This window comes from Candoia aspera, chromosome 4 (genome assembly GCF_035149785.1).
Source record: "Candoia aspera isolate rCanAsp1 chromosome 4, rCanAsp1.hap2, whole genome shotgun sequence".
NCBI classification, from domain to species: Eukaryota; Metazoa; Chordata; class Lepidosauria; order Squamata; family Boidae; genus Candoia; species Candoia aspera.
In genome coordinates, this window is record NC_086156.1 from 17,416,898 (window position 1) to 17,540,853 (window position 123,956).

At 39.8% G+C, this 123,956-nt stretch overlaps 1 protein-coding gene across 1 annotated transcript; it reads left to right on the plus strand.

The window, feature by feature from the left end:
* Positions 1 to 30,413: 30,413 nt before the first annotated feature.
* ODAD2 (outer dynein arm docking complex subunit 2) lies at positions 30,414 to 102,733 on the plus strand. Its single transcript, XM_063301918.1, has 19 exons — positions 30,414 to 30,650; positions 32,060 to 32,217; positions 32,534 to 32,729; positions 33,377 to 33,483; positions 36,221 to 36,357; positions 37,055 to 37,171; positions 41,280 to 41,494; positions 44,228 to 44,332; positions 46,301 to 46,445; positions 56,261 to 56,407; positions 57,982 to 58,191; positions 59,215 to 59,439; positions 61,785 to 61,895; positions 63,123 to 63,277; positions 64,293 to 64,535; positions 77,820 to 77,934; positions 85,783 to 85,971; positions 86,341 to 86,562; positions 102,533 to 102,733. Exons 1-19 carry the CDS (start codon positions 30,427 to 30,429, stop codon positions 102,644 to 102,646), a joined length of 3,135 nt encoding a protein of 1,044 aa, XP_063157988.1. The 5' UTR covers positions 30,414 to 30,426; the 3' UTR covers positions 102,647 to 102,733.
* Positions 102,734 to 123,956: the final 21,223 nt, after the last annotated feature.

A 123,956-nucleotide genomic window follows, 5' to 3' on the forward strand; every position in this document is an offset into this window, starting at 1 on the left:
AGTGGGCACCCCTGATGGCCAGGTAAGAGCCATTTGGGATCCAGGGGTGCATTGTATGCAAGTATGTGGATTGGGGATTGTGTGGTTGCTGGAGTCGCTCAGTGCCTAGGGAAGAAGTGTCCCAGTGGCTTGGACTGTCCCTCTTTGGTGGATGAGTAACTGGTAGGATGAGCAGGGATCTTGAGGCTTTGGGAGAAGTGAACAGGTAGTTGGGAGGAAGGGATTCAGAGGGATGGAGGGCAGGCTAGAACATCAATATTGTATCTATATTATATAGGTATATGTTGGATTAAGTCACTCAGATTCACTCCACTGGACTCTGACCTTGATGCGTATCCTGTGCTCAGTCTTGCATTGTTATCTGGACTGAGTTTGATCCTGTGAGTCCTGAAGAACTGGACAGGGTTCTAGGAGATGTGGCCTCGGCTACCTGTGGGCTAGATCCATGTCCCTCCTGGTGGGCTAAGGCCTCCTGGGAGGTGACGTGTAGTTGGGTTTTGGTGTTGATGAATGCATCCTTGAGAGAGGGGGTGGTGCACCCCCTCCTCAAGATGCCATCACTAGTCCCCAACATTTTGGACAATTTTCATCCTGTCTCTAACCTTCTAGGAAAGTTTGTTGAGAAGATAGATGCAATACAGCTTCAGAGAACCATGGAGGATGCACATTATCTTGACCCCAACAGTTGGGTTTCAGGTCTGGACACAGGACCAAAACAACATTGATAGTGCTTGTGGATGATGTTTAGCAAGAACAACTGAGGGTAGTATGTCCTTACTGCTCTTCTTGTCCTCGCAGGAGCTTTCAAAAACATTGAACACAGTATTTTTCTTGACTGGCTTTTGGAGTTGGGAATGAGGGGGGGGCGGACAGAGTTTTGGGTTGGTTTTCCTTCCTCCAGGATAGGTTCCAGTCACTGTTGATAGGGGAGGAGAGGTCCAGCCCACAGCCCCTGTTCTGTGGAGTGCTGCAGGCTCGACATTCTCCGTGCTTCTGTTTAACATCTACATGAAGCCTCTGGATGAGGTCATTCGATGGCACGGGGTGAGGTATCAGTATGCTGATGATACTGAGCTGTATATCTCTGTCCCAGTGTCGGGATGGGGAGGAACAGGCTTCAGCTCATCCTTGGCAAGACTGGCTTTGATGATGTTCCATCTTTAATTCTAGATTGGGTTGCACTATCCCAGACAGAACCACTGCTCAGCTTGGGAGTCCTCACTCCTGTTCAAGGAGCAGATAACAACCATGATAGGAGGGCTTATTAACACAGCTTTGTGTTAATGTGCCAGTTGTGCCCTTTCCTAGACTAGGAGGCGCTGCATACCATCCCTCTTGCATTGGTCATCTCCCATATGGATTACTGCAATACACCCTGCATGGGAATGCCCTTGAAGAACATCCAGAAATTGCAATTGCTCCAAAATGTGGCAATGCAGGCAATTATAGGCATTCGTGAGCTGCGCTGGCTTACAGTAGGCTTCTGCATGCAATTCATGGCGCTGATTGTTACCTCTCTAGCCCTTCGTGGCGTGGGGCAGAACTGCCTCTTCTGATTATCTCTACTCACCCATTAGATCTGGTGCAAGGGGCATGCTTAGGGTCCCATTGATTAATTCCATCTGGCAGGACCAAGGAAGTGTGCCTAAAGTCTCTGAGGTTGTCTTAGTTTGTATTCAAGTACATGTGCATGTACACAAAAATGTTTCTTCCTGCAGTTTCTAGGAATGCTGATCGTTTCTGGTTGTGTTCTGTCGAAAAAGGCTCACCTGCAAAGGTTTCTTGCCTAACTGAAGTATAGCATTTTTGTGTACTGCACTACAATAAAGTACACCTTTACATGAACCAGGTACAGTGCCTTTCTACCTATCTTGTTTGAATGAGTATAGGAATCCCAATCTGAGATTGCCCTTGTTATCTGGCTGGAAAATTCAAGTCAGTCACGCATGTATTATTCCACTGCCCATTTAAGGTAACCTGGCAGATTGATTTAACAGTCCTTAGTAACTAACCACCCCAAGAGGTCAGATGAGAAGAATGCATTCTTCTTGCTAGATGTATGGCCAAATTCTGTTCCATTGGCATGACTGCTCAGAGGTTCTTGGTATACTTTTGCAATCTGCATTTTGTATGAACAAATATTTTTAGAAATCCCCTAATCTTGTGCACAGTTCAATTTTTTATACATTCATTATAACTCCACTATGTTTTTTTTTCACCTGTATACTTTTAGTTCTTGACTACAAGTCAAGCTAAGTAGATTGGCAAAGATATATGGTATTCACAAGTAAAACTTAACAAAGCTTGGGAAACTTAATCACATTTCCAAAGTCACTGCATTTTCTTAGGTTACTAGAATTGATGGAATTTGACAGAACCCAGGCAAAATATTTCTACTCCAAACTCAGATTAAAATGAAATTTGGGCAGCCATTAATGCAAATGTTTTATCTTTTTTTAATAGGGCACTGAATTATATATTATACTGGCCAAATGCAACAAAATGTAAACCTTTGAGGAATTGTATTAGAAATGGGCAAAACATCAGTATGCTTCTTTCTGCTTAAACAAGAGCTCATCTAAAGGAATCATAAAATTCTAAATACTGCTGAAATGGAACAGTAAAAATAGGCTGCCTAGTTAAACCTGCAGCCATGTGAAATGATGTAGGAATGAGAGGACTTAGGTTAAGACTTAGACATAAAACTCATTGAATGATATTTTCCCAGTAATAATCTCATATCCAGAGCGATCTTGCAGGTGTGCTGTGGGATCATACATGTTTCTCTGAAGGTAGGACATCCATGGAAGAAATGGGATTCTGACATTCCCTCTACTAAAACAATGGCATTTCAAAGTTAAAGGTAACTTTTTTTAGAGGATAGGAAAATTGGGGGGTTATGTGATCTCATGGATTTTGTCACTGATGCTTTCAAATAAATAATTGAAGCAAATATTTGTAGCTCAGGTTGAACTGTGGAGTCCTTGGTGCTCTCTGAGCCTTGTTGTTTTCTTGCAGACATTTCATTGCCAGACTAGGCAGCATCTTCAGTGCAAAGAGGGGGTGGGCCTTCATAGCAAACTGTTTGCTATGAAAAGTTCAGAAACTTGTGCAGCTGACAAATGTTTTAATCATTTTGTGGTTCTTTTGCTAGGAGTATATTAACAGTGTTGTCATACATACATATATATCTCTGTGTGTGTGTGTGTTTGTGTGTGTACACACGTACATATGAGAAACACTTTCTAGCAGCACCCTAGCAGTACCCATATGCTTCTTATAGTCCCCCTTACATTGAGAGAGGTAAAATGCAAAATGCAGAAATTGATGAAAATAAGATTGGATGTTCTTGAGAGATTTTTGAATTTTATTTTGTGTTTTTTAAAAATGAAATAAAATTAAAACACATACTTTTGGTGGACAAATATTTCAAAAGGATGAATGTTCTATAGCAAACAAATTATTTGCTTTGTTTTTGTAGATGAAGTTCATTGGATCCATCTTAACTCGGAGACCAAAGTTGGAGCAAGTTATAGGAACGTAACCTTGGCAATCTCTTTGCCCTGTGTCTGACCTGTTGTTGTTTTTTTCTTTTTTTCTCCTCTTGCAGAGCAGAGAGATTGAAGAGGAAGGGATTACAAGAGAATAAGCAGGCACACAATGGGGAATACACATTGAAAGCAATGCACTGGCCCGGGCAGCCATGAGCATACTGCACAGAAGTAAATCCAGCTTCCCCCATTGCCTTTGCTTGTCAGAAGCCAGCTGGAAAATCACAGATGGTGATCATGTGACCCCAGAATGCTGTAACAGTCATAAGTGCGAGCCAGTTGCCAAGCACCTGGATTTTGATTATGTGACCACAGGGACGCTTTGACAATCGTTAAGTGCGAGGACCGGTTGCAAGGTCCTTTTTCAGCACTGTCGTAACTTCGAACAGTCACTAAACTAATGGTCGTAAGTCAAGGACTACCTGTATAAAACTTGTCGGTCAAAAAGTTCTTAATAGTTGAAAAGCAATTAATAAGCAATTTCCAAAATTGATTAAAAAATAAGGCTTAGCAGAACTTTGTGTCCATAAGGCTATGTTGCTGCTGTGAGCTTGGTGGATATACCTCAAGTCCCAGCTGTTCAACTTGTGAGCCAGCTGCAGAAACTTTGGTTCGTGCAGTTTATGCACTAGGAGCAGCTGTCTGGAGTGTAAGTAGGTGATCTCACAATCTCTCCTTTATCCGGACAGGCTTGGCCAGCCAGAAAACGCCATCTGGTTGTCAATCTTGCCATAATGTTTTCTCCACTCCCTTGGAGACGTATAGTTCACCATGAGTCCTCACCGGAAGTCCAAAGCATAGCCATTTTTTCATTGAATGAACTAACATTGCTCCTGCCAGGATATTTATACTCTCTTTGATCTTTCCAATCCAACTTTTCTCCTTGCTTTTCATTTCACAGGCATGGATTCTTTCCAATCATTTCATGTTAAAGTTTCCATCTCAGAAACTATTCTAAGCTGACTGATTCTGATCTCTTTTTGCAAACTGCCATTTTCTGCCTACTTCTACTTCCCCACTCTCATCACAATGATTTCCAATCTTAACTGCAAGGGCTAGTAGACTGCAAGCTCCTTCCTTAGCAAACAAGATGAAACTTGCTTTGTCCCAAACCACCCACAGATCCTGAAGCAGCATTTCAGTTTTAAAAGTGGGTAGGGGGAGCATTGCATGTTGTTACATGTGACTTCATGCAACTTCTTGTTTAAGTTTAAAGAGAAATCAATAAGCCCATCTGCTAATGGCCAAAGGGAATTAAAATAGCAATACATCCTACTCTGTTTGGAATCTCTGGACAGCAACCATATTTAATTTATTATCCCAAGTATTGCTTCTAATGCAGCAGTCATTCTGTATTTTTTTTCACCCATAATATGCATGCATACACTCACACACTGTTTACAAATCTAATAAAATACATTGCCAGCTGACAGTATGTCCAAAATAGCCCAGCAGATGCACTCTATCTGAATATACTGAGCAAAGCTGACACAATTTTGGCCCAAGGAATGCTCGAGCTTTATTCCTTTAACTGTTTAAAAATAAGTATCTTTGTCAGGCATGGCCCTGATGTCACCTGAAAGAACATTTTGAGCTTGCAAAACTGACACTGAAATCCTCTGCCCTTGGAAAAAATTCTCTGTGGCTAGATCAGCATTGCTGTAAATCTCAAAAGCTGTTTAGTGGAATGCAAGCAAGATGTTGTCAGAAGAGGAAAGTACACCTTATCCAGAATAAGATCACGAATGTCCTGGTTTATTTGGAAAAGAAAAAGGGGAAAATATTGACATAGATGCTTCAACTGTATTTGGCAGATTTTCTCTCCTTCCCTCACATAACAGCTTATACTGCATTACTTCTGGAGAGGGAAGCCTGGAGGCCTTATATGACCCTGCCTACTTTACAAAAACCTCCCACTTTTAGCTTGGCCATGCCCACTTTTGGCACTAACGCTTTTCACTGCTGACATGTGGGGCCCACAAAGTTGCTCATCACTGCCCTAACAAAGCATGTCTTTTTTACCCTTCTGATCTTCACTTACCCTTTCCTTGCCTTTCTCATACCAAAAATAGATTAAACCAAGTATGTTTTCATATTCTTGGCAACAATAAAATAACGTAGCTCCTTGATGAACATGTCTTGAAATGTTATCCTGTACCACCAGCCTGCAGATCCATTGACCATTAATTCAGAAATCCAGTTTGGTGTCGTGGCCAAGGGGCTGGACTAGAAACCAGGAGACTGTGAGCTCGGAAGCCAGCTGGTGACTTTCAGCCAATCTCTCCCTCTCAGCCCAACCCACCTCACAAGGTGGTGGTTGTGGGGAAAATAGGAGGGAGCACTACATACATCTGTGAGGTTTCAGCCCACATCTGACTCCGAAAATGAAACTTATCCAGAGTCAGAGTGGGAAACCGAAACTGCTCAGGAGAGGCTTGAAAAAGCAGGACCAGGAAGTGACTCAGCAGAGCAGAAGAAATGGCAAACGGGGATTGGACAAGCTCTGGTGGGGGATTTGAACTCTCCAATCAGCGCACGAGACAGGAGAGCTGAGAAGCGCTCGAATCAGAAGGCAGCCTGATTGGCTGCAGGAGAGAAAAGACGTGGAAGGGATCGGCATAAAAGGCAGATGCGCGAAGAGCAAGCTGCCGGAGACAACCGATTCTTTGAGCTCACAGCCCTTGCGGAAGAGTCCTTACCTGCATCGGAAGCCTTACCTGTAGCCAGAGTGGAATCAGCACCAGCATCTTCTACCTCTGAAGATTTGCCTTCTGCACAAGCCACTTCAGAGGATCCTCCTCCTGCCGTCCCAGCTGTGTGCAGTCTCGCATCTAGCTCTGGACCTCGTTGCCGCGTTTCAGCACGAATCAGGTGTGCACCCAGCTCTGCTCCTAGCCCTCAGCTGTGCCTAGATCTCCAGTCTTGCTTTCAAGTCCCAGCCTTGCCTAGGAATTCCAGTCCAGTCCAGCCTTGCTTCCAGTTCTCAGCCTTGCCTGGAATATCCAGTCAAGCCCAGCCTAGCCTCCAGAGTCAAGCTTTGTCCAGTGGTTCCAGTTTAGTCTCACCCAGCCTCCTCGTGTCAGCCTGATCCTATCTGCGTGCCAGTCCACAGATCCTTGCCTCCAGCTTCTGCTTTGCCACGCACTCTAACTTCACCAAGCCTGACAGCTTTGATCAGAGAGCTAGCTGAATTCTGCCTTGCTGTTCTGCCACAGTCTGACCCTGCAGCCGTGCCTGTTCATCCGTCATTGCCTGGGTGGTCTTGATTAGAACTACCTTGTCTTATTATTCACCAGGACACTATTACCGTAAATAGTTGTTTTAAATAAAGAGTTTTGATAATAATTCTGTCTGGCCATCTCATAGTCTGAACAGGACACCATCATCAAGTTGTTCAGAATAAAGACAGGATGTAAATGCAATAAATTGGCTCTGATGCTTTCAAAGGCTGGAAAGCCACATCTCTGGTCTGGGAGCCAGAGACCACAGCTGCAGATTTTTTATCAGTGGAGGAGGATTCTGGTAGAATCCCGTGCTAGGCCTCGCACACCTGGATTAAATTTGCCACTTCCATCTCCTTGGATGAGGACATGTTTAAGGGCATCATGACAAGAAGTAAGAACCAAAGCATGGAAAATCCCAAGTGGAGAGTGAAAAGTAATGAGCATCAAGTCCTGGGGATATTCTCCTGATACTCAAAACTCATTCAGACAACCTTCTATGTTTGTGAAGTCTAAAAAACCCAAGAAGATTTATTTAATATGTTACATTTGTGACTTAATTTATTACTAAGATGAGAATTGCTGCTGGCATACAAGGCAACCCTGTGGAGTGCCCAATTTGCATACCTGCTTACAGCAACCCTAGGATGGACAGTCCAGGGAATCAAACTGCCTCCCCTGAAAATGATGATTCCAGAAATCCAGTTGATCAACAGAGATATCTAGATCTATGTTTCTCAACCTTGGCAACTTTAAGATGTGTAGACTTCAACTCCCCAGATTGAAGCAGGTTAAGAAACACTGATCTAGATCATCCCCTTCCAAGGGCACTAAGTTGATTGATTGATTGATTAAATGTATATGCTGCCCATCTCACTATATAAGCAGCTTACAAGTAAAAAAGAAGACCATAAAAATCCTTATAAAAATATACAAAGTTAAAAAGACAGAGAAGCATCCCCAAGCCACCAACCACCCCCAGGGCCGCATACCACTTTTGGATCCCCGTGCTAGTTGGCACTGAGTTTAATTCTCACTTTGCATCTATTCTAGCTTATACAGTAAATAACAGACAAAGTGCTAAACTTCACTCCTGAGCCAGAGCATCTGTGGTCTATACTCAGGCCCTGCCAGATACTTCTTAAGCATAGAGTTTGGATGTGCAGCCTTATCAAGTTCTAAGTCATGGCTGAGTGGGTTGCGAGGGGCTACAGCTAAGAAACCTATTATCTGCTCCACGTATGCTTCTTTCACTCACATCCCGGGCAAGAACTGGAAAATCCCCTGCTAAGTTCTGTTTACAAGGTAGAATAGGGTGTAATGATAACCCTGGACAAGAAAATAAATACAATTAAATCTTCACTCAAGAAGAATTACCCAGCAAACTTAATAAAACCGCTTGAGAGGGAGAAATACCTTGCAGCAATCTACAACAGACTTCACCGATCTTCAGACTGCCATATTTATTGTCAGTGCTATAATCAAATGATAAGATGCAGTTAATGCTTCGCTTGAAAAGGAGTAGAGAAAAGCAATAATCAAGATGGTAAACCTTTCGCATTCATCAAAAATGTTTCCTGTGGCAAGCTGCTTCTGCACTTCTTGACTTCTGCAAGGTAATCTTACAGGAGCTTGCTCAGGCTGACATGGCTTTAATATATATTCTTATTTGTGGCATCCTTGCTATTCCAATAACTTCCTTTCCTTCGACAGGAAGCAATGCCACTTTTTCCTTCATTTCTCCCTTGGTTTACTTTCCGTCAACCTCTTTTTGTATGCCATCTTGACTGCAGATTGTTTGACCCATCATTTCTTAATCTGCAGTTTCTTTTTTAGGTGTGTTCTGACTTTCAACATTCTTTCCTAACAATTGTTCCTGCAATAATTGGCCAGAGCAGTTTGATCTGAGAATCCTACTGTGAGGGTCATTTCTGGCTTGTCTGCTTCACTGTTTGTTTGGTTCAGAAACTGAAGAGATTCCCAGTTAGGACTGCCTGGTTGTTCTTCATGCACTGATGCCCACCAATATTGCCTCTTCTCCTACTCCTCTTTCTTGTCTGTGTTTTGCTGCCTTCAAGAATTTTGTTCTTGCTACTGTTGCATGGTGGTAGTGATGGGAGTAAACATTTTAATTATGAATCATATCTAAAATTTTGCAAAAGTTAGGTTTTTAAGGAGATGGGTGCACTGTTGGAAATCCTGAAGGACCAGGTTAGGGACAGATCATCATGGAAAAAATCTATAATTGTGGTTGCTAAGAGTCGATACCAACTTGATGGCACATAATCAACTATCAAGGTTTTTAACCTATTTGCTTATTGACTTTGGCACAAAATGTTGTTACTTTTGCCACCTAATTATTGCATTGTAAAAGAACTCTAAAATTTCTGAATTAAAATGGTAACCTGACATTAGAGGAACAAGTAGTTTAAAACAAAACATACTCCTTTACTTTCTCCAATATGTGAGGAAGGAGAGGCATGTGTTTGTTTTCAGCAGCCTTCAGCTTAATTCCCTAAGACACTTGCAAAAATCCCTTAAAACCAATGTTGATATGAACCTGCATTATATTATAACCTCACACATTTTGGATGCAAGTAAAAACAGAGTGAGCTGCTTGTAGAAATATATGCGAAAGTAAAATAAAATATACAAAATGTTGAGAGAGTTCTGTCAGACAGGATGTTAAGTCAGGTTGTGCATGTTTCAGAAGTGATTTAGAGGAAGCATTTTGGCCCTTGCATGAACACAGCACATCTCTGCTATTCATTAAAACAGCTGTGTCTTTTCTCCAACTTCTGCATGAGCCCGGAAAAAGAGGCACAGTTTTATGAAGAGTTGCATTAACTTTCCCACGTTAATTCCTTAAAGTAGTAGCATTTTTCCTCCAAGGTTTATGCTGAAGCCTGAGAAAGATTGGACTGCTTTAAATAGAAATAGGAAGGTGCTGTGCTTCTGTCAAAGCATTCTGAAGCAGTCCTAATATTGAGTAATCCTCTGAACTCTAATTGGATCACCTTCAAGTTGAGCTTGACTTCTGATAGCTTCATGGGCACACCTGTGTAGCTTTCTTGGCAGCACTAAAAAAGTAGTTTGCCATTGCCTCTTTTTCTTTCTTTCCAATCTGTTGTATAGCTCTGACACTTTTTTATCTCCCTTTGAAAAGTTGAGCCTTTGAGATCTGTCAAAATCAGCTGGGTGTTACCAGTGAGCTGGGTCTCAGCTGAGTTATACTGATCACAGAATGTGAAGCTCCAGGCCATATATAGACACTCACCCCCTCATCACACTTGCTGTAAATTAGTAACATGAGTTTTTACTATTTTGAGATAAGAAGCACATGGAAAATGAAATGTAACCTCTAAATTACAGGTAGTCCTCGAGTTACAATGGCAATTTCCATCACTAAGTGATGCAGTTATTAAGGGTGATGTCATGTGACTACATTGCTTAGCTATGGCAATCTCTGCAGTCCCCATTAACGGTCATTAAGTGAGCATCATGGGTCGTTAAGCGAGCATCTTCTCGCAACTTCTTACTGGCTTCCAACGACCAAACTCTGTGGGGAAGCTGCCAGGAAGCTGCAAGTCCCAGGCAGCTCACTAGAGGGCAGCAGGCAGTTAAGCGGCTGCTGCCAGGTGGGGGAGGGAACGAAGGGGGTGTGGGTGGCTGGGAAGGTGTGGCTCAAGCACCGCAGGGCTTGGGGTGGCTTCTGCAAAGTGGGGGAGGGTGCGCGAGGGGGCACAAATGGGAGGGGAGGTGCGAGCGTGGCAGGGCTTGAGGTGGCTGCTGCCGGGTGGGTGAGGGTGTGCAAGTGGCCGGGGAAGCACAGCACAAGCACAGCAAGGCACAGGGAGGGTGCATGAGTGGCTGGGGAGCACCATGCAAGCATGGCAGGGCTTGGAGTGATCGCTGCCAGGTGGGAGAGGGTGCATGAGTGGCGGGGAGGTGCAGTGCGAGCACAGCGAGGCTCAGGGAGGGTGTGTGAGTGGCAGGGAAGGTACAAGTGCAGCAGGGTTGGGGTGCTGCTGCTGGGTGGAAGAGGGTGTGTGAGTGGCTGGTGAGACATGGCACAAGCACAGCAAGGCTCAGAGAGAATGCAGGAGGGTATGTGGGTAGCTGGCGAGGTGTGGTGCAAGCGCAGAGTGGCTGGGGGAGGATGCACTGGTGGGGAAGACTTACCTGAGCAACTTGCAACCTTCCCTGCCAGCTTCCCGTTGACTTTGCTTGTGGGAACCCGGCAGGGACGGTCGCAAATGACGATCACTTGGCCAGTTGCCAAGCACCCAGATCGCAATCATGTGACTGTGAGGGTGCTGGGACGGCCAGAACTCCAAGGACTGTTCTTAACTACCACTCGTTCAGGACTGTTGTAACTTTGAACTTTCACTGAACGAGTGGTCATTAATTGAGACCTTAACATATCGAGAAAAAAAAAGAATAGAAAATTCTGGCTCTGTTTGTGGATGTAATAGCTCTATTAATTTTGCATCATTGCCAACCAAATGCAGCCCTCACTATCCCCACAGATGTTATAGGTGGCCTCAGAGTAATAACAGTTTGCCCATCTCTGCTTTATAGCTACGAAGGACCAGCTCACATTACTTGACTTCCCTCCCCCTGTTGGGCGAGTTTTATGGACTGCCTTGAAATATCCCTTGGATGATACTGATTGATCTCCACATCCAACACTGGTGTTAGAACTCAGTGAATCCTTCCCAAATTCATAGTTTTATACTTCCATGTATGACAATTGGAGTAAAAATGAGTAAACCATGGTTAGTTTAACCATTTAAGCATGTCATGAAAACACAATCTCAGTCAGTTCTGTGTCCTCACATACTTGATATTTCTATGACAATTAGGAACAAATGTTTATTTACTGCACATTGCATAAGGTGTTTGTATGTTTTCCATTACTTTTCTATAAAGTACTTTTTCCTTTCCATAACAATGAAAGCCTAATCTGATGTTCTTCATATAAAAAGGATACTTTTACTATCTGGCAAAAACATGTTAAATCAGTTTTACTATTAAACCTCCAATGTCATCATTTTAAGCAATTCAGAGTAAATAACTTTCTGGACCTAGTCATATGATTTCTGGGAACACCAGCATCCAGAAATAAACATTTTAAATAAATTCACATCCAAGTCTTCACTGCATTACTGAGCACCCAAGGAAAGAAGTCTAAGAGCAAATTACTAGTGCTCTGTAAACTCTTAATTAAGAAAAAGAAGAAGAAACCATTAGGTCTGGTTCTTCCAACAATAAAATAAGGAATTGCCAAAACTGGAAGGCGTTGGGTCCTTCAGCCTGGTAGCATGGCTTCAGTTAAAAAAACTTGATTTATATGAGTTTTACCAGAAAAGGAAATGGGGGGGGGGGAGAGTAAATATACCCATATGGACAATTGGAATATCTATGGCAGAAACGTTGAGAAAAATACCAGAAAATTGGCTGAATGAGGAGTATCAGAATGTACACTATGCAGGAAGACACATATTGTAACACACAGTTCTGCTTTGGTTAAACAGTAAAAGGAACAAGGTTGATAAAAGGGTATCTTTTGTTCTGTAATTTGGCTAACTACTTGAAATTGATGTAAAATAATGTGTAGCCTCATTTTTAACTTCCTTCTCTAACAGTGTACATCTGTCATCCAAGTTGAGAGTGTTAGTACAGGGGCAGAGAGAATATGTATCCCTTTACTTTAAAATAATATTTCTTTCTGTTTTGCTTGACTGCTGACCTAATATGATCAGGATGGTGACGGAAACCAGATACAACTGCAATAGATTTTTCCCCTCTCAGTAGCTGAACTCACATTTAACCAAGCTGCATTCAGTCCAATTTATTTTAGAACCTGTTTTCTTAGAGGAAATAAAGGTTGATGTTGTCATCACTGACTGTGGTTGCACAACTACGCAGTTTCTGTTCCAGGGCAAGCAGTATTTAAAACATGCTCTTATACTTCATCATATTTCTGTTTATTGCAAGTTACTCAGATATTTAGATTAAAAAGTCACTGGATCTGGGACTTTCCCCTCTTTTCTCCTTTTTCTTTATTAACTAAAACTGCTCACCTATTTCTCTTACCCCAGGTCTTCCCCCACTGTGGTGCCGTTTCCCTATTAATACCTTGAAGCATCTTTAGAACATCATAGCGAAGGGATATAATGGCTGTCCCCATTATTGTTATGTTGGCACAATGATGGTTTGTTTATATGGGTAAATTTATATAGCTGCCCATCTCACATACATGACACTGACTGGTGTGCAAAGTTTAAAAACACAAAAAACAATATAAAAAATAACCAAAATCGTAACAACAAAAGTCATATTTATCCAACCATCCAACTGTGTGAAGATCAAAGGCTGCTGGAGGGGAAAGCTAGGCAGGTCCAAAGCAGCAACCAGATCAGGGTGAATCAGACACCTGGAACACCCAGAGTCAACTAAAGCCCAGACCTCTGTAGTCTTTGTGCAGGAGCCCAATTTCACTTTTACTGCTAAAGTGGGACAGTCAGCACTCAGCATCTTCGCGCCCATCCTCCTCCACCTGCCCGCAGGCGCTTTTCATGGCAGGTGGCTGGCGTTTCCCGCCAGCTCCTTAGAGTCGTCTTCAGCCTCTCCCGAGAAGTAGGGTACTTCTTCAGCGTTGGCTGCCCCCTTGGCTGCCGTCATCCGACGCAATGAGGGTGGCGATTTGGCCAGCAGTTTGCCCGCTTGGTCTCCAGCCTTGGCTTTTGGGCAATCAACTGCTCGGTGCCCTTCCTTTCCGCATCAGCGACACTGACCCTTCGCATAGCGCCGATCTCTCTCCTCTTCTCAGGCTCTATAGCCTGGCCGGGTAGCAGTTGCGGCACTTTGGGGTCCCCTCATGGTGGCTGGTTGCTTTTCAGGTCATTTGGTTTGCATGTAGGTATGCTGGGCATGCTCAGCCTTGCCGGCCAGACAGATCCATTCATACAATGTCTCTGGGTCGTCTCTACACAACGCCCACCGCAGGACATCCCTGTTGAGTCCCTCTTTAAATCGTTCTATTAAGGTTGACTGAGACCAGTCGGGGATTTTCCCAGCTAAAGCCTTAAACTCCAGGGCATAATCAGCTACAGACATTTGGCCCTGGATAAGATCCTTCAGTGCCTTTTTAGCCCTTGCCTTGGCTAGAGGATCCTCAAAATGCAGCTTTAACGCCCACATGAATTCCTCGAAATCCTCAAGCTCAGGGGAGCTAGCCTCACTTAATTGAACATACCAGTCAGCCACTCGTCCCTTCAGCTTGGTGGCAATGGCAGTTATTTTAGCCTCTTCGGAAGGGAAGCAGGGTCCAAACTGTTTCATATAACTTTTAGCATTAGTGAGGAAGAAAGACAACTTAGTTGAATCCCCATCAAACTTGACAGAAAAGTCTTTCACCCCTGCTCCTGTTGGAGCTGAATTAGCAGCTGCTTGAATGGTTGGCCCACAGGTTACAGTAGTTCTCCTGTCTCGGGGTGGGGGCACTGATGGACGAGCTCTGCGGGGTGGAGATTCATTCCACCTCCGTCTCCGCCCCCACTCCAACGGTGGTCCGGGTGAGGGGATGGAGGATGATTGCGTGGAGCTGGAATCTCCTTCGTGCCTCGGGTGCCCCCCCCCCCCATGACAGAGACAGGGCTTTTAGCATGTACTCCATCGATTCTAATTTGGCCTCTACCGCTCTTAGCCTTTCAGGGGTTTGAGATTCCTCCCTCCCTCGCACGTTAGGCTGTCTCCCTTCTGATACCGTGGTAGATTCTACGTTTGGGGCCAGCGGGAACCGATACTTCCAGGACGCCTGGGACGTCCCTGGCTGGGGTTCTCCCATTTCATCCCAGGTGATCAACTCTGCGGGTGATTTGCTGGGTGCCGGTTGCTCTGGTGCTCTCCCATCTTCGGATTCCTCTCCCTCAGGGCTGGAACTCAAATGCTGCCATGAACCTGAAGGTTCTGGGATGAGGCTCAGTTCTTCGCTCCTGACCGTTGACTCAGGCCTCAAGCCAGTTGGCTCCTCAAGTCTCCCGGTCGTGGGTTTGGATTTGGCCATCGTTAACTGTTTTCCCTCACAAGAAACTAATCTTGGTAGGAGCTAACGGTACAACTTTGGTGATTCTCAGCTTTATGTAAGGATTGCCTATTCTAAAACACCATCAGACTCATAAACAGGATCATAAAGATACCTGATTTATTAAAGAATAGTTGTCCTAACAGCCAGGAAACACGCTGAGACAAGGAACTGGTCTCTAATGTTTATTGCTAGTACATAACAGGAATCCTAACAAACTGAAGAAGCGTGGGAAAAACCCAGACATATAAACCCCAAAGGTTAAGGCGGTCCCGATCTGTGTCTCTTTGAATGGCTGACCAATTCCTCAGTGCTACGCATGCGCTTAACAGTCTGGATGGGAGCCCCCTGCTCGCCATCCTTACTCATGACATCACCCCTCCAGATTCACATTCCATTTCAGCCCCCTCCCCTCCAGAGTCTTGATAAGATGTGCCGTCTGCTTCTAAGGTCCCATGGGAACTAGGCAACGATGGAAAGTCTTCAAAGGAAAACTCCTCCATGGACGAATCAGTGCTGCTCTCCAGGTCTGATAACGCTTCTGGGCCAGGTGGCTGCTGCTGGAAAACATCTAGATAATTAGAAAAGTCATCCCCCCTCCCCCCTGGGAAATGCAAGCCCGAGGTGGAGGGCTGCGGCTCCCCCACCTCCTCTGTAACTGGAGTGAAGGCTTCAGGCAGGGGGGGGGAGGTGCACACTCACGAACTCTTCTGCTTGGGCTTCTTCGGCCTGCTCAGCCAAAAGAGGAATCTCTGGTAGAGTGCGAGGCTTGGGTTTGTGAGGGAAAAGCTGATGAAAACGATGAACCAGTGCTGGTGCATGCACATCTCTGGCATTCTCCCACGTGCGCTCTTCCTCAGGGTACCCTTTCCAGTGTATGAAATATTGGATGCCCCTTCCCCTCCTCCTAGAGTCCAGAATTTCCTCAACTTCGTACTCCTCCTCTCCCTCCACAATTACTGGAGGTGGGGGGGGGGGCAGTTGCAATCGCAAGGCACTTGGGGGAGGGTCTTTGGCTAGCAAGGCTCTGTGAAACACTGGATGGACTTTCATGGATGGTGGGAGCTGTAAACGATAAGCCACTGGATTTATCTGCTGCGCCACAGTGAAAGGGCCCACAAACTTAGAGTCCAACTTCTTGGAGGGTCTGGTAGAGATCCAAAACTTGGTAGAGAGCCACACTTTGTCTCCTACTGCAATTGCTGGCCCTTCCTGTCTGTGAGCATCTGCCGCCCTCTTGTAAGCACTCTTTGCCCTGTTCAGCTGCTCCTTTAACAACAACTGTGCGGCTTGTTGCTCTTTAAGAAAATCAGCCGCGGCTGGAACAGTTCCCTGCTGGGAGGAGGTGGGCAACACCCGAGGGTTAACCCGATAGAGTGCCTGGAAAGGGGACATCTTGGTAGAGGACTGTACAGAATTATATGTAAATTCTGCCATGGGCAGCAGGGCTGGCCAATTGTCTTGCCGATAAGTGGTGTAACACCTGAGATACTGCTGTAACCACTGGTTAATTTTCTCGGCTTGCCCATTACTGGCAGGATGATGCGCTGATGACAGGTGGATCTAGACCCCTAATGACTGGAAAAGGGCCCTCCAGAACCTGGAAGTGAACTGTGGGCCTCTGTCACTCACCAAGTGATTCACCATGCCTCTATACCTAAAAACGTGGTCCATGAACAACTGCGCTGTGGCTGGTGCAGATGGGAGGCCCTTGCAAGGAATAAAATGTGCCATCTTTGTGAAAAGGTCCACCACCACCAGTATGGAAGTCAGCCCCTGGACCGGGGGTAAATCAGTGATGAAATCCATGGAGATAGTATTCCAAGGCTGACTAGGGGTGGGTAGGGGTTGCAAGAGTCCTGTGGGCTTCCCTGGGAGAGGCTTGGCTCGTCTGCAGGTGTGACAAGAAGCAACGTAACCCTTTATGTCTGCAACCATCTTAGGCCACCAGTAGTCTCTCAGAGCTCTATGGAGAGTTTTGAAAACGCCTCCGTGGCCTGCCGTTTGGTGGTCATGACACAGTCTCAGTACTTCTTCCCTCAATGAAGGGGGAATATACAATCGCCCACTATACCAGAGGATTCCTGCCTCCACATTGAATGGGGAGGCAGTGTCTTGCGGGGCCCTCTGGAGGTCATCCATCCTGGCCCTGGCATATGGGTCCTGTTGCTGTTGAGCTCTGACTCTTGTAAATAGGTCCTCTGCTTGTCTGCCTGCTGCTAAAATCTGTCTGGCCCCCCCTCATAGACTGATCAAAGTTGTGAGGTTGTAATATAGTAGCCTGTACCTCCTGGTGAGTGGCGGGGGTTGCCTGAAAGGATCGAGACAGGGCGTCTGCCAAGCAGTTTTGCGCCCCGGGCACATAAGAAATAACAAAATTGAAACGGGAGAAAAACTGGCTCCATCTGATCTGGCGTGGGGTGAGGGATCTGGTGTTTTGTAGAAGCTGTAAATTCTTGTGATCGGTGCAAACTTTCACAGGAAAGGTCGCCCCTTCTAGCCATGCCTCCACTCTTGGAATGCTGCTTTAATTGCCAGCAACTCCTTGTTAAAAACATCATAGTTTCTCTCTGCTGGTGAGAGCAGGCGTGAAAAAAAGGCACAAGGAAGCAATGTATTCTCGGCTTTGTTTGTATATTGCAATAACACTGCCCCAATGGCAATATCTGAAGCATCTGAATGCATGATGAATTGCTTCGTGGGATCAGGGTGTCTTAACAGCGGCTGGGATGCAAAGAGCTGCTTAAATTTTTGGAAGGCTGCTTGCTGTCTCTCCCCCCAAATGAATTTTGCTCCTTTCTTCAAAAGCTGTGTGAGGGGTCTAGCGAGATCACTATAGCCCTTTATGAAACGCCTATAGAAATTATAAAATCCTAACAGTCTTTGTACATCTTTAACATTTCGGGGAGGTGGCCAAGAGAGAATTGCCTGGACCTTAGAAGGATCCATGGATATGCCTTCTGTTGAGACTTTATAGCCCAGGAAATGTAATTCAGTTAAATCAAAGGCACACTTCTCTAGCTCGCGAACAGCCTGTTCTCTCTCAGTCTTTGCAAGACATTACATACATGGGTTACATGAGTTGTAGCATCCTCAGAGAAAATTAATATGTCATCTAGATAAATGACCAGATACTTATCTAGTAAATCAGAGAAAACTTGATTCATAAATCTGGAAAATATGGCTCCTGCATTAGACAAGCCAAAGGGCATAACAAGGTACTCAAATTTTCCAAACCTGGTGTTGAAAGCAGGTATTCGTGCCCCTCTTTCACCCGGATCAGATTGTATGCACTCCTGAGATCCAACCTGGTAAAAATGCGTGCCTTCTGTAAGCGATCTAGCAGATCCGAGATTAAGGGCAGAGGATAGGATTCTCTTTTTGTTTGTTTATTTAAAAAACTGAAGTCGTGGACCACTCTCATGGGTGTCTCCTGGGTTGCAGGTGCCAACGGGTCAGGCTTCTTTGGTACGAAGAAGGTAGGAGCAGACGCTGGGGAAGTAGATGGTCGGATGAAACCCTTTTGGAGATTGGAGTCCAAGTAATCCTTTAAGGTGGCTAGTTCCTTGGGGGACATGGGATATTGTTTCCTTGCTGGAATCTTGGCTCCTGGTATCAACTCAATGGTGCAGTCACAATCCCTATGGGGGGGTAGTGCTGTGGCCTCTTGTTCGCTGAAAACGTCTGCAAAATCTGCATACTTGGCTGGCAAGTGGACTCCCCCTGCTACTGTGACTGCGTTGGTTGCTGGAGAGCGTGGAGCGGCTTGAATCTTGTGGTGCTGGCATTCCTTAGCTGGGAAGGAGATTGCTCCTGTAGTCCAGTTCAGCAATGGGTTGTGGATCCTCAGCCAAGGCATGCCTAGGATTACCGGCACATTTAGCGATGCAGTAACATAAAGCTGGATCCACTCAGTGTGGTCTCCCATTGTCAGTTGCACCGGTTCTGTGAGCCTTCTAATCAGCCCTGCCTTGAGGGGCTGGCCGTCAATGGTCTCCACTTCTATGGGGCATGGCAATTCTCTGGTCGGGATGTTGAAGTCCTGTACAGTCTGCACATCAATAAAATTGGTTGAAGCTCCGGAATCCACGATGGCCTCTAGCTTGACCTGGTGCTCTGGGTTGACGTGTATGAGTATGGGTAAGTAGTAAAAGGCTTGCCTGGAATCTTCGGAATGAGCCCTCCTTAATTGATTGATGGTCTCCCTGCTGAGCTCTGTGGAGGGAGACCGCTGGAGTTTCCCTGGTTGGAAGCAGAGGCGGAGCTGGTTCCTGTTTCAGCTGCTTGCCTTGGGGCTCTTACTGGAGTTGCTTGGCCTCTCGGTGGGCAAGCTCTCACCATGTGCCCCTGGGCTCCACAGTAGAAACACAGGGCTCTCTCTCTCCTTCTCTGCCTCTCAGCCTCGGAAAGCAGTCTCCCGCTTGCCCCAATCTGCATTGGCTCCTCTTGTGCTGAGTGAGAGGATGCTACGGAGAGAGCTGGAAATCCTGAAAACGCTCTGAGGGTCCTGTTTCTCCCCGGTTGCATCTGCCTGAGCTCTTCTAGCCTGGCATCTATGACCACCGATAACTGATATAAGGCTTCTAGGGTAGCTGGTGTTCCCTGGCGCACTAATTAATTCTTAATTTCCTCATCCAGTCCTTGTTTGAATTGGTCTTTTAATGCACTCTCATTCCAGTCCAGATCTCCTGCTAACAACTTGAAATCAGCAATGTAGATTCCCACCCTCTTGTTACCTTGCTTGAGCTTCCAAATCTCTCGGCTGGCCGTGGCCTCTCTGATCGGGTCGTCAAAGTGTGCTCGGAACCCTGCCAAAAAATTCTGGTAGGCGTTGAGAATCGGGTCGTTGTTCTCCACCACGGGAATAGCCCATTTGGCTGCTGGTCCCTTTAGCAGACCTAGGATGAAGGTGACTCTGGTTCTGTCTGTGGGGAACTCTGCCGGTCTGCTGTCGAAGAACATAGTGCACTGTGTGAGAAAGGTTCTTAGCTGTCCTGCTTCTCCTCCAAACTTCTCTGGTAGACTGCCCTGGGATCTCAAGACTATTGGTGGAGCTGCTACTGCTGCTGCTGCTGCTGGCGCCGGTTGTGGGTTAATCGGAACTGGTTGTTGTAACTGCTGTAGCATGGCAGCTTGTAATGTGTTGATTTGGAGATCTATTTGTTGTTGGTGTTGTTGCAGGGTTGCTGCCAATTGTTGGATGGCAAGCCGCATTTCTTGGTTTTCTGAAGACATTTCCAAACGTGTTTCCTTAATTTCTTGTTCCTCCCTCTTTCGATGGGAGTAGGAGTTTGTTAGGATTGATGTCCTAACAGCCAGGAAACACGCTGAGACAAGGAACTGGTCTCTAATGTTTATTGCTAGTACATAACAGGAATCCTAACACACTGAAGAAGCGTGGGAAAAAACCAGACATATAAACCCCAAAGGTTAAGGCAGTCCTGATCTGTGTCTCTTTGAATGGCTGACCAATTCCTCAGTGCTACGCATGCGCTTAACAGTCTGGATGGGAGCCCCCTGCTCGCCATCCTTACTCATGACAATAGTATGCAGGATCACAAAGAAAGCTGAGAATGGAAAAAGTGCGCCAAATGCAAACTAAAAAACCCTCGGTACAAACGAGATCCCTCCCCCCGTAGAATCTTCCCAGGCTTACAATCCCAGGTGCTCCTAACAGCTTCTGATGGTCTGCGGGAAAAGACCTTGAGCAGAGCACATAACCCAAACACATTCCATTGAAATGAACATAGATACAGAGCTTGGCACAAGGTTTCACAGCAGCTCCCTCCCAACAGAAACGCGTGTCAGCACCATGGCATGTGAAACGTTACAATGTACAGTGCACATTGAAACAGTGAATATGACACTGATGATACCTAATTATATCTCTTGGCTCTGGGCCAGCCAAGCGAGGCTGTCAAGGTTCTGTCTGGAGGCTGTGTGGGTTTGGATGGGAAGGAACCATCTCCAACTCAATCCTACCAAGACCAAATGGCTTTGGGTGTCTGGCCCACCCAGATCTGGGAATATTCCATCTCTGACCTTGGATGGGGTTGCATTTCCCCATTCAAGAGTGGTGTGCAATCTGGGAGTCTTCCTAGACTCACAGCTCCTGCTCAATGAACAGGTGGCAGCTGTGGCCCAGCCAGGATGCCTTTGCACAGCTTCATCTAGTGTGCCAGTTGACCTTTTCCTAGTTCTGGAGGCCCTTAATATTGTCAATGTTGAAGACCCTGTCTCATGGGTCTTCAATTCTCCATCCATGTTTTATGGCCCATCCTCATCTGCTACAATGAATACTTGATAGCAAAATTCTACATTGGGTTGAGAATGCTCCAACATTTCTGGTCACCTCATGTGTTGACTATTGCAATGCACTCTACGTGAGTCTGACCATGAAGACCCTATATATTTCTGCTTCATGGGCTGTCAGTTTGCTTCCAGGTACAATTCAAGGTGCTGCCATTATCTATAAAGCACTTCATGGCACAGGACCTGGTTGCTTGAGGGACCATCTATCCCCATAGTATCTGCCCAGCCAATTTGATCTAATAGGGTTGGCACATTCCAGGTTCCTTTGTCTAAACGATACCATCTATCAGACCCCAGAAGCATGCCTTCTCTGTAGCAGTGCCTGCCCTCTGGAATGAGGTTCCCCAAGACCCAGTCGGCACCCCCTGCTGGCATTTCAAAGGGTCCTGAGGACCTGGCTCTTTGCCCAGGCCTTTCATGAGGGTGACTGAAGCCCGCTTTGGATCATGTGGGTTTGTTTTTCTTTCATTCCTGTCCAGTTGTTGTTAACTTGCTGTCTTCTTTTATTGGTGTCAATTATTGGGGGGTTTCCCCCCTTGTTTTTAATGTTTTTACTTGCGAGCCACCCAAAGTCATTGGGAGTTGAGTGGTGTACAAATTTAATCAACAACAACAACAACTCACATAGTACTGGTCATGGGTTAGGGATGACATAAGGCTGTGTGACCAAAAAGGAAGATTGATTCTTTTAGGGCATAATTGTGCTATGGTAAAGCCCAAGTGGGGACAGGGCCACAGATTTATATCAGGAATTCTACATTGAAAATGAACTACTGTTATGTCAGAAATAAAAATAGTGCAATACAGGTAGTCCTCACCTACTGACCACTCATTCAGTGACTGTTTAAAGTTACAATGGCACTGAAAAAGGAGACTTAAAACCTGTCCTCAAAGTTACGGCTGTCGTAGCATCCCTGCAATCACATGATCAAAATCCAGGTGCTTGGCAACTGGTATTCATTTACAATGGTCGCAGCAACCCCTGGTCACATGACTGCCATTTGTGACCTTCACAGCTGGCTTCCAACAAGCAAAATCAATGGGGAGGCTGGCAGTAAGTCACAAGTCACAGTCATGTGATGTTGTGCTTACTGACCCATGGTGATTTGCTTAATGACCACAACCAGAACTGATGTACATTGGTGACGATCATACTAGTTTATTCAAATAAAGCCAATTGGAGGTGGTGGTGGTTCTTTTAAAACAATTAGTGCCCAAGGTGGGGAAGAAAGGGTGCAGAACATGGAAAGGGCTTGTTACCAACAGAAGCTTCTTAAAAGGCCTAAGTGCTGCAGAAAACGTTACAAAGGAGATCGTGGAATTTCCAGGAGCCACATCTATCTCATGGGTCTTCAATTCTCCACCCATATTTTATGGCCCATCCTCATCTGCTATGATGAATACTTGATAGCAAATTCTAGATTGGGTTGAGAATGCTCCAACATTTCTGTCCATCCTTGAAAATTCCAAGAGCTGCTGCAGTTCTCAATCATAAGAAGGAAATATATCTGTTAATCTGGATGTCTATTTCTTCTTATGTTTCGTTTGGAAGATGAGACCTCACGTTCGCAGGCCTGAACCCTGGGACAAATTCAGCCAGGATGAAGCTTTTATTTCTGCAGTAGATGGAACCACAAGAAGAAACAATTGGGCCATAGTCTAACCCAGGGTTTCTCAACCTTGGCAACTTTAAGACAGGTGGACTTCAGCTCCCAGAGTTCCCTAGCCAGCTGTAAGAGTTCAGTCTGACTCTGAAGCTGAGGAAGGGGAAATTGAAACCTATGCTAGGCAAAACAGGGAAATCAAAACCCCAAGTGACTAAGCAGAGTGGGAAAGCCTTGAGCAGCTGATTGGGTGGAATCAGAAGCCGAATTCAAAGCCACCAATCAGCGCAAGGGAAAGGCGAGCCAAAAAGTGTGCCAAGCAAAAGGAAGCCCATTTGGCTCTGGAGGAGAAATGGTGTGAAGGCAACAGCTTAAAAAGGAGCCAGCACAAGGACCAGATTGCCAGAGACAAACGTTCCACTGAGCTAACAGCCTCTTTCAGAGAAGAGGAGCCGGAACCGTTCTCAGAGCCTCACCCTATAGCTGCTACAGAACCAGAGCCTTCCCAGCCTTCTGCACCTTGCCTTACTGTCCTGCCATGAAGCCGGGTCGAGTCTTTCCACCTTGTCTCTAAGCCCAGTCAAGTCTTGCCTTACCGTCCTGCCACAAAGCCCAGCCGAGTCAAGCCCTGTCGCCTTGCCTCTTAAGCCGTCTAGTCCTGCCTTGCTGCCCCACCACGAAGCCCAGCTGGGTCGAGTCCCGCCATTTTGCCTCGAAGCTCCGCCGAGTCTAGCCCTGCTGCCTTGCCATGAGGTCCAGTCAAGTCCAGTCTTGTTGCCTTGCCACGGAACCCAGTCAAGCCTAGCCTTGTTGCATCGTTACAATCCATAGCCGAGTTTTGCCTTGCAATCTTGCTGTGTTCTCCAGCCAAGACTGATTCACCACCTTGATGCCAATGCCAGCCGAATCCTGTCCTGCCTCTCTGTCACAGTCTTCAGTCGAGTCCTGCCTTGCCGTGAATCCCAGTCCAGTCCAGCCACATTGTCGTGCTCTTCAGCGGAACCTGGCTTCGCTATCTTGCCAAGTATTCTGCCTTTGCCAAGTTGGGCTTGAATTGAACTGAACTCTTATTTAAGAGAAAATTGCTAATTGTACCTAGTTGCATTGTAAATAAAAATAATTCCTTTTTATTTGCCTGGTCACCTCATAGTCTGAACAGAACACCAGCTATGCTGGCTAGGGAATTCTGGGAGCTGAAGTCCACCCGTCTTAAAGTTGCCAAGGTTGAGAAACAGTAGTCTAACCCGTTAATAATTGTTTTTATACATCATCCAGACACCTGAAGATATGTAAAACAAATTTTGCATATCAAGTTTGGTTAACTGATCTACTTTGCAAAACTCCCTGTGAGCTTCTACTAGTTATATACTGTATGTTTCAACTTCTCCGAAAGAAACAATGTGTTAAGAAGAGGCACAAACCAGAATGCTGAAAAGAGGTTTATGGATTGTTTATACTGAGGTGACCATGTTGATTTTAATAAGACCATTATAGGGCATGTTTCTGCTAATTACTCCATTAAGGACAGAAATGAACCTTCAGCCATGGTTTCCCCATTTGATCTTGCTCATCACTCTCATTTCTGAAATGACTGAAGTGATCGTCTGCCACAGAGCTCAGAAGGTAGAAAACAAGCACATGATGCTCTTCTGATTTTGAAATGTGCATCTCTCCCTCCCTTTTACTGGTTAAGTTCTCCTAAATCACATTAAATCTTGGACATTGCATTGCCATTCCCATCTGGAACCCATTTCTCGAAGTGTCCTGCAAAATCTCCTACCCTGTCATGCAGAAGAGAAGCAACTGCCGGAGTATTAATAAATCCTTGATTTATTATCCCCCCAAAAGTATGTCTCACTTCAAACAGGCCTCTGTTCTTGCAGATTGCTGAAGGCATCATCTCTTGGCCAGACAGCCTGCTCAGAAAATTACATACTTTCCCCATGTCACACTGAATCCCATCCGAAAAAGCTTTATTTCCCGGCTGCAACCAACTTAACTCACAATTGAGACCATTTGTGTTTTGGTGTTCTGTCTTTGAAACTGCCATCCCCAAGCTGGCTGTTCCTGGATGAGTTGGGAGTTCAACTCCTAGAATTTCCATCCAACAGAAACCAAAGGAATTTCAGCAGGTCTGGAACCCCCCAGATTGGGAAAGGTGGCCTTAAAGTCTTTGGCTCTGTTTGGTTCCTTGCTTTATTAAGGACTACAATAGTGACATCTGCTTAGATATTTCTGAGAGATACACTACACTTGATCTTAGCCAAAAGGCCGAGAAGCAATTCTGAGAGATGCAAGTGTAGGGAATAAACCTGACTGTAGCATGACAAAGATAAAATTAAACAAAGCTTCTAAATGGATCCTTTCCCAAAGCATTTCCACACAAGCACCTTGCACCACTGGTGGGGGACTGACCGGGCTCTTGTATTTCAACATGGCAAGCTAATCTCTGATTGGTCCATGTCATGGAAGTTTGCTAGATGAGAAACCAATCAGGAACCAGCTTTCTTGAACTCCTATGAAAGCCATAGCCCTTGATAAATTGGATTTAGCTTGTTCTGATAAGTGAAGCCTCATCACTTACTTCCTGCAATTATGTCAATTTCCTCCAACCTGCTACCCTTCCATTATGTTGCTATGGCAACTGCCAGAATTCCCAGTCTGCATAGCCAAGTGGGCTGGGAATTCTGGGAGCTGCAATCTCAACAGATCTGAGAAAGGATTGCCTGCATCAAAGGTGACTGTGGTGAGGCTCCCAGCAGAAGCTGGAGCGGAAAAGTAATATTAATGTGATGGAAGGAGGAAATTATGAAATGTGGATGGAGAATAATAGTTTCAAATATATTTAATTTTAATTATATTAATGTAAAAGCAAAACCAAATCAAATTTAGGGTTCTTTTTCCAATGCTACCCACTCAAAACTCAAGTGCAACTTTTGGCCTGGAAAAAGCTGCACATTTCTGACTTATGTGATGATGTATGTGAAATAGTTTTGCAGTGGTTTTTTTTTTTTTTTGCACTCTTAAAAACAGCACCCCTGCTGCTTTCCAGTTCCAGAAGACATGAATGTCTGTTCATTTTTCACACATGCAGCAACATATTATTTGGGACTTTTAAAACTAGATTTCAAAAATTAAAAAGAATCTAGAGCACAATATTGTATTAACTTTTTTTTTTTTTTAAAGAAATAAGCATGAAAATATAGAGACTGCAGAGTGGCATAGAACCGCATAGCCTAACCCTCCTGGACCACACTTCATCTGCATCTGCATTTCACGTCTGTTTCTCTGAACAAGCTGATTTAAATACCACTCTAACTTGTAGTATTTCCCTCCCTAGATGCCTCAAAGAAAAATACAGAAGTGAGTCTGAGTTAAGAGCTTCCAAGCACAACTTTACTTAACAAACAGATTGGGAGAAAGCATGAAGCTGTTAGTTTAAATCTCATGCTGCTAATTCGTACTTGTACTTAATGAGGAATTTTACAAAGTCTCTCCTTCATTTTTTAGTAATACAAGGCTTAAACTCCTCTGAATTCGGCTTTGCCCTTTGTGCTAGTAAATTAAATGCCAGTCACTATCTCATCTGAGTGCAATAAGTCATAAAACAGATTTAATTGGACTTCCATACCCTTAAAGAAAGTAGGAGGATTTATTTATCATCAGATGTTATCATCCAAAAATCATTCATAGGCAAAGCTTCCTTTTATGAAGCTCTGTTAGGGAAGGAAGGTGGGCAGTTCAGGTACAACAAACAGAAAAGAAGAGACAGCCTGGGCTACTGAACAAATTAATGTACTGCTCCAATTTTTTGCTTCATTTCAGATCATATGTCAGTACAGTTAAATATAAATTATTCAGAAATCTGGGGAAAGAATACAGATGAATTTTCTGGACATATAAGAAGACTGTGGTCAGAATTACAGTGGTGCCATAATGCAAATGTTATGCAAATGTTAGTTTGTATTATTCTTTGTCAAAAAGTTTATGTCCTATGGCTTGAACACAGCCCCCCTCAAAGGTTATCATGAAGTATCTGCTGATCAGCTTGTTAATATATTGTTTTCTACTACAGATTAAGGTTACTATGGTAACTAATCATTTTGGCCCGGTGAAGAGGTTAAATTTAATTGTCCCCTTTTCACGTGTTAATGGTTGCATTGCCTAAGGGAGGAACTTGCCTGAACTTGTTTCAGTTTCCCTTCTGTGTAGGCTTGCAGAGAATATGCAGCTGAGAGAAATCTCTCCTCTCAGCAAACAGCCTTTAAATATGTTTGTTTTCTGTGAATAAAATTATTTTTATAGAAATGCCTGGTGTGTGACTTTTCTGATCTCTCCTGGGCCAAATGCTTTCCTAGCACTCTGCCAACATAGCTCGCCTATTAAATATGTCTGTCGGACCAAACAACACTTTTGTAAATGGTCAGTATCAATAAAATACTTATCATTATTTGTGCTTTCTGGAATGCATTTCCTCTGGTTCTAAATATCTCTTTTGTACAAAACCTAGTGATGTATATATAGTCCTACGTCAGCATAAAACTCCACATTTATTTATTTATTTTTGCTGTTGCAAATTTATCATTAAGTCCTGCAAGGTTATTTATTGTTATTTTGGCCGCAGCAAGCCTGGCATTATAGCTACTACTCTGAGGAACTAATTCTAATAATCACTGAAGGAATTTTGAAGGAAAGAAAAAAAATAACATATTTCAATATGCTTATTCCTGTGTAATGCAAACAATATAAATTTTACACATAGTTTATGGCTACACTGAAAATATTCTCAAAAGAAAGCTATTATAAGGTTTGGACCATATGTAGATTTGATAAATGCCACGTTATTGATTAGTTTGAATGTATATGATACAAATATAAACATGTAATGCAAAATAAATTCAATTTAATTCTTTCAATGAACACTCTTTGAAGTCTGCACATATTTTTAAACAAAGTAAACAGTCTTGACTAAGTTAGGCTCACTGTTGGGGGCTCATAAAAATGTTTATTTTAGAACTGTACCACTGTATTTTGTTAGGTACATTTTTAAAAAGAAAAGAATACATTAAGTTTGGAGAAGGATTTGTAATGGAAATAATTACAGAGAACTAGGCAGATATATGACAGAAAATGCTCTCATTTAAGTGCTTCTTTCAGTAAAGTTAATTGTTAAGATTTTAACCAGGCAGTATGTAGAATACAGCACATTTGTAAAATAGGTATGTTGGAAATTAGGTACTCCTTTAAACATATTTGGTGATCCTATAAACATATTTAAGCATTTTCATAAAAGTGAACAGGATTTAAAAAGTCATAATTTTCATCCTGCCCCAAATTAATATTAATTAGCAAGTTTTAGAAAGTATTGGAATTTAATCAGTATATGTAGTTTGAAGCTGGAAAAATGCTCAGAAACCTAGTTATGTAACTGACTGTAACTTGGGTCATGAAAGACCATACAGGTTAAGCTTTTCAGATGGAGAAAGGGCCTTTTTATGATCTACCCAAAAGTTGATAAATATAAATTGTTTAACCAACCTGGAACGTTCTGCCCTGGAGGTGAGGCAGGCCCCTTCGCTCCCAGCTTTCCGGAAGAAGTTGAAGACCTGGTTCTGCTGCTTACTAGGAGAGGTAATAGTTCTTCCTGGGGGTAGGGAGAATGAGATCTTTGCTCCTTGGCTTTTGTATCTATTTTATTCTTTATTTATACCGGTTGTTGATACTGTAATTTATATTTTTTATGGTTTTAATTGCTGATTTTATTGTGAACTGCCCAGTGTCCCCCTTTTTGTGGGAGATGGGCGGTGATATAAATTTGAACAATAAACAAACAAACCTCTATAAAGCTACAGATAATGTCTTTGCCATGTACAATCTGACATGCAAAAGATGTAGGGTAGAAAGAAAATTGTTTCATGCTTGACGAGAGTATCCAATACTACATGGTTATTGAATTTTAACTTCTGATAACCTGGTGAAACCAAGCAGTGTGTTGCCACAGAAAAAAGCCCTAAGATGGGCAATATATCTAATTGATTGAAATGGTGATTTGACTTTTATAAATATCTCCTCTTTGCTGTTCATGGCTAACTTGCATAGGCCACCTCATTGGGAAATACGTGGTAAAGTGGCAGTGGGTTGTGATCCCCAGTTGTTTAATATTAGTAACTAGGAAAAAAAGGCAACTCTCTTTCTCAAAAGAAAAAAAGAGCAGTTTTATCATGACCTGCAATGTGGTGGTCTTCTACTTGGATCTTTCAGTCATCAAAAGCACTATGGACTTGTGGTGCAGAGAACAATCTTGCCACCAGAATTCCTTTGTACCTCACTTTGTACCTCTATTAAAATTCTCCTAGCCTGAAATCAGTCCCCCACTTTTGTATCTGGGCCTTCCTGATCTATGCATAGTTCACTGAGTTGAGGTGCAAATCCTAAATACAACACAGCAGGGCCATTCTCAGGGGGTCCAAAGTCAAGAGGACGGCCACAGCCACGTGACTGAAGCCTTACTCCTTTTTACACCTGTCCCTGCCATCTTGACTTTTTGGACTCCCCCAGGGGATGCTCTGGGCCGCAGTGAGGTCTGGCAAAGCCAAGTGTGAACAGTGTGGCAGAGAGCGCCACAAGGACAACGACCTGTTCGACTTGTGGCACCAAAGCTTCATGGTGGCTTTCGGAGGAAGAAAATATATCACTTTTTGGGTATTTTGGTCTTGTTTTTTATGTTTTTAATTTAAAGCAGTCATTTTTTTAAATGGTTTTTATGTATTTGGACTGTTCTATTATGTACGCCATCCAGAGTTCCTACATGAGACGGGCGGCTCCACAAATGTGATGAATAAATAAATAAAAATACTACATAATAAATGACTGCAAATCAGAACTCCAGCCCACTCCTATTTCTTGAAACTGGAGGGCCAAGCTCCTACCTCCAATACCGGGGAACTACTCCAACTGATCCTAGTCTTTCTAAACGTGCTGCTTTCTAATATTTTGCACTGCAACGCCCCTGACTCTTGACCATTTGATATGCTGACTGAGGGTCATGGGAACTGCGTGCCGTCCCACGTAGCCTCTGGCTTGCTGGCCGAAGTGCCTTTCCCTTCTCGAAGTCCCTGAAACGGGTGATAACAAGAAACGGCAATAGGAAACCTGCAAAAAACTGACTGAGTGAGCGTGCAAGTAAAGGCGGGAGGGAGATGACTGACAGCTCAAACAGTCGGCTGAAGAAGAAACGAAATATGATGGAGCCAGACAGTCCCAAAAGGCGGCGGACCCTAGTCTGGGTAGAATCCAAAGCAACCAATCAACGGCGGCGAAGAAGTTCGGCGCGAGAGAAGGGGGAGGGTCTAGTCTACCACGCGCGTTGTTTATGAGGATGCTCCTAGCAACTGAAGGGCCTACTGTCCCCATGGCAACCAGCCGCGCTGGCTCTGCGACCGTAACTGAAAGAGCGGCGGCCCAAGCCGTGTCTTCGTCGATTCGAACAGTAGCGGAGCGAACCGGCACCCTCTCAGTCTGGTAAGGGGCTGAGAAGAAGTGGGTGTTCTGTATATTCAATATATATTCAGCATAACACACTTCAGGCTGTAAATTTCTTGTCTTGTTTTTAGTATCTTTCCGCCGAGACGCTGGGATGGTCATAAGCCATGGGAGTGGCCTTGACTAGAGCTGCTCAGTGGACCGCGGCTGGGTCTGGAACCGGCACTCTAGAAATCACGCCCCTGAATGAATCTCTTCTGAATGAAATTATCAAGTTCGCAGAAACGTTTAGTAGCAAGCATCCCCAAGAAGCAGCATTTGTCTTTAAGGAGCCACTTGAATGGCAGACAAAACTAGAGCCATCCACATTTGAGGCAGGCTATGAAGTCAGGTAAGACTGCAGCCAGATCACTCTACCCAGAATATATAACATATTTAGTTGCTTGCACTATATGACTCCAAGATGACCATAAATTTTTTTTTAAAGTACAGATTTTGTTTTCTCCATTTTCTGTTGAAAATATTAGGCTGTGATTTGGATCTTTTTGCTATGTGATGTGTTAATAGTTGTGCAAAACTTTGCATCTACAAATCTGCAGATTAGGAACCATTTTTACTTTGTGAACTGCTAAAGTCAAGAGAATTTGTAAGCATGTAAAAAGCATAATCATAATCATAATCAGTGGAGTTCAACAGGAGCCCCTTTGGTATAGGGCTGGGCTAGAAATCAGGAAACGGTGGGTTCTAGACCTCCTATAGGCATGAAAGCCGGCTGGGTGATGTTGGGCGAGTCATTCACTCTCGGCCCGACCCATCTGACAGGAATGTTGTTGTGGGAAAAACAGGAGACAAAAACATTAGGTATGTATGCTGCCTTGAGTTGATTACTGTAAAAATAAAGGTGGGATAAAAATCTAATAACAAATTTGGCTAGATGGTACCTATAGTGCATTTGAGTGTACTAAATACACATGTTGAAGAGATCCTAAATTAAAAGTGTCTTATTGCTTACAAAAAACTTGTCATTAAAAAGTTGCCATAAAATGCAGATGGAGGATCATGAGAATTATCATTAAAATTTTTGGAGAAGACAGCATTGGGAAAGCTGTTTCACTATGTTTTTTGGAAGAATCAGTAGGTGCAATTTAACTTCTGAATTGTATACAATTAATGGGATATTCAATGTTTTATCAATGAAGCTTGCAATATTTTCTGCTCAGAGCAGAAAATATTCATCACTCAAGGCTGTTAACAGTACCAATAATAATGATAAAAAATACAGAAATGCAAAATACAAAAAAAGATAGTAAATTAAGGCAATTTATGTTTTATTATGTAAAACATGATGGTGTTCTTTTAGTTTAAGGATACATAGTTTAAAATCCATATTCTATTCATGAATTACAGTTTATAAATTAAAATTTACACGTTTATTTATTTAACAATATTTACTGCATACCTTATTCTTAGCAAACTCTGGGCAGGGTTTAACATGGTCAAAGCAAACAAAAACCTAGTACATAAATGTTAGATGGATTAAAATCTTTGAGGAAATGACTTACAAATGGTCATTGGGGAAAAGGATTGGAATAATATTTGGGTTTCCAAGCCTATATTCATATCCTCTGCCCAAATTAGAAAAAAAAATACATCAAAAAATATATAGACGGTATATGACTGGTAAAACTGGCATATATGATTAAAAAGAAACCTATGGTCTATTGGAATAACTGCAGTGAAAAAACACATATGTTCAGTTATTATGAATTATTGCCTATTAAATTATCACTATTCTTCCAGTGAAAAAACTGCTCATTCTCAAGAAAAAGACAAAGATGGACAGCCACTTCTCCTACTCAAAGGATCAACTGTTAGCGTTCGCAGTTTTGGGCAACTGTCTCATTTACTCTATATTGCTGGGAAAAAAAGACTAAAAGAAGCACAGGCATGTCTTGAAGGTATTCTGTACTCTTTCTCTGAAAACCTGGATATTTCTGAGTTACATGATGGTTTTAAGATTTCCATCCCCCTGGCTTGTTTGGCCTTGTTCCTTTTCAATAATCAGCTAAGAAGGAGAATTTGTTGCTACTCAAAGCTGGGGGAGGTAATTTATCTTGATTCAGAATCAGAAATAGGCTAAATATTGCTAAAATTAGATAGGTTTTACAACTAATGAGACAATTTTTCATCCCAATTCATGAATATTTATTTGTTATTAACCAAGACCATCAATAACCCGATCTGAATTTCTTATGTAATATGAATTACTTATAGCCAATAGAGATCCCATTGTGAAAATTCTTGGCCCTGGATATGGAACAATTGAAGGAGAGGATTTGTCCATGCTTCGTTTACTAGACCAGATTAAAAAGGATGATGCATCAGACAATGAAATTAAGATGAAAATTTCCCTACTTCTTCAGCAATTGGATATGCAGTTACTCAACAGCTCGTTGAAACAGATTTCACAGTGAGTCTATTTCAGATAGAATTTGTTTATCTAAAATGAATTATATCCTTCTTAGAGGGCAAATTTCATATTTTGCATGTTTAAAAATGAGATTTCTTTTTGCGTTTATTAATTGAAAACTCAAACGTTTCCCAATAATTTGGGAAAAGGAAAGTAGTGGAAAGTAATTTGGAGTTTGGAGCTCTCTGTAGTTTACTCTGCAAATATATTCACCTACAGGCATCTGTCTGACAGTACTGTACGTTAACATAAGAAAGTTCACACAAAACAAGATTTTTGTCCTTCTCCCCTTTGGCTTCCTCACAAATGTTTCTGGAACATTGGGTGCTATCGTGAACAACTTGGAAAATGGAGGGTTGTCAGAAAAGAGGAAACTATTTTTCTACAAATGTTCTACTTTAATGTGAAGTCTAAGCCTGATTTTTGGCAGTTTCCTCTGTCCACAGCCCTCATATACCCTTTCCCAAACCAAGTGGTTCAGTACTGTGTATGAGGATTTCTGCATTGAAGCTGATTAGCCAAGCAGTTACAGTTTTCTTTCTGTGAAATATGGAATTGGTTTGAAAAAACTCCAGCATATTCTTTGGTTTCTTTCCAGTTAAATGTTTAAATGTTGTTAGAATGTAATTAACTTATTCTAATTACAGAGAAGTGAGATTAACACCAGCTGCTGTGAAAAATGAAGTAGAATTGCTTAAGCATTTCTCTGGGCCAATGGAAGATGCAGTCCTTGAATCACTAGAGTATATATCAGGTTCAAATTGTGTTTATTATTCTTATCATTTTTATAAATTTGTATATTAAAGACAGAGTAAAAAGATGGGCTCTCAAGCCTTTTGATTTCATGATGATGTTGGAGAATTTGATAAACTGACATGGGTTCCCTACCCTACCAATTGCTAGTCTATGGCATATTGCTTGATTGCTGGTTCCTTTATTCTTGATCATCGGTCCTAAAAAGCAAAAACTTAATTTCAATATTTTTACTGCCAATTCTAAGGCTGGTTGGTATACCTGTTGTCCTATCTATCTATTGTCTGTCTGTCTGTCTGTCTGTCTGTCTATCACATTTATATAACCACCCATCTCAAGCTTATGACTCTGGGCAGCACCTGCAGTTAAAAACATAAAGCCAAACAATAATTAAAACAGAACCATTAGATATAGTTAAAATGGTTAAAAACTATAATAACAAAAAGACAGGGGAGAGTGCATTCTAAACTTGCAAACAATATAGCCATTTAATGAGCTCCATACTTCCATGGGATCCCCAGACCTGATGACTTCACCCAGCAGCTTTGTATAGATGTTAAATAGGAGTGGAGAGAGTACTGAGCCCTGTGGCACCCAACATAGTAGGGGCTGAGGGGAGGACCTCTCACTGCCAATCAACACCAACTGGAACCGACCTCAGAGGAAGGAAGAGAACCAGCACAATAGAGTGCTGCCCACTCCCAGCCTCCGAAGCTGATCCAGAGGGATACAGTGGTTGATGGTAAGAGGTCAAGTACAGCAAGGATGGATGTGCTACCCCCATCTTGCTCCCACCAGAGGTCATCCAAAAGCACAACCAATGCTGTCTCTGTCGCATGCCTGGGCCTGAAGCCTGATTGAAAGGGACTGAGATAATCTGCTTCATCCTGGATTCTCTGAAGCTGTTGTGCAACCACCTTCTCAACAACCTTCCCTAAAAAAGAAAGGTTGGATCCTGGACAAAATTTGTCCAGTATGGTGGGCTCTAACGATGGCTTCTTGAGGAGACAACATGGATCTAATGAGCAGGTGGATGAGCTCACAGTAAATCTAATAAATAATTAGTTGTCTTTATATGTAATCTTACTTTCATTTTGTCACTGTGCTCCTTAACTTCCTTGACTAGAACTTGCAGATCCTTTGCCTTTTCAGTTATCAGAGTAATGTCATCAGCATAGCACAGTTTATTAATGTTTCTTCCTCCAGTTTTAAAACCACCCTCATATTCTTCCAATCCAGCCTATAAAGATAATGGGGGTGTTGGAAATAAAATTTAGAACTAGTCCATTCTCAAATGCTCTGCTATTTCTGTTTTTCAGAATGCTTGTAGAGAATCTCCTATAATTCTGGGGCAGGCTGAGAACATAAGGGCAAAGAGAAATCTGGGGTTTAGACCAGCTTTGCCCATTGCAACATGCCTAAATGCCTTGGGGTATTAAAAATGGTGGTAGTGGAGAACCAAAGATAAACTCTGTTGGGACATGGCACCTGACATACAGGTAGCCCTCGCTTACCAACTGCCTTGTTCAGCAACTGTTTGAAGTTACAACAGTGCTGAAAAAATAACTTTAGAACCAATGCCCTCATTTACGACCTTCGCAACGTCCCCCAGTTACATGATCACCATTACAGTACATGTTTTCCTGTGCCTGTTGTTCCCCCACCCCCCTTGCAGAGTAGAAGGATTGGAGAGGAAGGGATAACAAGAGATAAGCAGGCACACAATGGGAAATACACTGGGCTGTTTGCATAGTGCACTTGTGGCTGCCAGCGCATTGCTTACAGTGTGTATTCCCCATTGTGTGCCTGCTTATTTTCTTGTAATCCTTTCCTCTCCAATCTCCACTCTGTGAGCGGGGGGGGAGCAAGCAATTTCTGTAGGCAATCTCTCCTGTGTCTGACCCGTTCCCCCCCTCACAGAGCAGAGAGATTGGAGAGGAAGGGATTACAAGAGAGTAAGCAGGCACACAATGGGGAATACACTGGGCAGTTTACGTACTGCACTCATGGTTGCCAGTGCCAGCACATTGCTTTCAATGTGTGTTCCCCGTTGTGTGCCTGCTTACTCTCTTGTAATCCCTTCCTCTCCAATACGTGTCAATACTGTACAAGCATTAATTCTCTTCCTGTTAATTATCCCAGTGCCCAGATAAGCATTCCAAAGTATGGGGGAGTGGGAAAAAGGAAAGCACAATTGCTGTCACATGATTTCCCCTTTAGCGACCATTTTGCTTAGCAACAGATTTGCTGGTCCCAATTGTGGTCACTAAATGAGGACTACCTGTAGATACTGCATGCTCAGGCATGGTCTGTTGCCTAAATTACTTTTATATATATATATAACTCTCATTAAGCAGGAAACTGTTGATGAGCTTTTTACTACTCTTTTTTTTTTGGTTCCTTGAAATCAGTGTTGACTGGACAAGTCCCTGCAGTTTTCTTGGCAAGGTTTTTCAGAAGTGGTTTGCCATTGCCTTCTTCCTAGGGCTGAGAGAGAGGGACTGGCCCACGTTCACCCAGCTGGCTTTGTGCCTAAGACAGCTGGAACTCATGGTCTCCTGGTTTCTAGCCTGGTGCCTTTATCACTACACCAAACTGTCTCTCTTTTTACTACTCTGGAATGGCTGAATATGAAATGTTTCATTTGCACTAACATTAAAATGGAAGTTTATTTACTTCCTTTCTCCTTGCCATCTGGTAAATTAAAGTGGACTAAAACATTGCTCTTGGTTTTTTAGACTATGAATTCTCCAATGGATGTCGTGCCCCACCTTGGAGACAAGTACATGGGGAAATTTGTTATTTGTCAATTAAACCACGTGACACAGATGCTATGTATGTTACTTGTAGCACAGCAGGAGTATTCTTAAATGGAGTAAGTAATAATAATATTCACAAGGAAAGCCTCATGGCATTTATTTCAGAGACTGTTTCTACGATCCAAATAAATTAATTTTTTTTGCATACTGCCTAAAACTATTGGGCTATTTGGAAAACAATAACATAAATACCTTTCTTTTAGTAAGACATTCAAATGCACCATTATCTTAGTCTGTTGCACCCAGACAGTTTTTGTGGTACTTTTACCTCTGTGTACCTGCATTCCATTCCTGCTTTTCCTTTATGTTGAATTATGCTATTTTCATTCCAGTTATGAATTAGAATACAAATTGTTTTTTTTATTATAGCAGTTGTGGTTGTTATATTATATATTATATATATGGTGCAATAATATAAGACATTATTTTTAATATAATGAGCTATAATGCTGCTGAGAGAAATAAGAGCTATAATTATAAGATTGCACTGAGACAGAAGAGAACAAATACTGTAGAAAGCAATGTGACCTGGGTAGCTTCACTCACTTTAAATTTTAAGAGACATTTCAGAACAGGATGGATCGAGCCAACCTAAATCAGGCCAGAGGTGAAGTTTGCAATATGTAAACCACCTGGAAGTGAGTCCCATTAAATTCAGTGTGACTTACCTAGGAATGAGTATAACTCTATGTTCCTGAGAAAACAGTGTAACAGTTTGTATGTAAAACTATACAAAACTTGGTTTTCTTATAGGGAAGGAGCAATGAGAGAGATGAAATTGATTATGAGAGGAGGAGTGACATATATAAAGATCTCATCACATTTTTAAGAGAACGATCAGCAGCATTTATAGAAAATATGGCTAAACAGGTATGCATTTTCTCGTTGTTATACTGCTAGTTCTCAGCCATATTGTGAACAGCTTGAGAGCCTGCATATCTCAGTTGTTTTTATGTGACTATGTCTGTGGTTCCATCTGTTTATGTAATATATAGTTATACACACACATACAAACACACACTGACCAAGTTCACACATATTAAGTCACAGTCTGGTTTGTTTGGTTTATTATGGTTTGTGAATGTTGGACTAAGGGCAGGGAGAAGCAGGTTCTAGTCTACCCTCATCAGTGGAAGCTCACAGGGTGACTTTGGGCCAGTCACTCTCTCTCAGACCTCACAGGGTTGTGGGAAAAAATAGGTGTAGAGGGCATTATGTGCACTACCTTGAATCCTGATGCCCAAAAAGTGGGATGTAAATCTAATAAATAAATAAATATTCAATAAGCATAGTTAAGCAACCATGGCTCAATGCAACATGTAATCCCAGCAATAGGTTAGATGTGATCGACTGTCATATGGTGATTTATGTATGGAAACAAATTTTAGTTCTATCAGGTACATTGCCTAGAATTGTTAGATTTGGCTGATACTTAAATTCTGCTAGGAAATATACCTATTTATGGAATAATGGTCCAACTCATTGTTATATTATACATTACATTATTTGTGCTGTCATAAACATGAGCACAGTATGTTAAAAAAACCATATTTCAACATTTATTTAGATGATGTAATGCTGAATTAAGTCACTTAGGATTGAGAATAGAGCAGCAATGTGAAGCCTTATAGAAAAATGAAAGTTTTTTGATGATGAAAATTGTTGGTAAATACAATATTCATTTTGTTGTCAATAACCAAATGACAGAGTATTTTGAATGAAGTTATTAAGAGTCAGTTTTTAAATATTTTATCTATAATTGATTTTTTTTCATTTGTCCATGTGCCATAGATAATGTCTATGGCTGGCTCAGGAGTTTATCTGGAATTCTGGAATTCTGCCAGTAAATTTACTTCATAGATTCATAATACACTTATTTGGAAGGTGTATTGATTTTAATGGAATTTATTTCCAAGCTTAGGACTGTAGCAGTTGGCAAAAAGTCTCTGCTCATCTTTCTACACATGTTTTTCCTTTAAGCAGTAGTATAATTTTTAAAGCAGGAAAATATCATATTTTAACAAAAAAGGTCAACTGTCTTTGACAATGCTTTAAATAATCAAAACCATTCCTCTTTCTAACCTCATCCCTTATGATTTGAATAAAAAGAATATTCTTTATTTTACAGTTTTCTTTGATTTCAATATTAGGGGTGCTTCAAGCTCACATAGCATGTAGCAGCTTTAATATTTAAATCTGGTTGGCAACTCAGAATAATATATTTTAATAAAAGATAGCAGTTATAGCAAACCTTTTTCTTCATACTTTCAGATATTTCATTTTCACAGGAGCATTCATTGCAAGTAAGCTAAAAAAATGGTTAGTTTTTGAAGTAGAGGAATAAAATGTTAACTCTCATGAGTTATAATCCAGAGATAAATAATGACATCAAAAAATAAAAATCCAAAATAAACACACATAGTGGCTGGAAGGCTACAACTTATTCAAGGGGAACAGACTCAACCAAAAGGGACAGGGTGTTGTATGGAGCATGGGAATCCTGTTGAGCGTGTTTGGGTAATGATAAGTGAAACAAAATGGCTATCATAGTAGTGATTTATTATAGACCTCCTGGACAAGCAGAAAATAGGGATGAGATGTACTGTGTCATATGACTAACTTTTGAAGAGGCTTGTAATTGTAGCAATGGGAGATTTCAGCTTCCCTGACATCTGCTGGAAATTTAACTCTGCCAAGAGTCAGAGGTCCAACAAATTTCTATCCTTTTTTGCTGACAACTTCATTTGTTAGAAGATGGAAGAAGGAAGAAGGATCTGCTATCCTGGATCCAATCCTTACTACAGTGTAATAGGAATTTGTTGAATAACTGAAGGTTACTGGAACCTGGAAAAAGGTTGTATCAATAGGTGGAACTAAGTGGTAGAGTCAGGAGGACAAAGCTGTTAACACAGAGGAAGGACTGAGATTGAGGAAGCATACCCTCTGCTGGGAAGTACGGCCTTTGGCCCTGGAAGTAGTTTGTTTTACTCAACAAGTAGTTAGAACAGGAGGCTGTATGTGGGAGCTGTTAGCTAATAAAGACATTTAGTATAAATGAACCTCCGACTCATTATTATTAGTAGAGACTTTGAAACAAAAGTGACCATGTTGTTTTTGAATTCATGATCTCAAGGGGAAGAGGAAGCGTCTGACTTGTATGTTGGGTTTTAGAAGAATAGATTTCAGTGAATTTAAACAGATGGTAGGCCAGTTCTCTGAAGAAGAAATGTGTTAGGGAGGGTTGAGTGATCCTGTAAAACAAGATATTAAAGGTATATTTGCAAACAATTCCTACTTGAAAGAAAAATGGAAGACATCTGATGGGACCAACCTGAATACACACACAGCTTTCTAAATTGATGCAAAGAAAAAGACATGTATAGCAAATGGCCTATACAAAGTCAGATTATGCACCAAACTGGAAGCTGGCTTAGATAACCTCAGAAATTGTTTCCAGCTTTATGATTTTATAGGTATGTTTGCCACCTTGAATTTCTCTCTCTCTCTCTCAATTTCTCTCTGTCTCTGGATAAAAATATTATAATAACTTGATATTTAATTTGAAAATGCCATGCATTATTGTGCTAAAATGTGTATAGCACAATATGGAAGAAAATATGGAAGAATAATATATATTTAAAATAGTTACTATCTAAAACATAACCTAGTTCATATATTAGTATTAGTATTTCAGAGAAATTCAACATTTGGAATCTCAATTTTATGAGACTCAAAAAGGCTTCCTTGTTAGCCCTAAGTATCCTAAACATAATCTAACAAGTTAGCATGGAAAATACTTTCACTTGTTCCTTAGACAAGTGAGTTTGGATTTTCTTGATTTTCAAATAACACATTAAATATTATGAGATAATGCATATTCTGGTAAAATGCTCAGCAATATTTAGCACATTTTTTATTTTCAATAAGTGGCTCACATTTGTTTCCATTACAGATCTTTGCTATAAATCAATCCTTTTTCTTCTGAACTGAGGCTTACGATTTTAGCAGCAAAGTAACTAGCTCTCTGTCTACATAAATATCTGCTATGCAGTTGGTATAACAAAAGTTATTTATTAGCAATGTATATTCATTTTCATAATTAACTGGGATTTTCATGTATATTCATTTTCATAATTAACTGGGATTTTAACTAATACAATACAATGATATTTATTTGGTCAATGACCAGCAAAATTTAAAAGGAGAAAAACAGTCAAACAAAGAAATACAATAGTATACTACCAACTAATAAAATATATCAAATTAATAAAATATATCACATAATAATATAACATTCACTCCACTATTACTATATTAATACATAGGTAGTGTGAGCCTAAAACATTAGTCAGTATAAAATAAAAGAATAGAAATATATATCCCCTAACAATTTATTAATTAAGATATTTCAATATAAAAGTAACATTTGAAACAAGGGAATTACTTCTTTAGCCAGTTTTGTCTTATTTTCATTGTGGCAACACAACATTTGGCTACTGCACATTTTAGCTCCTGAAGACAACGGTTCACCTAAAAATTATCTGGATTCCCAGGGAATTTATCTACTAGGGGCAAAATGTAGATTGACCTACTGTAATGTTCCTATAAAATTTACAGTGTAACAGTATATGTGAGATGGTTTCAACTTCCTCTTCACCACATGGGCAGATACGCTCAGCTGTAGGGATTTTATTATACCTGCCTTGAAGAAGTACAGAAGTACAGATGGAAGAAATTGATTTTAACTAATAATTGTGTTTCTTAAAATACAGGTTCAATTTTTAGTTTTGTAATAAAAAATTTTACTTTCTTCATTAATATAGGGCTATCTTTTTTTTTTTAAATCAAGAAGCGTGATGGACAACTTTCATATGCCAAGAAAACCAATCTACCTAGACATCTTCTAATTTACTAATTTCTCAGCATGTTTTATTCATTTGGAAATACAATTTTTCTAAACATTTTCATCTCTTATTAGAAATATACATTTTTTGATGAACCAAAGTATGAAAAGCATTATCAACATATGGAAGCAGTTGAGGCAGATGAATATGGCCAAGCTCCAAAATTTTACGACTATGCAGAAAAGAATGTATTTGAAAAGCCTAAGAGTCCTCTGGTAAAAACTAAACCTCCTGACAGCAAGAAATTAGAACCATCTCTTAAGTGGAAGACTACACCAGGCTCTCGAGAGTATGTAATTCTTTTAGATTTTCTGACAAATATAATTAATTAACACAAATCTTTGCAAAATAATGCTATTGTCATTATTTAAAAAAATCAAATTGAGCAAAGTTGCAGTATATTAAAAGCTCTATTTAAATAAATCGTGCTTCCTAATAATGTCTTTTTTCCTGAGTTTGTGACCTTTCAGCAATTAGTAATGTTTGTATCCAAAACACATTTCTTCATTTCAAGTACATGCCCTAAAAACAGGCACAGGATTTGCAAAGGTGGATAGGAATGACCATATCAGTATGATTTAGAATGGAGCTTTTAGGCTCCAAGAGGTAAGCTCATGGCTTCAAACACAGAAGACATCAAATTCTCACATCTGACAAACAGTTTAATGATAGCTTGAAATTTAGCGCTTTGTGATTGGCCAGTCTGGCTGGTTGTTACAGTACATGTATATCCTACTTTCTCTCTTTCCATCCCTTTTATTAACGAGGGAGGGGAAGATTGAGAAGTATAACTGAACCAAGGTCCTTCCCCAAGACAATAATTATTTGAACTTTGCTCTCCACAATCTGATATTCTAATGATTACACCATACCAGGTCCTTTACCAGTCATCATTTTACACAGAGAGCAGGATCTGCACAGGCAATATAGGCAGTGTTTTGCTGAAACAACATGTCTGTCTTGTTGATAATTGGCAACTTGGCTATCCATAAGCTGACTTCTACATTGAAATCCCACCCAGAGCCAATCAAAGTAGAAGTTAGGAGGACCAATTGGCTTGCACAACAAGCTCAAAGAGAATCTCAGAATCAGAGTCCTGGGAGTCAGGTGGCATATACATTTAATAAATTATTGTTGGTCTCACAGTCAGCCAGAAGTTTAGACTGGATATGGCATTTTTCTCCACCTATCAAGTCCTTCCTAAGAACCTGGGATAGGCACATGATGTTGTTTAATAATATTGAAGGTATCGTCACAGGATGGAAACTGTTCCAAGTAAAGTTGCCTTTTACAATTGACTGATGGTGATTTTGTCAATGACGACGGTGTTCAAGTGGTGCTCCAGGTGTTGTGCTCCAGGTGTTTTGGAATGGCATCCAAGGCGCCTATTACTATTGGTGCTATCTTTGCTTTCTTTTGGTGCAGTTCTTTTTCTATTTGCATGTCTTTATATTTTGTAATTTTCTCTAGTTCTTCCTCTTCTATTCTGCTGTCTTCAGGTATTGCAATGTCCACTATCCAGGCTATTATTATTATTATGACACTTGCCATTTTTATCTCTGGATCTCTGAGAGGTCCTGATCCCATTTTCATGATTGGATAATGTATATGGCAGAATATGTCAAGAGAAAAAATAAAAACCAAATCCAGAAGCCCAACAACAGTAGACCTCAAATGTATTGTTACCAGTTGTATAAGTTACAAGATAATTAAGCAAATATCTCTTCATCAGGGTTACCATTATGGAAAGTACTAGTTTAATTGCTCCTTTTGAAACAAAACTTTTAACAAAATTGATGTTCTGGGACTATTAGCAAGAGACTGATATGGCATACAAAGTTAGGGGTAGAGGAGAGAAACAGGTGGCCCTCCAGATCTGTTGGACTCAAATAACTATAGGTCAGCATACTCATGGTCTGGGGGTTATAGGACCTTTTGAGGGCCTCAGTTCTTCTGACCCAGCTTGTATATTTTTGAAAGATGCTCAGGGGAATCTAAAGATTTAATATAACAAGTCTTCTGATGAAAAACACCATTCAGAGGCTTTAGTATAACCACATTTTGCCCATGATAGCCAATTGGCTTGCTTAGAGGAATGAGTATTCTCCATATACATTAAAAATGTATTACAAAATTTGATTATTTATCTGTGCAATCTGCAGTTTCGCTGGGATAGTATATTCAGCTGCGATAGTATATTCATTAGTTGCAATGGTCCATCAGCTAAGTTCAAGAAAGGTCACGGAAAGGATGTAATATCATGTGCTTATGACTCTTGTCAGAGATGTATTACCTGTTGCAACAGTAGCAGTAGTTATCCATACAAGCTGTGAATTGCACCATAATCTGAAATGCATTAATGGAACATTAATATTTTCACTGTAGTTCTTGCCCTGCTTCACACAAATGTCTGTTAATGGTATTCTTGAAAATTCAAATCAAAAGCTGATATAAAAAAAAAAAGTTTAAGAAAAAAAAGCAGAGTCCAGATCTGCTTTTAATATTAAAATGCCATGACTGCAAAAATGCCGCTATGGTCTAGTGGTTAAGGCAATGGGCTAGAAATCAGGAGACTGAGAGTTCTAGTCCCGCTGGGTGACCTTGGGCCAGTCATTCTCTCTCTCGCCCCAACTCACCTCAAAGGGTTGTTGTTCTGGGGAAAATAGGAGGAGGAAGGAGTATTAGGTTTGTTTGCCGCCTTGAGTTATTTATAAAATAATAAAGGTGGGATAGAAAATAAACAAACAAATAACTGTGCTTAGGTCCACTGAAATCATTAGGTTTATTCTTTGCTGCACTTAACTCAGCTGAATTATGGCCCATTTATAGTTCTAGATTCAGCCAATTTTGCTGATAATTTGTGATGATATCAGTTCTTTATGTGTGTCTAAGAGATTCTTCAATCTTTAAATTATGTGACATTAAACAGTTTTAGTCTTTAATTGACTTAGTTCAGAAATTAGAACATTTATTATATATTCATACCTTTAATTGTCAAATAACAAATATTACATCTTTTTAGAGGAAAAGGAGCAAGAAAACAGGTCCTTGATGAAAAAGAAATCAAGCATGTTACTCCAGAAGGCAAGAAAAAATCCAGTGCAACACCAACTGCCTCTCTTAAAAGGTACATAGTCTTAAACAGTATGTAAATAACGCATACTTTTCTTTTCCTTAAAATTGCCATTTTCCAACATAAAAAGATAGCTGCAAATGTTTTCAGCATCTCAGGTGAGCAAGCTGAAATGATCTAATTGTATTTGGATTATTTAATTTTTTTCTAGACTATTTTTATGCATAGGAGTCTGTAAAATAAGTGTTATCATCAGATACGAATCTTACTTAGTAAGTTTTCAAATGGAAAATTTTCTGGTATTCCCACTTCTCTGCATGAGCAAACAGGGAACTCCCAAGCTGAAAATATAAACCTGTTGGTTCTGGCAGGATTGTCTTATACTTGCATCTGCTACCATTTTTCCAATCACGGTCAGAGAAACGATGATTGCTTGGCTTATTGTACCAGTAACTTGGCTCTTGATAGACATTTCCTTAGCTCACATTTCTTAAGCAGCGTACAGCAACAGATCTCAGTTTTGAACAGTTTTGCCTTGAAATTTAAATACCCATTCCAAGAGGTTTTTGTTTTGTTTTGTTTTTATTTTTAGTAATCTCTCTTTCTCTCTTCTTTAACGTTCTGGGACCAAGTGAGTATCAAAATCTGAAAAGCAAATAAACACATCCATTCCAAGAGCTTTCATGGTCAGTCATGTTGTTTCTCTAATTTCACAGTCTTCATCAGCAGAAAATCATGTGGGTTCAAAAAATGATTTTAATTTTTTTCCTCTCTGTGTCAGGCAGTGGATTATGTAAACTTGATGTAATTCAGTTCATTATAGAACTTAGCTAATTGGACTATAAAGTAGATAAGAATTTATATCTGTTAATGAGGATATTTATGCACAGTTTTGTATGCCGGTTTTATAAAATAATAGCATAATGCAGTGGGAACTCAAATCAAATTAGATATGATACATAAGTCACATATAATGTCTCCTGATCATTTTTAAATTATTATTATGTTGCAAGAGAATGTTCCAAATGTAATTGAAACCACAAAAGACAGGAAGGATGCTTCATCCTTCTTTTGCAAGCTATTTTCCCAGAGAAAGTTGCACATATATTAATCCTCCAGTTGTTTTTCCACATGAAGAAGAAAACTTACTTTTGACTTCAGCGATAAGGTGCTTGGTTTTGGAAATTTGTTCAAGAAAATGGCTTTTGGGAAAAAGAGTCAATCCATTTCCCCAATTTCTCAATCTACAACTATACTAAAAACAAGAATCAAAATCTGGAGCTATTTCAACATTTAGTTTGTCCATAATAGATGATAATCCAGTCTCTTTCAACATCATCTCTCATACTTTCTTAACAGTGTTGCAGTTGGGTCACTCAGAAAAATTATTTTATTATATTGTTCAATTTATATGGCTGCCCGTCTCAAACATATGACTCTGGGTAGCTAACAGGATATAAAAACAAGATATATACCTTGTTTTTAATCTCTCATCATAGAGTTTAATATTAAAGTGTGCAAGAGGAGATGATCCAACAGTACAAATGGTTTCTGAATTATATGCAATTAAAAAATTATTTGGGAAATGTGAGAGCATGTGCACAGCATCTCTTTAAAGCTGTGGTGTCTTTTTTCCAGAAGCCAAAAGAAATGTGTGGCTATTTTAATGAAATGTTTGAAGACACAATTGCATTAATGAGTTGGCCCATTAAAGAGCTGCATCTTTTTTTCAGACTTACTTGGAAGTCTGAAAAAATACATTTCTGCTTTAAAAAGGGGCTGCAGTTATATTCTCATACGTTATGGAGCATCTTTTCCAAATCATTTTCAAAACATGCACAGGCCTAATAGATTATTCCCATCTCAGTGTGACTTGCATTAAACTTCTGTCCCTGAGACTTATTAACAACAATTTCACATTCATATGATTATGGATTGTGCTTTTGGTTTAATCTGTCCATAATTTCTAGTTGTGATTCTCCTTTTCTTGCTCCACTTTTCCTTCTTTTATTTTTGGTTTAGTAAACCTTCACCAAAAATTGAAGATGTGAGTGAAAGTTCTTCTGAGAGTGAAGAAGAAGATGAACAGCCTGAACGCCACCAGGAGATTAACACTGATTTGCCATCAGAATATTGGCAGATTCAAAAATTAGTGAAATATATAAAGGTAAAGAAACTTTAATTTTGGGGAAAGACTGCAAAAGACAACATTATTTCTATTCTAATTAAAATATAAATTCAAAATCCTTATTCCAGAATCTCTTCATTTTCTTTTTATTTCTCCAATTAGTTTGCATCCTAGACTCTTTTTGAACGTCTGTTGTAGTAAATCCATAGAATACCTTTTAGTAATCTATTTAGTAGATTTAGTAATCTATTTAAAAGTTCGGCCCAACATATTATAGATCGGTCCTTAGACAAGTAATCTAGTGGAACTTATAGCAAAGAGTTGAAATATTAAATACTCTTGTTCAGGATTCCAGCCAGCCAATACATTTTGCCATCTTTCAGGATATTGCATTAAATTCCCTCATTATTTGTTTGTTTATTTATTTAAAAAAATTATATAGGCATCCATCTCAACCAAATACCTCCAGTAGCCTTCAAAGTTGTGACAGTGAGAAAAACGCCAAAGTAACATCTTGACCTAACAGTAACCATATCAGATCTCTGTGCATAAAGGTTTTGCAGCAATATGGAACCAGGCCCTTCTGACCACATGATGTTGCCTGGCTTTGAGGGCCAATTTTATTTTTCCTCACTCTGCTGGGGTTTATTTATCTTTGTAATTTCATCTTGATAGTTCCATAGATCTAGATGACCTGTCATGAGTACTGATGGTGAGCAGGAGGGAGCCCCTATCCAGGGGGGGAAATGCATGTGTAGCTTAGAGACTTTGAGCTGTCATTCAAAGAAACCCAGAACAGACCTGCCTTGAGTTTTGTGGTTTATCTGTCTGGGTTTTCCCACGCTTCTTCAATTTGGTAGGATTTTCTGTCTACAATAGCAGTAATAAAACACTAGAGACTTTCTCCTCATCTCGGCGTGGTCTTTGCTTAGTCAGGACATGACCGCTGCATGGATTTTGTCTTTATACACAATTCCTTGCTGGGTTGTGTTTGAACCATGTTGTATTTATGTAATAATGTAATTTCAAAAGATTAATTATGAAAGATTTAATCATGCATTCAGATTTGAGCCAAACACCCAAAAGAAGCAAATTGACTCTAATGGTTCTTGCTTCTGATGTGGCTCTTCCCTAACTAGGGATTCCGATAGCCACATTAGATACAAAAACTTCATTTGTTTATTATGTTATAATATATAAAAGCAGAAATATATTTTCCATAAAAACAAAGTTGCACACTGCATCAATTTAATTGCTGTGAAGAAAAACAAAAGAATTTATTGCCTTAAAAAATAAAGAGTCCTTTATTTGTTTCATTTTACTGAACTATCCACAAGTTGCTTGTGAAAATGCTATAGAGGAATTTCTATTAAATTTAAGTAATATGACATATTATTTGGAGGACTGGAAAAAACAGTAGACTTGTTCTCTTTCTATGTTTATATAATTAATTCCAGAATGCTTCTGCTTGAATATGAGAAATGTATTAAAATAGCATTAGGTTTTGAGTAAAACATTATCTTGTATTAATAAGCTAGCAAATAACACACAGAGTACCCATGGGTGGTCATTTCATCTTTTAAATTATTTTAAAATGAACCTTAATGTTTGTACTTACCGTTTTTGAGTATTGTTTTAAATTGTTTTTATTTAAGATTGTTTTTGGCTTTTCCTTTGCAAATCACTCTGGGCTCCATCAGAAGGAAAAATGGTATAGATTATTACTATTATTATTATTAGTCCTATATCAATTCAGAGTGACAAATTAATATTCCACAGATGGACAACAATGAATGCAAATGTACATTATGAAGAAAGATAATCTCCCTTCCCTCTATAAATGAAATAAAATATAAATTTCATTGTAAGCTCCAAAAAGAAAAATGGCAATAGTTACTGTATGTTATCATCCATTTGGAGTTTTTCAGTGTTTCTAATTAGATGATGTACAGTATCCATCCCTGAAGCTTTCCAAAATAAATGTTTGCCACCTATTATCTATTTGGATGAAGATGTTCATAATCAAGAAGCGGAAGTGAATTGTTTTAGATTGGCTTACAAAAAAATAAAAATAAGACATTAGACATATACGCCTATAAATGTCAACAGTAACAAAAGACTTTTTAATTTGTTTCATGCTTTTTATTGGAAGAACTTTTTAAAATAATGTATGATGTTGCTGGATCAAATTAGCTGCTCAGATAACAGCTGGAAAAGTGACTTATGGATGGGTTGTATTAGAAAGATTTCTTTTTATGATCTATTAAACATAGACAGTAATATCATTGCTCATGAAAATAGTACTGGAAAATAAAAAAAAATTCTTCAAGACGAAAAAAGGGCTAGAGGAAGGAAAAAAGAAAATTGGCCTTTCAAACTCTGTTATTGATCAGGAAAATGTATTACATTATAATCACAGAAATAAAGACAACCACATGGAGAAAAAGCTGAAAAGTAATAGATAATAAGAAAATATAATCAGTAATATACCAGCTAAACTATATACCTAACATAGCAAAAGTAGCCATGTTGACCAAGAGAAAAAAAATCTAAAATTCTGGCATAGCTATGTCTTTAAACAACTCCTGTGTTGATCAGAAAGCAGGATGAACCTGATTCAAAATTATCTCCCCCCCGCCCAAAAAAACCAGAAAAAGAACTATAAATACAGACAAAAATCAACATTTCAATCTAAAGTCTCCTACTCCAGCTGCAAGGAGTTCTGTAGATTCTATCCTTCAAATAAAGGTGTGTATTTGGCACTCTTGAATATTTATTTATTTATTTATTTATTTATTTATTTTTCAAATTTATATAGCTGCCTATCTCACAAACAGGTGACTCTGGAAGGCATACAAAGAGCTAAAAACAATAAATGCATTAAAAATATTAAAAACCATCTAAAACAAAGAATAAAAGATGAAGGGATGTTAAAAATAAGAGAGCCACCTCAGTAGTTCACTTGTCCCCTGGGATCCCTGGGTCTGCTGGCTTAACAAAGTCTTGAGGGACCTCTGGAAGCTCAACAGTGACGAGGCCAACCTCACCTCATGGGGGAGAAGATTCCACAATGCAGGGGCCACAGCAGAAAAGGCCCACTGCCTAGGGCCCGCCAAATATAGCTCCATAGGCGACAACCCATAGCGTATCCTCCACGCTGGATCTGGTAGGATGGGCAGATGAAATCAGGGAGAGGCAATCCCTCAAATAACCCAGTCCCATGCCATGAAGGGCTTTAAAGTTCAACACCAGCACCTTGAATTGGACCCAGAAACAAACTGGTAACCAATGCAGGTCGTGAAGCAGAGGTGTAACATGTGTTCTACCAGAAACACACATAACTGCTCACACTGCTGCATTTTGCACCAACTGAAGTTTCCAGATACTCTTCAAGGGCAGGCCCATGCAGAGTCCATTGCTGTAGTCTAACCGGGAGGTGACCAGGGCATGAGTGACTGAGAGTAGGTCCCCCGATCTAGGAATGGGTGCAACTGGCGCACAATACGAAGTTGGGCAAAGGCCCTCCTAGCCACGTTTGCCATCTGCTCATCAAATATATGTACAGTATGCATGTGTGTGTAGGTATGTGTATATGTAATGCTCAAAGAAGCTACATTCCATCAAAGAACAGGGACAGGATACAGTAAGGAATATTAATTGAATACTGATTAAAATTGCCTGTTAAATAAGGTGCCTACTTTATTAGGGTGGTCTGCCATTTTCATGTGTAAAGACTTATCTCTTATGCACGCTCACATACAGAAACACACAATTACATATACAAACTCCTTTCTGCTGAAAGAGGAAACTAAATACGGTTTCTGGGCCATCCTTCTGGCCTTGGAGTTCTGATTGCAGACTTTGCCCTTCTGCCCTCCAACATCCATTAAAGAGTGTTGCTGTGGATGAGTTTAACATGATAGACAATGCTGGGAAGCAATTCTGCCCAATCAGATGGGTGTAGGTTGTGCTGGCGTTTTTGCTTTCCTCCTGGGTAGATAAGCCATCCTACCATAAACCAGTCAGCTTTCCATCCAGCTAACCAATACGAGAGTGCAAAGAACACTGTTTAATCTTACCCTTCCTTTGAGGCATCACAATTCTCCTAATAACACAAATCTCAAACCCACCCTATGCAAACAAGAAACTAACTTGCTAGTGGCTTCCCCATCATGTGATGAGAGGCTATATAAGGGAAGGCTTTGTAAAAAAAGGAAACACCGAAATGCATCATCCCTCTGTTGCATTTACAAATCTTCAAAAGTGAAGCAATAGCATATCAACAGATTGCAATCATGTATACTGTATGCAGTATAAATAATGTAGTTAGGGTCTGTAAATAGGATGGTGAACTTCTAGAATGACAGGAAAGGATTGGAGAGGGAGAGCCCAGGAACTGAAGGGAGAGAGGGATCACTCACAAAGCTGTAGTATTTCAAAGGAATACCAGCTTTCCTCAGTTTCAAATAAACCCCAGCAGAGTGAATAAAAATAAAATTGGCCCTCAAAACCAGGCAACATGTAATCAGAAGGGCCTGGTTCTACATTGCTGCAAAACCTTCATGCATAGAGACCTGATATGGTTACTGTTAGGCCAAGGTGTTACTTTGGTGATTTTCTCACTCACAACTTTGAAGGCTGCTGAAGACATTTGGCCCATTCCAATATAGGAACTAAGTAGAGTCATGGTATCCCACCATACCAAAAGATAATTTGCTTAAGTGATAAAAAGACAGTAGCTTTTGAGGCACCAGTGCAGTTTGAGGTTGGTGCTCTATTTATGTAACTGGTGGTGAGAGGGACCTCCAGCATAGTGCATATCACTACCCCTAGTGTTCCGAAGACAAACTATGAAGCAGCAGATGCCAGATAACCAGAGCTTTACCATTTCCCTGCACAGAACAAAAACCCGGTGAGCTATAACCAATAAAATTGTGGCCAGATCTCTTTACCCATAGGTCTGTGTTATGGACTCAGGTGATCTTTCATCTAACACTTACCTGCAAGTCACTCCAAAGCCTGTATGCTGTCTTTCTGAAATGAATCACCTTGATGGAACTTACGAATAACACCCATTCTGTGAGTTTAAGGAGTTTGCTTGCTGAGCTTGTTTATTCCCTGAAAGCATTGCTCCCCTCATATTTGAATGCTCTGTTCATATGGTTTAGTTTTTCTTTGGAAAATCTGTTGGCTTTGGTGCAATTCAGTTGCCCAACTTTTTTTTCAGGCTCAGCTGCTTGTTGTTTTCTTGACAGTCTGAAACAGTGATGGGTCTTCCCAGATTAGTCTCATTAAATGTCTTTTGCAGACACTATTTCAGGCCCAGCCATGACCCCACACCCACTTATGGCAGCTGCAGCTCTTGCCAGATGCTAAGAGCAGAACTTCCCCAGAATCCTCCCCATTATCTGCTCCACTTTGAGAAGAATTCAGTACTTTTTTCTGGTGTTTGACATCAAGCAGAAGCACTCATGGCCAGGAAGTGATGAGCCTTCCATTTATTCTGGTCCTGGAGAGGGAGGGAAGGTAGAAGAAAGGAGGTCACTGTTAAAAGATCTATTCTATGTAGCAGCCATGCTGACTGGTGCAGTTTCTGCATGCCATCTCCCACAAGTTATGGGTAAAGTATACTTTTAAATATTCCTGTTAAATGAATAGTGGCAATTTAGATACTTACCTCCTTTCTAGTACTCAGTTCTGTGTGATGACAAAGGAGGGGTCAGAGTGGCAAAAACAAACTGAAACAAAAGAGAAAGCAGTTTTGCTTTTCCTCAAAGTCCGTTGTGTTCTTTGCATGTTGATCCCCCTTTACTTAAAATCTATATGGAGTTGATGGATGGGCATAGTGAAGCTAGCCTTACTTACCTATAATAGTCCTCATTTTTTTTAAGCATGCTGAGTGCGTTTGTGGATTTCTTGGCAGATAAATTTATTGGTATTCACTCTGGGTTGGATGCTAATTTGGCAGAGTCCATGCGGACGGGTGAAGCAGCATCTTGTGGTGTAATCTAGGTTTCTTTTGCTTTCATAGAACCTGAAGAAGTAGATAGTTCTCTGTAACTTGAATGCTGCCATCTGTAGGCTAGACTCATGCCTCTCCTCTCCCTGAAGGAGTTAGGTAGGGTATAAGCAGCTAGCTTTGGGTGGTAATCAATGTTTTTTGAGGGAGAGGGTAATTCTGCCTTGTTTGAAGGAGGTGGTCATCCCCTCTTTCTTAAAGAGGCCATTCCTTGATTCAGTTATGTTTGATAAGTTTGCCCAGTCTCCAACACACTTTTTGGGCAAGTTTGTTGTGAAGGTGGTAGGAATCAGTTATAGAGGATCACAGAAGAAACAGATTACCTATATCCTTTCAGTCAGGATTCAGGCTCAGTCATGGGACAGAAATGGCATTGGTTGCTCTGGTAGATGACCTAGATGGGGAAATACACCCTCTTGGTCCCGTGAGACCTCTCATAGGCTTTTATCCTATGTATCCTTCTGGATCACCTACAAGAGTTGGGAGTAGCGAGCACTGTTTTACAATGATTCCGTTCTTTAGTGGGTGGTTCCTTATTCATTGATCATGGAGGAAAGTGCTCAAGTCCATGAGAGGTCCAGTGCAGGGTCCCACAGGGCCCAGAGCTCTTTCCCATGTTGTTTTAACCTCTATGTGAAACCACTGGGAGAGATCGTCTGTCAGTTCCAGGTGAGATGTTATTGCTACCCTGATGACACTCAGTTGTATGTTGCTACCTTGGGCCAAGTTAGAGATACTCTGGAAGTTCAGAACTGGTGTCTGGAGGTTGTGAGGATCTGAATGGGGCAAAACCATTTCAGATTAAATCCTATTAAGACAGAGCTGCTAATCATGAGTAAGCATCCAGTAACATTGGGTTACATGCTAGATGACAGGCCTTCTCTGTGGCAGCCCACACTTTCTGGAACTCTGTCTTCTCAGAGGCATGTGTAGCCCGTTCCTTGTTAATATTTCATAAAACAATACTACTCTTGTGAACCCTTAGCTCCTAGTGGTCCCAAGTGGTATTATTCATCCTTTTGATTTAATTTTTGGCTTTTATGATTACTTTTATGATTATTTTTATTTTATGTGTGGCTGTACACCACTTAAAGACCTCAGGAACTGGGCATATCATAAACATCGTAAATAAATATACAAACAATCAGGGAAAGAATTGGATTCAAAAAAGAAAATAGAGGTAAAGAACTGGATAGAGCATGTGTCAGATGTTCCAAGAGCAACATGGGTCAATACTCTGCCTATACAAATAAATTTGCAGCTCTACAAAATTAAGAGGTCAGGAAGTCAGGATGTAAAGAAAATGCCTGACAGAAGTTTGAGCAATAGTGCAATCCTATACTTTGAACCCAGTCTGGAATTTTTTTTCCCCATAATATGCAATTTTGTTTTTGTTCCTCATTTTAGAAAACCTGGTGATGGTTTTAATTTGAAGTTTGCTGCATGCACTCCTTTGTTACTGAGACATACCAGGCTTGACGGTGTCAGTGCTTAATTAGCTCTTAAACAATACTTATTTTCCATGCATTACAGACATGTAATGTGAACATTATGGAATCTGTGATTTTTATCATGGTTATAATTTTCCACTGGCCCTGGTTATTTTAATCTCTGTGTTTTATTCACTGCCAGGCTATAGCCCAAGAACTGCAGAGGATTCAGGAAATGGGACAAGAAGTTATTCCATAACTCTGTAATACTCCTCCAAAACTCATCTCTAACAAGTTGCAGCTTGACCTGTGTTCTGTAAAACAAAATGAAAAGTTGGATCAGACAATGAATATTTAATAACATATTATTGCTATTCAAAAATCCACAGTAAGACCATAGCTGAAATAGTTGTGCCTTTATTCCAGCAAGTAACATAAGCACATCCACCTGCTCAGATCAAAATTATGTAGGACAACTAAAAAAGAAACTAATAAGCTCCTCCTCTGAATATATCTTATTTCTTTAGCAGTGTATTTTATTCTGATGTAATAAATGGAAGCTGAGCTAAGCTACTACAAAAGTTAATTTGGAAGTTTATAAAGGTAACAGTTGTTACCTTTTAATTGCTAGACAGCAGGAAGCCACTAGCTAGATTGCAAACAATAGTCTAGATGTTTCAGATTCATTTTGCAAGGCTAGCTTTAAAGGTAACCTGACATTAAAATGTAAAAAGTCTGGTAGTACTATAATAGGACTGCTTGGGAGGTTAGAATGTGAATGAACTGAAACAGTAGAGTTATTTGCCAGGTTTTCTTGGCTTTCGTCCCCTATTGAGTCAAATACCAAGGAACAGAGGAATATCTGTTTCTTTCTTGGGCTTTTAAAAAAAATGGCAGATATTGCAAAGATAAACCAATGGTTTGTAATGTATTCCTGCATACATTTTGTATGTTTGATGCCCCCTTTTTATAGTCTTTCCCTGGCAAAGCAAAATATGACTAATTCTGGAACTTGTCTTGTACCAGGGGTAGAAAGCTGAGGGCTGTGTGGTCGGAAACAAGACATTTCACTTTTCTTTTGGATGGGATTTGGATGTTAGATAATACCCCGAACAGAATTCTACAAGAGCCATGTGGACTCCAAGGAGTCTGTGGAGATAGTGAACTAGTCCCATTGTACTAACTGACTGAGAAATGTCTGTAAGGAGAAACAGAGGCCTCTTTTTCTATTTTTTCCCTTAGTTTGGCTCTTTCAGAAGAAAATTAATTAGGCTAGTTTTAGATTTGTAATTGTTTTGTATTAACTAATGTATGTGGTCTTGCCATATACCTCCCTACATTTTTTGTTTTAGTGCTCGCTACATTTTTTGTTTTAGTGGAATCTTTGTTATTGTTCCTTAAGCCCAGTGATGAATGAAATGAAAAAGAGTTATAGATCTCATTTCAGAAAGGTGGTTTTTCTTAAAACACTTACAGCTGTTACTTGGTATAATTCTGAACTTCATCTATCATCCTAAAACTGCTTAGAATTTTTTTCTCTGAGCATGACTTTAATTCTTTTTTAGAATTCATATTCTGTTTTCATTTCAATTTGTGGATATTTGTGCTGAACCATCCTATAAGAGGAGCTAGACTTTTAGAAATAAAATCTGCGTTTAATTTAAAGCTTTAAAATTGAGTGTTGCAGTGCCATAGAACTTATTTTGCATCTAACATACTGTATCCAGTTTCAAAGGCTTTAACAACATGATGCAGTTTTTGTGTACATTTAATAGAGAGCTAACCATTTCCATGTTGATTAAAATCTATCCTTGAAAACTTTCTCTAATAGCTACTAGACAGAAAAATAATTGTTGTGGCAACCAGTAGTAATGGTTACGCTATAGCACTAATGTGTGAGAGCATATGAAAAATATTTTACCACAAGTTTGCTTTAAAAATATATATTAAACTATGGAAGCAATTTTGAAAGAAAAATACTAGGGATATTTCTATATACTATTTTAGCTGAGAACTCTGGTTGTGGGGAAGAAAAAACAAGTTTCTTATCCATATGCTGCATGCATTTCAGACATTTTTTTTCCCGTATACATGCTTCTTATAAAAAACCAGATTTAGTCTACAAATGTAAAAATAAAAGAAATTCTAGAAAGTCAGAATTGTATCTTCCCTTCTTTAGTTTATTAAAATATTTCACAGGCTTATCAGAAATGATTTAACAGAAATAGGTTTTTCACCAAAAGTACCCCCACAAACAAATCCCACCAAATTGAAATATGGACATTGCCCTTATAATTTTGCTGTATAATTTTGCATTTTTGTCTCTTTGTATTTTTATTCATCATTGTATCTGTTCAGTAAAAACAGTATTTTACCCTACATTGCATTGACGGTCTCATTTATAGGCTGGTAACCAGACGGCTACTGTAATTGCATTGTGTTCAATGAGAGATTTCAACTTGTATCAAGAAACATGCCAGTTGGCAATTAGAGATGTTGGGGGTCTTGAAGTGCTAATTAATTTGCTTGATACTGAAGAAATCAAATGCAAGGTGAGTTAGCTTGTCAGTGAGCAGCACTTTTATGGACTCTAGTTGCTTTCACACAGGGTGTCTGTTTTGACTTCTCTTTCTTTTAAACAGTTAGCTCTGGGACTATCACTTCTCTTCTAACACTGTGCATTTTAACTGATGCCTCAGAATGAGAGGAAAATATAAGGAATGAAAACAACTAAGAACTTTTGCATGAATTACAGAGCAATTTTGAGAATCCTTCTGGCTTCTGTGAAGTTGCTCCCATGTAAAGGGACAACGGAGATAGAGATTTCTATAGTATGGCTATCTCCTTTTTGCATCCCAAAAGTCCCATATGGATTCTGTTCAGGGGCTTTTGCCACCATGTCTAGGAAGCAAAAAGAATTTGCTTCTTCAGCTTTGTCCCCACCTGAACTCAACCACAGAATGGTCATGCTTGACAATAGCAGTTTTCTATTTGTCCCCATGATAATACCTTCCTCTCATCCTATGACTGAAACAATCATCCCTAGGGGTACTGTTTTTAAAGTAATATTTTAGATTTTAAATCAATACTGTCCCAGCTCAGCTTCAAGGTGTATGAAATCTATACAGTAATGCTTTGTTACCCAATATCCTGAAGGCAAGGTCAGCTGATAAGGGTGATTATAGGAATATTTTGGCATGGGTCCACCCCCTGTCATCTGGTCATTAGCCAGTCTCTGCCACAGCCATTTCCCTGACAGGGTTTGCCCTTTCCATTAGCACTATGATTCATAAGTTCCTTTCATGCTTGTCACTTTTCCTTACTCTTTACCTTTGGCACAACTTTTCTCCAGTTTCCAAGAAGGTAGAGGAAAAGAGAGCAGACTGCCAGTATTTCATTTTGGGAAGAGGGGATATTTTGGGGCTTATTTGTTACTTTTTCTGTATTTGTCCCTTACAATCACTGTTTCACCTCCTCCCAAACAAAAGAGAGCGGTCAGTTTCAGTTAGTCAATTTCAATTCTTCAGCAATACAGCACCTAGCCATTTGCATAGTTCTACCAGGTCCTGCCTCTCTTCTGGTACTGTTTCTGCTCTGGCATCTTTCCATATTTTACTTCCTTATTATTTTAAACTTGGAAGATGCCCTAATGAGATAGGAGTAGATAAAGATAAGCCCAGGGAAGAGAGGAAAAGTCCTGAAATCCAAACCTCGGCATTCCTGCTGAAGTGACCCATTTGGTGGATATTTTTTCTGCTGGCTGGTGAAATGCTAAAAGGGGATAGCAACAAAACCAGCTGAGAAAACGAATCACCTTGCCTACAAGGAATGGCACAATCACCAGTCGCGACAACACCACTTGCTAATGACTCAGATCAGGTACAGTAGAAGCAGGATAGGGATTGGCAATGCTGCCATTGTTTAACTCATAGATGGGTGGAAAGTAGTGGAGAAAGACCCTTTGCCTTCCTTGTTTTCATTCTGCAATCAGCCTTCATGGAAGAAAGACAGTCATGTATCTCCTGCAGCATGGGAATCTACAGAGTACTGAAAACTAATTTTAAAAAATGATCTCTGCACTACAATTAAACAGTAATCCATAACAATGAATTTTTCCTTCTATCAGATTGGCTCATTAAAAATCCTAAAGGAAATTAGTCAAAATGCTCAGATAAGACGTACAATTGCTGATCTTGGAGGATTACAGATCATGGTTAAGATACTTGATTCTCTAGATCAAGATCTGAAATGTTTGGCTGCTGAAACAATAGCTAATGTAGCCAGATTCAAACGAGCCCGAAGAACAGTCCGTCAGCACGGTGGAATCAAGAGATTGGTAAGTTGCTTTTATTATTCAGGTAAGGTAATCAGAATTTCACCTTAAACATGTCTTTTTTACTATGAGAGTAATTGGGAACTAAACATTGTATACCAATGTGGACAAATAATTTCCATTTGCATATGACTGAAAGGTCACCCTGCTAAAACAGACATTAGCACGTGTAGCCTGCCTTTAAAAGAAAATCTTTACAGAAATCTTTAAAATTAACTTTAACAGTAGCATCTCTCTGAAATTCTAAACATTCTGTTTAAACTGACAAGATCAGGATAGCCCTTCAGATTACAAATACCTCCTAAAACAAAGTTACTTTTGTTTGCATCCCAACCAGAATGAGAATTGCATTAGCAGGGATTCCTTCCAGCAACTTGGAATAACTGACTAAAAGCTCTGCTGTGGGCAGTCACTAAATGAACTTCTCACTTAACTGGGAGATGCAGGAGAGTTTTACATGGTCATATGAATGGAAACATTCCCAGAGCCACCCTCTTTCCATTGTTTATCGTAGTGTGAGTAGCGAGAAGGTCCGGGGTAAACCTCCTTTTCATGGCATTGCAGAGTCCTATCTGACCACAACTGCTGAAAATCGACAGGACATTTCCTTGCCATTTTGAAGTGCAGTACAAAGAGAAACTCTAAAATAGACCAAAGAGAATTAAAAGAAGAACCCCCAGCCCTAGAAAAACTAAAAATTTCTGATCTCATCCACCTGTCTGACCCAGACCAAAGAATCTGCATCTTTGACCCATCCACTGTGGCCCTTTGTCTTTCCCCAAAATGTTACACAGGAACTCCCCCTCAGCTCCCCATTCCCTCTGCCACCAGAAGGTTGCCCACTCCTTCACAACCGAAAGCTTATTGGCGGCAAGAGCTAAAACAGGAGCAAGATATTTCCTTCTTTCATTTCTAGAACAAATATTGTAGGCAAAGAGGCATCTTTCAGTGCCAAGATACATATTTGATTTGCGCACATTGGTATGTACCTACTTAGTCATCTTTATTGGATTTTTTTCTTATCAGGTTGGGCTATTAGATTGTTCTGCAAGTGCCACTCATCTTCAGGGAAAGGAGATTGAAGTAGCACGTTGTGGTGCTTTGGCGCTGTGGAGCTGCAGCAAAAGCGCCAGGAATAAAGAAGCAATCCGCAAAGCTGGAGGCATCCCTTTGCTGGCTCAGTTACTAAAGTCTCCTCATTCAAACATGTTAATACCTGTGGTAGGAACTTTGCAAGAGTGTGCATCTGAGGTAAGTGTTAATATATTGTTTTCTACTACAGGTTAAGGTTACTATGGTAACTAATCATTTTGGCCAGGTGAGGAGGTTGAATTTAATTGTCTCCTTTTCGGATGTTAATTTTTGCACCTGGGGGGAAAGAACTTGCCTGGACTTGTTTTAGTTTCTGTTTCCCTTCTGTGTAGGCATGTAGAGTTTTTAGCAGCTCTCACTGAGAGCCTGAAAGAATGCAGAAGCTTTTAAATATGTTTTGCTTTCTGTAAATAAAATTATTTTTATAGAAATGCCTGGTGTGTGACTTTTCTGATCTCTCCTGGGCCAAAGGCTTTCCCAGCAATCTGCAGCAGTAAGCACTGTCACTACTGCTGAAAATTCAGATGACTACCTCCCACAGGTCAAATCAAAGGGTGTACAATGACTTTAAAGCTCAGGTCCATAGGAAATGACATTCTGTCCGTCCGTCCATCTGTCCGTCCATCTACTACCACAATCATAAAGTGATGTAATTGGCTACAAGAAGAATACAACATAAAGTAGTTTCAGTGAATTCCTCATGCTTCTTCATTCACTGAAGTTTACCTTAATCATAAGGGAAACTAGATATTTTAGGCTAACATTTTACAAAATGTGAACTTTCTTTAATTCATACGATATGGTTTTTCTCCAGTTCATAAATTGCACTGACTCCGTGATTTGTTGTAATGTTAATGGTTGACTTGTTGCATATTAACCTGCAATCTACCACTACACTATGATTCTGTACTTGGTGGGGGGGAAAACCTCTTATATACCAGAACATGTATGCACATTTTATTTTTATAGTGAGAGGCTGTGGTACCATATAAAAGCCTTTTATGAAAGCAAGTACTCGGATACAACAGTTGAATTTCTAGAACCATCTTCCCTTCTAAAAAGTTAAAAATCAATGTTAAAAGTTAATGTTGCATTATCAAAACTGGGCAGGTAAAAATAATCTTGGAAACATTGCTGTTACAACCTGGAGTGCAATGCAGTGCTGTTCATTGATTTACATGGAAAAAATTAAACATATTTTTTTCTTCTTTAAATTAATAGAAATTACTGTATTTACCTGAAAGGAATATGAGTTGTCCTCTCCAAATAATTACCTTGAAATTTGTGTGTGTGAGAGTATGGAGGGGGCGAATGTAGTAAGTAATAGAAGGAAATTATTTTGAAAGTGAACAAAGGAGCTAGAAGGAGAAATAGCTAAAGGGGAGACAAACTATTCTCCACATGCATAGGATAAATATATGCAATGGCTGTTCACACATATGAAGGCTGGTGAAAATGAAAATGCCCAATAGATCTCCACGTATAGAGGGGATCTCCATTTGAAACACTAACCCTGTCTAGTAAAAGGGAATGAGAGAATGATGAGAATAATATGCTAAGTCTGTGTTCCTCAACCTTGGCAACTTTAAGACATGTGGACTTCAACTCCCAGGATTCCCCAGCCAGCATGGCTGACTGGGGAATTCTGGGAGTTGAAGTCCACATATCTTAACGTTGCCAAGGTTGAGAAACGCTGTGCTAAGTGAACAAAATCAGAAGGCTTACTGTAAGCATGCTCACTTGGGCATAAGAGCTCCTGACATCACTGAGACTTTCTATACAGCAGTGTTTCTCAACCTCAGCAACTTTAAGATGTGTGGACTTCAACTCCCAGAATTCCCCAGACAGCCATGTTGGCTAGGGAATTCTGGGGGTTGAAGTCCACACACCTTAATGTTGCTGAGGTTGAGAAACACTGCTATAGAGTAAGCATGCCTAGTTTGCTTGTAGCTGAACACAACGGTCTCTGTCCACTCTTTTTGCACGGGGGGAAAAAAGGGTCAGTATCCCAAAGATCTCTTCCCCAGATTTTTGTAATCCATCCCTTTCTGTCTGAGCAAATATGTGAACTTGTGTATACTGTATGTATTTGTACACCAATATAGGTGCAGACAGGAGATTGAATAATTTTAAAATTGGATTGCCCTATTTTATAGCGTATTAATTGTACCAATTTTTTTTTGTCCCAGCACTGCCCATTTTTGGAGAGTGGTTTCTGACCCGTGTGTATTACACATTCTTATTCACAGTTATACAGTAGGGAGACAGATGCACACATAATCTCTTGGATTGATTTTGGCAGGAATTGTCAGCCTTAACTCCCAAGAAAAGGAAGCTTTGGAGTATACAGGAATATTGGCTGGTTTTATAGCCTTTTCCTACCTAATTTTCATTGTGGGGAATGATGAAGACAATAAACTACTTAACTTTGTCCACATTGGTAATTTATTTTCTCATGGATCTTTTCAAACCCCTTTCTAATGGATATTTATTTGTATTTGTAGCCCAGCTACAGACTTGCAATCAAGCAAGAGAAGATGATTGAAAACCTTGTGAAAAATCTGAACAGTAACAAGGAAGAGTTGCAAATGCATTGTGCCAGCGCAATCTTTAAGGTAAGCATTAAGCTTCTAAGGCCAAAAAAGGTCCTCTGCATACTATTTCTCTTCAAAAATAATGGCATAAACTGGATATTTACCTAGGAAAAAATCGGAATTCTTCACCTGCTCTTTCTCTACCAGAAAAACTAAAATAGCTTGTAACTAACACAAGAGCCTAAATTATCTGTGCTCATGAGGAAATACACACAGATGGGCTAGAGGGAGGAAGGAGCCATAAAGAAATAGTAAGTAATCAAGCTTGTAACATGCCAGATTTTACCATGGATCAACTTACTTATTTTTTAAGATATTGCTAGATATCTTATTTATGGTAGTTACAAAGCCTCTAGAATAAGTATAAGCTTGTGGTTGAAAAGATCCTGTTGGACTACAGTCTTACCTCCTTGGGACTGCGTCCTAAGAGTGTTTAATTTGTCAGGTTTCTCCCTGTGAGTTTGGATACAGGATTCTGAATTTGCAACAGAAAATCCAGTCTTGAATTACTTTGTCTGCTTACCTATTAGTTCTGACATGTCCGTCTCTGACCCTGTGAAACTTTCAAAGGGAAAAGGACAACAAGAGCTTTAGATCCAAAAGAAAACATGCCTAGTCCTCCAACTTGGAGACTATTGATACCCCCACCCCACCCCCCAAATTAACAATGTAGAGAGGATGGTGAATTCTCCATTCTTTTTGCTGTGTCATTCTGTAGTAAGCAGAATTTTGGAATCATCGGACTGTGGTAGGATTGCTCTGTATATACTGTAGGTTGCCATTTTTTCCCCCTACCTATCTCCCTTCATATGCTTGCTTCCTTGCTTATTTATTTAGCAAGTCTATATGGCTGCCCATATACCCAAAGGAACATACCAGCCTCATCAACATCCTGGCTCGAGTGTCTGGGGGAAAAGCCAGGTCTTCGCTGTTTTTCTGAAGGCCAATAAAGTCAGGGCCATCTGTATCTCTGTGGGGAAACTATATATGCCTATGTTCATTGTGAAACTTTTCTCTGGAGTGATGAAGAAGTGGGCTTGAGACTTTATTTTAATAGGATTTAAGCCCATACCATTTCTCTGGATCCTTCTAATCTAATTTAGGAATCTAAATATTGCTTCTAGGATTTTAAATTTAGTCCATGTAAATCATAGTGCTTTCTCTAAACGGAGTGGGGATTAATCTGGATTTAAAATGCCTTTTCAATGTCTTCGTATTTATATTTTATTTTATTTGTTTTTCACATAGTGCGCTGAAGATCAAGAGACTCGTGACCTTGTTAGGCAGCATGGAGGCCTGAAACCTCTTGCTACTTTAGTTGCTAATTCTGGAAATAAAGAACTTCTGGCAGCAGTGACAGGAGCAATCTGGAAATGTGCAATCAGCAAAGAAAATGTGACAAAGTACTTGCAATATTTGCTATCTTGAAATGTATATAGTTAGCATGTTCTGCTTTTAACTAGCCATGAGGATTTAATAGTCATGTGTGAGTAAAAACAGGAATATTTAGGTGTTGCTTGTGCACTTTAGATGGGGCTCTGTCTAATTCCAGTTACCATAATGAAACTTAAAACATGCTGAAATATTTATCGGAGTAGTTGGCAATCTAATAATGTAGATTGCCAACTACTCCGTTAAGCCAACATTTACTTTCCTAGAAGACCTGTAGTTATCATTGATCCTATTCTCCATCTTAATGTCATCTAGATATATTGGAGTAAAAATTAGCTTTTGCCATGTTGGGTAAGGGTAATGGGAAGCACAGTCTAATATATTTTACAGACCACCAAATTGAGGAAGGATATCCAAGAGCCATTGGTATCTGCAAGGGAGCAGTGGAGGGGGGAGGCAAGCAGTGACAGGTCTGCCCTTTATATACTTAGGTGCAGTGTCGGGATACCAATACAAAAGGGTGGAACTTACATCATGGGTGGGTGATGGACATTTTATCAATTAGGCATCATAATGGATAGGAACAAATGTCTGTGCTTAGATGTTAGAGAATGCCAACTTGTTATGTTAAAGCAAGCAGCAAACCCTTGTAAAATAAGGCGTATCAGAAATAATTATGGCAGTAATGTCAGGATTTGGCTGAAATGTATTTGTGTATATGTGTATTGCCAATTTCAAATCTGTTTAGAAATCCTGAATTCCATGATTCCCAGTTATAAGTCACAGTCATGACTCAGAGCTATAAAATTCTGGGAAATACAGAAAGTACAAAGCTTCTACTAAATTTATTTATTTAGAAACTTCATTCTGATTGTTTTATAGAGTGATAATAGTTAATCTGCCTTTAAGCCACCCAAAATATGAGACATAATAACGAAATCTAAATTTTCTGTGTTTAACTATATTTGGCGTAAGTCTGTTGACACAAATTATACTTAAGTTTAGTCATAAAACTTTGATTTTTAGATTCCGGGAATACAAAGCCATAGAAGCTTTGGTTGGCCTGCTAACAGATCAGCCAGAAGAAGTTCTTATAAATGTGGTAGGTGCTCTAGGTGAATGTTGTCAGGAACAAGCCAATCGGAGCATTATCCGTAGATGTGGTGGAATCCCATCTCTTGTTGCTTTACTCACTGGAACCAATCAAGCTCTTCTTGTGAATGTGACTAAAGCCGTGGGGTCTTGCGCAACTGAACCAGAAAACATGACGTAAGTTTCTCTTTTTAATATATGTTATATGCACATTGCCACATCTGTCCCAGAGTCTCCTTGAAATTAGTGCTATGAAAGTCATGGCCTAAGTAAGAATTATATGTAGCAAACATTTAGTACATTTGAAATAAAATATTTCAAATAAATATTTGAAATATTTCAATAAATAAAATACTGAAATAGGCCTATAAATTAAGCTTCACATTATCTTTTAGATATTTAGATTCTTTTTTTCTATAGTCATTGATGATTTTGTGATGGGTTATATGAAATTACCCTCCTTACTTTGAATATATTGGCAGAATGTGGTCAGTGGGATTTTAAATCCTGATTTTGATTTTTATTCAAAAGCCACACTGCAAGTTGTTTTGTAAACTCACTTTATTTGAAAGGGTTTTCTTGTATGGCATACTAGTGAATGACTGCTTCTGGTTTCAGAAACATAATCAGAACTTTAGGATTTTTGTACAGTTCTTGAAATTTTGTGGCCAACGTGACTTATTATAATAGTTGATAACTTGTAGTCTTAAGACCACAAAGAGACCTTGACATCATGTAGCTTTCAGTAATTTCAGAAGCCTTTTAAAATAGTGATTTCCAATATTGCTGTGAGCAATCTATCCGTCCTTTGAACCTTCTGTATGGGGAGAAAGGAAAACATAAAAGAAATGATCTCTGACAGTGTGTATGTTTGTGTGTGTGTGAGAAAGAGAGACAGAGAGAATGGTCACCTTACTGGTTTTGGATCCTGGCCACACCTACTGCTTTCTTCAGCTCCACCTTTTATTTATATGTGTTGTGATGGAATGAAATCCTTGACAGAAAGAAGATTGTGTGTCCTTGTCTTAATATAACCCTGAAAGGTAAGTTAGTCTCTTTTAATGGAAAGATTTGGGCAGGGTGACAGTAATGATCTACTTTCTATTCTGTATCTATTATTTTATGGTATTTACATGCAATCATATCAGTTATATTGATGTCAAGTCCCAATTTTAAAAATACTCCATGTAGATCATACCATTATTCAAACCTGTATTCCTTGTATTAAGTCAGAAGAATTGGATCATTCTGGTAACATATTTGAAAATACTGCATAACAATTTAGGAATAACTCTGTATAGCAATTTCCAATGTTTAAGCAATTTAAGGCTGGTAAGCATATGATCCTATGCTTTTCTCCCGAGGCAGACTATCAGCTCATTTAGCACAATTTCACCTCCAAAGTCTGAGGTAGAAAATTAGGCTTCTGGTGAAGATTCCAGGACCTTCTGAGTGCAAACTGCATCCTTCACCAAAAAATTACTGCTCATTCATTACTAATATCTGAATCCTGACTTCCAAAAACTGGATTATACTTTTTTCCCCAGGTGCTTTAAGATAAAGTACATTTTCCCCTTTTTCTGCCCATCTAGGCTTTTAAAAATCTTTTGCATAGTTGGCACTATAAGGAGTTATTGTGAAGTGCTATTTAAACTGAACATTTTAGAAGCTGTACATGGAAACTAAACAAACATCAAACCATGTTTTCTTTTTTTTCTTCCCGCGTTGTACTCTTAAGCATAAACCAAGTTATTTGTTTTTGACTTATATAATGTAAAACTTAGCTCTGAGATGTAAATATTTGCTTTTTGGAGAAATGTTTCATTAAAAGTTTCAAGTGATGTTTAGCTTTATATGGAAAAGGTCTTGACAAGGACATGTGGTATAGTTCTTTGCTTCTGTGCAACCAAGGTCAAATGAAGATAGCCATTGTTTCCTCCCACCGTTCTATTTTGCCTAACTCACTTGCTTTTCTTAGTGCAGTGATTTAATTTCCTTGAAAGCACCATTTGTTTCCATGCTTTGGCTGTCACCCAGTGGCAAGATAGGGCAGAAGTGTAAACATGGCATAGATGAATGCAGCAAGTTCAGTGGTAGAAAGGTATGCATAGAATTAATCATTATTATATCATATCTCATAAAGAATGGTTGTTGTTGTTGTTTATTCGTTTAGTCGCTTCCGACTCTTCGTGACTTCATGGACCAGCCCACGCCAGAGCTTCCTGTCGGTCGTCAACACCCCCAGCTCCCCCAGGGACGAGTCCGTCACCTCTAGAATATCATCCATCCATCTTGCCCTTGGTCGACCCCTCTTCCTTTTGCCTTCCACTCTCCCTAGCATCAGCATCTTCTCCAGGGTGTCCTGTCTTCTCATTATGTGGCCAAAGTATTTCAATTTTGCCTTTAATATCATTCCCTCAAGTGAGCAGTCTGGCTTTATTTCCTGGAGGATGGACTGGTTGGATCTTCTTGCAGTCCAAGGCACTCTCAGAATTTTCCTCCAACACCACAGTTCAAAAGCATCGATCTTCCTTCGCTCAGCCTTCCTTATGGTCCAGCTCTCGCAGCCATATGTTACTACAGGGAACACCATTGCTTTAACTATGCGGGCCTTTGTTGTCAGTGTGATGTCTCTGCTCTTAACTATTTTATCGAGATTTGTCATTGCTCTTCTTCCAAGGATTAAGCGTCTTCTGATTTCCTGACTGCAGTCAGCATCTGCAGTAATCTTTGCACCTAGGAATACAAAGTCTTTCACTGCTTCTACATTTTCTCCCTCTATTTGCCAGTTATCAATCAAGCTGGTTGCCATAATCTTGGTTTTTTTGAGGTTTAGCTGCAAACCAGCTTTTGCACTTTCTTCTTTCACCTTCATCATGAGGCTCCTCAGTTCCTCTTCACTTTCAGCCATCAAAGTGGTATCATCTGCATATCTGAGATTGTTAATGTTTCTTCCAGAGATTTTAACTCCAGCCTTGGATTCCTCAAGGCCAGCTTGTCGCATGATGTGTTCTGCATACAAGTTGAATAGGTAGGGTGAGAGTATACAGCCCTGCCGTACTCCTTTCCCAATCTTAAACCAGTCTGTTGTTCCGTGGTCTGTTCTTACTGTTGCTACTTGGTCGTTATACAGATTCTTCAGGAGGCAGACAAGATGACTTGGTATCCCCATACCGCTAAGAACTTGCCACAATTTGTTATGGTCCACACAGTCAAAGGCTTTAGAATAGTCAATAAAACAGAAATAGATCTTTTTCTGAAACTCCCTGGCTTTTTCCATTATCCAGCGGATATTGGCAATTTGGTCTCTAGTTCCTCTGCCTTTTCTAAACCCAGCTTGTACATCTGGCAATTCTCGCTCCATGAACTGCTGAAGTCTACCTTGCAGGATCTTGAGCATTACCTTACTGGCATGTGAAATGAGTGCCACTGTTCGATAGTTTGAACATTCTTTAGTGTTTCCCTTTTTTGGTATGGGGATATAAGTTGATTTTTTCCAGTCTGATGGCCATTCTTGTGTTTTCCAAATTTGCTGGCATATAGCATGCATTACCTTGACAGCATCATCTTGCAAGATTTTGAACAGTTCAGCTGGGATGCCGTCGTCTCCTGTTGCCTTGTTATTAGCAATGCTTCTTAAGGCCCACTCAACCTCACTCTTCAGGATGTCTGGCTCTAGCTCACCGACCACACCGTCAAAGCTATCCCCGATATTGTTATCCTTCCTATACAGGTTTTCTGTATATTCTTGCCACCTTTTCTTGATCTCTTCTTCTTCTGTTAGGTCCTTGCCATCTTTGTTTTTGATCATACCCATTTTTGCCTGGAATTTACCTCCAATGTTTCTAATTTTCTGGAAGAGGTCTCTTGTCCTTCCTATTCTATTGTCTTCTTCCACTTCCGCGCATTGCTTGTTTAAAAATAATTCCTTATCTCTTCTGGCTAACCTCTGGAATTTTGCATTTAATTGGGCATATCTCCCCCTATCACTGTTGCCTTTTGCTTTCCTTCTTTCTTGGGCTACTTCTAGTGTCTCAGCAGACAGCCATTTTGCCTTCTTGGTTTTCTCTTTCTTTGGGATGTATTTTGTTGCCGCCTCCTGAACAATGCTGCCAACTTCTGTCCAGAGTTCTTCCGGGACCCTATCTACTAAGTCCAGTCCCTTAAATCTATTCTTCACCTCCACTGCATATTCCTTAGGAATATTAGTGAGCTCATATCTAGCTGATCTGTGGGTCTTCCCTAATCTCTTTAGTCTGATCCTAAATTGTGCAAGAAGAAGTTCGTGATCTGAATTACAGTCAGCTCCAGGCCTTGTTTTTACCGACTGTACAGATGTCCGCCACCTTTGGCTGCAAAGGATGTAATCAATCTGATTTCGGTGTTGTCCATCTGGTGAAGTCCATGTATAAAGCCGTCTCTTAGGTTGTTGGAAGAGAGTGTTTGTTATGCAGAGTGAATTGTCTTGGCAAAATTCTATCAGCCTGTGTCCTGCTTCGTTTTGTTCTCCCAGGCCATAGTTACCTGTAATTCGAGGTGTCATTTGACTGCCCACCTTAGCATTCCAGTCTCCCGTGATGAAAATAACATCTCTTTTAGGCGTGTTGTCCAGTAGGTGCTGCAGATCCTCATAGAACTGCTCTACTTCAGCTTCTTCAGCATTTGTGGTTGGGGCGTATATTTGGATCACTGTGATGTTAGATGGCTTGCCCTGAATTCGAATTGAGATCATTCTATCGTTTTTTGGGTTGTATCCAAGCACTGCTTTAGCCACTTTACTATTAATTATGAAGGCTACTCCATTTCTTCTGTGGTCCTCTTGTCCGCAGTAGTAGATCTGGTGGTCATTTGATGTGAAGTGGCCCATTCCAGTCCATTTCAGTTCACTGACGCCCAGAATGTCTATCTTTAATCTTGACATCTCACCAATAACCACATCCAATTTGCCCTGGCTCATAGATCTTACATTCCAGGTTCCGATGGTGTGTTGATCCTTAGAACATCGGATTCGCCGTTCACCACCAGCACCGTCGGCCGCTAGCCGTCCTTTCGGCTTTGAGCTAGCTGCGTCATCACGTCTGGGGCTAGTTGAGCTCATCCTCTGTTCCTCCCCAGTAGCATTTTGACCATCTTCCGACCTGGGGGTCTCATCTTCCGATGGTATACCGACATATCTCTGGTTGTACTGATCCATTTAGTTTTCACGGCAAGAATACTGAGGTGGGTTGCCATTACCTTCCTCAGGGATCGCATTTAGTCTGACCTCTCTGTCATGACCTTCCCGTCTTGGGTGGCCCTTCACGGTTTAGCTCATGGCATCATTGAGGTGCTCAAGCTCCAGCACCACGACAAGGTAACGATCCTTTGCTGAAGAAAGAATGGTTAGTTCACATATAATTTTTGTATTAACTGAATACTGGTAGTGCCATAAATCAGCAAAGGAATCCAAACAATGTACTGTATTAGCAGTAGTACGCTGCTTGGAGCCTATTGCTTTTGTATCCAGTTTTATAATAGAATATGGTCAAAGCACAGTGGTGAATCCAAATGAATGCCTAAACACTGTGATCTCACAGACATTGCTTTATTTAAGAGGAAGGAAAGGAACTACTGATCATTTGAGAGGATTTTTTTAATACTTTTTCTGTAAATGAATTGTAGTTCCGACTTTGTTCAGTTCTTTTCTATATTAGCTTAGAATCCTGAGTCAGAATATATTCTTCTGGATTTTTTAAAAAGGCAAATATTATGCATTTGATGTTTGAAAAGTTGTATAAAATTGAATTTGTAATTAAAAAGAAGCAGAAGAATCATATTGCCAAAATCTGTAATTCTATTGTATCTAAGAAAGCACTTTTCCAGTGAATAGGGAAAAAAGAGGTTGACTCAAAGTATTAGTTACGATGTCTTAGAAAATGTTAGTAATCTCAGTTTTATTTCTTTATTGTTTCCCGTTATAGATGCTGTGTTGCTTTTGTAAATAGTAGGCTTATTTATTTATTACAAGTATTTCTATACTGCCTAGTTCAAATGATTCCTGAGTTAAGATATGCATAAATTGTTCTTAGTTTATTTTGTTCTTGCAATTTGATTGTTCAATGCAAGAATGTCACTGAATGCCATCATCACCACCCCCTAATGATAATTGGAACTTTATGGAAAAATGACAGCAAAGAACATACGAAAGAGGACATTCAAACATCATGCTAAGTGTCATTTGTGTCATCAGTACTGGCTGAGTTAGCCATGGTTAGCTTGTTCTCAGAGGCCCTGCTCCAGATTAGATGAGATGCAGCAAAGGGTATCAAGGATTAGGCCTTCTTGCTGGTACTCCCTCATTTTGAAATGACTTCCTAAAGGGTGTGTCTAGCTCTTCATTATCCTTCTGGCTGCAGGCAAATATGTTTTATTTCATACTGTTAATATATTATTCATACTTTTATTCTTGTGCTGCCATAAAGGGTTTTTTTACCCATCTGTGTCTTGTTAATATGTGGTATATTTTTTATCACTGTTTGGGTTTTTAAAAAATAAATTGTAATTTTAAAGTGCTGTAAACTGTACCAAGAAAACTGTTTTGAAAAATAGTATGCCATATCAACAACAACAACAGTAAATCGCATCACATTTTATGCCATGAACAACCCACAACAGGATTCACGCATCTCGCTAAGCCAAAACAAGTAATGCATGTTATATCTTAGTACAACGTGTGAATCCAGCCACGGCCTCCCACATTTCTGTCTGGATTTATTAACTTTCCAGAGTTAATTGAAGCAGGATTTTTTCCACTTTATAAATGGTGGGGCTATACAAAGCTTTTAGAAGGGGCACTTTGCGAAGTATCCCCAAAACCTGTTGCTCAAAGTGTTGAATGTCTCACATCAGTAGCTGGGATTCTTTTTTGTACTTGTATATACATGTGCATGCTCAAAAGATGCAAAGAGAGGTTGGAAGTGGTTGCAGAGAGAGGTTGGAAGTTGCCTGAATGCCCAGTGTGTGAAATATAGGCTTGAATCTGGGTGACAATACATTTTGTTACACAGATACCTCAGATACTAGAGCACACTGTTAATAGTTTAACAGAATGCTCTTTTTGTTTTACAAAAACATATTATGTAGCTTATCCTGTTCCCCCTTAAGTAATTCTTTGCAGAGACCAGCCTTCTCTAATCTGGCATCCTTCAGACTTTTCCCAGCGTTCCCAACAAGCATTGCCAAGTTGACTGAGAAATCTGGGAGATTTTGTGCAAAGTATTTGGTGAGTACCAGTTTGGGGAAGGCTGGTCTAGCCTATGTAAAATGTAATCTTAGAAACTTCCCCAAATGTATTTGTTTGAGGGTGTTTGTATTTGTTTATCTATCCTGCAATATCACAGTGTAGAATTTTATTAGATTTTCTGTTGTATTTTATTTAACTTCAAACCAGTCTTTCAGTAAGTCTTATGCACTAAAATTTAAGATTTGTTAAACCAAGCAGATGTAGCTTGACTCTCAGATTTACAATACTATTTATCAAAGCGGTTTGTAACTTTTTGTTTAAGTTTACAAGAGTTGAACTGTGGTTTTCCAAAAGATGAGATTGTGCTTTGTAAGACTTGAAACCTGTAATCTTACCAGGGAGCGCAATATATATAGTCAGTATAACACTGTTTACATTTGTGTATGTGGTCTCAATTGGCAGGAGATGCAGTCAGACGTCTTGAGAGTCCTGGCATATACTGGTGTAACAAAAAGGATGATAGCTATAAGAAACAGATGTTGAGAGTGTGTGCGTGTGTCTTTGAGCAAGTCTGGGGCTTGTTTACCCTGGAAATATTCAATATCAAATTATTAAAGCACAAAACTGGCTTGCCGTAGATTCACTTAGAACTGTTACTTTGGCAGTAAAACAAATTTAACCCTGGCAATCCAAGAAATTTTTAAAATGAGCTCATGTATTGGTTTAAAAAAGCAATTGCATAACCAACAATAATCAGGGTCTAGCAGACATATTCCAGTATCAATTGCAAAAGTAATCAATGTAACCAAGATTGGTTTACATACACAGTAGTTTAGGAAACCATTAGTGTTTTGTAGAATGAATGGTCTCCAGATCTACTGTTCAAAAAGTTCTGCATACTTATGTTTTCTGTTCTTCTTTCATGGATTTTCTTGTGTGCAGAAGTAAGGGTGGGAAAACACAGGAATTACAATTGTAAGATTATAGTAGATCTCTCTTGAGGAAGGATGGTTGTACTGTCAATGACTCTTCTGGAACTGGAAACAGCTTCACCCGGGGGGGTGAAGGTGGGAAGCAATCAAAGCTAGTCTCACGGAGTAGCACAGAGGAAACTCAAATGGATTTTGGAGAATAATATTCCAGGAGCTCAAACATGTGCAATAACTCCCTGTAAATGTGATCTAGAGGAATAGCTCTAACTCTTTAGGAAAGGCAAACAAATGTCGTTTGTCATAGCTAAGTATGTCAGGCAATATAATGAAATCAGATGAAATCAGTAGACAAATAGATCCTTAACAGCCAATCTATATGCAGAATTCCTGGAAGTAAATACAGTCAAAATGGAGAAATCCTGAAGACATGGACCTATGGCCCCAGTGTCCTAGTAGCTTGGACTTCATGGCATAAACTTGCCTAGTTTTCTCAAGTAAAAAAACCAAGTCCTTATTTATGTTTGGCAGGAACCTTCCAGCTTCCAAAGAACCTAAGATTTTCTGCAGCATGGTGAGGAATAGTGAAATTTGTGGGCCAAAAATTTTTGGAGAATACCTGATTAGGGAAGGCAATTCTAAGACTAAAAGGTAAAGGTAAAGGTTTCCCTTGACGTAAAGTCCAGTCGTGTCCGACTCTAGGGGGCGGTGCTCATCTCCGTTTCTAAGCCGTTAGAGCCGGCGTTGTCCATAGGACACTTCCGGGTCATGTGGCCAGCATGACGACACGGAACGCCGTTACCTTCCCGCCAAAGCGGTACCTATTGATCTACTCACATTGGCATGTTTTCGAACTGCTAGGTGAGCAGGAGCTGGGACTAGCAACGGGAGCTCACCCCGCCGCGCGGTTTCGAACCGCCGACCTTCCGATCGGCAGCTCAGCAGTTTAACCCGCAGCGCCACCGCATCCCTAATTCTAAGACTACCACCATGTTATATGATATAATTATTACTATTCACACAGATTAAGGAAGGCCTAAATTTTAAGTGCAGCTTAATATTACTTTATTTGAGTCCAGAAACGTCCTTAAGCTTAATTAAACAGGGGCAGGAATTGCACATTAAACTTGTATAATTACCATACTTTTTAACCTTGCTGTTGCATGGTAACTTTATCATTTCTTAAATTTTAAAAATCCCCTAGTGGAGGCTTTTACCTAGAACTGAAAAGCACCTTTTCTATTTTTGTGCATTCTGCTTGGATGTTCTGAAGGTTCTTCTGAATTTGACATTCAGCTCAGCTATATGTAATATAACAAATATGTACTTGTTCAAGATGTTATCAAGAGTAAAACTCTAGCAAATCAAATAAAATGATAAAATACTCTATGGCTTTCCTTTTAGGTACCTAGAAATAAATAAGGCAATTCTCCTTTATTAGGCAATCCTTAACTTAGGCACTGGCCTCAAAATTTCAACATTTTGACTCACCATTAGTTAAGAAATTAAGACCACAACAATGTCTAAAATGCTAAGGATGAATGAATACAAATGTGTAAGCCAATAAAGTGTTAAAATCTCCATGCTGTGCCTATAGTTTTTAACTAGTTGAAGCAGTAATTTTAACATCGCAATCATAGGGTGAAGCTGTAGTGGGTTCAAAGAAGCAATTCCCAAGTAACTCTTTTTTATTTTAATATTTAATGGTTCTCCCTCTAAAACCATTGCTTGGGACGAAGATTTTGTTTCCTAAACTTAATTCTTTCTTCATAAACAGGAAGGAATACAACAAGCAGAATTTAAAAGTCTTTATTAGAAAGTGTGTTTCTCCCTACTAACGTGTATCTTCCAGCATGTGCCTAACTCCCTATCAAGGTGAGATAATTGTAGTACTTCAAGTGGTCTTCCTGAGTGCTCCATGGACAGAGAATCCAAATGTTTTATAATTTATGTGCTTCATAAGACATTGAAAGACTGATACATATGAGTACTGGGGGTCTTACAGAAAACCTGCAGGCTATGAACTTTGGTAGGTGATGTCCATATATGGAGTACAGGAGCATCAAGAATACGTACTCCTTTGGGAAGGTACTACATACATCTCAATGTTGAACACTTCTCTATATATAAGGGCAAAAAAATGTCCTATCTCATAAGCAGGGGGTTTTATCTGCCCTACATAGTTTTAAAACTGGTCTAATGGCATGCTGTCTTTATTCCTCAGCTCAATTTGTGTAAGAAGATTATAGTCTTGCTTATCCTGCAAGGTTGTTCATGCTAACTTTTGGAGGGCATTCTTGACTCTGTTTAACATTATAGTCCAGGCTTCAAGGTTCCACCAAAAGGTTCTAGCTTTTCTTTTCTTTTCTGGTTCTTGAAGAAACTTCTTTAAAATGTTTGGTCTATGACCATAAATAAATGACAATAAATAAACTTCAAACTTCTTAAAAAAGAAAAACAATTTCTGTCTTTCACCCCAATAATATTTTTGTCCATTTCTTTTCACAATTTTTTGTGCTCCTCATGGCTAATTCTATAACTGTGGCAACAGGAAAATATAGGACTTGATATGTTTTGGTTTTGATATGGCTTTCAGCAACAGAGCAAAAGCTTGTCTTCACTTGATGCTTGAATAAGAGGCAGTTCATTCTAAAACCAATCAAGCAAATTTGTCCTTTTGTCTTAGAGGACCATTGTGCTTGGCAAACCAACAGGACTTGCTAAGTTTTTCTTCTACTCAAAAAACAATGAGCCAAGGAGTATAGCAAAGACAAGGTCAATCAGCAGTCCAAGAGTCAGCTAAACTGTCCAATACTCAAAAGTGTCAAGAGTGAACTAGGTCTGCATCCAAATAATCAGTCCTAGAGAATGAGCCAAGAGTTCTGGCAACTGGTCATAAGAGCATCAAGGTGGACATTATTCCCAGCTCTGGGCTATCTTCAGCTGGCCAGTTTGACAATTCAGGCCTTGAGCTTCCACTCTAAACCAGCTGGGTTGCACTGCCGGTCTAGGGAGCAATAGCAAGCCCCACATAAACCATTACTTATAAGGAGTCTTTGTTGTAAGCTTGTGGTTCTATGTCTTTTGTCCCTTTGACTCTTGACCGGCTATTACCATTGCTCTTGTGGACTGGAGCTCTTAAGAATTAGTCCTCCAAGATGCTCATGTCTAGATAAATGGATGGGGAGTAGATGATAGCTTAAGGAGAGAGGTAAGATTAAAGCAATAAGGGATGAGTAGGAAGCAGAAGGCCAGGTTCATCATCAAGTGATTTACCAAGGATTCTGAATATCTTAGTTGGCTGATGGACTTGTACAGATAATGGAAGCAGAAAGTGGGAACAGAAGAGAAAACAATGGAGTCAAGAAGACAAGTTCAGAGTACTGTAATGCTGCAGCAATAACAACAGAATATTTCAAATGTGTAACTGGATAGGCTGAAAGGTTAATCAAATCAAAAAACCAATTCTTTACCTTGTTAAGTGCTAGTATGCTACAGTTGATACAGTGCAAATCTTTGATCAGAAAGCATGTAATTCTAATATCCAAAGCATATAAGTCTGTCATTCATGGCTTTGTTGAGAGACCTTGATCAGATTACTATTTGTCAGGCTTGGTTGCCTCATTCTAAACTGCTAACAACTAAGATCTGGGTCTTAGAAGGAGGATGGCTTGAGAGGTAATTAAACAGACTTGAAACTAAACACTACTTAGTTTTTAAAATATTTTAGAAGTGGTTGTAAAATATTATCAAACTATCTGAAACATTGGGGTAGAATTCGGAATTCATTATATAGATTTTACTGTTCCCTTTCCTCCTCCTAGAACATGTTTTTTTTAAATAGCTTTTCTGTGTGTTTCTATCAACTGTTTAAATTATTTCTTAGTCTAAAATGTTGTTTTCCACTTTCCATGCAAAACTTTTTTTTTTTTTTGGCATTCTGTGTGCTGGCAGTCTAAATCTGTCTGCCTTATTTAATGTTTCAAATTGTCATTAGTCCTCTCCAACACATTGTCATTAGTCCTTTCCAAATTACCTGGATGTTGGAATCAAAATGATATAACCAGGTTGCATTGATTTAAATAAAGCTGCAATTACATTAGACAAAGACTTTGTGTCCTAAAACATTCTCTCTGCATCAAAATAATTGTATGATTATGTACTGGGCTGATTTTGTACTTTTCATTCCTGGCAAACTCATTTTACATAATGAACAGAAATTAGATGTTCCTGTTTGATTTCTACATAGGTAAAATCTCTATTTTATTTTATTTCCAAAATAATGTATTCACAATTAGAAATGTGAACAAACTGTAGAATTAAACATGAGGTTTATAAATCAAAGCATGCTTGATTTTCTTTATCTTCACCTCATCTGCTTTGAATTTTGCATATCTTCCTGAACAAAGCTAAGTTTGTAAAGGATATTAAGTTTTGTTTGGTCTTCCTCTCCATTTTAAAGTACTTGGTGAGTTTTAATATGAAGTTATGATCCCCTAGACTGATTGATATATAAACATAAGACAGATGGTTTAAAGATGACTCTGATGATAATTCATTTTTCAGCTAGACATGATACTTTGATTACAGTATGTTTAAGCAATTATAACAGAGTATTCAGTGTGAGTCTTGTCTTAGGGAATGCACGAGAAACAAGTTGCACGTTATTCGTACCTAACAAAGGGTGCACTGTGGTGGTGTGACCCATTTTCATTCTGAATGTTAGGTGAGCACATAGAAATTTAAAATATGTCATAGAGCAAGGTAAATAAATTAAACATAGACTCAATATAGAGTTAAGTACATAGCATTTTGGCATAAATATTTGTTTTGGAAAGTATTTATTGCTATATGAAAGAAACTAGTATGTTTGAATTTTGGTTTGACTTTGCATGAAGCTTGTTAAAAAGTCACATGGCTTGTTTTCAAAGTTTACGAGAGTCCTACTATATAGTGCCATTTATTTTATTTTTATTGAGAAATTATTTTTAAGGCAAAATATTATGAGATTGTATATCTCACTCATCAAATACAAAATATATATTTTTCTGAATCATGTTTGTACAGTCATGTTTCTAAATGATGTATATACAGTCATCCATTTATAAAGAATTTCAGTTTATTTTTATTTATAATGAACCCATTGCTAAAGAATATTATTACTCCATGATGTTAATAAATTGAATTGAATTGAATAAATTGAACTTGGATAAATAAGATATCAGTCAATTAATGGAATATATTAATTGATTACAATAATGGATTACAATAATAGAATACATTAATTAATTCCATATTTCTCTTTGATAGGATAATTGATCGCTTGGATGGTGTTCGTTTATTATGGTCATTGTTGAAAAATCCCCACCCAGATGTTCAGGCAAGTGCAGCCTGGGCTATCTGTCCTTGTATTGAAAATGCAAAGGTAAATAAATAAATAAATTTAAATTACGATCAGAATGATCACCAAATGTTGTGAATTAAACAATAAATAACCAAAATAGCAGTTTTTCTATTTTTAGCAACACATTTGACAAAGTACCCATAATATTGTGATTAGCTAGTTAGTTAATGTTGGCTGAATGGCATGACAATTAATTGGGTACATAGCCAGTGTAAACAGTATCTTATCAAACTGGAAGTAATTATTACATTATTGAGTAGGGTGTTGCAAAATCAATGCACAGATACAGGATAGGAGACACTTGGCTTGGTAATAGGACTAAGGAAAAATGTCATGGAACTGTAGCTGACTGCAGACAGAATATGACTTAGTAATGCAATATAGCTGCAAAAAAGGCAAATGCAATTTTAGGCTGCATGAACACAGTCACAAGATTATAGTTTACTTTATTGTGCTTTGGTCATATCTCTAATTATATTATTTTGAAATATTGGTTTCTCCTTTAAAAAAACATAGATTTCTCCTCCCTCCCCAGTTACTGTTTTTTTTATCATAGGATCTCTAGAATTATATGAAAATGTTAGCCACAGTAAATGAGACAGCTATAAACCTCTTTTACTGGTTAATTAAACTTTAAAGATTCATCTTAGATTGTTTTTTAGCCTGCCCTATTTATAAATTGCTTTGCATCCTGTATCAGTACACTCTATGTACCTCTGAGTTGGTGGGATGCAGGCAATAGCATATTGACTTGCAAGATTAGAGATTTTATAGCATAAACATACTTGGAATAAAACTTGGCTTTGGTTTTACTTGTGATGTACTGAGCTACATGTGCTAAAACTGACTAGTGCTGTTCTTATCTTAGTGGGGAATTTTGCATGTGTCACAGCTATGACTAAGACTGGACACCAAGTCTGCACCTTTGCTATTTTAATAAATGTTACATGAAAGCTTCAGTTAACCAAAGTCATAATGGGTGGTAGAGATCAGTGTTTGTAGGTCCATCTGGTGATGATCATGGCACATGGAATATTGTGACTTGGATGTAAGAGAAGTAAATAATAAAGAGCATGAATTAGCTAATTAAATGAAAAAAGAAAAATAGATATGTTTCTGTAAAACTAAGAATGTAATAGAACTAAATGAAGATGATCTGATCTTGTGGAGTGGAGAAATACATGGAGGAAAATATAGGATTGATTATGAATGAAAGAGCTAAAAAATATGTTGAAAGCATGAATTGGTGTCATTTAGGTTGTATTAGGTACATACGAAAGTAAGAATCCATGTACTGTCAGTTCTTCCCAGCTACAATCAGGACTGAAGAAGAACAGTTCTCTCTCAGATTAATAAGATTTATATGGGAAGAGGTTGAAATGAGAACACAAAGATTCTAGTAAGTAACTTTGCTTTCAAATGTGGAACCTATACATAGGCAACTCAAAAGCATTTGATTATGGCTATTTTTTTCACACGCTTTGAGAGAATCAGGGATAATGCCAGTCTTGTCTGAGAGGGCAAGTGAGTTCCTCTCCTGGATTTTGTTTACATAAAGATCAATAGTCACCTTATCAGCAGAAGAATCTTCTCTTACAGTTACTCTCCAGAGAATGGTGATAATTGAAGACTAGGGATGAGTTTCAGGCAACATTCTGAATGAATGATATCTAGGGGTAAAAATAATTTAGAAATGTATGGATGTGAGAGAGAAATACGTTTGTTGATTTAGAGAAGCAGATGGTGAAATGAATGGGCTTGAAATATGGAGTGTTTTGTGCAGCTCTGAGGTTTGACGGTCAATGGGGAAGCCAGCAAGAAGTCGCAAGTTGCTGTCATGTGATGTCACACTTAACAACAATTCATGATTTGCTTAATGACCACAACCAGAACTGCCTTCCTAAGTCAGCGCGGTCATGTGATTTTTCGCTTTACACTCACGTCGCTTAGCGACAGAGTTGCCAGTTCCAGTTATGGTTGTTAACTGAAGACTACCTGTAAACTGTACTAGTTGACAGGAGAGTTGTAGTTGGATGAAGATACTCAAAAAGAGAGAGATGAGTGTTTTACAGAACAAAAGGCAATGTATTAACCAATGTATGGACATCTTGGAAGCATGGATGGTTTTTATGGACAGTCATAGTGAATATAGTGTAAAATAGATTTCTTACCACATGCCTTTTTATGACTTCCTTTTTCTTATTCCTTTTCTGCTTTTTGCATAACATTGGGGATGTATAAGTATGCTTTGGTGCTCAACTTTTTTCTGTAAACATTTAATTACATTTCATATTACACAATACATTGCAGTATATCCGAATTTTATTCTCTCTAAATGGCAAGACATACAGTATTAATCCTATTTGTTGTATGAGTCCTCTGAACTATATTTTGGGTTTGCACATGTTTTATATGGGTGGCAGTTGATTTGCATGTGAATGAAATCTTTGGTTATATCTTTGATAGGTCCTAGATAGAAGTTAAGTCTATATAGCTGTTAATCATGGCTTGGTCAGAGTGCCACACTTCTAAGAATTCTCTTGCATTAGTCATATTGTTATATACTAGATTTCTACCATAACTACATCACTGGGAAAATAAGACTGGATATCAAAATATCCAATTTTGATTCATGTCACAAATTTTAACAAGAAGGAAGTTTAGCATTCCAAAAAAAGAACAATATTTGACCAATTTGCTGACTCATAGATTGAAAAGTTTGTGATTACCAAATTCAGAATATGCCTCCAAATTGGGAAATAGTGGATTTAGTTTTTGTTCATGTGTTCATATGTCTACCCATACACTGAATGAACATATGGGGGGAGGGTCTATAAAAACCACACTTAAAGTAATTGGATATGCTGTTTAGTATAAGAATAACTACCAGAATTCTGATAAAATATGTCCACGTCCAAGAAGTAGGAGATGAGGAAGACAGAGTAAAACACCAGTTGGATGGAAGGATGGAAGTGGGAGGGCGTGTTGACACAAAAGAAGATGAGAGATTAATAGAAGCCAGATACACATAAAGGAAACTGAGCAAGCTTAGGAAAAGGGAGCCAACATATAAGTAATACCTTGCCAGAGTCAACATGGGTAATGTTTAGCAAGTTAGGCTGAAGAGGGAGGACAAGGTACGTTCAAACGGCTGTTGGCTTCTTCCCCAAACATCAGTGCTGTTTACACACTGTTGAGTGGTTCTCTACATGTATCCTCCCCACCTCCTTAAGCTGGCTAGCACTTGCTCCAGCTGTCCAATGTGGGAAAACAGAGGCTAGCTGATGCCCCACCCCCTTCCTTGCTCCTCCCTCACTGCATTTGCTTTACAAGGTGACCAAAAAAAGAAGAAGAAGAGGGGCGGGGCAGATATACCCCTCAGAGCAGAGGAAAAGCAAAGAGGAAATGGTTGAAGGGGCCATGGCATTTTGCTCAGGAGGGGACGGGAAATCCCTAGAGATGGGATGAGGTTGGAGTTCATGCCAGTAAGGTTCCACATTGCAGAGGAAACGCAGCAAATGTAGCTTCACTATGTTTCTTCTGAAGCTCATTAACTTCTGAACAGAGAACATGCAACTGTCATACCAATTTGGATCAGCACTGCCCTTGCCTTATGGAAGGGTCCAGAATGGGAAAGGGGGCTAGAGCATGAAAATTATATCATTTAAGGAGAAACCTCTTTCTCAAAACGTCTGCTGGGAAACACAGGAGTTTATCACTGAGTTTGCTTCTCTTATTACTCAGGAATTATCATTAATCCTAGATAGGAATATGCAGTTTGCTTTCTATGAGCATTACCCATTGAGTGCCAAACATTATAGAACTAATGAAACCTAAACCTGGGTTCTACTGAAATCCTCCAAGATAGTACAAAAAGGATTGATTTTCTTGATGAACAAGGGTTTAATTTGCTCCTTCTTTAAAAAATACCATTTTAAAGACTTGCTTTTGATAATGGTAAGATTAGCAGCATCGACAGTGAGGTTCAATAGGGGCAAGAAGGAGGTTGTGGCAACACAATACAAGCCTTGCCCCTTTTATGTTCCTTATCCCTTTCTTAATGTATGTGTATTCGTTTAAGTTTCCCCATGCTTTCTGTACAATATGCCTTACTTTTTAGAGCTCTGAATTGCTGAATAAGCAAGGAGTAGGATGTTTATACTTTCCAGTATCCCGTATCTGCTAAACAGTAAAATCTATGATCCTTCTGTATTAATACAAGAAAGCTACTTACATCTGCAATCAATTTTTGCCGTTCCTGATACTGTCCTGCCCTACCTTAAGCAGCAGGGAGTCAAGGTGCTAGGAAGATACTAGCAACAGCAGAGGGACGTATTTCCTAAGTAACAGGAAGGAAAAATGGAACTTGCTTTTGAGCTGTATCAAATGCTTAACTGTAACAGCACCACCCTATTAAATTTCATTGATGTTTTAAACAATTTAGGGTGTGCAGACAATTCCATGGGACATCACTGGAGTCAGTGGAGCCATACCAGTCACCATTTGTCCCTCCTTTTAGTCTATGTATTTATCATACTTTTGATTCATATTTGAAAATGAACCATCTCTGGAAGACTTCATTTACAGTCCTATGCAATAATATTGAACTAGTAGAACCTGAAGTCTTGAATGCGGGATTATATAGAAAGCATGGAAAGTTGCAGAGTTAACTTGATTAAGGCAGATAATTTGCAGTGTCACTTCCTGAATGTCAAGCTATGAAACAGAGCCTGAGTTATAATAAATGATACTGTGTGTTTATGAGGAAGCTTTCCTCTTTCATCACAGTCAGCCAGATCCAGGTGTACCTTGGCTGCCTGCATTGGGGCACTGAGGAAGTAACAGGCATGCTGCATCGGCAACAGAAGAGCATATCTATACATTATGGCAAGTGTTATTCTTGCATGGCGGTAATGATTGGTTTTTTTGCAGTAGTAAGGTATATATCAAAACTAATCGTGTGTGTGTGTGTGTCTGTCTGTGTGTTTAAAGAGCAGCATTGAGGCAACAGAATCCTCTTAACAGAAGTAGATTTAGATTAATTAGCCGGTTAATTCAATAGCTACAAACCATAACGGTAGAAGTAATTGCTGTGACAGAGTGGAAGTACATTAGCCAATCTAAGCAAATAATTATGAAGAATTGCAGTGAAAAGTGTTCTGAGCTCTGTTGATATTGGAAAGTCATTTTGTAGTCATGATACTACTTTATTCCCTGTGGTGAATAATGTAAACATAAAAAAACATTCAGGGATTACAAAGTCTTCCTTGTTTGAAGCAGGGTTGCCATGCTGATCCCAAACAAAGACTGATAGGATCTGAAGTGATTCAGGCACTTTTAATTGCACAGAATGTGGAGAGCAATTTGGTGAACTTTAACAAACAAAAACCTTCATTCAAGAGATGAAGAAAAACACCACAACTATAGAACATAGTTCTTTACACTTTCTTAGTTTGATTAACTCTATGGCTTTAACTTTTTTCAACACACAAAGCTATGAATGAAATTCTAATATGTGGTAAGAGGAACTATGTTTGATGGCCTGAGCTCATGTAATTGACGAGTATGTAGTAATCCCATCATGTAACCTGATTAACTAAATCTTATGAAAGAAATACACATTTCAGCTATTAAAATTATTGAAAGCATATGTGCTAAATCTACAGTGCATCTAGGGACAGCACGAACTATGTTTTTGTTTGTGAGCAAACAACCATTCAGATGATTCATGAAGGAACTACAATATCAGGACCACTAACCTTTCATTGGGCTCTTGGAATCTCATAGAACCATGCTTCCATTGAAAGAAAGCAGTACAGAATGATTGTTCTAAGCAGAGCAGTTGATTCTTATTACTGTATATAATAAAGATACTTTCTCTTACCTCATTTGTATGTTTCTTCTGATAGAGTTTTCATATTATCTATTCTGCTTCTTGTTTGCCATCCCCATATGACTGACATGTAAAGCTCCCATTGCACTTTTTAAGTAGGATCTTGCCATGCTGAGGTTTTCTTCTGTTCTTATTTGATAAGCATTAACTCACCACCAAATCTCTTCATACCCTCTTGCTATAGTTAGAAATAGTCTGCTCATCTAATATTAGGGGTTGTAATACTTATGGTAAAATAATAATAATAATAATAATAATAATAATTTGTATTTCAGTTGCCAGTATTTTGGGGTTAATTTCCCCGATTTTGTCAGAACCCACACCATAAAAAAATCTATTGTGCATTATTTAGGATTCTGCAAATTATCCCTACATTTTCAAGTTCATTGGGTATAAAACATTGGTAGGTGAATTTGTCTATTCATGGACATCTGAACAAACTAAGTCAAAATGAATTATTGGGGAACTGATGTAAACATCTGAACTGGCCCTTAGTACATGAAAATAATTGTTTTGAAGCAATATGTACAGCTAAACTTGATTTTAATAAATTAAAGGCTGTAAATTAAAGATTCTTGATTGATCATACCATGATAGCGTTCTTATTTTGTTAATTGAAAAACCCTTAAGTCAGGCTTATAACTGAAGAAGATAATGGTTTGCTTACAATTGAAATTCTAAGGTGTTCCAGGGACTTGGAACATCTAGAAATAACTAAAATAAATATATGATAAATTGAACCAATGATAACATGATGAGAAATATTATATATTTCAGATTAACCCTGCCTTGTAGCTTTTTCTATGAAAAATTGGTTTTAGCTTTTGCAAGGTGAGCCACAGACGATGAATGAACTAAATTAACAAAATTAGTGTATTCATTTTTAGCTGTTCCTACCCAACAGTAATATTTGTAGGAACAAGAGATTATTGTCTGTGGGTCCATAGGCCCAACAAAATGTTTTTTTCTGATCTGTGGCAGCTATGCTAAATCTTAATGAAACTTATAAAATATTTCCCTATAATTTTATATAACACATTTACTATAATATTTGCTTTAGTATTAAATATATGTATTCGTATTCTATAATGGTGAAGTCTTTATAGGTAGACAGTATTAACCTTCATTATAGAAATTATTTTGTATGGCATCAATCTGGACTTCAAAGAATGTAGACATTGTCCATCCCTCAGACATACTGTATATAGTCTTTTCCAAGATATTTTGCTCATATATTAATTACTCACTTTATGTTATTAGTTCCTTTTCTTATATAGAATGTTTAATGAAATGCAGAAGAGGCATACTGAATTTTCTCCTTCTTCCTCTCATTCTATAAATAGACTTTATAAATTGGGTTTCCTTTAAAATGGTAAGCAATGGAATTGGACAAGGATAAGTTCTCCAGAAGGAATCATAGTCCACAGAAGACTCTTGGTAACTCAAGTTTATTTGCACAGCCACACCATCACATTTTTGGGCAAAAGCAACCAGAGCTGATAAATTGGCTTTGACATCTTAAGCTTTCTGAGATACTCTAAATGGAAAATACTACTGATTTTTTTGGTAGGCTTTTATCTGTAAGGGTATAATGTTTATCAACACTGTGCCTTTTCAGAGAAGCATTTAGTTTATGTGAGTTCAGATTAAAATGAGAGTGTGATTCTGAAACATGAAAGATATCACACTTTAGAATTTTGACAGATAAGTATGTGTATCATGGTATTTTCATTTGAAAAGTAATAGCTGGTAATGATTTGGTCTCACAAATCACATTGCAACTTAGATATGTGATTCTGAAGTACATAGGGCTATTATACTTTTGGAGATAGAAGGTAGTGATTTCTGCTGTGTTGCTAGAAAAACTTGGTCACCTATATAGATATTTCTAGAATTCCTAATTGCTGAGATCTAGTTACAATTTTGAAAATTATTCACAGAAATAAAGTTATATACTTTGTCTTGTTTTTACTTAGGATGCTGGTGAAATGGTTCGTTCATTTGTTGGTGGTTTGGAACTAATAGTTAATCTTTTAAAATCGGAGAATAAAGACGTTTTGGCAAGTGTGTGTGCTGCGATCACCAACATAGCAAAAGATGAAGAGAATTTAGCTGTTATAACAGATCATGGTGTTGTTCCTTTATTATCCAGATTAGCAAATACAGTAAGTAAAATTTTGTTGTTATTCTGGGAATATTATTCCAAAATATTCTGGAATATACTTTATGATGTCATATTTTACATTTCTTGCAGTTTGGCTGTTGAAGAACACTCATTTCGTAGTGTTACAGAGGAAAGGGTCTGGCTTTCAGAGTCTGGTTATTCTGATAAAAATATAATTGTTCAGAGATCCAAAATATATTTTTAAAAAGTGATGTAAATTAGCAATAAAATAGTGAGGACAAAGAAGCCAATCCTTTTTCTCTTTAAGCTCCATTCATTGCATTTTTATAGTCTCTGTCATGTGAAGTGATTTCCATTAAAAAGTCAGGGAATGCATTTTTACAATAACTTATTTTTCGTCTTTGCTTAGAACAATGACAAATTAAGACGTCACTTAGCTGAGGCCATTTCTCGCTGCTGTATGTGGGGAAGTAACAGGGTTGGCTTTGGAGATACCAAAGCTGTTGCTCCTTTGGTACGTTACCTGAAATCAAGTGATCCAGAAGTTCACCGAGCAACTGCACAAGCACTCTATCAGCTGTCAGAGGATCCCAACAATTGCATTACCATGCATGAAAATGGAGTGGTAAAGGTAAGGGATGGATGGATGGATGGATGGATGGATGAATGGATGATCAGCATCATTTATCCAGGTTCCGATAATTGCTTGGTGGGATTTCTTTTAATATAATGTAAGTGAACAAATAATTGAAAATAGTTTGAAAACCGCATAAGCTAAACTAAAGCTGTTAGGTTGCTAACTTAGACTGGTCACTGTGGTCGTGTGATGCTAGAACTTTATAAGCTACACTGGCTGGCTCCCAGTCTTTTTCTAGGACTAGTTCAAAGAATTGGTATTATCTTGAGATCCAAGTATTGATTCTAAAACATATCTTCCCATATGTGCCCACTTTCATCTTTGGGGGTCCAATGTACTTACGTGAATGGCTATCAGAAATTGCCTGCTGTACAATGGAATTCAAATTACACAATATTTCACCACAATTATCCCAGGCACTTCAGAATGCTCTCCCTTTATGTCTATCCTTTTCTACTTGGCATTTTCTACTTAATAATTTAATTATTTTTGTATGTACAAGCCTTTGGTAGCTATATATTTTATATTCCATTTTTCCCTGTGGTGGTGATTATTATTATTGTATTTATTCTCTTTTGTAAAAGCTTCTGTAGTCTGCTGAAAATAATAGTGAATAAATAATTTCTTCTCCTCCTCAAGATAAAAAGAAATGTTTTTTTTATCCAATGGCATTGATGTCCTTCTCATACTTCAATTTGCTGATTGCTGCTTAAGTGGTAGAAAAACATGAAGTTCATTAAAACTTTTTATCTCTTTAGTTTCTCTACATGTAACTAGAAAAAAACAAAAACAAAATATGTGGCCCTGCTATCCTTCAAAATTCCTCATTTCGTTTTAAGTTAGCTAAACTATATTGTACTTCACGTCCCACCAATATTATCACACTTGAATGTCTGAATAGGTATAAGTAATTACTACTGAGAATCTTCTGCATCTGTTGAACTATGGAGGATTTTGTAATTGATTGAAAGGCTTAAAATCATGTCATATAACATTCAACTTTGGAAGAATCAAAAGAATGAATAGGTCTCTTTATCCTGTTCTTACTAAGAAAAATGGACTTTTATAGTATACATGTAACCAATTTTTTAAAACTTTTTAAAACCTGAAAATACGGAGTTTCTAGCACCAAGTAGGATGGCAATTTTCCATATTGTTTGAAAAGTGATCTTTAATGTTTGGATTAATCCTATGTATGTTTCACTAGGGAATGAGAGTCGCTATATTTTAATTCTGTGGAAATTACTCAAGCCTAAATATATACTTCAAATATACTAGGATGTATGCGCCTGTTTATATGGGTAACATTCTCTGTTTAATTTGAATACTTCCATGCTTCTTTTGCTTGATTTAAAGTCACCACTGGATCCTACATATTAATTTGGAGAGCCTTTTTTTGCAGTGAAAACATCAATAGCTATGAGCATTGCAGAATAATGGACAGACAGCGGTACCGCTGTCCTACGTACTAGCAATATCAGTAAGCATCTCTGCCCCAGTGCCCGCCTTGTGGAATCTTCTTCCCCCAGAAATGAGATTAGCCCAATCCCTCTCAACATTCCATACGTCCCTCAAGACCTGGCTATGTGATCGGGCCTGGGGGTCCCAGGAGATGGGGGAGATTTGCGATGTCTCCCTTACCATGGTTAATATCATCCCCTCTTGTTTTGTGTGCCTTTTTATGGTTATTTTTTAATTGTGGCTGTTTTTTATGTTTTTATTGTTTTTTAATTAAATGTTGTACCCTGCCCAGAATTGCTTTTATGTGAGATGGGCAGCTATATAAATATGATAAATAAACAAACAGTTATGTTTCATCAGGCTGTGATTCAGTTGAATGGTTGGCTGCAAGAACTGATGGAGCAGTGAAACTATAGTAATACAAATTATACATAGAATTAACTGTGCCTTATGCTGACTTCTTCTAAAGATTCAGGATTCAGTGGGCGGCAGTACCAAATGACTTTGGCTTATCTCAAAAAAACTAAGCAGGGTAGTATCTGATTAGTACTTAGATGGGAGACTACCAGAAAATCCTAGGGTTGTAAGCTAGACGGGGAAGTCAAAATATCATCCCCAAGGAAGGGAGTGGCAAATCACTTCAATGTAGTTTCCTTGATAACATTATATCTGTCTGGGCACGGTCACCACAGCTAAACTTCAGAGAGCGTTTGCCTTCTATGTTGTCATATATTTTTGCTCAAAGGTACGCCACCTGCATGTATTACTTGTAATATAATATCCACAGTAATGAAGACGGAAGAGAAATTTTGCCTTGTTGTTGTTACAGTATAGAACCTCTGTCATTGCCTATGCTTTTGGGGGGAGCTGTTGCACAGTTAAGAACATAATTACTTATAATTTGGTGGAAAGCAGTACAAAGTTATTACAGCAAGATATTTTTTGTAACTTCTTGGTAATATGCTAGTGCTTCCTCTAAACAATGGAGTGCCTTGAATGATACTCCCTAGATTTTCATCCTTCCTCTACTTAGGTCCTTTCTTTTAACCCTGGTACCATTACTGGCATGTTGCTATCTGCATTATTGCTAGGTTCACTGTAGATAGGGATTAGTATAGTAGTTGTTGAGGATTATGGCTTGTGGCTGCAGACAAAACCACTGTGCCCATGTTCATGATAATTAGTGACCAGGAAAATCTTTCTAATTCAACCCAGTTCTCCACATTGACTAAAACAGATTGATGGCCACTGACCAAGTGTGGTCACAGACCACATGCTTAATTAAACCACTTCAATGTTCATCTCTATTGAACATTGTTCTCAGTGTTCAAGATCAGCTCTCAAGATAGGCCTTCCGGGGGAGGTATGGCAAACTGAAGACAGCTCTGCAAAAGTGGAACTGGTGACTGTGGCAAAGATCAAGAAACTAGTGAGTAGACTGGTCCCTTGAAACCTCTCCATATAAGAGGATGGGAGATCACCCACGTGTGGTCCGGACAGAAACTCTTCACAAGGAGACCACAGGACAGTGGTTTCTGCAGGTTTGAACGCCGGGAGATGAAGGAATCAGCCATCTTGCTCACAACCGCGGCGGAGCCTTTTAAAGGACACTAACTTTGCAAACCGCACTTTCTAATCACCTTTGGAAACTGCCTGTTAAACATTTAAACCTACAGGTAGTCCTTGACTTACAACCATTTGATGTTACAATGGCACTGAAATAAGTGATTTATGACCGGTCCTTGCATTTATGACCATCACAGTGTCCCTGCAGTCACGTGATCAGAATTCGGGTGCTTGGCAATCAGCATGCATTTACAATGGTTGCAGCATCCTGGGGTCACGTGATGCGCCATTCACTTAATGACTATGTGATTTGCTTAATGACTGCTGCAAAAACATCTAAAATCGGGTGCAGTCATGCAATGCCTCACTTAACGACCGCACCACTTAACGAAGAATTTTCTCGTCCCTATTGTGGTCGTAAGTCGACTACCTGTATTAGAGGCCTTCGGAAGACAAGTTTGAAAAGTCTTCATTGGGTGAGTGTATCTTCAACTCTGAACAAAAGAAAAATACTTATAAGCGTAAGAATTTAAAGAATCTGAAATAAAGAATAAAAAGCTAAATAAGATTTTGATCGTAGAAAATTATAAATGGGCTAAGGGTCCAGATAAATTTGGAATATTGAAATTTTTACAATAAGATTTTGAAATTAATTATAAAGAACAAACATCTTCTAGTAGGAAATAGATTCTGTGGAGTCCTTGGTGCTCTCTCGGCCTTGTTGTTTTCTTGCAGACATTTCATTGCCAGACTAGGCAACATCTTCAGTGCAAAGAGGGAGTGGGCCTTGCTCTCAGTTTGTATACCGTGGCTTGCCCTGCTTGTGTTGGTGGGGGTGTTGTTCTCTCCTTGGGAGTTCTTTGATTTGGGCTGTTGTTTGCTGCTTGGTTGATTGCCTGAGTTAATAGTTCCTTGATTAGGGTGCATTGTGCTGTTTGATGGTTCATCTGGTGTTAATCCTAGTGTTGATTTTTGCATATCTGGGTGTTGATTGCTGGCAAGGGAGTGTACTGGTCTTTTGGCTTTTCTGTTGTCTCTTTTGAATGGCATGTAAATGTTGTTTCCCTCAATGTGTCTGTTGATGGCTGCTTTGTCTGAGTGCCAGGCTTCCAGGAATTCTCTGGCATTTTTGGATTTGGCTTGGTTTAGGATGCTCACAGTTTCCCAGTTGAAACTATGGTTGAGTCTGTCTATGTGTTGTGAGATTAATGAGTTCTCATCGTGTCTTCTGACTGCTAGTTGGTGTTCATGGATGCGCTTTGCTAGTCTTCTGCCTGTCTGTCCTACATAGTGGCTGTTACAGTCTTTGCATTGTATGTTGTAAAATAGATTCTATTTTAGTTTTTACAAAACACAACAAGGATAAGCAATTTCATGATTTCAAAAACTGGATACTAGAGGGAACTAAAGATTTTAGGTAGAGGAAAGATTTATAAGCCTGTAAAATGTTGCAAAATGTTATAGCAATGAAAACACTGAAGGAGACTTTTGAAGAATGGAGTCAGAAATTAGTAGCCACAATATCAACAATGTCAGTAATGATGTCTGCTTCAATGGATAGACTATGTCCAAAAGATGTTATTGAAGAAATGACAGATTTAGAACACATTTTATCTGACAAGATAGAGATGATATTGAAAGTGGATTTACAACTGACTGGCCAAGAAAATGACTTAGAAAAGGACGTTTCGCTCAGGGTAGGTAGAAGCTATTGAACAGTTCCTCTTCTGAGATGGCTGGGTGGGCAGGCTCATGTCCTTGTCTTCCAGAAAGCTGTTAAGAGCTGGCTTTTTCTTCCAGTGTTGGGCCAGGATGGGAGGTGAGACCAGTACTTTTGTTTTTGAGTGATAGTGTTATGGCATTGATGGTGTGTTTAGAGTTTTTTTTAAATCTTACCTATTTTATTTGTATATCTGTTTGTTAGCTGCCTAGAATTATTTTATATAATATGCCATATAAACTATTCTAATAAATAAATAAACTAGTTAAGTATAATTGAAAGCTGATTTACACAGGCAGATAGGCCATCGCAGATGTAACTCTATGGAGGGAACGTTTGTATTAGAGGTCATCTTTAAAGCAGCTTCCTTTTTGAAGCAGGGCTTGGAGGGCAGGTTTCAAGTAAACAGCAATAACAGCATATGTGAGACACGTTATTTCCAGTCTAATCCCTAGTAAGGAACAATAACTCTGATGATTTTATTATTGTTGTTAGTCTCCACTTTGGTAGCTTTTTAATTTAGGAACATTTGGGGAAAAAACTGTATGTTGGCATCCTGTTCTTGGCATGTTCTGAATATCTTTTAGTCTTCTAAAAAGAAACCTGTCCCACTAAGCTGTAGGTTTGTTGGAGCAGTTCAACAGAAGCTGTGCCCTGCAGCTCTTTTAGTGATAAATGAGCCATTTCAAATAAGTGGAGCTGCAGCCAATTTATGCAGAAGGAATCATTAAAGCATTTTTAAATAGATAGTTTTGAAGGTTCAAAATGTATAAACAAGGTATGTTAAACCCAAATATATACTGCGAATTTTAATGGAAAAGGTTGCTGCTCTTTGACTCTTCCAACTTTAACAGAATTTGCCAGAAAACCAAAGAATCTGGCAAAGGCCATAGATAACAGTTCCATCTTTCATCTAGGTTTCTCTTCTGTATTTATTTTGCTTTAGAGAATGCAGGGAATGTCCTTTTTTCTGACTTGGCACTTTTATCTTAACCACAGAAAATACATTGAGCAGCTTCTTGCAATTGTCTAAAAACAAATTCCAGTTCAGGAGACTTTGTAGAAAAGTCAGGCTGGGATCCAGAGAGCCCTGTGCACAACTGGAAAACATTTTTATACATCCATAGAGGGGTCACTGATTTTCCATTCAGCTACAGAAAATCCCCTGATCCATATATGTAGCGTTTCAGGAGTAAAAGAGGAACGTTAGTTGTAAGAAGACCCACTACAGTATGCAGTTGGCATGCCCATTTGGATTAATCTGATGTAGGTGAAAAGCAAAACTCTCTGAGGAATATTATTTGTAAACAGTGCTACCTTAAAAAATAATTGTACAGTTAATAAGATGAATTTCTTTTCACTGGCAGATATTGCGCTTAGCACTGAGGCAAGGTGCCAGGTAATTATTTTTGGCAATGAGCTGAGCAAAAATAGTTTCCTTGAGGGAAAAAAAAGAGCATTCACAGAAGCTGAACATAAGAAAAAACAATAATGTATTTCAGACTTCTTGACTAGTCTTTTTGGCAATCATTAAAAATATGATACATTTCTGCCTGAAAACAGCAAGTTTAATTTTACCAATTAGCTGAAGATTGTATGTATTGAATTAATGCTCTGGCTGCTTTTTGTCGTAATTAAGCATCAGAAGACATTTGTCGATACCTTCTTTCAAAATGGCTTGTTGAGTTCTTGGGAAGATTCCTACAGAGTCTAGCTTTTACCATCTCTTTGATAGTACATCATATTGTAGGATATTTTTGCACATTTAAAATGTTTGTGTGTTTTTATATACTGAAAACAGCTGTTAGACATTTACTTTTATAGAAAGGAAACTAGCAAAGGAAAGAGTCTTATTTTATAGAAAAGTCTTCATGTCTTTGTAGATGCAGAAGAAAGGAAGGAATGCATTTCATTCCTTGCTGCTTCTTTGCTGGCGTGTTGTTTGACAACTCCAAGCAAGTGATGGATATACATTTATCTGCAGTCTTTCAGTCATGCAACACCTTTAAAAATCTTCAGGCTTGTATGAGTTTTGAAATCCAGCAGCTGGTGGGTCAATTTAGGGCTGAATAAGGCCACAAGGATAGATTTTGCAATGCTTCTTTTCAGAACTAGTCTACAGGTGGCAGAATTTTCTAATAATATTTGTGATCCCTTAAACTTGGAAATCTTTGCAATAGCTGAATTTGATTTTTTTTTCAATCTGTCAATTATGTGTAAATTTCAATTATTATTTTTCCTTTCCCCTTTTTTTTAGTAACAGGATTTTTTAGTATTGTAATTTTGTTTACAGGCATCACAGGATCAGATACTTGGTTGTTGATTGTGTGCCATCAAATCAGTGTTGATTTTTATTTACCAAGGAGATGAACCTTCTCCAATATGATCTGTCCCCAGCCTGCCCATTCAGGTCTTCCAGTGGTGCACCTATCACTGCTATAATTGAGTCCATAACATCCTGTTGTTAACTGAGCTATTGACTGAATCACTTTGCCACCACACACTACAGCAAACAGCAGCAATACCCATCTGAATTAGGTAAAAGTAGTATATTTATTAGTATTTCTATTTTCATTTCAAATACATTGAGAAATAACTTTTGAACAAATTGTTCAGTGTCTGAGACCTGGATGTCTAAAGTCTGTGTATCTTACAGTCTTTAGGTAGCTCTTTTAAGTAGGGATTGGAAAACATTCAGAGTACTGTAATAAAATGGTAGCAATGCTAGCATTTAATAACCATGATTCCTTAATTATCTTCCTTTCCTTCCTTCCATAAATCTAAAAAAAAGGAAAATTTTAATCACTAATATGAAGGAACTAAAGTGAACTAAATATGGTAAAGAGAATCTAAAGCAGATAAAATATGAATGAATAAGATGCTAGTGGTTGAGGAAGGTGCATCCCATGTTGAGCTTGAGTAGATGTGAAGAAAAAAGCTGAAGGTCTGGAAAAATCTACTCTCTTTTAATGTTATTATACATAGTAGAGAAAAAGAACCTAGTTTCTGTTTTAATCTTGGTAAAAATAAGCTTTCAGTAAATGGAAACAAGCGTGTTTTTTGTCTTTGAGTGTATTTATCCAATGTGTTAGACCAAATGCCTTCTTTGTATCTTAATCAGCTCTCAAGAAAATACAAATACAAATATAGGGAAAAGGCACTTAAGATAAAAGTATGTGAAAGTATCTTCAGTTTCAGTTTCAAGATATCAGGGCAGCCTATTGTTTTTCAGGGGATGAACATTATGTCCCATAAGATACCCTTTATTCTCAGACTAATTTTGTTGATTTATGTTTTCTAAATATTGTGCCGAAATTTTCAAAGTCAAATGCAGTCTCAACCCCTCTAGAATTTAATGTTGTAGAATATTTTTTTCGAATTAAAACTTAATTGAATAATTATATTAGGCAACATCTCTGCCCACAACCTGATCCATCATGAATTATTTTCCTGATTGTAGAGCTTTCCTCTTCTTTATCCAAGGGAATAGAACAATGTTATAGAAAGAACTATTTAATCTGGTCAACTGTTATTAGGTAAAAAGTGTTTATAGGCTATACACATAAACCTGGAGTAATGCAAACCATGCCAGGATGGTACTCTTCTGTATAGCAGAAAGTCTACCCAACAGCACCTGTCAGCAGTTCCCCATCAGCTATTCTTAGACAGTGAGAGAATAAGAAAATGAGTGAGACTGAGAAAGATGAGTGAGTGAGCAAGAAAGAAAGACTGAGCAAGAGAGCATAAGAGAGATAATCTGTGATCATCATAAGGTGAGTGGGGACCTCTTGGTTAACTAAGAAAAGTGGAGAGCTTCCAACCCACCCCATGGATCAGGTCCTGAGTAATGCCTACATCTATGGGCAATTTTTAAAACAGTAAACCAGTCTCAGAAACTGTAATAATTACAAGTGTATAAAGTGTTTGTTTTTCATTAAATCAATACACATGTTGTTTACATACTAATATATTTCATCTTGGACTGATAGTCTGTGACATATTCTTGCAGTTAAATTGGCATATTGTAATTCAGTATTTTAATCCATGTTTTGTTATATAATAGTTCTAAGGACATAAAAGGAATGATATAGCCTTTAGATCTTTTCTTTCCTTCTCCCTTTAATATTGCTTTTTGGCTGTTGTAACAAGAAAGAACAATCCTCTTGATTTTACTATTTCTTAAGAAAGAGTCATACCATTTGTCACTATACACAAAATCATTTTGACCTAGGATGAATGCAAATCCTGCTTTGGCTTTAGCATCCGTTCAAACTTTCCTTCCTTTCTTCTTCTGCATTAATAACATTAATAAATAACACAAGCTCAAAGGCCATTCAATCCTCAGGTGCCTTTAAATAGTTTATACTTGGTCAGTATTGTTAAAAAATGGATTGGCACCTTCTCAGTGGTTGTTCCTGGTCTCTGTGTACACTCCTCCTTGAATTGAGAGAACTTCCCTCTGTGATGGCTTTTTAAAAGGCCTTACAGCCCATTTTAATACAGGTGTTTGTTGATCGTTTTCATTTAATATTTAATTGTTACTTTAGTATTTTTACTCAGTTGTATATTTTATTGTAAATTGCTATGGGACACCAGGTAATAAATGTAATAAGTGCAAGTAACTGTCAGACCTGAACACAAATGATGTTTTTCTTAGCCTTCAAGATTCCTGAATCATGGGTTTTAGACATGAACCTTAATTCACTTTTACCCCCATTGGCAATGTTAGTGAGAATATGGCAAGAGATTTCTTACTGCTGCTAAGAGAGAGAAAAACAGAAGGCAGCCAATCATCTCCTGCTTATACTAGGGTAAAGAATTAGCAGCATTTTGGTCTAATGCTTCCTTAGATGGTATGCCAAAAGTTAGGTTCCAGCCCACATGGGAATTTCCCAGGGTCCCTTTTCAACTGGAATCTGTTCACTATTGACCACGATGTTTGGAGGCCAAGTTCTCTTTCAGCAACATATGTATTCCAAGTATCATGTTATCCTTTTATTAGTTCAGAAGAAGAAAAAGAATGGAATTAAGTAGAAATGAAATAGTAACTAAGTTCTAATCCTATTTATTTTTGGACTGTATCACATGTATTATTTATCATTTAATTGAAACAGAAGCTTTGAAGGGGCAAACTGTATGTGAAAAATAGCACATAAACTTGGATGTCTCAGATATTTCCAGTCTTTGGTTGTTGAAAACAAGCACTGGCTCTGTCTAGAGTGATACTTTTTTGGATGGATTTTGACCATATGTTTTTATTTAAGGCAGGGTTTTTTTGTATTTTTTTTAATGTAAATTTTTGGAGTATAGCTAATAAGTTCATCCCCTTCCTAATTAAAAGGTAAAGGAATTCAACATCTTTGTTATAACAACATGTGGGAGAAGCAAGCTACTACTGAATTGAAAAAGAAAAATTCAGACAGTAATTTCTAGCATCACTTAAGAATAATAAACCACAATTATATATGTTTTAGGCAGTATATATGATCTTAATATATATTTATAAAGATGTATAAGAAATTCCTTGATCAGGACATGATATTTATTTAGGTAGTTAAGTTAGCTCTGATTGGCAGCAGCTTTCCAGAAAAAGAAGGTTCTTCACACAAAGCAGAGATTCCAAGGGACTGAGCTGGGAACTTTTTGCATGTAAAATCTGTGTTCTCCTGTTTATCAGTGGGTCCTCTCTAGGTCCAATCTTTGCCTGTCAAATCAGAAGAAACTATTTTTTGAATTGTGTTAAACATAAATAGTAATTAATTGTTTTTAATTGAATGCATTTTTAACTATACAGATAATATAAAAAGTAAAAGGACAGTGATTTAATCCATGTTTGTCATCTCACTTGGGGCGGGAGGAGAGGTAATCAATCCTGTGGGTGGCTAGCACCCTGAAGAGGTCCTTGTGAATTAAATGAATGTAAATTAAGAACTTTTAACATCTCTATCTTGGAATTTATATTTATATTTAAGAATACTGTTTTATTGTACTTTAATCGGTATATATCCTAGTTTTATTGTAAAACGCCCAGAGTTGCTCTTTGAGTGAGATGGGCAGTGACGAAATTCAGAATATAAATATATTAATTATTTGCAGCTTGTGAAATTCTCAACCTCCTAATCTCCTGGGTCCAAGTTCATTCCACAATAGGTAGACACAGTTCCATTGAAATAAGGGCTCCTTTAGAGCAAATCTCATCTCAGTTTCTCCCTGCTACCCCGAACTGCATTAGTTTATTGTTTTAGCAAAATTTAACTAAATAAACTAATTCAAATTGTATTTATTCTTCCATTTCCTCTCAATGTTTATGTAGCCACAAGTGGAAAATTTGTTTCCAAATTTTTCTTTAACATTAGGAATTAAAGATTGGGTCTAATATTTTGTATATAAAGTTTTAGCAGTAGTAACCAAATATATTTCTAGCTCTCTATCTAAAATTAATTCATTAGTATAGAATCTGTATAACTTGTATAGATCAACAAAAACTGTAGAAGATATAAATGAGGCACGTTATCTTGAAAAAGCTTCACACCAACTGGAGGTTGGCATTTTCAATAAGAGCTTATCAGATGACTTTATCAATCAACTCTGGTTGTTAAAGAATAATCCCTGCTGAACATACCACATCACTTGTTCATTAAATCAATTTTTCAAAATTCTAAGGGATCTTAGGTATATATTTTTTAAAAAACTTATATCAAGTGGCCTGGAAAGAAATAGGATGAAATGAAATTATTTATAAATTATTTCAAAGAGACTTGTCTAGTACAAACCATTTCTTTAATGCTGTTAAAATAACATATTTTAGGGGAGGAGAAATAATATTGTTTTGATCACAAGAATCTGGCAGAATGATTTCATTACCAAGCCCAAAAACATCAAAAGGAGTATTACCCAAAAAGCTATGTTTGAGGTTAATTATTAAGATAATTACTGAAAGCAAAAGATGTTCTGTGAACATACAGTCTATAATCATAAATAGTTTGTATTTTCCTTGTTTCATGTCAAACTTAAACCATTATAGGTACACCATGTATATGCATACTTTGGGTTTTGGATCAGACATATGATATATTTCTGCCTTTAACTCGTGTACTGGGTTCACAGGGAAACTGCTTCATGAGGCAACATGTAGCAGTTAAAGCTCATCATAACTGCAGATTGTGGCAGAAAATAAAAATAGGAGATGATATTCCTTCACTGAATGGAGGAAGGCAGTTCAGAAAACACAAGAAGAGGTTTATGGGAAGAAGCCACACCAAGCTGTGCCTTACATTATCCATCAAGGAAGCGCAGCAATGCCAGGCTCTTAAAGCACCATCTATACATGTCATTGATAAAGTTCAATAGGCTCTGTATTTGGTAGATCTGGTTTGCAACTCTGGAGTCATGTTCATTCCATAATAACAACAAATTATTAACAGCTGTGCGTTGATTAGGAGCCTTTTGGTTGGGTTCATATAATTTGTGTCATAGTCAATTTATTTGTATATTGCATTTTTCACAAACAGATTGAGTTTGAAGGTTGTTCAGATACAAATACCACCATGTATCAAACAGATTACATTAATGTAATTACTGTTCAGTTAAAAGCATATCAATTTTAAATAATCAGAAGACAAATCAGTAGGCCAATTAAACATTTCCAAAGGCAATAGTAACATTGTACTCAAAAAGCATTTGATTTAACTGTTCACATTCTGAGCTTTTAAGTGTAAAGAGGTTACAGAAACCATAGAGTGCTTTGGTTAAGCCCCAGTTTGCATACCGTCTCCATGAGGCAGCCTCCCCATGCTTAATGATGATAAAGTTTTCTTTAATTGAAAACATGCAGTTTTCCCCCAGTAAAGCATACCTCTTGTAGGTTTCATCAAAGGTCTATTCTTCCCGTTCCTTGAGGGCAATACTACTATGAGGTGAGGTCCGTGCTTTCTCTGAGAATTTAATTTTCCTCCAAAAAGTTTATTTTTGTGTTGGTACAGCAAAGGGCTGAATTGACCCCCATCTCGAAACTTCTCAAAGATTAGCTTAAAATACTGAGCCAGGTTCCAAAAGCTGTGCACTTTCACTCATTTATACAGCCACATTTATCACATTACAGTTACCTTAGGTATCAACAGCTGGATCATGCGTGTGTAAGGAGAAAAGAAACCACCTGTTTTCTTTAGGGGAGAGGAGCATTGGCTGCATAGGAATATATACTGCACTCTATCCTCCCTCACCAAACTGTTTTTTCTATAGATTTCCTTTGTAAACAGCCAGCTACATGGGGACACTTTCTCATCTTGTTCACATAGCAAAGGAGCAAGTTGGAGAGGGGAGGCAAGGCATACGGTATGAATGGTTATCTACAGAGGACCTTGTATGTAAAGGTCATAAATCAGGTTGTCTTGCTTTACATCTCAAAGAAAGTATTTCAATATCAGCAGTTGGGAGAGTTTTCACCTACAGGTAGTCCTTGACTTACGACCATTCATTTAACGATGATCCAAAGTTACAATGGCTTCAGAATGGGTGCTCCTTCCAAGCATTGCAAAATATCACACCCCCACCCACATAGTCACATGATTGCATTTCAGGCACTTGGCAACTGACTTGCATTTACAAGTGGTTGCAGCATCCCACAGTCAAGCAATCGCATTTGTGACTTTTTTGCCATTTTCTGGCAAAAAATGCCCATTGGATTCGCTTAACGACCCATGATTTGCTTAACACCTGTTGTAAAAATGGTTGTAAAATCAAGTCTGGTCACATGGTGACTCGACTTATGACCATAATGACTTATGATGGAAATTCCTGTCCCAATTGTGATCATAAGTCGAGGACTACCTGTACAGATAAATGGATTGCCTGAAAATCCAAGAGTTTTTGGGCTTTCCTTACCAATATAAAAAGGAACAGTTTACCCGTCAGCTGGAGCCAGAGCTGGGAGATCAGTTCCTGATGCCTGTCTATTATCACTAAGTGCTTGGTGTTGTTTTAGTCTCGTAGAAACAACATTTTTTTTTTAGTCTCTTGGTTTGATCCTTTGACTCATTTGAGTCTTGTACTTGTACTGCTAGCATTGATGAATGAGTATCTTACTTCCTTGAAGTAAAACTGGCATTTCTCTTTGAAATATATATGGAAGTCTCATATGTTCAATGTTTGGGATTAGAGCAGATCCTGCTTTTGCTCTTTAAAATTAGTCCAGCTGACTGCAGGGCAAACAATAACTTGCCTTGAAAATGGTGCCTCTCAAAATCCTGTTGTTCTGTGATTCTGTAAACTGTGCTACATGTATACAAAAGTTTAAAAAATTGAATTGAAGCAAGAACCCTGAATGCTTTACAAGTGACATCTAGAGGTCAGAGAGTGAGAGGTGACTGACAAGATCCTTATACTCTGCCCAAATACTTCCTGAAGTATAAAATGCTTTGATCTTCATAAGCATGTCCCAAATGTGTGCAATTTTATTTCCTGTCTCCCAACTGTTGTAAGGCTAGTGAATGGTGGTAGTGTGTAGTTTTTACATTTGTGTTAACTTTCTGCTTGTATATGTAGCTGCTCATAATGTTATATAATGCAGCAGTATGAAAAATATGCATAAGAATTGAATGGAAACATATTTTTGTGGTTGAGTTCAATGTTGTTTGCATTCAGAATACTGAAAGCTGCAGTTTGAAAAATGATTTTTAATTAAGGCTACATGCTTTAAAACCCTGAAGTAGCCATAATAAAAATTTAGGAGACTTACTTAAATCTGAATTGACCACACAGCTCCTTTCCATTAAATGTTTACATTACGTCATGAATATAGTACACAGCTGCAATGCATGCCCAAGGTTGTAATGGGTAGCTCACTTAAGTGGTGCTCCCACATAATCCCTATTCTTGTATCTCCACCCGCTCTTGTGGAGAGCTTGTTTAGTAGCTGGGCTGCTACTCTTTTATGGAGAAAATTCCTTTGTGTGCCTTTATTCAGGAGGAAAAGAGTGCAAACCCTGCTCTCAGTTTTCTTGCCATTCTGTAGCTAGCAGAGTGGCCAGATTGGTAGGCTTAGGGATATTCACAGGGTGTGGTCAAAAACGTCAAGATGGTGGCAGAACGATGGGGACATCCCTGGATAGGCTAAAGAGTGGGAGGCTAAATTCCCAGTGAAATGCAGGGTGCTTATTATGTAGATTAAAGCTTAGGACTCAATTGAGATTTGAAGAGAATGGGAAAAACTATTCTGAATAGTTTTATTCAGGCTTTAACTCACATCTGATCTTCCAGGAAGAAATACACATCCAGATGCACATACAATAGGGATAAAACAAGTCTAAGGATAGAAACTGCTCAGATCAGTCCATAAGATACATTTAAAATAGGATTCTACTTTGCATCTAGCTCCACATTTCCCCAGATGGGTATTTCCTTCAGATTTTCCAGGTCTGCTGGGTTGGGGTAGTTTTCTTACCTGCCTGGATCTAAAGTGGGTTCAGAAAGGAAGACAAAAGAACTAAGGTAACATGGGCTTTTGGGTTATTCTGTCCTTTTTTTTAAAGCTCGCCTGAGAAGGAAAACGTCCTGGTCCTGATTGGTTGTTCAGAGTTTGAGCAGAGTTTAGTGGTCTTTGCACACTATCTAAAACAGGTTTAGTTTTTGATTGATCAGCTCTTTTGTATTTGAACCTTTGGGTCTATTTGCTCCCCATTCACAACAGAAATTGATTGACCAAAGTTACAACAAAAAACAGATTAAAGTTCTATTGCTAGAGAGCAATGGTTTTAAATAGAGCCATTGCCATTCAGGGGCATTTAAACTCTCAAAATGTTTCCATTGGAAGTGGGAAAACTTAGAACTTTGTTGAAAAGCCAACATTCAAAATGATTTCTTTTAAATTCCAGTCCTGAATAATTGCCACTACACTACCAATGTAATATTTTTATTATGTCTTTGTGCATAACAAGACCGGTCTGAGCTTTTTTCCTGATATGCTTATCTTAAATTCATCTGTTTTGTTCTTTTTGAAACTTGTTATGCTTTTGGCTACTGTTCTTTCTCTAAAGAGGCTATTGAGAATCCAGCTTTGAGAAGCTGATTCCAGAATGTGGAACACATGGCTATTTTCATTCATTACTGGATGGATTTCTGCAGGCGTGTTATTTTAAAATAATTTATTTTTGGTGTAATGTTTCTGGTTTGGAACTCTTTCTCATTTTATTTTTTTCCTGCACTTTTATTTTTAACAAGCTTCTGCTGGGTATGGCAGGCTCTACGGATGAAACTCTTCAGGAAGCAGCAGCTGGTTGCATAGCAAACATCCGCAGGCTGGCTCTAGCTACGGAGAAAGCTAAGTATGGCTGAAACTCCAAGCAGTTTTTACCAGGCCCTGTAAGCTTTTTCTATCTAATGTACTATGCAAGCTCAGATTGGGCAAATGCTGAACAAGAATGTCTCAGAAATATATATTTTCAGTTATTTGTACGAGTGTGGCATATCTAATCAAAATTAATAAAATAGAAGCAAAAGTGAAATATAAAGTGAAAAAGTGCATTATATTTTAGTATATACCCTTATTGCTGTATTTTAAACATTATTGTTATTTTATCACTTCCACCAGATATATTTGGTATAACCCAAATACATCACTGAATATCCAAAAAGGTTGTGACTCTAATAATGCTGCTTTTCTACTTGTTTTGCATGCCGTGTCCTGTAACAAACATATTTTCTTTCACTGTATATGGCTGTACATTTTTTTTTTGCTAGATGAGTTGAGCTAAACTTGTCTAATCATTCCATCATTATGATTTTCCTTGGTTAAGTACTTACAAATCTCAAGAGGGTTACATTCACATATGCCAGTTTCACATCTGGAACTATACAAGGACTTCAAACACATGGACTTTCCCACATGCTTCCAGCATTCCCTCAAATATCCCTTTAGTACTACCAGCACCAAGGAGGTCAATTAATTTGATTAGAAACATATAGTGATCCAAATAGAAGCTCAAGTGTTAAAACTCACTACTAGATGTGTTAAACCAATTTAAAACAAATGAGCATTTTCTTCCTCATTACACTGTCTCTTGTCATTTCCTGTTTTTTACTCATGACACATCTATACTGCATATTTCTGCTAGGTTCTGTTACCAGTTTTAGAGCCATAGCTTTTCCCAAAGAACCTTGGAAATTATAATTTGCAGAAGGTGCATAGAAATCTTTGTTACATGTTTCTAGATTCCTTCAAATTTCCAAGATCCCTTATGGAGAATGGTCTCAGCCAGATTCAGTCTGTGATATAGCTACAGCATACCCATAATTAACTTCCCTGTTGAAGTGGCTGCTCCTGATGCAACTCCTGTTGACTAGCTTTTTCTCTGTGATTTACATAGTGCAAGTTACAGATACAATTCTGGTAGTCTGCATTTGCATTTGTTCAGCTTTACCAAATATGTCACACGGACAGTTATTTGCAAGCATTGATTTACTTTTCAGTTGCAACAAAGACCTGTTTCTTCATCACCCTTGTCAGACCATTGAAAGCCTAACTTTTTAATATCTGTTATACAAAGATTTGCATCAAGTCATATATTTCTGTCCCCAGAGAAACTTTAAGTATGTTGGAAGAAGATGATTAAGTCTTGCAAAATGAAGTACACTAATAAACTGGCCCTGACTAGCTGCTACACTGATTTATTCTCAAGATGTACATCAGCCTTCTCTAAGATTATGCCCTCCAGATGTCTTAGGCCTGTAGCTCCTAGCTTCTGGGCATGCTGCCTGAGGATTTTGAGTGTTGTGGTTTAAATATATCCAAATGACATTACAATGGTCAAAGCTGATGTGTAGATTATAATCCTTATAAAGTACACACCCAAGGAAGTAATAAGCCAAATGTTTAAGTTTTCAGGACCCTGTAAATCTGAGGTGCAAAGCAGCCTAAATTGAAATTGATGATACTCTGTAAAAAAAATTGTATTGCTTGGTCAAGAGGCAATTTGGAACATGAATGTCTATGGGTTGGTAATATTTTATTTTATACTTGGAGCTGAAGCTTTCAAAATGCATTTAATATCTTTTCCAATTTGCTCATGGTCAGTTTCTCAGTGAGTGTAAATCAACTAACGTCCTGTAGATGTCAAAAATGCTAAGCTGCTCTTTCATTAAAATGCTCAGGGGGAAAATACCTTTATACAACCATTCTCCAAGGGAAATGCTATCATATTCGAGGAAGAAAGTTGAGAGAGAGAACCTGCCTTTCTTTGAACTGAAAAGAAAACTGAGTTTTCCCTGCAAATATCTTTCAGCAGACAAAAAAGGCTTTCTTTATCATTTCCTGCATGTATGATTTATTGCCTGATGACAGACACTCATTATCAACTAATCAATTGTCCCAGATGCTCAGCTAGGCACTGAAATGTGAGCTTTATATTCATTTCCTGCTAAAGTTCAAGTGTATGAAAATATATGTTACAGGCCACTTACACATTGTTTTTGCTGTTTTTCCCCTCTTTGGTCTTTCACTTGTTAAGCAGAGACCGAAAGTCTATGTATACCAGTCATGTCAGCATTTCATCTTTTCTGTTCCATTTTGTCTCTGGAGTTAATGGACGTCAAGTAGTAATGCAGAATTCAGGACCCCAAAGTTTTCTGCTAGGTTTAAAGGCACTAAAGAGTATTTTGTGAATTATTTTTAATTTTAAAACATTCGGTTTTGTCCTGTTTCCTGATTTCATAATATGATGGGCTGCTAAGAACAGATATTATGCTAATTATTGCTGGTTCTTTCATGCTGTACATTGCTTAATGATTTCTTCACTTATGGCTAAACATAGGCTGTGCTTATACTGTATAGCTACTGTGTTTTAAGTGAGGTAAAGGAAAGCTGAGCTGCTTGATGTGGGATGGCCAAATCCATCAGCCATACATGGGGGTCATCTGTGGAGGCACTCTTCTGGGTGTTCCCCTGGAGCAGAGTGTCATGGCCACCCAGGTTTTAGAGTTGTTTCCCCAGGGAGACATTCCTGGCACCCTGATAAGGTGAGGACCTTTTCCTGCTCTTTAGTACTCTTGATGTTGGTCTTGTATTTTGAACCAGGGAACCTCTGTTGAAGTTGTGGGATAGAAATCTCTCAAAGAAAAAAGAACAAGGTTTAATTTGAACAAGTGATCATATAAACACCATCAACAACTAAAAAACCATTAGCTTGGCAATGTGATTTCTTTTAACAACAACAATACAAACTTGTATTACTCCTGCTACCTAATTACTCCTTTGGGATAAACCAGTGTTTTTTAAACTTGGCAACTTTAAGCTGTGTGGACTTCAACTCCCAGAATTCCCCAGCCAGCATGCCATAAGATGGATGGAAAGATGGATAAGATATATGGAGAAATCAAAGTAGAAATGCATTTTTCTACCGCTGGCTCATCATCTGCCCCACTGACCCAGATGTTTTCCCTATGCTTTCACCCAGTCCCATCTTGCATCCATTTGGGAATGCTGCCTTCACTGCTTCCAAGAATTTAATGCCCCTGCCATCCCCTTCCCTCGCCAGTGCACCCAACCTTCAGCTTAATCTTTCCTTGATCCCAAAAGTGCTCAGTGGGCATTAACCCAATGCACTTCTCTGACTTTTTTTGACTTTTAAACACAGAATAGCAGTCACACGTTGCCTTTAGCTGAGGCATACCAAGACACTCTAGCTCAGCATTTTGATATTGATTTCACAGATTTGAAAGCAGACTGTTCCCTCACTCCAAGCCCTGGTCTCCTCGTCTGTCAGCGCCTCAGCTTTTCAGCACACTCCCTGGGACGCAGGAAGAGTAGAGGGAGTAAGAGATTGAATGGCTCAGCCAGCCCGGTAAGCTCTAGAGTTTTGATGACCGCCCATTTACCTTTAAGGGGCCAAATCCTAGGTTAGTCTCACTCCACCAAAACAAAAACAAACCCCCTTCTGGAACTAAGCCAGGAGGAATTTTTGGCCCAAACCTAGCAGGCAAGTGGGAACCATTTCTGTTGTCATTACTGCTGTGCTATGTAGATAAATTCTCAGAATTATATTTTACTACTTAGGCTCAGCTATAATGTTCACTGCCACTCAGCAGTTTTCTGCTATTATCAACATGCTGATGTGAGTAAACTGCCACTTCTCCTGAAGGAATCAGCTTCTCTTAATAAGTAAGGCTTAACAAGCTGGTTTGGAGTCATCTTTTAATATCCAAGCTCCAACTTTAGAAAACCTTACAGAAAAGATACCTACCGTAGGGATTGGGCAATCATGCTTTGGGCTAGTATTTGTTTTTATTCTCTTTCTTTGCTTGGTGCCTCTGATGGCCAGTTCTTGGCCAGCTCCTGCTGATTATGGGATGCTTGTTTTTTAAAACCAAGTCTATAGTCAATTGTGTTGAGAGCCACAAATTTGCTTCTCCTCCAAAGGGCTCATACTCCCCACCCCCAGGGTATCAGATTGCTTGATGTTGGGTTGATACTGGCCAGGCATTGTGAAGGCAGCTTTTGCACTCAGAGGAAGTTCAACTAGAGTAGCAGGGAGCAAATCTTCATGACTATTTTGAGGGGGTAAGAATCAAGGCAACTCAGTAGCTACATGGGAAAGTGATCTTGTAAGCAATGACTGAAAATCAGGTTCTTCTGCGAAAAAGGGGGATAAAAACATGCCCCTATGCATCTAATAGCATGGCTTAATCTACAGTATACATTATGAAAGAGCCATTGTCTTAGAGATTTTATCTATTCCCTTGCCATTCTAGCTGAGGATGATGGACATCATAGTCAACATGTCCAAAGGACATTTAGTTGAAAAAAGTTGAGGTAGTTTCCCCTCCTTTCTAACCTGCCATCTTTAGTCTTTGCTGTTTTAACTTGTCTTATCCTCTACTAAGCTTACATTTTTAAGGCTTCAGTTTGAATGTTAGGGCCATGCAGAGCTTTGGTTTAATCCCGTGAAGGTGTTTTGGAGCACAAAAGGTACAAACAGAGCTGTTCTCTGCAGCTCTTCTCCAATGGCAGCTGTGGAAAGCAGCTGCACAATCCCAGGGAAAACATGACTGCTTTAAGGAGTTGTAGACATGGGCTGCTTTTGGCACCCAGATGCTCTCCAAAGCCCTATTAGGTTCTGTGATTTGACTTCTTTACATGGCGAGCATCACAGAGGAAGATGCATTACTGCATGTTGGCCACACACAATAAATTGTCCGCTGTGTTTACAATGCAAACTGGTGTCCCGTATCAGTGATGATTGTTGTGGTAGCAGCAGCTGAAAAAAAACACACATTCATTTTATCATTTCTGTTTATAACTTGAGTGTAAGACACAAGCAGCCTACAGAGAGCAATTATGGAAAGAAGGAAGTAGAAGAATGTCAGACTGCTGAGCTGCTGTACAAGAATGCAGATTTCTTTGTGGAAGTAATTAAGCCTCTAATAGAGGCCAATGCATTTATTCACTCAGTGAAGTTAAATAAATTTATAGTTTTAGTTTCTCCTTCAATCCTGTACCAATCTTTAGTTTTTGACCAAGTCAGATAAATACATGTGCAGCCAGACAAAAATACAGGTTTAAAAATCAGAGTTGTGTGAAGTTCCATATCTGTCTGCAAATGCTCCACATCCTCCCCTCCCACCACCCTCCATTTCAGATAAAGAAGATGAGGAAAACGTTTGCCAGAGGAGTTCTCCAACTTCAAATCCAATCTCAGTGTGAGCTATCATATTATATGTCACTAAATTAGAGCACAAATAACTCAGTTCCCCCAGGAAACTGCTATCACTGAAAATGGCAGTCTGGAAGGAAAAAGGAATAATAGCCCCCAGGGAACAGATTGGAGAGAGTGCCATGTGAGTGAACCAGATATCATAGTATTGGGATAAAAGACTGGCCACAGTATAACTCCTACCCTGCTGCTTGCTCATTCTTGATTAACAATCCTCATTTTAACTCAACAAATGAGATGGGAACAGCTAGCTCTGAAGTATATTTCAGCTGCAGTGAAAATAATTCCACTGAAAACATGTTGCTCATATATTAAATGGACCCTCAGGCTGCCACTGCTCCTTCTGCTTCTAATAGAAAAATAGTATCCAACACAGAATGCATTCATTGTCTCGTGCAATCAGTCGAAGTGTTCCTTCCTTACAAGCTCCCTAAATTCTTATGCGGCAGTGTTTCTGTTTAATTCCTCAGGGAACAATTCTCTTTTGTGTTCTTCTCATCCTGTTTGGGAAAACAAACATGAGAGGGGAGGAAAATTGTGTTTGTGTATATTCTTTCCTTGTATTTGTATAGGAACTGAACCTCAAACACTTAAGTAGTTTGGAGAAAATCTGATGAATGGATCAGCTGCTAAGAATTTTAGGAACAGTTTTGATAACTTAGGACCATTTATGGTTATGTTTTAATTCAACCCTCAGACAAACACACTGAAATCCTAGGGGGTGCACCATCAGGGATAAAGGCAAGAAATTAGATATCTCAGTCCTGAATTTAAACTCATCACTTTGCTTGTGGCTGTTGTGTCAACAGAGGGATGAGTGCCATTCAGAGAGGGGTAAAAAGGATGGAAGAATCACATACATAGCTTTTCACATCCCGTGTTTCAGGCTGCATGAGAATATTTCTCAGGGCCACCTCTTTGTTTAGAGTGAGGTATAAAAAGTACAGACAACTACTATATGCTTGAAGTGCACACTACCTTCTAAAATGTTTGGCAGCATATGTAATACAAGACTTTTGAAGCACACTGGGAATTTTATCTGGGAAATCAAAAAACTTTCCCAAAGAAGGTAGTGGCAAACATTCCCACGACATGGCCAAGAAAACTGCATGGATGCAGTCATCAAGCCCTGAGCTCAACTTGAGACTGGCCTCTTTACTTTTAGAGTGTCATCCAAAGGGTGTTGGATGACAGTCTCTCTGTCTATCACATTCCTATCTTGGCTCCCTGGACTATTTTCTGTGGTGGAGAAGTGTGTCCTCCTCAAACTGTTTTTTGAGCTACCACCCCAGACAGTACTTTTGTAGGACCATGTGAATAGGTTCCCCTCCCCTGCCCTGTTGTGAACGTAAGGTGTATAGCTCTGGTGTTCTTAATTCATTAATGGTCTTAGGCTATCATATTGCAGGATCATTGTTCTGTCTCATTTTGGAGCTTGCTAAAACAGTGGCTGCCTGGTAACTTCTAAGGGAGAGTAAAGAGCAAGGTGGATGGCTATCTGTTCCTTAAGGTGACTTTTGGCTCTGTTGGACTGCCTGTATTTCTCCAGCATTAACAAGAGGTGGTACTTTCTATTCCTAAGGGATGACTGTCAAGTTATAGTTATCAAAGAACAGTGCTTAAAATAAATACTACGCATGCCAACTGTGCAGCTTTAGCAGGTTGTTAAGTTTTATTTGGAAATCGTGTGGATGAACTTTGGCAATTTACCCTTCTTACCTCAGTCATTAAGTAAGTGTTTATGTCAGGCAAACTGGGTTAACAAGGCATGAGGACATGCAACCAGTATAGAAGAGGTTGACAATGTTGTGTGAAAGACAGGATGTGCATAGACATGTCCCTTGGCACTTTATACCTTCTTGCCAGCCAATCTTGATTGCATGTTTGAATTTTTTAGTATCATCAGAGGAGGAGGAGGAGGAGGAGTTGTTCTTAGTGGTAATAGTAGTAGTGGGATACTGGCATCCTGCAAAGTATAGCACCAGATTCCAATATATCTTTATTTAGAAGAATGTTTCTAAGTTCCACATGGACTTAAAAACAGTGGCATTGTTACAACCCCATCAGTAGTTTGGAGACACGCCTGTGTACCTAGAAAGTAAACAAAAGTATGCTGGGATCGTAGGGAACCTTCCAGTGGACTAAAGAGAGGGATGGAATCAATGTCATCAGTTTGGTAAATGGATATTTTGTAACTGATGACACTGATGATGAAGTCTTTACAGATGGTGTTTATTAATCTATGGGTTGCTGAACTGTGGTTAGTTGAATAAGTCAAAACTGATTGTAGTTTCAGAACATGCTGATCCATAAACTGTGATTTGGATAGATTCACAGAAAGGAACAATCCACATTATTGCTTAGTGCGACATATGAACCCATCCAGTAAATAATTGAAATATTATAGTAAAAAAGAAAAAGAGGTGAATATTTTCTCTTGTTGGCATAAAAAGATCCTGCACCCTTTTGGATTTACATGGTTGTTCTTTAGGCATTAATGCCCCATAACAGGGATTCATACATGAACTTTCAGTGCACATATCATGCTTTACTGAAGATATACTGTACCTGCGAAAGTTTGGAATTCATAATGTGGAATTCATGAGATGATTTCGATGTCTTTGTTGCTTTATACGGAGACAGAAGTCAGAATGAAAAGCAGCAAAGGAAAGAGGAAAGTCAAACAAACCAGAGGAAATGAGGGATGGATGGCGAGCAGAACACAGCAATGCAGATGTCAAAGAGATGGAATACCAGGCTGAACCAGGAAGCTGTTTCAATAAATCAATGACATCAGTCAGCCCAGGTTCTACAGCATAGTAGTTCTCTGCTGAGTCTTTAACAGACTCCTGGTTCTTCACCAGGAGGGAGCGTTGCTTGTCAAGCTTTCACACGACAGTGCTGGAATTGCATAAAAGATGACTAGATTGTAGAGACCCTGTAAAGGCCATTTGTGTCACTCCTTTCCTTTCCCAAGTTCAGCACTTTGGTAAAGAACTAGCAGGCAGAAGAGAACAGCCTGATGAAAGGAGGCATGATTTATAACTTGGGGCTTTGCATGATAGTTCCATTCCTCCTTTCAGGCTACTTCACCAACCTACAGGCCCTCTTCATAATGTTTTGCATTTATAAAGCACTTAGGAATCCTTACTTAAAACAGCAACGACAACAAACTAGAACTGCTGTCCCATTCAGCAGATGGAGTTGCATGGTGAGATTTCTGTTGCTCTGAGCCACCCACTAGCTTAGAATCATTGTGTTGGAAGGGACCTTGGAGATCTTCTTATCCAACTCCCTACCCAGTTCAGGGATCCTTATACCATTCTGGACAAATGGCTGCCCAGTCTTTTCTTGAAAACCTGTAATGATGGAGGACCCAAAACCTCAGGAGGCAGGATGTTCCATCACTTAATGGCTCTGATGGTGGCTGGCTGATTTACATACGGTCCTAAAACTCGGGACTGCATCTCTGAGAATTTCCGGCAAATACGTCTGCAATGTAATATTGAATACTGCAGTAAGGCTCCCTTAAGATGGAACCAAATAAATGTATTCTTGGAGATCATTTGTTTGGAGGTGTATTAACGTTTGGTCTGTTAGTAATCAAAGCTAATGCTGTATTGACATCTTCCATGGCTCTGTGTCCTTTCCATTGTCCTGTTCCTTGTTTAGAATGAACACTGTATTAGCAGTATTCATCCCAAACCATAGACCAGACTCACACATCATGCTAAGCCACAGTTTGCATAACTATGATTTATTTGTTGAATAGACCACAATTGGCTAGCTTGCTGAATGCACTAAATCACAAACCATGGTGGTAAGTTCACAGGTCACACTAAGCCATAATGTGGTTTGTTTGGCTTACTGTGATGTGAAAAGCTGCCCATAATGTAGATTTCCAACCACATTATGATTTGTATTAAACACACTGTGGGTCTTTGACATATTCAGAGATTGTCCTGTTACAGCTGTGTGACATGTCTTCAGTGCAGAGAGTTTGCAATGAGCAAGTAAGATTTATACAATTTAATCCTTGCCACAATGCAGCTGAATAAAAATGCTGTTATTCTGTTCTAGTAAAGAAAGATTAGTGCTGCTGCTTACCATTAAAATAATTTTTTTTTTAAAAAAACCTTATCCAGCAAATGGAGCTCGATTGGGAATAAAGCAGCTATATTTAATTGTACAGTTATGTCTGCCCCAATGGACAAAATAAAATACAAAGAGTTCAATTCTCTCCCCTCTTCCCTTTTATTAAGAACAACAGTCATTTGCCTTATCCTTTCTAATTAATTATCAGGAAGTTAGCACTACAACTCAAATGCGGTGTCCTGATTTCCACTTTACAGTACTTCCCCATTAGGTGACCTGGTTTAAAAGTAGTATTTCCCCCCTTAAGCCAATACTATCCCACCCTAGTACAGCTTCAAGGTGTGTAAAATCTAGAACATATCACCTTGGAGGTGAAGTCAGCTGCCTTATGGTGGATGTGATCAGAGGTGTGTGTTGGGAGGCACAGGCATGCCCCTCCCATTGCTCATTAGCCAGCCTCCACCCACAATAATTTCTTGCCCAACATTTGCCCTTTCCACTGGTGCTATGATTCCTGAGTTCCTTTCATACCTGTCACTCCTCCCTCAATTTTTGATTAGCTTCTTTCCAGGAAGAGGAGAGCTCTACTATTTTGTTTGGGATAAAAGAGGGGCAGCATATGCGTACCATTCTGCTTTAACAGTATTCTGAAATGTATTTCAAGATGCAGCAGTCTTGATTTTTCTCATTGCAGTATCCACAAAATAAAAAATTAAAACCTACAGTCTACATTCAAGGCTCTGAGGTCCACATGTATTCCTGGGGCTTCAGACTGGGCACCCCTGATACAAAGGACTGGGTTTCTCTTGCCAGTACTTCAGACTTGTGAACTCCTTCACACAATCACATCTCTTGGTGATGGAAGCTACTGCCTTCCTGCTAGCCCTCTGCACAACCTATATGCCTCTAGTTAACCATGGTTTATTCCATTAACCTATTTTTGTGGATTTATAGAACGCACAACCATAAATGGGCTGAACAAGCTCTGTTCGCACACCATGCTAAGTTAAAGTGCAGTTGGCTACTTTTCAGCTGTGTTGCCATCTTGTGCTCACCTCTGGTTTACTTCAATATGATTTACTACATTCACCCAATTGGTTGGATACTCACAATGCACTAAAATCGCCATACTGGCTGAACATGCCCAATGCACTGAGTCATAAACCAGCTAACCACATTTGACTTTAGTGTGTTCTGCACAGTCACCATTGTTTCAAGTGCCTTTGAGCAACTGCCTGTTGGCTGGTCAGCATAAAACAAGAGAGTCCAACAAACAACAAATAAAGGAACAGAACACATCAGAGAACATCACCTCAGGTGACATTCTAAATGTTCATATATAATATTCTAACAAAACTATTGTAATCCTAAAGCTGTAATCCTAAAATGAAAGTCATAAAATCATTTAAAACTAAGACTAGCTGTAAGTTGGAATCCGGGAAAACATTATGTTAGTGACACTAAAATTCTGAATTTAAAACTGCATATACTGTAGTCAAAAGCAATGTAAATCCTCTTAATAGTATGTATACAGAAACGGAATCCTTTATTGTCCATTTATTGATATATTTGTTTTGGCCAGTGGGTGACACCAGTGAAGGGGTATCATCTCCCGCCTAATTTCGGAGGCAGTATAACAAAACTTGGCAACATCCAAAGAAATGGTCAGATATAATTTGTATATAGAAGGAAACAGTATGCCCTGTGAGGATAAAGTGGGCTCTAGAATTTCTATAAAATTGGCAGTATAATAAGGCATGAGCAATAGATTCTACAGGGGCACAGTTGGGCAGCATATTTTCTTACATCTGCTTTCTAGTACAGCTGATGGCAGGACCTGTTGGTGGGTTGTTGCTTTGATCCCTGGTCTATTGTGATAGATTAGACCTCACTGCAAACCTTGGCTAAAATTTTTGCCTTTATGTGTGGCTTCAGTAATTCTAGCCCTTGAATATGGATCACTTTTCTATAAACCTTTGGTAGATTCTGAGTAAACATCTGCCAGTGGAATCTCCCACTCACCCTCCCCTCCTTTGGGAGTGGAAGGTGTGTGACTGGGCCACAGTTAGAAGCTGGTTCTCTGGCTTGGGAGAGCAGATTTACTTTTCAGTGCCATTTTGGGAGAAGACTCTTAATTAAAAACAAAGTCTCTATTCTGGATTCCATTCTGAATGTTAAACAAGCTCTGAAAATAGAAACAGGAGTTAATCTTGTTTTCATTAACAACTTTTTTTCAGATGGTGATTTAAGGAATGGAATATGGAAATGAATAGAAGTTGTATGTGTCTATAGTGAAATGTTAGATGTGATTATTTGGTGGATCTCACTACCTTAAAAGTCATGGCTGATGTTGCATTGGTGCCAACTTCTCCTGCTGTTCAATCACTATCTTTGGCAGACCTTTTTCTACACAGCTTTTGTTTGCATTTTCTTTTCCAAACTGATTTTCAAATATTGAACCCTCCTCCATCCTTACCACTCCTCCTCAGATCTCTTTTCAGCCAGGCAGTGAGATTGATTCAGCATCTGAACATTCACCCATAGACTCCATTTGTCCATCTACCCCAAACTACCAACCTTCAGATGTGTTGAACCTGCAATCCATAGTATTTCCAGCTTTCAACCATCTGCCTGGGCATTATGGTAGTTATACTCCCAAGTCATCTGGAGATCACCAAGTTGGGGAAGGTGAAAAGCATAATGGAAGTAAAAGCAGATAAATAAACAAAACTCCTGACTCAGTGGGAAGTCCATCTTCCTGGAAGTCCATCGAAGTGTTATGGCTCTACCAGCAAAGAATAGTCCTGTCAACCCCATCAGGTTCCAGTGGAGATTGATGACAATGACTAGCAGCCACATAGGTACAATTCACTACCAATATCTTTGAGCTGGCTGCAGGTTTGATGATATAATATAACAACAACAACAACATCTGCCTATCCCAGGTCCTTGGGAAGGACTTGATGGGTGGACAAAAATGCCAAATCCAGTCTAAACATCTGGCTGACTCTGCAATCAGCATAGTAATTTATTATTAATACTTTAATAAATACTGTATTGTTATTTAATAATAAAGTATCAAGATCTGAAAATCGAAGTTTAAAGCTTATGGCATAAACCAGCTGTGGTGGTCCCAGTGGTTATCAGCACACTGGGTGCCATATCAAAAAAACTTGGATGGCACTTAGAAAATCTGCACATTGACAAAATGTCCATCTGTCACTTACAAGAGGCCACACTGCTTGGATCCGCACATATACTACGCCAATACGTTACGACATCCTACGTTCCTGGGAAGAACTCAATGCAAACGAAAACCAACACCAGCTAAAGAACTGGCAGCTATGATTTCACGTTGCTGTGTATATAATAATTTATCAAATGTACAGTATATCTTGCCCAACGCCCAACAACTCTGGGTGGCAGAGATAACAAACTCAGATGGGAACAAAGAAAAAGAAGAAAAGGGGGCTTCATTCACACTTGCCAAAAGCCTGGGTGAAGAACCAGGTCTTCAGGGCCCTTTGAAACGCTAGTTGGGGGCCGTTCAAATCTCATGAATGATTCAGTGTTCCAGGATCTTGTGCAGAACTTGGAATGGCAGTGTCCAGCATCTTTTGGTAAATTAGGGTTAGGGTATAGTGCCCGAGTAATGACAGGACTCAGCATCAATAAGCTATGCCAGCATGTTAGCATGTTGTCCAGGAATATATGGTTAGCACAATGTGTGGACACAGCCACATTAGAAGGGAAATCTACACAACTTCTTCCAACATTTAACACTAGTGCTTTGGACATGGGTCTTGTATAGTATGCTGAAGGCCATACTCAGAAAATGCGTATGCTCATGAAAAAGTGAATGGAAGCCAAAACAGAAAGGTGTGCAAATAAGATAGGGTGTAAATCAATATTAGCCAATTATATGAATTAATGAAATAAATAAATATTCCAGCAGTGGCAAAATAAATATTCTGCTTCCAGATGCTTCCAAGAAGTACTAAAGGAGGGTATGAAACAGCAATTTAAACAATACAGCTTTCACACATATTTTTACTATTAATGTCCCATATTTTTTCCTTAAAACTGAAAATGAATTTTTAAGAACTGTATATATATTTGTTATTTTTTTAAAAACCCACAAAATCATTTGAAAAGATGAAAATAGCACCATTTAAAGACTAAGCAAGTCAGCTCCAAAATATTTGTGAAGATTCAGTTCACCAATAATTCTTAAACTATTCTGTCTTGATTTTTCTGTCTTCTTTTTAAGTCAACTTTTACCTGAAGCCTAACCTTCAAGTTTAGAGAGATGGATTTTCATGTCACACTCACACAGAAGATGATTTGCTTGATTTGGGCTTGGCATGCTATGTGCCCCAATCATTGTGGCTTATTTAACAGATCATGAATAAAACAAACTGTGGCTTGCCACTTAAGTATACCAGATAATTTCAGTACCACTGATTTTTTGCAACACATGAAGTCAGAACTGTAGCTTTGCTCTGTATCTGTGCAAGAATGGCTAGAGTGCAGGTTGCCCATGGATTACACTAATGTTCTCACATAATTGGTACCAAATCCTTCTTAGATCAGTGCAGGCACTAGCACATTAAAAGTTTAGTAGATATTATTTCCACTCCCCCTTATTTTTACCTGTGAGCTCAAAGTATATAGCCTATCTCTCATAAATTTGTATCTGCCATAGTTGTGCAGTTTCCCATTTTGGGCCACACGTTGGCTACTTTGTGCTTCTTCAGCAAATGGAATGATTATAGGCCATGCTGCTGGAAATACCTGGCTACTGCCAACTTTAATTAATTGGAATTAAAAGCAATAACAGTTCAATAACTGGGATTATTCCCATTGCATGGGAAGAGGGGGCTATTGTACATTATGTACCATTTGAAAATATTATTGTAGTCTGAAAGGTTTTATTTTGAGTTCCATTTGTTTGAAATAATAAAAAACTTTATTATTTAATATAGGAAACATTCATATGTTCACCACATTTGCAGAATTAGAATCATGTGTCTAAGGATAATGTGACTGTAAGTTCAGGTTATATATTGCAGGGCAGGGGGGATGTGAAATGTTGTGAAGAATCCATATAACCTCTTATTTGTGGAGAACGCTTACCGAGGCACCTAACTTTGGGCAACCTAATCTTCTGCTTTATGGTACTCTATAGTACCTGCTTCTGAAAAAACATCTAGCTGCTGAGAAAATTGTCTTTTGGGTGGAGTTCCAGCATTTTTATTATAAGGGAAGTATAGGTATATATTAGACGGCCAGGTTGGTGCACTGGTTAAGGCACCAGGCTAGAAACTGGGAGATGGTGAGTTCTAGTCCCACCTTAGGCACCAAGCCAGCTGGGTGACCTTGGGCTAGTCCCTCAGCTCTGGGAAGGAGGCAAGGGCAAAATACTTCCGAAATCTTGCCAAGAAAACTTCAGGGACTAGTCCAGGCAGTTGCTAGGAGTCAACAATGACTCAAAGGCACCAAAAAAAAAAAGTATATATTATTCAGTACTCACATTTTCACTAATAAATTCATTTTTCACCTCCCACTTTGGCTTCATTGTTTTAACTTTTAGCAAAGTACATAGAAAAAACATGCAGTTATTAAAGTCATGGGGAATTTGTGCTTCTCTAGATGCTGATAACTACGAGTTTTCTCCTGACCATGCTGGTAGGATTGCTGGGAGTTGTAGCTCAGCAACATCTAGAGAGGTACAGGTCTTCTCTGCTGGATAAAAACATCTAGCCAGACTCGCTTTACTTCAGCAAGGTGGCTTCATCCACTTCCTATGGTTTGCTCTTTGAGAAGAGCACCAATTCTCATGCAAGGACTGGGGCAGGATTCCTTCACTCTGGAAACTAACACAGAACTTCCCGATCCCATGAGAGTTTACTCATCCTAGTGAATTCATTGGGACTGCTCACAAATGTGTGTATTTAGGATCACAGCCTCTTTTTAATTGCTCTCCAGTTCCCTCCCTCCTTGCTTTATTAGAACTTACTGAGTAACTCAAGAGTAGTCACTCACTCCCTTTCAGTCCAACCTACTCCATAGGGTTGCTGTGAAGATAAGATTGAGACCTGTATGCAAGCAAGGTGGAATATACATTAAAGGTGAGATATACAGTATGTGCTTTAGTGGAGTTGCTGGATTCAGTTAGTGGTAATCCATACACGGTTTAGCTGCTGATCAGTCAAGCCCATTCTTCACTTGGAACTAACAGAGTTGATCTCTGAGTGAGATGGGCAGTGAATAAATTTGATATATAAATAAAAATAAATAAAAACTTGCCCGCCCACCAGTGGACTTAGTAGAAACAACTTAAGAGCAACTTTTGAAGGAAGTCAAGTAAAGGTTTTTCAATTAAACTCACTTCTCCCCCCGCCCCCCCGCCCCGGCTCCTTAAGTCTAATATCTTTATCCCTTCACCTCCTATCCCATCCTATCCCATCTTTTGGAATCTGGTGATCTTTGATCATTTCTGTGGCAACTACAAAACCTTTTAAGTCTGCATTTCAACCAGTCATTATAGTCATGTAAGTCCAACGTATCTGGAGGGCACCAAGTTGGAGAAGACTGATTTAAACATTCGTTGGAAGAACTTGTATTCATGTTGTGAGAGTATATGTTATATTTGTAAATCAAATATGAGCAGGTGTGCACAGGGTCTATCATACACAGTCATAGCTCAAAATCCCTTTATATTGCCATCAAAGAGGACATACTGGATTTAGGCATATAAATAGTGATGGTGCCCTTGTCTAATAGACTTATTGGGTGGAAAGAGAGTTCTCCATTGCCCCCCCCCCGTGCCCGCCTTAACAGGTAAAGATTGGTGGAAAGTGACCCTTTAGATGTTGCTCAGTGACCGTTTGGGTCACTGGATCGCTTTGTATTGCTTCAACTCCTCTTCGTTCCATCTGCAGAGTGAGCAGCCCGCGCTGCCTTCCACCTCCTCCTCGGAGGCTTCTCCTACCCTTCCAATGGGCTTACAAATCAGCGTACAGTACACAGGAACAGGTTGCAACTTTACAGAATTTACTCGCTTCCTCCACGCATCTGTTTCATCGATTCTGATTTATCTCTTTTGAGCCGAACGAGGCCGGGAGTTTCCATCCTCTGGGAACAGGTAGCATTAAACTGAATAGGGCTATTTCGGAGTCGTCGCGCACTGTACAGCCTCCAGTAGGAGGACAACCTCCGCCGGCCAGCCTTTCCAGATTGGGTCTCTCCCGGATTGCAGCTTTCATGATTGCTAGATTATGTCGGGCTTCATCTTTTAGAATGGCTGGAGATTATGGACGTCCAAGGCAATCTGGAAGGTACTAGGTCGCGAAGACTACCCTAGACAGCGACAGGGTAAAGCTCTCCTTCGGGTCTCTGATCCTCCTGGCAGATAATTCTAGCCACCAGGAGGATCTTGCCTGATTTTTTTTTTCTTTTCTTTTCGGCCTCTGTCCCCGCAGGACAAGTCAGGAGTCACCCCAGGGGCGTCCAAAAACAGCGATCCTCCACAGTAAGGATCGGTCCGTCCCCGATCCCGCCGCGCTCTCCACCGCGCCTCGGTCCCTCCCTGTCCTTTTGACAGACACCGCCGCGGGCTTCCCAGTCCGCCGCAGCCCCGGAAGCTGGATACGACAATGGGAGGATGTTCGCAGGCTGAGCTAGTCAGAGGGGAAACATGAGAAGACGCGGCTATTCACGTTCCCGGGCTGGGGCGCTCCTGTCTGGACAATAAAGGCGAGCCGCCGCCGCCGCCGCCGCCGCCGCCGGGCGAGAACTCTCGCGAGCGGAGTGCGTGCCGAAAGCGTGAGGCGGGAGCGGGGATGGGAGCAGGGGGGAGCGGAGCCGAGCAAACAAACGAACAAACACGCAGCCCAGCCGGACCCCGGCCGCGCAGCAGCCGCAGCTCCCCGCAGGCGCCAGGTACCGAACCGCTGGAGGCATCCCCGGGGTGGGGGGGAAGAGGACGCGCGCGCGCCTGCCGAGCTTGACCTGCTGCTGAGCCGAACCGAGGCAACGGGGGGGGGTTGATTTTCGCCCTTCCCCGCAGACATACCTCAACCCACTGCCTCACCTGCGGATACAGAGTGGTGCTTCTGTAGCAGCTCGCCCCCCCCCCCGCCTTCCTTTTGCAAGAGGTAATGGCTCTGTCTGCAGCTGGTCTCGTGCAGGGAGAAAAGAGCGGGAACCCTGGCCGGGCGGTGGGACTACAGGCGAAGGGTCACCAAGGTTTAGCAGTCCGGGGGGTGCGTCCGCCGGCGTGGCCAACCCATCCGGGGCGCGAGCCGGTCTTCGTAAGCGCTCGCTTTCTCCGCCGCTCGGTTTGGCATCCCCGCTCGTCGGGCGTGCGCGACTTCTCCTGCGCCGCTTGGAAACTAATCGCGCCTTTCAAGGAAGGGACGGTTCTCCGTCTAAAACCAATGTTACTTGGAATACAATCCGGACGCTGCCAGGAGGATCGACCTCCCCCTCTCAAGCAAGTTAATAAGATTCATAGTAATGGCAGTGATAGGCTATGAGGAGTAGGTGGGCAAAAGACCCTGCTTTGCGTCCTAGGGGAAGCGAGCGCTTTATTCTCACCTTCCCGTTTGTTGACTGCGGGTCCGCCCGGCGCTTATCTCGTAACCCCGCTGCCACGAGTGGGACCCACAAACTGCGCCTTGTCATGTTTGTCAGCGGAACTGCCGCATCTCTCTTGGGCGAGTTTGGGGCGCGCAGGTCCGCAGGAGAATCGGAGGGCGTCTGTGCAGCATCCTCCGTTAGGCGCCGTCTGTTCTCCCGAGCGCGGCATCCGCATTTCTGCGAAAGTTGAGGGGGCCGCTGCGAACGAGCTCTTGCGGGCAGCGGGTTGGTGGTACTTGCGGTGACCTTTGCGGAAAGTGGGTCCCGCTGCGGGCCTCGGTCGCCGCCTTTTCCTGTGCGCTGTTCCTTCGGTACTTTGCCAACGACACGTGTCTTTTAAGTTGCGCTCTATATCGTGCCTTAAAACAAGGAACGCGAGGGATCTAGAGGCAGTTTGGATGTTCTCTCTGTTTCGAAATTCGTGCTGTGAATTTTGAAATGTACGTGCTTCGAATTAATTAATTGCAACTATTTGTATCCCGGCAGTGGCTCTGCTCACTGGTCACAAATAACACAGTTGGATTACTTTCGCCCCTTTCTCCCTTCCCGTGGCAAAATTAGAGCAGGGTTCGGGCTTGGGTCTGATTCCTTTGGGTTCTGCCGGAAGGGGTCCTCCCTGCTTAACCCGGAGTACGTGTGGAAACGCCTCCGTCGGGAAGAGTGGGGCGACCGAGAGCAGACGGAGGCCTTCGAGCGGGGGCGGCTCCAGAGGGATGAAGGAAGGTTCTGGGGGCGCCTTCAGAGGCAACCCGGGATGCTACCGCCTAACCTTGGGGAAGTTGCCGCCACTTCAACTGAGGCCATCTTAGTGGGGTAATTTTATGGTGCCCGGAGCCTTGTCTTCCTTTTTCCCGATAGGAAAGGCCCTTTTGTGAAAGGTCGCGTTCCTGGGGTATCGCCACAGGACGGCCTTGGTGACGCTCGAAATCGCGCCGTGGCTGCGGCCTTTTTCGGCCGCGGGAAAGGCCCTGAGGACGGGCCGGCAGGCAACTGGGCGAGGTGGAGGACCCGGCGGGGACCATGGGGCGCGCGGAAGCTGCCCCCTGGGCCCAGACACGCGCCGGCGGGTCCTGGCCTCGCCCCCTGTCGCGTTGGCTTGGAAGCGAGCCCTGCGCCGACCCGCCGAGCGGCCTGCCAGGCGGGCGCGCGTCTGTCCCGCGTTTTTCCGGCGGACTAGTCCGGCGAGAGTCTGAACGACGTCCTCGCAAATATTGACAGTGGACGTAGATTGCTTTTTGTGGCTACTCGAAACGTTTTCGCCCAAGTGGGGAGAAGGCGGCGCGATTAGCGGAGGTGGCCAAGGCTTCGCTTCTTTGTGGTGGAGAAGGGGGATGACAGGGGGGCCGCTGCCGCCTCTGCCGCCGCTGATCTGTCGGGTGGCTTTGGTCAGCAGAGAGGCCAAAGGGAGCGCCGGCGGGAAAAGCTGCCTGAGCGTGTTCTGACGAAACGAAGGCGAGCCGGTGGCAAAATTTGCCGGGCTGAAGGCTGCGCCGGGCGAAAGGGTTGGGAGCGCAGCAGTGGGGACGGCGAGCCGAAGCAGAACAAGGCCGCCCCCGCCGCCCGAGGCTCTGCTTTCGTCTCCCCACCCCCTCCCACCGCGTAGATGTGCGCCTGAACGCGCGGACTGCCTGAGCGACGCTTTGCTTTCTTTTGTCACCGATTGGAGTGGGGCAACTAGGCTAACTTGCCTCGCCTTCCAGAGCGGCCCGTTCGGCCCTGAAAAACCCATAAAGCACCCGCGCCCCTGGAACGAGTTCTCCAAGTTGGTCTGGCTGTGTCTCTTTCTGGCAACTTTTGCAGACTTTGCTTCTACCCCTCTTCCTGTCCAGACATCCCTCTGGCTGAGTTCACCCAACATGCTAAACCACGATGCAGCTGGTGGGGGGGCATAGCGTGCGGTGTGCATTAGGCCATTATGGTTTGTAAACAAGGTCGATGTGAAGCCAACCAACGGTGATTATTCAGTAAATCGTGGTTAAGCAAGCCATGGCTGGCGGTATGCCACTGAAAGTGTAATTAGCCTCATTCTTAGGGATGAGCACCGGTAGGTTCAGGCGGCATCGCACATCTTCCTTTTCTGATTAGGAGGAGCCCTCGCCCCGCCTTTCAGTTCCGTCCCGTGGGTAGTTCCGCTGTGTCTATTCTGGGTTGTCTCTTCCATTTCTGATGCCCGCCTTCTCCCATCAAACCGATCTTTAAAACCCGGAGGCGTGTAATCTTAAACGCACTTTGATCGTATTAGCAAATAAATGGTAAGGAGTGAAAGCTTATGGCTACGATGCTGAACTGGTGCAGAGGATCCTAGGGAGCCTGAACCAATGGGCCTCTCTGCGGGATGAGAGAAAGTTTCCAGCCTTGGATTTGGGACTTTAGAAACTCTTGTTTAATTCAAGCTGATTTCCATAGTCTCCCGCGTGTTAGCTTGCCGCGTGTGAATGGTGAAGGAAAAAAAATGCTACCAGCGGTATCCAGTGCGGGTTTCGCTTTTAAACTGAAATGGCATTTGGCTACAGTCCAAAAGTCAGTTGCCTGGGACTAAATCCTACTGAACTCAGCGAGTCTCGTTTTCCGATTAGCTTGCAAAGGTTGATAATATTTGAAGAATTCCCCACCACAAAGTGAGATGTTTCCAGTGGCCTCATAGGCACGTCCATGCAGTGATCTTGGGAGTGTTTTGGCTTCCTTTTTTTCTGGAATTTTTTTTCTACTTCCCAATTTAGTCTACAATTCCCCTTAGTCTCCCATCCAGGTACTAACCAGGCCTGACCCGGCTTAGCGTTCGAATGCAGACAAGGTCAGATTGTAAACCTGTCGGCACACTTTTCTGTGGGTCGCATTTACAAAAAAGGAAAGCCAATTTAAACCCAAGTTGTTCAAAAACAATTTACAGTAATCCGGGAGTTTTACCATAACACTCAGTTGCTGTAGGCCCTTCCCCTATTTACATCCAGTTCGATATATTCAATTTTAGGCTTTTTTTTTTTTAACGTAACCTGCATCGAGAACATAGAATATTTTCGGCTTACAGTGGATTTATCTGCTCCGCGTGCAGAATCCTTGAGCGGTTCGAAGCGTGCAGGGAAAGAAGAAAGACTCCCACCCATACGTAAGCCCCGCGCGTTCACACGAGATTTAACGCGTGTGCGCTTCGCAGGCTCATCCCTACTTTTGATTGTCCCTTCGCTTTTCTAAACCTCCAG

What these genes read in the sequence shown, in the direction of transcription:
- ODAD2 (XM_063301918.1), top strand. Translation starts at nt 30,427, where the DNA reads ATGGGAGTGGCCTTGACTAGAGCTGCTCAGTGGACCGCGGCTGGGTCT. An exon ending in TCGTTGAAACAGATTTCACA is followed by an intron (nt 32,730 to 33,376) that starts GTGAGTCTATTT and finishes TTCTAATTACAG; the next exon opens with AGAAGTGAGATTAACACCAG. An exon ending in TATCCAGATTAGCAAATACA is followed by an intron (nt 85,972 to 86,340) that starts GTAAGTAAAATT and finishes GTCTTTGCTTAG; the next exon opens with AACAATGACAAATTAAGACG.